At 37.7% G+C, this 144,179-nt stretch overlaps 1 protein-coding gene across 1 annotated transcript; it reads right to left on the reverse strand.

Moving 5' to 3' along the window:
* Positions 1-54,042: 54,042 nt before the first annotated feature.
* Positions 54,043-118,188, reverse strand: LOC149192353 (WAT1-related protein At2g39510-like). The gene is made up of 6 exons (XM_089406167.1): positions 118,092-118,188; positions 117,610-117,998; positions 117,388-117,475; positions 92,193-92,887; positions 91,856-92,113; positions 54,043-54,222 (listed from the first exon to the last, which is right to left on the reverse strand). The coding sequence occupies exons 1-6, from the start codon at positions 118,186-118,188 to the stop codon at positions 54,043-54,045; spliced, it is 1,707 nt and encodes a 568-aa protein (XP_089262293.1).
* Positions 118,189-144,179: the final 25,991 nt, after the last annotated feature.

A 144,179-nucleotide genomic window follows, 5' to 3' on the forward strand; every position in this document is an offset into this window, starting at 1 on the left:
GGCCGCTTATCATAGTCTGGCCATCCTGGATAACTCAGTGAAGAGATGGCCAGTGTTGGCGTTTTATCATGCTTTGTTTTATATATTTATTTTTTTCTTTTTATTTATTCTTTCTATATACTCTTTTTTCTCTTTTCCAGGTTGGTTGTATTTATCCTATTAAAATTATAATAAGGTTATTTAATATTTCTGGCCAATTATTTGACTTTATATTCAGGGAACAGAGTTGCCTCAATACCAACATTGACCCTCACTTAGAGTTCTAACATTGAACATGTTTTTGTTGGGATATTTCATATAGTTTTAATAATTTTTTAAATAATTTTAATATTGGATATATATTATAAAAAAATTATATATAAAATTTATTGTTAATTAATTATATAAATAAAGAAAAGTTAGTATTTTGATTACTTAAGTTACCTGGTAGAAACTTTCAAATTTATTTTTCTATCAATTGGATTAATAAGGAAATCTCATTGTCCATAATTATATTATTGACAAATACTTTAACGATTCACTATTTGACCACTCCAACTATTCACAATTTTCAATTTTCAAACTAAAATTTCAAATTTCACATTTATATAGCTTATTAAAATTTTATAATCCTAAAAATAAGACTTTTATTTGAATCATATAAATTTAAATTTATTTTAGTAGAAAAAAAGAAAATCACTAATATAAGGAAAAACAATTATAGATCTTTCATCAAACTCATCTCTTCGTAATATTAATACATTGAATACTTATTCATAACCCCTCATAGTTTGTGTTGTTTGAATTTTAAATATGTGATTTTAGGTATTTAAAGAAGGGAGGCTTAAAGAGTTTATTACATGCGGGGTTTCCAACTTTATTTGGTTTATTACATGCAGGGTTTCCAACTTTATTTAGATGGCACACAAAAATAAAAATTATAATTTTTTTGAAATAATTTAATTACACATTCTAATTGTACATAATAATAATTTAGAATTTGGAAGTTTAACTCATAATTTAAATTTTTGCTCCCGATCGAGATGAGGGAGGGTGTCAGAGGTGACAGGTTGGGAAGTGACATGGTCTGTACAAAGACCATAACTACCACCGTCCTCCACATAGTCAAGGTTGGGGGTGCGGTGTCCGGTGAAATGAATGCATGGGCAGTGGGCTAGCGAGGTGGCAGAGGGAGGAATATGGAAGGGTGGTGGAGGATGTTAAGGCATTCGACGTGCCAAGCAGGTGAGAGTAGCTATGGAGACGAGAGGCGACTTAGAGGTGGAGAAGGACAAAGGCACCTTGGCTGTGGACAAGAAACAGTTTCTTGGTATGTATTTCGGTCTCACTCCTGCATCAATTCCATGATCTGGCTGAGTTCCCCTATCAATTACATGATCTAGTTGGGGTTTTCTTAGGGGAAGGGAGGGGCAAGAGGCTGTCCCAATGGGGAGTAGCACTATATGGTATAAACTGGGGGAGGAAACGAAGTTCCATGGCCTGGATCTGCGTTTTGTTTTTATCCTATTCGAACTAGAAGCTGGGCAAATGCATGGGTAATGGTGGGTCGAGAAGATATGCAAGCCTTTACCTAGTTGCTTAAATAGTGGGAATTGGGGATAGTGGGTTTTCCATTCCTGAGGGGCTGGGTGTTGAAGGGAGAGGCAAGAAAGAGTTGCAGGCGGGGGGTTGGGATATCAGCCATGACAATAGAATGCTGAGAAAACCCTGGGGAAATGGGCACTTGCATGGTAGCAAGGGCAAGCTAGGGACCTTGGGCGGTATTTGGAACAAAGGGGCAAGCATACCCATGGCTGGCAGTTGCTGACTAAGGGAGCTAAAAGTGGGTATCAAAGCAAGGGCTGAGCTATGCACCGGATGGGTCTGAGGGTTTTGCTCCAGATGCAGTTGGATGACAGGAAATCGCACCATGGCAAGGGGGAGGGGCACTTTGAGGAGCCATCGGAGATGAGTGTGGAACCCAATTCCCTTGGCCACATGTGGGCTCTGGGAAACCTTAACCTATAGATGATAAAGCATGCAAGAGAGGCACTGTGTGAACATCGACGATGGAATGATGGTCAAGGGTTGACGGGCCTAATTTTGTTTGACTGTCCACAGGACATCACTGCTCAAATTATGGCTCGAGCAATGAGAGGGTGTGGTCAAGGTAGGAGAGGCCCGACCTGGCAGACAAGAAAGGAGCCGAGCACGGCGGAAGCTTGAAGGGGCCGGAACCCTGTCGAGCACCTCATAGCAGAGGCATTAACGACATACTGAGAGGAGACAGAAGAAGGAATTCGAAAGCTGATTGAAGACTGGGAGTAGGAGATAAAATAGGAAAGTGAACTAGACGAAGAGATCGATGACTAGAGGACGATGGTCCCTGATCCAGGGAATACCTGAGGTCAAATTACGCAGTTCAAACACACAGTTTACTTGTATTTCTTAATGAAAAGTTTACTTGGCAAAGTGATGGAACAAATTTCTGTGGGGATGGCGGTCATAGTGTTGGGCCTGCCCAGTTATAAAAAAGACATGGAAAAAATTCTCTTTCAGTTGCATAAACATGACATGAGGATGGATCGAATCGACCGCCACATCCCTTGCATCCTGGAGCTGTATGAAATGCCAGGGGAAACCACTGAAGATCGTGCTCCTGTAGCCTCTGTCTTCGATGAGTAGAAAGAGTAGAAAGATTAGAATACTCATGCTTAGTTTTTGTTTATGTGATTAGCTTTTAAGTTTCCTATTGCATATGCTAGTTATTATAGTTATGTAGTATTTGGAAATGAGATTGAGACTTATCTAGCTTGGCTAGAAACACTGAAGTAATTTTGTTTTTGGATGGCGTATAATGCTGACTGGTGGCCAACAGACTTGATTTTCCCTCGGGACAAGTTGAGGTCACCCGGTCAATCTGTGTGGTGTAAATTTTCCTGATATATAATAGAAAATGGATGGACCTTCCAAGCTTAACAAATATATATATATATATATATATATATATATATATTTCTGAAATTAATGTAATTATAATTAATAAAGTTATAATTAAATTAATAATTATTTCTGAATTACTGCAATAATAATTATATTGGAAAATAGGATTATGTGTAAATAGAAATATAGTTACTATTTTCAACTCTAATGCAAATTAATTAATATATGTCTATCGACTACATTTAATAATGTGATTTATCATGTGAAACAAAAGTATTTTTTCCTATCAATATAATATATAAAATTTTAAATTTATATGATGTTATATATTGGATTAAATTTTTTCCCCATAAAAGAAACTTGTATTAATAAATAATTAATAGAAAAATAGATTAAATTTATGATATATTAAAAGGCTTATTTTAACGTTTAATAAACAACAAATTAAATTTATTCGACATAAAGGAACCTTCTATTAATGATTAATAAAAAAAGGGTAACCGTAAATATGGTTGGGTGTCCTATTTTTAAAATCAAATTTGAGTGAAAAATGGAGAACATGGTTAAGTGTTAAGTTTTCAAACTTTGAGTGAAAAATGGAATAGAGAAAATTCGTGACTAAAACGATTTAGCTTAACTCTAGATTTATGAAAGGCCCAAAGAGATCAAATCTCTCAAGTTGCAAATCTCTTTTTTGGGTGCAAACCTTGAGGAAAAGTTTGAACCTTCAGAGATTTGATCCCTCTCGACTCTTGAGAGATCCAAAGCTAATATGGATCTAGAGTCGTTATATATATATATATATATATATATATATATATATATATATATATATATATATATATATCCCTGTTATTGAAACCATTCTATTTCATGAAACTCATGCCACACCCACATTATTTAATTTTATTACCTATCACTTAGATAAATTGAATGGATTGTACGAATAAAGGATGAACGACTACGAGGAACGAAGCACGATGAAAAACTAAGGTTTCAAACTGTTACAGAGGCTGTTCTCCATGGAAGGACGCAAAGGAGGGAGCTCCACTCCCTCCTAGAAGCAAGCTATGGCCAGCAGAGGAAAAAAACCAATGGAAAATGATAGAGAGCCTTCAGAAGGAAGGGAAAGAAATAGTGAAGAAGAACAGGAGGGAACTAAGTTAAGGAAGCATAATCATGCAAAGGAAAATGAGGAAGAAGACAAGTAGCAAGGAACAAAAGACAAAGCACACATGGGACCATGCAAACCCAAAGCGGCGGTAACACCCAGGGTCATTTTAAATGAGCCAATGTTGCAGGCACACAGGGTTCACATGCAAACATATGCAATCATTTGTAAGTTCATGGGTTTATGGCCCACTGAAAAAGTCGTACAAACGTGGATTAAATACCACTGGAAACCAAAAGTTAACATTGACTACATCTTGGGTCTAAGGGTTTTTTCACTGTAGTATTTGTAAATATTGAAGATAAGGACATAGTGTTTGAAGGAGGGCCCTACTTTTATGCTACAGTAGGCCTCTATATGTGACCTTGGGTTATGAATTTTGTTCCAGAATGTGGAACTTTTACATCGGTCCTGGTTTGGGTAAGACTCTATTCTCTACCTCTTGATTACTGGCAAACGAAATCTCTATCTGCCATAAGAAATAAGCTAGGACGTTTTGTCAAAGTTTCTGAGGCCACTAGAAGGGGAAAGTATACTTCCTTTGCTAGAATATGTGTGGAGATGAATCTCTCTGGAGCTCTGCCAGACGACGTTATTTTGGAAGTTTTTGATGATGAATGGATACAAACAGTAGATTATGAACATATTCCATTCAGATGTCGCAAATGTCATGAGCATGGACACCTGTTCAGAGATTGCCCTCTCAGTAAAATAGAGAACAAAACCAAAACTAAAACAATGAAGGATTCAGAAAGCTTATTCAAGGTTGAACATAAAGGAAAAGGTGGCAAAAGAGGACCAAAAACACGTAAATCAGCAGGGCAACAAGATAGCTAGAACATGTTTCAAGTCTTCGAAGTAGACAAAGTTTCAATAGAAATAGATCAGTCAAAGGAAGGAAGTCCAGTGGAGGAGGAGAAAGTATAAGACAATGAACAAATACAAGATAATAACAAATAGAAAGAATTTATGATGAGTGATGTAGAATAGGAGATGGACCATGAAATGACCCAAAGTGAGATGGAAATGGAGGACCATGAACTCCAGGAAATTCTTGAGAAGGAGAACCTAGATTTGGCAGGCTTCTTGAATCAAGGAACCAAAGAAGGGTTAGACTCATTACCTTCAGAGGAGCTCAATAGAGTTCAGTAACTGTTTTTATGGAAAACCTAGACTAAAGGGGTGGAAGACAAAGATACAAAGATAGGAAGGGCAATGAAGGAGTTGAAACGATGAAAAACATAGCAGGACTAGCACCTAGAAACCCAGGAAAGAAAAGGGGCAAAAAAAAGTAGAATGAGCTGTTGATGGAATGTGGAAAGCTAATGATAGATTCAGGTTAGATGAAAGACCTATCGAGTTACTCCTTTTCTAATATTTAATTATGCAGTTCACTTCTTGGAATATCAGGGGTTTAGGTAGTAAAAGAAAACAAAGATTACTGAGTAATAGAATGAAACAAGCAGCTCTGGATGGGATTTTCATCCATGAAACTAAGTGTTCCATCTAGAAGATAAGAGATATCCATATTAAATGGCTCAATAGATTTGAGTTTCTAGAAGTCAAAGCAGAGAATATAGCAGGAAGTATTCTCACTCTTTGGAACCCACAAAAAATTAGCTTAATAGATGCGAAGGCATCTAGGGATTATTTATTTGTAGTCATTCAACATGTGGGAGACAAGGAAATCTACCTGGTAACGAATGTTTATGGCCCTCAAGGACTGGATGAAAAGCTCAGGCTTCTAAACTTTCTTGAGATTCTTAGAGATAGACATGCAGGAATACCCTGGATCTTGGGGGGTGATTTCAACATGATCAAATCCCTTACAGAAAAAAAGGGGGAACTATAGTTCTAGGCAAAGACTCTTTGGATTTTCAAACCTTTATCGATAAAATGAAGCTGGTGGACATTGTAACGAGTAATGGAATCTTTACTTGGAACAATAAAAGAGGAGGAGAGTCTCAGGTGGCCTCAAAATTAGACAGATTCATAATCTCAGAGGATATTATGCTTAATGACAAGGAAATGGTAGCAAGAGTGCTCCCCTTTGGAGGCTTCGATCACTAGCCGGTACAACTAGAGGTTCAGGGCATTGGTACCCCTAGGAACAAACCTTTTCGATTTGAGAACATCTGGCTTTCCCACCCAGATTTCATCAGCAACATAGCCAAATGGTGGTTAGAAGATTTAAACATTCAGGGCACCAGAATGTTCCTTCTTCAGAAAAGACTAAAACACATCAAGCTCTAGCTTAAAGACTGGAACAAGAATGAATTTGGCAATATATTTGAAGAGAAAAAAACTATTGAAGGTAAAATGCAGGAACTCAACCAAGCCCTTATCACGGAGGGCCATGATAAAGTCAGAAGTGATCAAGCCACCAAATATCATCAAAACTGGGAGAATTTATGCAAACAAGAGGAAATATTTTGGAGACAAAAATCTAGAGTTCAGTGGCTAAAAGAAGGTGAACGTAATACTAGATTTTTCCACAAATCCACCATGGCAAACAGAGCTCATAACAGAATTTCTTTGATCAAGGATGAAAGAGGAAATCTTCTCAATTCTCATGAAGAAATAGAAGCAGTTCTAGTTCAGCACTTTTGAAACATAGCACAGGAAACCTGTTATGATAGAGAACACTACATCCGGGACTTCACTAAGCATATACCCAAGATGGTATCCAGAGAGGATAATGTCAACCTTTACAGGCCAGTGACTGAAGAGGAGGTTAGTGGGGTACTCAAAGAAATGCAGAATGGTAAGGCGCCAGGCCCGGATGGTTTCAATGTTGACTTCTTCAAAGCTTGCTAGAATATTGTCAAACAGGACATTCTGCATGTAGTGGAAGATTCCAGAATGAACAGAACCATTTTGAAGGCTCTGAACACCTCTTTTATAGCCCTGATCCCTAAATAGGAGTTGGCTCAAACCCCTGATAGGTTTAGACCTATAGCTTTGTGCAATGTGGTTTACAAGATAATATCAAAAGTTGTAGCAAATAGACTCAAACCCCTCCTTCCTTCACTAGTTTTGGGGGAACAATCTGGATATGTGGAAGGAAGGAAAATTCTTAATAACATCATTCAAGCACATGAAGTGGTGCACTCTCTTACTAGCAAGAGAAAGGTTGGAATGATCATGAAATTGGACATAGCCAATTCTTTTGATAAGCTAAATTGGTTCTATATCAAGAAAGTTCTTATTGCTTTCGGGTTTGACCACAATTGGGTAAGATGGATCCTGGCTTTGGTTACTTCTTCCAATTTTTCAATTCTGGTCAATGGTTCTCCTTCGGAGACTTTCATTCCTTCTAGAGGCCTTAGGCAGGGTGACCCACTCTCTCCCTTTCTCTTCATCCTCATGATGGAAGGACTGGGTAGGTCTATCAAGCATGCAAAAGAAGTTGGTAGAATCAAGGGTCTCCAACTCTCTGACAATGGACAAACCTTGACTCATCAACAATTTGTGGATGACACCATGCTACAAGGAATCCCCACAATCAAAGAAGCTCTTGTGTATAAACAAATCCTCACCGACTTTGCCATGGCTTCAGGTATGGAAGTTAATCTTTCCAAATCTAAGATTTTTTTCTTTAATACTATCATTGCTATTCAGAGGAACATATCTAGGATTCTGGGCTTTCAAAGAGATTCTCTCCCCTCAAAATATCTAGGAGTTCCTGTAACTGCTAAACCATTACACAAGAGCATCTGGGAGCTGATGATTAATAAATTACAAGACAAAACCAAGAATTAGACTATAAGATCATTAAACTTGGCTGGCAGGTTGGTACTCACAAAGGCTGTACTACAATCAATCCCAGTCTTTATGCTTTCATCTGCCCCTGCTCCTAAAAGAGTCTTGCATCAAATGAGAAACATACAAAGAGACTTTTTTGGGGCAAGGGGGAAGAAAAGAAGAAATGGGCCTTAGTTGCTTGGGAAAAAATCTGCAAACCCAAAAACCATGGGGGTCTTGGACTGGATGATCCTGAGATTCTAAGTAAGGTTTTAGGGGCAAAATTATGGTGGTGATGGATAAAAGAACCAGAGGCACATTGGGCTATCATTTTGAAAGAAAAATATGCAAGCTCTTGGCTAGATAATGACCGCATAAGGATGGATGGTAATATAGGAGGATCACATATTTGGAATAAAGCCTGGGAAAATAGAGGCTTAATTCAAGATAACAACTTTTGGGAAATTAGAGAGGGAGACTTAGCCTTATTCTAGGAGGATAGATGGCAACAAGAACCTATTATGTTAAAGGAGGATTTGGAGGACCTCAAAGCAGAGACAGATACTAAGGAGCTCACCAAGGTTAAGGATTTTTGGGATCAAAACAATAGTTTAGGGAAATGGAGAAACTGGAGGAAATTTGATCTCAGAAATGATAGTCCCCTAAAAGCTAAGGCTGAGAGACTAATGAAAATGTTAGAACAAAGGAAAATTCTAGTTTCAAGGGGGCATGACCAGCTGAGATGGGGCAACAACAATGAGGGGACCTATAATCTCAAGGAAGCTAAACTCGTACTCCTTGATTTAGATTCCCATGCTCCAGACAAGATTTGGCAAAACCTATGGAAGCATCAAGGTTAGATGAAAATTAAACTTTTTATGTGGTTGGTACTGCATAGGAAAATTCTGACATGGGATAACATTAGGAAGAGGGGTGTCCTGGGGCCTTCCAGACACCAACTCTGTGAAGCTCAAGAGGAGACAATGGAGCACCTTCTTAACAACTGCATTTTCACTTCCAGATTATGGGATTCTTTCGCCTCTATCTTCCAACAATCTGATAGAGACATTGGAAATATTTTCAATACTCTTGCCAATTGGAGAAGGAACTTTTCGGATAATGAAGTTCTGAGTTTATCTTGGGCTCTTACACCAAGCTTCATTATTTGGAATGTCTGGAAAGAAAGGAACAAGAGAATCTTCAAGAATGATAAGAAATCTTCCCATTGTCTCTATGATCTGATCCTAAAATAGATTAGGGAAATGGTTGGAACTATAGTTCGAAATCTCCCTATGAATCCCCCTTCTGCAATAGATTGGAGGATTCTCTGTAAGCTAGAGTTGTAGGGACTTGTTCCTCATGGCTTAGTTAGGAAAGTTTGAATTTTGGATCCTGAGCTAGATTTTTGGCATCCCCCCTAAGGGTTTTATGAAATTCAACATTGATGGTGCTTCTAAAGGTAATCCAGGCATGGCCGGCCATGGAGGGGTGTTAAGGGATGATAATGAAAGTATTTTGTTTATCTTCCATGGTCATTTAGGAAAAGCCACCAACAACATGGCAGAGTTAATGGCCATGGAACAATGTCTTGAGTTCTTGGTTCAGGAAAACCACCAAAATACGATCATTGAAGCTGATTCCGAGTTAATCATTAACTCGGTCAAGAGAATAAGCTGGGGAATGAAACCGGAAAAAGCCTCAAGAAATTGGAGGTTGATCCAAGTCTTTCAATGGATTCACAGTCACCTACAGAGCCTGAGAACAGTCAGTTTTGCACATGTGTGAAGAAAGGCCAATAAATTGGCAGATTTGCTTGCCAATCAAGGAGTGATCTGCACAGATAATAGAGTGGCGATGAACTGGCAAGAGCTCCCTTGAAATAGATTAAAAACGGAATGTCAAAACCAAGCAGATGAAGATAAGACAGTGTTCCTTAAAAGAGCCATGGAGACAGGTACAACTGACTAGAATTTGTTTGTTTAGAGGTTTGCTCATAGTCGGGTCTTTTGAGAGCGGCTTGCAATGGTCAACCGGTGAATCCTAGGTTAATATGTTCACTGTAGTTTCCAGTTGCAACAGCGAGGACGAATTAGTTTTGTGGATAACAGGAAGGATGGCAGCTGCTTCAATACACATCAGGTCAAGGAAGGTTGACGTAGCGAACGGTCGGGAGCCGAGGACACTCGGAGGCCGTGAAACCAGAGGTTTTTCCATTTGGCTCACTTTACCGTGGCCTGAGTGATTTTCCGATGATCGCGGCCCTGACAAGCAGGAAGCAGTATTTCCTTTTCGAGAGCAATTCCACTCAATGTGCTCCACGTGGTGATGGGGTCAGGAGGAATACCACCCTCATCGCACGCTAATATTCGCAAATGTAGGTGGGTGTGATATTAGTCTCAATCGTTGGATCTCACAAAGCAGATCAACGGATGAGATTGATCGTGCATGTCTGCGGGTCCTTGTGGTAAACAGTGTGCTGCTTATCATAGCGATTTTGTCCATAGTCGTTGGATCGAATGGAAAGGTTCAACGGTTGAGATTAAAGAGGCAAGTTAGGATTTGGCAGGAAATGTGTGTCCTTGGTTTCAAGAGACTTATCACTCTAGCCACTAATTCACGGGTTAAGAAGTCGGGCGGATGCGAAACCTTTATATTTTTTACACTGTTGTTTCTTTTCAGGTCCATATCTGGACTCTTGTATTTTTCTTTTGAGAGATGTAAGGTTTGGTAGTAGGGAGGGGGGCCTGTGCTTTGAGCCTGGTTTCAAGTTTTGATGGGGTCTCTCCATGGTCAACGACCATGCAAGAATGGATGTATTTTATTTACTTTATTTGAGGATTAATGAATTGGAAGGTCTGACTCTTGCATTAGAAAAAAAAGAAACCATTCTGTTTCATTGATCATTAGTCTCCCAAAAGAAATGTACAAAGACTTCTTCACGCCTTTAAATAGGCTATATTACATAACAATACCATTGCAAAACCATGGAAATCACGAACAATAAATTGACTCTATGATCTTAATTTTACTTGAATGTTTACATTGTGATCAATCTTAATCTCTATTCTTATGCTTTTCTCATAGCCAAACCTGCTTCTTTTATCATCCTTTCATATCGTTCATATGAAAAGGGAGGTTTAAATCATAGACCATTTAGATCTTTAACTCAAGATATTGCAGTGAATATCATACCATGTCACTCTTTCTTCCAAATATTAATTGTATCTTTCTCCAAAGTCAATCCTTGTGACTTACGAATTGTTAAGCTCGCATGTAATAGGAATTGTTTGAGGTGATGATTTGTGTCATGATACTTTCATATAATTATCAAATCTTACTCAAATATATGTACGTGGTTATGGGGTGGAACTCCAAACTTATACATAATTATTTTCTACAATTTTAAGAGAATCATTTACGAGTTCTACATTAGTAAATATGTTTGATGTATGTGAAAAATCGAGAATCCCTGAATCATTACGGCAACAAACTGATATTACTTTTCGTACTTGTTACTCCATGCAAGTTATTTACTGTGTTCTACTATAAATATTGAAGTAAATACAACTGAAACCTTCACTACTTAAATAATATACGGAAACAAGAGATTGAACAAGAAAGAAATACGCAACACATGCCATCGTTATTTTTGGACAAATGTCCCCGGAAAAACCCAATGTGGGAAAACTAATGCAACAACTGAGAGTTTGTATAATACAGAGATAAACTAGGCAAAAAAATAGTGAGATGATCTCACCATGTCACTTGAAGAACTGGCATTGATCTGCGCTAGAGATGAGCCTTTGAGCTGCCTCTGTGCAGTTCTGCGTCACTGCAACTGTGACTGCGTTGCACCTCCTTCTGGTCCTCTGCTGGATGGAAACTTCAGCTCTCTAGCCTCCTTGTCTTACACCCCAGCTCCGACACTAAATCCTGACTGTTCCTCAGCAGAATTTTGATCTCCCTCTGATGCTCTGCACTACCACAATGTAGCTCTATGTGGCCCTGAATCAACCTCTCTGGATGTCTTTCTTCCTTCTCTGCCTTGTACTCTCCGGACTAGGAAAAATTCCCTCCAGAAGCTATCCCTACAAGAAATAATCTCGATCTCTACTAACTATTACATTTCCCTCTCTTAGAAATTATATCTCTTGATCTCTCTCTGATGTGTTTTCCAAATGTCCATCAAGCCTCTTCTTATAATATTCTCATTGACTAACCAACAACCCAGGTTAGATTTTAATCAATGGCTCATATCATTTTGGCTTGATCCTCATCTTCTTCTAGAAGTTTGACCCTCAGTTTAATTAATACCCTTTAATTATTTTAATTTCCTAAGTTTAGACTTAGGAATCCATTAAAAATAATTAATTATTTTAATAAAATTGTCTCCGGTTGGAATTTCCCAAAACGATTTATGGGTATTCTGGAATACATGTGTCCTAGCCTCCCTACAAATTTTGAGGCTTAGATCACATCTGATGCTACTAGAAATCAACATTCCCTCTTAGCGAGGAATGTGCTCTAGTAATGCAACCTATTGAAGCATCACCCTTCTTTGTAACATCTCCCTCTGCATTGTTTATGTCTGACATCACTACCCACCAACTACTATGCAAATGTTTCATCTATACTTTTGTTGACCCTATCACTACCAACTCTACATGTGTACTGCAACCTTGTAAATGTTGCATATGTGTTGTTGCTGGCCCTTCCACTACCAACACTGCATTTGCATTACAACCCTCTCCAACTGTTGTTCTTGCTACAATGGCAATGAAAAAGAGTATAAAATACTCAACGGGTGTTCAACATGATGCATCCGTTGCTGGATTTCTGACTCCTGCTAGTCTCTGCGGTCTCCCTCTAAAGCCTCTACATTTTTGTTGGCTCTGCTCTATGCAAACTGCACTATTGCCAACACTAGCTTTGCGCTGCTCTGATTTTGGTGCTCCTAGCCACTACAACTGTCACTCCGACACCCCTCTGCATCAACTGACTGAGTCCATCTTGCTACTTCTGATATGCGCTCCCATAGCAAGGTATTGATCCAAGAGGTGGACTCCTCAAGGATCCTGCCCATTTTCACTTCTTTCGAACTAGAGTACTAGATCACCCCACTTCTCTTGTGGAGGTATCTGGGAAGCCATGGCAAACTCTTCCTCCTTGATCTTTGCGGTTGCGAATCGTGTTCCTTTTCCTTGTCCTTCTTCTTGATAGGGAACTATGTAGCGTAGTGACCAAATTCACCACGCCGGAAACATTTGATCTTTTAGACATCCTTCTTTATTCTTCGATGCTCCTTCTACCCCTTTGATGCAAGGGATGCATTTTCTTCCTCCTCCTTGGGCTTCGTCCCACTGTTGCTACTTAAATAGAGTTTTCACTTGACTAAGTATCGCCTCATCTCTTCCCGCTGAAGAGTAGCCAACATCGCTTCCCAATTTGGCAATCTCTCTTTGCCCAGGATGCTCTGGACAAATACTTGCCATTCTTCTGAAACAGAATTCAGGACCAGCCCCACCATCTTGGTAGGCTGAGGTGTTGACAACACAGTGCCCAACTAGTCTCGTATTTCTTGAAGTCTTGTGAGGAATAGATCAATGCATTCCCCCTTCTACATCTGCATGGATCTCATCTTTTGCTCCAATTATAGCTTCTGCTGCTCGGAATATCCTTCATATAACGTAGCCAATGTTTCCCACATTTTTCGGGTAGTATCCTTGCCAGCAATGTGAAAAACTATGTGATCTCTCACTCCATCGAGGATCAATAATTTGGCCTTTACCATCTCACCCTTGTACTGTGTTATCACTCACTGCCTTATCAGCTTCAATTACCTCAAGTAAACAAAAGAAGTGAAGTTTGATGACAATTTTTCAGGCCACATAAGGTTTTAGAGCCAAATTGTGTCCTCCCCATTGTTTAGTGCTCAAAAAGAGATTTCCAATGGTATACAGAAGTCCATAAAAAGGACTCCTGGATCAGAAGTTAGAGCTTGTTGAAGATTGCCTTTGGAAAACCTAGAAAACCAGGAAAAAACATCAAAGGGACAAAGGAAAATCACATTGGAGGGCCCTGCAATCCCGCAATCCCGCAATCCCACATCCCACATGACGATGACCGCACATCCCGCAGGTCCTCCATCCTGCATGTTGGCGACCCCGCACCCCGCATGTCGGCAACCCTAGAGTCCCGCATCCCGCAAATCGGTGGATCAATGGGGTTTTGAACTTAAAATACTTGCAAACTGCTAATCTCGCGATATAGTGGTACATCACTAGGGAGGCCAAAAATTCATTTATAAAGGAAATGCTTGACAAAATAAAGGTTGGGTCACCCCCCTTCTCTCTCCTCCATGTGGCATTAGTGCATCGGCATATCGACGATCTGTGGGGTTTTCACTCTAAAGACCGTGCAAGGGCTAATTCTGCGATACAGTGTAAAAGTTCCGGGGAGGGCCGAAATTCATTAATAAAGAAAATGGACGCAAAAGCAGGGCCTCTAGGGGGCCACGTGGGGCTTATGATTGGTCCTCAGAGCTGACATGGCAGCTGACATCTTCAATGACATGGCAATATGGATGCTGACGTGGTAGGGGACATGTGTCACTTAGTTTCAGTGTTTTCAGGGGTCCTATGGGGCCATTTCTAGGTGACATGTGTCACAACTCACAAGGTAACACGTGGAAATGATGACATCATCCCTCATATTGGTGATCGCACGAAATGAAAATTCTTCCCTCCGCCGATACTCCTACATGGCTACGATTGCCATAACAGCCCCCAAATGTGATATTTCATAGGCTGTATTCGATAAAGATTTCGTGTCCGGACTTTAGCCATTGCAGTGTAAGAGGAAATTAAAGGGCATTTCACATTATAAAAGAAAAACACCATCGGACATAGGTTTAAAGGCCTTAGAGCCTGAAAGGTTAAGCCCTTAGTCTTAGCCCGTGGTTATATGAAGAAAAATGAGATAAGGGCGCTACACCAAAGGGGGACTTAAAGGAAAGTCACAACGCACTTGTTTCTTGTTATTCCTGTGTTAAAGGCCCGCATTCGGAGAACTCCCAGGTACACCATGAAACATGACACTAGGATTTTCAAGGCACCAATAGTATTTAATAGAGATTTAAAGGGTGTGATGGGTTGACAACTATGGTTTTAAGAAGAGCAGGTGGTGTATTCAAGGCACGCGATGGGCTGATCCAGAAAAAGCTCACTGTTACATGGATTTGGAAGTCAACGCTGGATGAAATAAAGGCAGAAATGACAAAGTTGGTCCCGACAATAAATTTGATAGTAAATCATGGGGGATGGTGCAATCAAAGCAGGTGTGGGCGCATTCATGAGAAAACTATTCTGCAACACGCCTCCATAGTCAGCGCCGAAAGCATATAAAGGACAATAGACAATAAACAGGCCAAGCAACATGGGAAGCACATTGTACCAGGGACAAGGCCTAATCTGAATCTTTCACAGGGATAGCAAAGGACCCCTTCCTCCATTATTCCTCGTGTTTCTTTTTTACTTTTTGTAGTTTCCTATTTCCAGGAAGGGATTTGATCCCAATTGTAATCTTTAGGTATCATAGCCTTACACTGGTCAAGACAGCTAATCTAGCAGACAGTTGGTGCTATGGCTCAAATAGTTTTTTATTGTAACTGAAGCTCTGCCCCTTTCCTTATAAATAGGGGGAGCAATATTATAGAGAGGTTCCTGAATTTCTCACTCGCAAGGTCTGAGTTCTGTGATGCCATTTGGTTCTAATATGTTTATTCATGGTGACTTCATTGATATTGTGCCAAATGTATGGATTCGTTATTTGGACCCTATGGATTAATGAAACTCCCTGTTGATTCCAATCATAGTGGATGTGCAACACGTTTTCGTGGTAATTTCATTTCACTTGTGTATTTCTTTCGTTGAAATAGTGTTAATGGAGCTATTGGTTTCTTGATGGTTCATGAATTTATCTTAGCTGCTCAATAGTAAACAATACCTATGCATATCACAGATTTACCTATGTTATTCATTAGCATGCAGTACATGTAGAATTACATATTTTCTTGTGTTTGTGATTAACTTACAGTACCTATGGTGTCTCAAATTTACTTTGGATGTTAAGAAGAGAATGATACCCATATTAATATTGCCTCTTCCATTGCCGAATCCATCATCTCTCATTTTCCAAGACACTCCACCTCTCATGGAGACACCACCTCCTCCTCCTCCCATGGAGACACCTCCTCCTCTGATGGAAGGTCCACCTCCTCCTCTCATGGTGCTTTCGGTTAAAGTTAATAATGTTTGTGTAAATATATTGTGCAGTTGTTGACAATGCTATCACGTCATTCAATCTGTTCCATGTTGTGACAAATTTTATCGTGACCTCTTATAAGGTCTTTTTGTAATAAAGGTAGTCTGTGTTTTTTACTTGTAAAAGCTGCTGGCATCGTTTGTTTCATTCGTCCGTTTGCTGTTGTAATTATATGTTCATTTCTCATGGGCGTTCACATTTAGGCTTTCAGAGGTTTTCAATAGGTTTTCCTTTGTATTGAAGTTGTCAGACTTCCCTATGAACAAATAACATCTCTCAACTAGTAGATGAACAGACAATTGCTTTTGTGTTCGTGAAAACAATATCAATATGAATAGAATGGCTGTTATACCTAGCTAAGAATTTTCTTTATTATGTTGTTGAGAAGTTTATATAGAAAATCAATAATTTTCTTTATTAATACAAATTGAATGGGGTTAATCATTAAGAGTATGTGTTTTTTTAGGAGGTCAGAGGTTCAAAACCAAAAAGGTAGAGTATGTATGTCTCAGTAAACTTAACTTAATAGTTAAATAACTACTGAGAAATAAATTTGTCCCACAAACAAAAAAATCTCACACACCAATTTAATAAATGTTTAACTTGATCCTCACCCTTAAAAATTCTTTAAAATTTTTCTCTCTCAACAAAACACTTGTTTGGACAACATTGAGATAGTTGGAACTTTATGAAAAGTACATATTTTTTTTATATGAGATAGTTATGAATCCAGCTCTACGCTAAAAGTGTACGATACACATTGTTTGTTATTCCCGACACAGCTTAAGAACCATATACCATCGTTCTTGTCATACATTTTAAAAATATCAACTCCAATGATGATGACAATAAAAAATCTATATTATATAGAAATAGTTAAATTTAGACAAAATTGTTTTTAGTGTGATATTTTGGAAGTTTTTTCGGTGGGGTTTTCTGGTTTAATTTCTCTAAAATCTGCGAGTAATTTATTGAAATCACAAGTTTTATAGGTAACTCCTACACAATCCAAGTTCCCTACCGGTTTTTCAGGGTGTTGAATCCATATATACAATGAAAAAACCAGTTTAAATAACACAAATCAAGATTTCACCTAAAATTTTTCAGCTAGATTCCGTCATCACAAATTCCAAAAAATCATACTAAATACAACTCCAATCTAAACATCGTAACATATTAAGTGTATATTTCAAATTTATAACATGTGGGTGTGAGAAATTTTGATTTAAAAAAAATGAATTGATAATATCACAGGTGAGTTTAAATTTTTTTTTTTTTTAATAATTAAATAATATTCAATTTCAAGAAAACATTTTTCAATTAAATTAAGCATCTAAAAAATATATGAACAAGTTTTGAGTTTCAAACTTCCTTCTCAACTCATATTAAATCAGTACTTAAAAATTTAATCTCTAACCTCATATTAAATCAGTACTTAAATAAAACTAATTTATTTAAAAACAATTAAATATATTGAAACCATTACGTGAATAGTTTGGTTTAGTTGCAACTAATCCGTTACACTAATCGATTGTGTTCGCCATAAATGGTTTCTATGCGCGGCACACTAACGGGTTCATAAATGGTTTCTATGCGCGGCACACTAATCGATTGTGTTCGCCATCAATTCTATTTCATTATTCGGGGCTTCACATATGATGCAAACTCTGCTTTGGATATGGCAATCGATTCTTTTCTTACTCTACCTATGAAATGTGTTTTCCCCTATGATGTGTTGGGTGAAGTGTGGTTAGTGATTGCATCACTGTATTTTTTATTTATTTATGGTGCTTTTCGTGTTGTTGGTTGGTTTTGTTTTTTGTTTTTAATATATTAAGTTTAATGTTAATTAATTGTACAAATAAAAGTTAGTATTTTGATTATATAAGTTTGTTATGGTATTTTTGATCTATTTTTTATTTTGTTTGGTGGTGTTCTGTTGTGTTTTTGTTTGAAGCTTTTTTTCAAAAGTGTTGTTGCTTGGTTGAAATTTGTAATATGCTTTGTCAAAGAGGTCACCCATGGCGGGGAGGAGGCCATCGTGGGAGAGGAATCCACGAGGAAGATGGAGAGTTAGTAGCCTCACAAGGAGACTTGCTTGCAATATGGATCTGCCATCTCCATTTGACTCTATTGAGACCTAAATACGCCTCCTCCATCACTTTGTTGACAAGCTTTCACAAGCTCAACATTTGGATTATGCGAACCACTTCTTCTTTCCATACACCCTGCACAACTAGGAGCTTATCTTTGATCGTGAAGCATCTCTATGGAGGAACCAGCATCGTCTTCAAGCCCACATGGATGGATTTGAAACATGTATGGCTCATATGGAATCTCATATACATGATGCCTTACACAAGCTAACAGATCGAGATATCGAGGAAAATAACCCTATTGCGAAAAATGTGCTACAATGAAAGTAGGCTCTTTCTAGTTTTTTTGACAAATTTTATGCCTAGTGGACTATGGAGTACAAGCAATCTAGTTTTTTGAGCCTACTACTAAAAAAAAATTAAATAAATACATTTTAAACCTTTTTTTCTCAAGGATTTCATATGGTAGTTGATTGTTAATCAAGATCTACATATCTCACTTTGAAAGATTGAAGAAGACATGTTTGTGAAAATATATTGATAACAAATTATTATGAATTGATATTATAAGTGAAAAATTAAAGTCACTTTTAATACAAATTTCATAATCATATCTCTCCATAACATAGTGGTGAGTCATGAATGTGTATAATTAACATCTATTTACTATGCTAGTCATGATTCATTCATATGAAAAATATATTGTTGGCATATTAACAAGTTTATAATCAAAATAACTTATTTGCAAAATAGGTTGTGTATTATAACATGCTTTTCTTTTTTTTATTTTTTATTTAAACTTTGTTCTAAATCTATTTATAATTTTATTAATGATTAAGAGAGTTAAAAAAAATGGACAAATTAAAATTTTCTTGTATGTCTATATTTTTGTGGTTAGATTTCAATCATCTAGATCTTAATAAAATATATTTAAAACCTTAAAAATAAATTTGTATGTTCAAAGTTCCTATTAATTTTGTGGAATTATAACTTTATACAAAATTCATACCTAAATTACATAAAATTTTCAATAAAGAAATTGTCAAGGTTTTCTACCTTTTAACTAACTCCATTACTAATCACTTATTCATTAGTCACATAATAAATGTACTCATGATTATAAAATTAAAGACATTTCCCCACTAGGTTTAGGATTGATGGTGAATGGGTGCACTATTAAGGCACTTCATGCCAAAAGATTGCCAGTTCAAATCCCTTGTGGGTGCTTACCCCACAAAAAAGAACAAATATTTATATCCACTAAGTTATAGCTTTGCAACCCTCTGAGAACACTTCGGTAAACCCTATCTACAATCAAGGAGGGCTAGCTCGGAGGGGGTGTCTCCCCCCTTCGTAGGATGATGCAGTGGCCTTACAGGCCCTCGTCATCTCACTCTCAAAGAAACCTTGTTCGAAAGAAGCCTAGTCTATATTTATGAAGAGAGCATAAAACAAACCCTCTGCAACACTTCCTCCTAGATTTAGACAGACCTCTCTAGCTTTTACAAATACGGATTTGGTTACAAACTTCACTGGAATGTGGTTGTCCCCCAGATCTATGGAGAAATGGATAGAGAAGGCTTGAAAAGCATTGATGAAACGTAATATTGGTTTGCATGCCTATGGAATGGAATTCTTCACATTTTTGTTTGAATACAAGGAAAATAAAAATGTCATTATTTGGAATGGTCCATATTTTATTGGGGTAAGTGGCATGTATTTGAACAAGTGGTCATTGGAACTTAATATGGATGATGATATTTTGAACACAATGCAAGTTTGGGTTAAATTTCCAAGGCTCCCCCTCTCATGCTAGAGCAATGATTGTTTATAGGAAGTCGAAAATGGACTGGGTAAAGATAGAGTTGAACCCCAAGGGTTACCCATTTTTTTTTGGGGAAGTATATCTTGAGAAGGGATTTCCCTCGAAAATCAACCTCACGGAAGGAGAATGGAGTCATTTTCAAGTTCTTAGCTATCAACGATTTCCTTTTAAGTTCCCAATCTATCATGACTATGACCATTTTGCAAGGGACTATAGGAAAGAACAATCAAATAAGGTGAAGAGGTAGCAATGACACCAAAGGAACAATGGTTGACCCACAAAAGGGGGGAAATAAGGGGAATATGACAATAAATAAAAATCATTTAGCACAAGGTAAGAGTGTTTCCTCGACCTCAATAAACCCATTCGAGTTTGTAGTTGCAAGGGGATAATGAACAAGAAGAAATAAATAAATGTGTCAAAAATGTCATTTTTCTTTTTAATGCCTTTGCCTTAGCCTTTGCCAATTGCCTTAGCCAAAACACACATCCAATGATGCCCACTAGGATATATTTTCCCGACATTCAGCTTGGAATAAGTGTTTCTTAACCCTAGTCTTATTTTTCCCTTATTAACTTACATTACATGAATTTTTACCAAGATTGTTACACATAGTGTTATATCTACATTATGGGTTAAGGAGGTTAGGACCGTAACATTAAAGGTTATAAGGCATCAAAGCTTTTGTGTGTTATTTCCTTTTTCTTAGTTTCATTGATGGAATATTGTTTATATATTTGCAAGATCAAATTCATAATCCTTTACATGAAGCACACTACTTATGCATTAGTGACCCTTGGTCAAATCAACAAAGAGTCTCATAACCCTCTCCTCCACAATGCCAAAGTCTTTCCAACTTGTCATTTAAATCTTACACCAACTCACTTATTATAACGATGGTCTCCTCCTCTAGCAGATTTGACCCTAGCTAATAAAGATTATAAAAAATCAACATGTCACCAAATCTATTAATTTCTAGACTAGGCCACATTTGTTGTTCTTCCAATGAATCTACCAAATAATCTAGGTCTTCCTCCTTGATAGTGTGCCCAATATCCACATCTTCCCTTCTTGATAGCGTTAATAACATATTTCACCAAACTTCAATCCTACTTACCTAATTATATAAATCCTCATCTTGGAGCCTTCACTCTATCTATCCTCTCAAACTCATATAATCATTTTAGAAGCATTTGGAAACCAATAATAAAATAATTTTCATATCTACAAAATAAAATAAATACACATGCACAAAAAAGGATCACTTCCTTATACTTACACTAATTAACTTAATGAATATTTATGCCTAAGATTATATCTTATTCCATAATATTTCTCTGAATCAATTTAGTATAATAACATTTTTTTAATATAAAAAATTATTTATATAACAAAAGTAATTTAAAAACACACTTGCTAAGATTTTCTAACTTTTATTAATAAATATTTTAGGAAATATTGTGTGAAGAGTACTATGATATACTATTATATCAATTAATATAAAGATTTTATATATTGTAATTCATGTAAAAATTAAATTCTAAGAATAATATTTTATATCCAATCAACAAATAAACTTTATGTTATTTACTAAACATACATCACATTATTATTTTCCAACACAAATCTATTTTAATACTAAATTTATTAAAATAAAATAAAAATTATCCAAATAAAAAAATAATTTTAAAATTTACATTAAAACAAAGTTAATTTTTATATTAGTAAATTCATTTTATCTTAGTGTTATAATTGATATTTTCTAATGAGAAGATTAATTTATTCCCAATTTAATTTATTAAAGTAACACTTAACTACTTTAAGTATAATTATTTTTAATAGACATAAACATTAAAAAAAAAAAATAACACAAAACATCAATATATATACACACAAGATTTCTCTTCCAAAAGTTAAAAAAAATATATAAATATATACTTTATCCATATGGTCATCATTCATTCCCTTCTCATCAAAATCATATAATATAATATACTATAATATATATATATATTAAATGGAGAATATCTCAACCTGATCCATTATCATCAGATCATCATCATTGCCACGGGATGGAGGGGACGAGTGTCACAGCCATGGAGTTGGGCAACCATATTTCTCAGGCTGTCGTGCTATAAATGAACCGCGGATGCCATATTTCTCAGGCTGTCGTGCTATAAATGAACCGCGGATGTATATACCCACCCTTTGATTGTGCCCTAATCAATCAATAGAATAATATTATCAAATCACAATTTAACATATATATATGTGGAGAATATATCTATAATATCTCAACCTGATCCATTATCATCATTGCCATTATCATCATTGCCAGCCATGGAGTTGAGTGATTTAACTTTGCCCTAACTAATCAATAGAATAATATTATCAAATCACAATTAAAAAATTTAACCGTCCTCTATATATACGCACGTACAGAATATAGTTTCATGTGTGTTCACATTTTATTAGTATACTTCTACGAGAATTGATAGCTAGAATGTCATCCCAGGCCAATAACAATTCGAGTTGAGCAGGAACATTCCCAGGAGAGGGCAAGTGACGGAAGCTATTGCCTCTTCCATTGCCCAATCCATCATCTCTCATTTTCCAGGACACTCCACCTCTCACGCCGCCTCCTCTCATGGAGACGGCTCCTCCTCTCATGGAGACACCTCCTCTTCTGATGGAAGCTCCACCTCCTCCTCTCATGGTGCTTCTGGTTAAAGTTAATAACGTCTGTGTAAATATATTGTGCAATGGTTGACAATTCTATCACGTCATTCCATCTGTTCCATGCTGTGACAGATTTTCTGGTGACCTCTTATAAGGTCTTTTTGTAATAAAAGTAGTCTGTGTTTTTTACTTGGAAAAGCTGCTGGCATCGTTTGTTTCATTCCGCCGTTTGCTGTTGTAATTATATGTTCATTTCTTATGGGCGTTCACATAGGATTGAAGTTGGCAGACTTCCCTTTGAACAAATACCATCTCTCAACCAGTAGCTGAGCAGTGTTCATGAAAACAGTATCAAATATGAATATAATAGCTGTTATGCTTAGCTAAGAATTTTCTTTATTATGTTTTTGAGAAGTTTATATGGGAAATTCATATTTTTTTTTATTAATACAGATTTAATAATTAAGATTGTGTTTTAAAAAAATAAAAAATATATATTTTTATAAATTTAGATATCAAATCACTACTCTAAAATTAATTTTTTATTTTATAAATAAAAAAATCTCATACACCAACATCATTTAAATAACTCACTTTATGATATTAAATCTTTACCGAACCTATTTAGACAACATGGAGGTGGTCGGAACTTTATGAAAAGTACATATTTTTGATATGAGATACTTATGAAAGATACCTATCACGGAATGGCGTTGTTTGTTATTCCCGACACGGTTTAAGAACCATATACTTTGCCATCGTTCTTGTCATACATTTTATAAATATCAAAGAAAAAAAAGGAGAAATTCTGGAATTAGATCGAATATCTAGATGAAAATTAGATTCTGTTCATGGTAGCTTTGCTTGGATGACAGAAAATTCACCGTTTATAACTTATGGTAGGGATTTGTTAATTTGCTGTATGAGGATCATGTTTGAGCGCAGTGATTCCAAGTATAAAATAGATACTTGTTATGAAAGGGAAACAAATTGAAAGGGAAACAAATTGTCAGTGAAGAAGATTTTTAAGTTTTTAATTTCAGTTAAACTAAATATAATTTTTATAATAACATAGACGATCATAGATTTTTTAAGCTAATTTTAAATTCCAGTGAGGTTCAATTTAGAGTGGCATAAAGACATAAGGGTCTAGTTAAACTATTGGGAGATCAACGAAAATGATGCATTGCAAAACATAAATAACATTAAAGATATTGTTACTTCTAAGTTCAAAGAAAAAATGTGGTGTAAGAAAGATTTAGCCACTAAAAGAAAATTAAGTTATTATAAGAAGGCCATCAACCCCACACTAGAAGATCAAAAGTATCTCTCTATTTTAACTAGCTCAAAGAAGAAAATTAATATAGCAAAGATTAGAACGAATTCTCATGAGCTCCATAGTGAAAAAGGTAGTTGGGCAGTTCCTAAAACGCCATGGATGGAAAGGATCTACCATATATGTGAGAATAGGAACATCGAGGATGAAAACCACTTCCTCTTAGAGTGCCCCAGTACGCCATGGATGGAAAGGATCTGCCATATATGTGAGAATAGGAACATCCAGGATGAAAACCGAGAATAGGAACATCGAGGATGAAAACCACTTCCTCTTAGAGTGCCCCGCTTACAACCACATTATATCTTAGTTTCACAATCTTTGTTACAATATTAACCTTCATGGCCTTTTACAATGTCAAAATTATAGTGAGCTCGCTTCTCTCCAAGCTTTTTGAGTATAGGAATAAAATCTTAAATCAAAATAAATAATTTGTTTATTTAGGTCCAAATAGACCATTGTTTGGTCTAACTAGACGTTAACCACCACTACCATCATCATCATAATAATTAATTGATTTTTGAAATATAATTTATTTGTGTTAAGAATAATTCTATAAAAATAAATTTTAAATATTTAATTTTTAAATAAATATTAATTATAAAAAAATCAAATAAAATTTATAAGTAAAAGAAAAAAATGAATTAAAATAAAATAAGTATGATTATCATTTTAATAAATAAATTGTAATTTTAAAATGGTTTATATTAATTAAATTTATTAAAATTTATATAAATAAAATGTAACCTCAAATATTCAATATTAATAGCACGAACAGTCCTTACGAAGACAATTATATTCGAAGGGGAAACTCGCAATCTATCTGGTGCCAAAAACTGTGCGGTTGATAATGACAATGAGGACAATACGAGCATGGAAATGAAATATAAGCAATTTATCCATATTTCGCACAAATTGAAATGGACTTTTATGGACTCTCATGTCTTTTTTTAATTACAAGGCCGCTTATCATAGTCTGGCCATGCTTGATAACTCAGTGAAGAGATGGGCAGTGTTTGGCGTTTTATCATGCTTTGTTTTATATATTTATCTTTTTCTTTTCTATATACTTATTTTTGAGGTTTGTTGTATTTATTCCATTATTCTTTTTCTATATACTCTTTTCTCTCTTTTTCAGGTTGGTTCAGGTTGGTTGTATTTATCCTATTAAAATTATAATAAGGTTATTTAATATTTCTAGCCAAATCTAATACCAACATTGACCCTCACTTAGAGTTCTAACATTGAACATGGATTTTGTTGGGATTTTTCATAATGGTAAAGTTTTTATGGGAAGTGACATGGTCTATATAAAGACCATAACTACCACCGTCCTCCACATACTCAAGGCTGGGGTGTGGTGTCCAGTGAAATGAATGCATGGGCAGTGGCTTGGCAAGGTGGCAGAGGGAGGAATAAGGAAGGGTGGTGGAGGAGGTTAAGGCATTCGACGTGCCAAGCAAGTGAGAGTAGCTATGGAGATGGGAGGTGACTCAAAGGTGGAGAAGGGTGAAGGCACCTTGGCTGTGGACAAGAAACAGTTTCTTGGTATGTATTTTGGTCTCGCTCCTGCATCAATTCCATGATCTGGCTGAGTTCCCCTATCAATTACATGATCTAGTTGGGGTTTTGCTGGGGGAAGGGAGGGGCAAGAGGCCGTCCCAATGGGGAGTAGCGCTATATGGGATAAACTGGGGGAGGAAACAGAGTGCCATGGTCTGGCTCTGCGTTTTGTTTTTATCCTATTCGAACCAGAAGCTGGGCAGAGGCATGGGTAATGGTGGGTCGAGAAGATATGAAAGCCTTTACCTAGTTGCTTAGATAGTGGGAATTGGGGATAGTGGGTTTTCCATTCCTCACGGGGTGGGTGCTGAAGGGAGAGGCAAGAAAGAGTTGCAGGCAGGGGGTTGGGATATCAGCCATGACAATAGAATGCTGAGAAAACCTTGGGGAAATGGGCACCTGTATGGTAGCAAGGGCAAGATAGGGACCTTGGGCGGTATTTGGGATAGAGGGGCAAGCATACCCATGGCTGGCAGTTGCAAACTATGGGAGCTAAAAGTGGGTATCAAAGCAAGGGCTGAGCTATGCACCGGATGGGTCTGAGGGTTTGGCTCCAGACGCAGTTGGATGACAGGAAATTGCACCATGGCAAGGGGGAGGGGCACTTTGAGGAGCCCTCGGAAATGAGTTTGCAACCCAATTCCCTTGGCCACATGTGGGCTCTGGGAAACCTTAACCTGTAGATGATAAAGCATGCAAGAGAGGCACTGTGTGAACATCAACAATGGAATGATGTGCAAGGGTTGACGAACCGAATTTCGTTTGACTGTCCACAGGGAATTACTGCTCAGACTATGGCTCGAGCAACGAGAGGGTGTGGTCGAGGTAGGAGAGGCCCGACCCAGCAGACAAGAAAGGAGCTGAGCACAGCAAAAGCTCGAAGGGGCCGGAAGCCTGTCAAACACCTCATAGCAGAGGCATTAATGACATACTGAGAAGAGATGGAAGAAGGAATTCGGATGCTGATTGAAGACTGGGAATAGGAGATAAAATAGGAAAGTGAACTGGACGAAGAGATCGATGACTAGAGGATAATGGTCCCTGATCCAGGGAATACCCGAGGTCGAATTACGTAGTTCAAACACACTGTTTATTTGTATTTCTTAATGAAAAGTCTGCTTGGCAAAGTGATGGAACAAATTTCTATGGGGATGGCGGTCACAGTGCTGGGCCTACCCAGTTATCAAAAAGACATGGAAAAAATTCTCTTTCAGTTGCATAAACAGGACATGAGGATGGATCGAATCGACCGCCACATCCCTTGCATCCTGGAGCTATATGGAATGCCAGGGGCAACTGCTGAAGATCCTGCTCCTGTAGCCTCTGTCTCCGATGAGCAGAAAGAGTAGAAAGATTAGAATACTCATGCTTAGTTTTTTTTTTATGCGGTTAGCTTTTAAGTTTCCTGTTGCAGATGCTAGTTATTAAAGTTATGTAGTATTTGGACATGAGATTGAGACTTATCTAGCTTGGCTAGAAACACTGAAGTAATTTTGTTTTTGGATGGCGTATAATGCTGACTGGTGGCCAACAGACTTGGTTTCCCCTCGGGGCAAGTTGAGGCTACCCAATCAATCTGTGTGGTGTAAATTTGCCTGATATATAATAGAAAATGGATGGACATGCCAAGCTTAACAAATATATATATATATATATATATATATTTGAAATTAATGTAATTATAATTAATAAAGTTATAATTAAATTAATAATTATTTTTGAATTATTGCAATAATAATTATATTGGAAAATAGGTGTATGTGTAAATAAAAATATAGTTACTATTTTCAACTCTAATGCAAATTAATTAGTATATGTCTATCAACTACATTTAATAATGTGATTTATCATGTGAAACAAAAGTATTTTTCCTATGAATATAATATATAAAATTTTAAATTTATATGATGTTATATATTGGATTAAATTTTTTCCCCATAAAAAAAACTTGTATTAATAAATAATTAATAGAAAAACAGATTAAATTTATTATATATAAAAAGGCTTATTTTAACGTTTAATAAACACCAAATTAAATTTATTCGACATAAAGGAACCTTCTATTAATGATTAATAAAAAAAGGGTAACCATAAATATGGTTGGGTGTCATATTTTTAAAATCAAATTTGAGTGAAAAATGGAGAACATGGTTAAGTGTTAAGTTTTCAAACTTTGAGTGAAAAATGGAATAGAGAAAATTTGTGACTAAAACGATTTAGCTTAACTCCGGATTTATGAAAGGCCCGAAGAGATCAAATCTCTCAAGTTGCAAATCTCTTTTTTGGGTGCAAACCTTGAAGAAAAGTTTGAACCTTCAGAGATTTGATCCCTCTTAACTCTTGAGAGATCCAAAGCTAAGATGGATCTAGATTTGTTATCTATATATATATATATATATATATATATATATATATATATATCCCTGTTATTGAAACCATTCTATTTCATGAAAACCATGCCACACCCACATTATTTAATTTTATTACCTATCACTTAGATGAATTGAATGGATTGTACAAATAGAGGATGAACAACTACAAGGAACGAAGCAAGACAAAAAAATAAGGTTTAAAACTGTTACAGAGGATTTTCTCCATGGAAGGACGCAAAGGAGGGAGCTCCACTCCCTCCTACAAGCAGGTTGTGGCTAGTAGAGGAAAAAAACCAATGGAAAATGACAGAGAGCCTTTAGAAGGAAAGGAAAGAAATAGTGAAGAAGAACAGGAGGGAACTATGTTAAGGAAGCATAATGATGCAAAGGAAAATGAGGAAGAAGACAAGGAGCAAGGAACAAAAGACAAAGCACACATGGGACCATGCAAACCCAAAGCGGCGGTAACACCCAGGGTCATTTTAAATGAGCCAGCACTGCAAGCACACAAGGATCACATGCAAACATATGCAATCATTTGTAAATTCATGGGTTTATGGCCCACTAAAAAAGCCTTACAAACATGGATTAAATACCACTGGAAACCAAAAGGCAGCATTGACCTACATCTTGGGTCTAAGGGTTTTTTCACTGTAGTATTTGCAAATATTGAAGATAAGGACAAAGTTTTTGAAGGAGGGCCCTACTTTTATGCTGCAGCAGGCCTCTATATGTGACCTTGGGTTATGAATTTTGTTCTAGAACAAGAAACTTTTACATCAGTCCCAGTTTGGGTAAGACTCTATTCTCTACCTCTTGATTACTAGAAAATGGAATCTCTATCCGCCATACGAAATAAGCTAGGACGTTTTGTCAAAGTTTCTGAGGCCACTAGAAGGGGAAAGTATACTTCCTTTGCTAGAATATGTGTGGAGATGGATCTCTCTGGAGCTCTGCCAGATGAGGTTATTTTGGAAGTTTTTGATGAAGAATGGATACAAACAGTAGATTATGAACATATTCCATTCATATGTCACAAATGTCACAAGCATGGACACCTGTTCAGAGACTACCCTCTCAGTAAAATAGAGAACAAAACCAAAAATAAAACAATGAAGGATTCAGAAAGCTTCTTCAAGGTCGAACATAAAGGAAAAGGTGGCAAAAGAGAACCAAAAACATGTAAATCAGTAGGGCAACAAGCTAGCTAGAACATGTTTCAAGTCCTCGAAGTAGACAAAGGTTCAATAGAAATAGATCAGGCACAGGAAGGAAGTCCAATGGAGGAGGAGAAAGTTGAAGACAGTGAACAAATACAAGATAATAAAAAATAGAAAGAATTTATGATGAGTGATGCAGAATAGGAGATGCACCATGAAATGACCCAAAGTGAGATGGAAATGGAGGACCATGAACTCCAGGAAATTCTTGAGAAGGAGAACCTAGATTTGGAAGGCTTCTTGAATCAAGGAACCAAAGAAGGGTTAGACTCGTTACCTTCAGAGGAGCTCAATAGAGTCCAGTAGCTGTTTTTATGGAAAACCTAAACTAAAGGGGTGGAGAGACAAAGATACAAAGATAGGCAGGGCAACGAAGGAGTGAAAACGATGAAAAACACAGCAGGACTAGCACCCAAAAACCCAGGAAAGAAAAGGGGTAGAAAAAAGTAGAATGAGTTGTTGATGGAATGTGGAAAGCTAATGATAGATTCAGGTAAGATGAAAGACCTATCCAGTTACTCCTTTACTAATCTTTAATTATGCAGTTCACTTCTTGGAATATCAGGGGTCTAGGTAGTAAAAGAAAACAAAGATTACTGAGTAATAGAATGAAACAAGCAGCTCCAGATGTGATTTTCATCCATGAAACTAAGTGTTCCATCCAGAAGATAAGAGATATCCATAGTAAATGGCTCAATAGATTTGAGTTTCTGGAAGTCAAAGTAGAGAATATAGCAAGAGGTATTCTCACTCTTTAGAACCCACAAAAAATTAGCTTACTTGATGCGGAGGCATCTAGGGATTATTTATCTGTAGTCATTCAACCTATGGGAGACAAGGAAATCCACCTGGTAATGAATTTTTATGGCCCTCAAGGAATGGATGACAAACTCAGGCTTCTAAACTCTCTGGAGAATCTTAGAGACAGACATGCAGGAATACCCTGGATCTTGGGGGGTGATTTCAACATGATCAAATCCCTTACGGAAAAAAAGGGGGAACTAGAGTTCTAGGCAAAGACTCTTTGAATTTTCAAACCCTTATCGATAAGATGAAGTTGGTGGACATTGTAATGAGTAATGGAATCTTTTCTTAGAACAATAAAAGAGGAGGAGAGTCTCAGGTGGCCTCAAAATTAGACAGATTCATAATCTCAGAGGATTTTATGCTTAATGACAAGGAAATGGTAGCAAAAGTGCTCCCCTTTGGAGGCTCCGATCACTGGCCAGTACAACTGGAGGTTCAGGGCATTGGTACCCCTAGGAACAGACCTTTTGGATTTGAGAACATCTAGCTTTCCCACCCAAATTTCATCAGCAACATAGCCAAATGGTGGTCAAAAGATTTAAACATTCAAGGCACCAGAATGTTCCTTCTTCAGAAAAGACTAAAACACATCAAGATTTGGCTTAAAGATTGGAACAAGAATGAATTTGGCAATATCTTTGAAGAGAAAAAAACTATTGAAGGTAAAATGAAGGAACTCAACCAAGCCCTTATCACAAAGGGCCATGATAAAGTCAGAAGTGATCAAGCCACCAAATATCATCAAAACTGGGAGAATTTATGTAAACAAGAGGAAATATTTTGGAGACAAAAATCTAGAGTTCAGTGGCTGAAAGAAGGTGAAAGTAATACTAGCTTTTTCCACAAATCCACCATGGCAAACAGAGCTCATAACAAAATTACTTTGATCAAGGATGAAAGAGGAAATCTTCTGAATTCTCATGAAGAAATAGAAGCAGTTCTAGTCAGCACTTTCGAAACATAGCACAAGAAACCTGTTATGATAGAGAACACTACATCCGGGACTTCACTAAGCATATACCCAAGATGGTATCAAGAGAGGATAATGTCAACCTTTACAGGCCAGTGACTGAAGAGGAGGTTAGTGGGGTACTCAAAGAAATGCAGAATGGTAAGGCGCCAGACCCGCATGGTTTCAATGTTGACTTCTTCAAAGCTTGCTAGAATATTGTCAAACATGACATTCTGCATGTAGTGGAAGATTCCGGAATGAAAAGAACCATTTTGAAGGCTTTGAACACCTCTTTTATAGCCCTGATCCCTAAACAGGAGTTGGCTCAAACCCCTAATAGGTTCAGACCTATAGCTTTGTGCAATGTGGTTTACAAGATAATATCAAAAGTTGTAGCAAATAGACTCAAACCCCTCCTTCCTTCACTAGTTTCGGGGGAACAATCTGGATATGTGGAAGGAAGGAAAATTCTTAATAACATCATTCAATCACATGAAGTGGTGCACTCTCTTACTAGCAAGAGAAAGGCTGGAATGACCATGAAATTGGACATATCCAAAGCTTATGATAAGCTGAATTAGATCTATATCAGGAAAGTTATTATTGCTTTCGGGTTTGACCACAATTGGGTAAGATGGATCCTGGCTTTGGTTACTTCTTCCAGTTTTTCAATTCTGGTCAATGGTTCTCCTTTGGATACTTTTATTCCTTCCAGAGGCCTTAGGAAGGTTGATCCACTCTCTCCCTTTCTCTTCATCCTCATGATGGAAGGACTGGGTAGGTCTATCAAGCATGCAAAAGAAGTTGGTAAAATCAAGGGTCTCCAACTCTCTGACAATGGACAGTGCTTGACTCATCAAAAATTTGTGGATGACACCATGCTACAAGGAATCCCCACAATCAAAGAAGCTCTTGCGTATAAAAAAATCCTCAGTGACTTTGCCATGGCTTCAGGTATGGAAGTTAATCTTTCCAAATCTAGGATTTTTTCTTCAATACTAACATTGCTATTGAGAGGAACATATCTAGGATTCTAGGCTTTCAAAGAGATTCTCTCCCCTCAGAATATCTGGGAATTCCTCTAACTGCTAAACCATTACACAAGAGAATTTGGGAGCCGATGATTAATAAATTACAAGACAAAACCAGGAATTGGACTATGAGATCATTAAACTTGGCTGGCAGGTTGGTCCTCACAAAGGCTGTACTACAATCAATCCCAGTCTTTATGCTTTTAGCTATCCCTGCTCCTAAAAGAGTCTTGCATCAAATGAGAAACACACAAAGTGACTTTCTTTGGGGCAAGGGGGAAGAAAAGAAGAAATGGGCCTTAGTTGCTTGGGAAAAAATCTGCCAACCCAAAAACCATGGGGGTCTTGGACTGGATGATCCTGAGATTCTAAACAAGGTTTTAGGGGAAAAATTATGGTGGCGATGGATAAAAGAACCGAAGGCACATTGGGCTATCATTTTGAAAGAAAAATATGCAAGATCTTGGCTAGATAATGACCGCATAAGGATGGATGGTAATATAGGAGGATCACATATTTGGAATAAAGCCTGGGAAAACAGAGGCTTAATTCAAGATAACAGCTTCTGCGAAATTAGAGAGGGAGACTTAGCCTTATTTTGGGAGGATAGATGGGAACAAAAACCTATTATGATAAAGGAGGATTTGGAGGACGTCAAAGCAGAGACAGATACTAAGGAGCTCACCAAGGTTAAGGATTTTTGGGATCAAAACAATAGTTTAGGGAAATGGAGAAACTGGAGGAAATTTGATCTCAGAAATGATAGTCCCCTAAAAGCTAAGGCTGAGAGACTAATGAAAATGTTAGAACGAAGGAAAATTCTAGTTTCAAGGGGGCATGGCAAGCTGAGATGGGGCAACAACAATGAGGGGACCTATAATCTCAAGGAAGCTAAACTCGTACTCCTTGATCTAGATTCCCATGCTCTAGACAGGATTTGGCAAAACCTATGGAAGCATCAAGGTTGGATGAAAATTAAACTTTTTATGTGGTTGGTACTGCACAGGAAAATTCTGAAATGGGATAACATTAGGAAGAGGGGTGTCTTAGGGCCTTCCAAATGCCAACTCTGTGAAGCTCAAGAGGAGACAATGGAGCACCTTCTCAACAACTGCATTTTCACTTCCAGATTATGGGATTCTTTCGCTTCTATCTTCCAACAATCTGACAAAGACATTTGAAGTCTTTTCAATACCCTTACCAATTGGAGAAGGAACCTTTCGGATAATGAAGTTCTGAGTTCAACTTGGGCTCTTACACCAAGCTTCATTATTTGGAATGTCTGGAAAGAAAGGAACAATAGAATCTTCAAGAATGATAAGAAATCTTCCCATTGTCTCTATGATCTGATGCTAAAATAGATTAAGGAAACAATTGGCACTATAGTTTGAAATCTCCCTATGAATACCCCTTCTGCAACAGATTGAAGGATTCTCTGTAAGCTAGAGTTACAGGGACTTGTTCCTCAGGGCTTAGTTAGGAAAGTTTCAATTTTGGATCCTGAGCTAGATTTCTGGCATCCCCCCCAAAGGTTTTATGAAATTCAACATTGATGGTGCTTCTAAAGGTAATCTGGGCATGGCCGGCCATGGAGGGGTGTTAAGGGATGATAATGAAAGTATTATGTTTATCTTCCATGGTCATTTAGGAAAAGCGACCAACAACATGGCGGAGTTAATGGCCATTGAACAATGTCTTGAGTTCCTGGTTCAAGAAAACTGCCAAAATACGATCATTGAAGCTGATTCCGAGTTAATCATTAACTCGGTCAAGAGAATAAGCTGGGGAACAAAACCGGAAAAAGCCTCGAGAAATTGGAGGCTAATCCAAGTCTTTCAATGGATTCACAGTCACCTACAGAGCTTGAGAACAGTCAGTTATGCACATGTACGAAGAAAGGCCAATAAATTGGCAGATTTGCTTGCCAATCAAGGAGTGATCTGCACAGATAATAGAGTGGCGGCGAACTAGCAAGAGCTCCTTCGAAACAGATTAAAAATGGAGCGTCAAAACCAAGCAGATGAAGATAAGACAGTGTTCCTTAAAAGAGCCATGGAGGCAGGTACAACTGACTAGTAGTTGTTTGTTTAGAGGTTTGCTCATAGTTGGGTCTTTTGAGAGTGGCTTGCAGTGGTCAACCGGCGAATCCTAGGTTAATATGTTCACTATAATTTCCGGTTGCAACTGCGAGGACGAATTAGTTTTGTGGATAACAGGAAGGATGGTGGCTGCTTCAATACACATTAGGTCGAGGAAGGTTGACACAGCGAACAGTCGGGATCCAAGGACACTCAGAGGCCGTGAAACCAGAGGTTTTTCCATTTGTCTTACTTTACTGTGGCCTGAGCGGTTTTTCAATGATCACGCCCCTCACAAGCAGGAAGCAGTATTTCCTTTTCAGGAGTGATTCCACTTAATGTGCTCCACGTGGTGGTGGGGTTGGGAGGAATACCACCCTCATCGCATGCTAATATTTGCGAAAGTAGGCAGGTGCGATATTAGTCTCAACCGTTGGATCTCACAAAGCAGATCAACGGATGAGATTGATCATGCATGTCTGCGGGTCCTTGTGGTAAACAGTGTGCTACTTATCACAGCGATTTTTTCCATAGCTGTTGGATCAAACGAAAAGGTTCAATGGTTAAGATTAAAGAGGCAAGTTAGGATTTGGCGGGAAACGTGTGTCGTTGGTGTCAAGAGACTTATCACTCTAGCCATTGATTCATGGGTTAAGAAGTCGGGCGGATGTGAAACCTATATATTTTTGACACTTTTGTTTCTTTTCGGGTCCGTATCCAGACTCTTGTATTTTTATTTTGAGAGATGTAAGGTTTGGTTGTAGGGAGGGGGGCCTGTGCTTTGAGCCCGGTTTCAAGTTTTGATGGGGTCTCTCCATGGTCAACGACCATGCAAGAATGGATGTATTTTATGTACTTTATTTGAGGATTAATGAATTTGAAGGTCTGACTCTTGCATTAGCAAAAAAAAAAGAAACCATTCTATTTGATTGATCATTAGTCTCCCAAAAGAAATGTACAAAGACTTCTTCACGCCTTTAAATAGGCTATATTACATAACAATACCATTTCAAAACCATGGAAATCACAAACAATAAATTGACTCTATGATCTTAATTTTACTTGAATGTTTACATTGTGATCAATCTTAATCTCTATTCTTATGCTTTTCTCATAGCCAAACCTGCTTCTTTTATCATCCTTTCTCCAAAGTCAATCCTTGTATCTTTCTCCAAAGTCAATCCTTGTGACTTAGTAAATACCATACCATGTCACTCTTTCTTCCAAATATTAATTGTATCTTTCTCCAAAGTCAATCGTTGTGACTTATGGATTGTTAAGCCCACATGTAATAGGAATTGTTTGAGGTGATGAGTTGTGTCATGATACTTTCATATAATTATCAAATCTTACTCAAATATATGTACATGGTTATGGGGTGGAACTCCAAACTTATACATAATTATTTTCTACAATTTTAAGAGAATCATTTATGAGTTCTACATTAGTCCATATGTTTGATGTATGTGAAAATTTTAGAATCCCTGAATCATTACTGCAACAAAATGATATTACTTCTCGTACTTGTTACTCCATGCAAGTTATTTACTGTGTTCTACTGTAAATATTGAAGTAAATACAACTGAAACCTTCACTACTTAAATAATATACGGAAACAAGAGTTTGAACAAGAAAGAAATACGCAACACATGCCACCGTTATTTTTGGACAAATGTCCCCCAGAAAAACCCAATGTGGGAAAACCAGTGCAACAACTGAGAGTTTTTATTATTAAGAAGTAGTTTTCTGAATACAATTCATTGGATGCCAAACTGGCTATCTGATAGAGAGATAAACTAGGCAAAAAAATAATGAGATGATCTCACCATGTCACTTGAAGAACTGGCACTGATCTGCGCTGGAGATAAGCTTTTGAGTTGCCTCTTTGCAGTTCTGCGTCACTGGAACTGTGACTGTGTTTCACCTCTTTCTGATCCTCTGCTAGATGGAAACTTCAACTCTCTGGCCTCCTTGTCTTACACCCTAGCTCCAACACAAAATCCTGACTGTTCCTTAGCATAATTTTGATCTCCCTCTGATGCTCTGCACTACCACAACGTAGCTCTGTGTGGCCCTGCGTCAACCTCTCTGGATGTATTTCTTCCCTCTCTGCCTTGTACTCTCTGGACTAGGAAAACTTCCCTCCAGAAACTATCCCTAAAAGAAATATCCTCAATCTCTACTAACTATTGCATTGCCCTCTCTTAGAAATTGTATCTCTTGATCTCTCTCTGATGTGTTTTCCAAATGCCCATCAAGCCTCTTCTTATAATATTCTCGTTGAGTAACCAACAACCCAGGTTAGATTTTATTCAATGGCTAATATCATTTTGGCTTGATCCTCATCTTCTTCTAGAAGTTTGACCCTCAGTTTAATTAATACCCTTTAGTTATTTTAATTTCTTAAGTTTAGACTTAGGCATCTATTAAAAATAATTAATTATTTTAATAAAACTGTCTCTGGTTGGAATTCCCCAAAATGATTTATGGGTATTCTGGAATACATGTGTCCTAGCCTCCCTACAAATTTTGAGGCTTAGAGCACATCTGATGCTACTAGAAATCAACATTCCCTCTTAGCGAGGAATGTGCTCTAGTAATGCAACTTGTTGAAGCATCACCCTTCTTTGTAACATCTTCCTCTGCATTGTTTATGTCTGACATCACTACCCACCAACTACTATGCAAATGTTTCATCTATACTATTGCTGACCCTATCACTACCAACTCTACATGTGTACTTCAACCTCGTAAATGTTGCATATGTGTTGTTGCTGGCCCTGCCACTACCAACACTACATTTTCAATACAACCCTCTCCAACTGTTATTGTTGCTACAATGGCAACGAAAAAGAATATAAAATACTGAATAGGTGTTCAACATGATGCATCCGTTGCTGGAGTTCTGACTCCTGCTAGTCTCTGTGGTGTCCCTTTGAAGCCTCTACGTTTCTGTTGGCTCTACTCTATGTGAACTACACTATTGCCAACACTAGCTTTGCGTTGCTCTGATTCTGGAACTCCTAGCCACTACAACTGTCACTCCGACACTCCCCTGCATCAACTGACTTAGTCCATCTTGCTACTTCTGATATGGGCTCCTGTAGCAAGGTATTGATCCAAGAGGTGGACTCCTCAAGCATCCTGCACATTTGCACTTCTTTCGAACTAGAGTACTAGATCACCCCACTTCTCTTGTGGAGGTATCTGGGAAGCCATGGAAAACTCCTCCTCCTTTATCTTTGCGGTTCTGAATCATGTTCCTTTTCCTTGTCCTTCTTCTTGATAGGGCACTATGTAGCGTAGTGACCAAATTCACCACGCCGGAAACATTTGATCTTTTAGACATCCTTCTTCATTCTTCGATGCTCCTTCTACCCCTTTGATGCAAGGGATGCATTTTCTTCCTCCTCCTTGGGCTTCGTCCCACTGTTGCTGCTTCAATAGAGTTTTCACTTGGCTAAGTCTCGCCTCATCTCTTCCTGCTGAAGAGTAGCCAGCATCCCTTCCCAATTTGGTAATCTCTCTTTGCCCAGGATGCTCTGGACAAATACTTGCCATTCTTCTGAAACAGAATTCAGGACCAGCCTCACCATGTCGATAGGCTAAGGTGTTGACACCATAGTGCCCAACTAGTCTTGGATTTCTTGAAGTCTTTTGAGGAACAGATCAATGTATTCCCCCTTCTGCATCTGCATGGATCTCATCTTTTGCTCCAATTATAGCTTCTGCTACTCGGAAGATCCTTCATATAACGTAGCCAATGTTTCCCACATTTGTCAGGTAGTATCCTTGCCGGCAATGTGACACACTACGTGATCTCTCACTCCATCGAGGATCAATAATTTGGCCTTTACCATCTCACCCTTGTACTGTGTTATCACTCACTGCCTTATCAGCTTCAATTACCTCAAGTAAACAAAAGAAGTGAAGTTTGATGCCAATTTTTTAGGCCACGTAAGGTATTAGAGCCAAATCGTGTCCTCCCCATTGTGTAGTGCTCGGAAAGAGATTTCCAATGGTATATAGAAGTCCATAAAAAGGACTCCTGGATCAGAAGTTAGAGCTTGTTGAAGATTGCCTTTGGAAAACCTAGAAAACCAGGAAAAAACATCAAAGGGACAAAGGAAAATCACATTGGAGGGCCCTGCAATCCCGCAGTCCCGCATCCCCCATGACGATGACCGCACATCACGCAGGTCCTGCATCATGCATGTTGGCGACCCTGCATCCCGCATGTCGGCAACCCTATAGTCCTGTATCCTGCAAATCGGCGAATCAACGGTGTTTTGAACTTAAAATACTTGCGAACTGTCGATCTCGCGATATAGGGGTACATCGCCAGGGAGGCCAAAAATTAATTTATAAAGGAAATGCTTGAAAAAATAAAGGTCGGGTCACCCCCCTTCTCTCTCCTCCATGTGGCATTAGTGCACCGACATATCGACAATCTGCAGGGTTTTTACTCTAAAGACCGTGCAAGGGCCAATTCTACGATACAATGTAAAAGTTCCGGGGAGGGCCGAAATTCGTTAACAAAGAAAATGGACGCGAAAGTAGGGCCTATAGGGGGCCACGTGGGGCTTATGATTGGTCCTCAAAGCTAACATGGTAGCTAACATCATCAATGACATGGAAATATGGATGCTGACGTGGCAAGGGACACATGTCACTTAGTTTCAGCGTTTTTAGGGGTCCTATGGGGCCATTTCCGGGTGACATGTGTCACAACTCAGAGGGTAACACGTGGAAACAATGACATCATCCCTCATGTCGGTGATCGCAGGAAATGAAAATTCTTCCCTTCGTCGATACTCCTACATGGCTACGATTGCCATAACAACCCCAGATTCGATATTTCATAGGTTCTATTTGATAAATATTTCGTGTCTGAACTTTAGCCATTGCATTGTAAGAGGAAATTAAAGGGCATTTCGCATTATAAAAGAAAAACACCGTTAGACATAGGTTTAAAGGCCTTAGCGCCTGAAAGGTTAAGCCCCTGGTCTTAGCCCGTGGTTATATGAAGAAAAACGAGATAAGGGTGCTACACCAAAGGGGGACTTAAAGGGAAGTCATAGCACACTTGTTTCTTGTTATTCCCGTGTTAAAGGCCCGCATTTGAAGAACTCCCAGGTACACCATGAAACACAACACCAGGATTTTCAAGGCACCGATAGTATTTAATAGAGATTTAAAGTTTGTGATGGGTCGACAACTATGGTTTTAAGAAGAGCAGGTGGTGCATTCAAGGCACGGGATGGGCTGATCCAGAAAAAGCTCACTGTGACATGAATTTGGAAGTCAGCGCTGAATGAAATAAAGGCAGAAATGATAGAGTTGGTCCCGACAATAAATTTGATAGTAAATAATGGGGGATGGTGCAATCAAAGTAGGTGTGGGCGCATTCATGAGAAAACTATTCTGCAACACACCTCCATAGTCAGCGCCGAAAGCATATAAAGGACAATAGACAATAAACAGGTCAAGTAGCATGGGAAGCACACTGTGACAGGTACAAGGCCTAATCTGAATCTTTCACAAGGATATCAAAGGACTCCTTCCTCCATTCTTCCTCCTGTTTCTTTTTTACTTTCTGTAGTTTCCTATTTCCAGGAAGGGATTTGATCCCAATTGTAATCTTTAGGTATCATAGGCTTACACTGGTCGAGAGAGCTAGTCTAGCAGATAGCTGGTGCTCTTGCTCAAATAGTTTTTTATTGTAACTGAAGCTCTACCCCTTTCCTTATAAATAGGGGGAGCAATATTATAGAGAGTTTTCCGAATTTCTCACTCGCAAGGTCTGAGTTCTGTGATGCCATTTGGTTCTAATATGTTTATTCATGGTGAGTTCATTGATATTGTGCCAAATGTATGGATTTGTTATTTGGACCCTATGGATTAATGAAACTCCCTGTTGATTCCAATCATAGTGGAACATGTTTTCTTGGTAATTTCATTTCACTTGTGTATTTCTTTCGTTGAAATAGTTTTAATGGAGCTATTGGTTTCTTGTTGGTTCATGAATTTATCTTAGCTGCTCAATAGTAAACAATACCTGTGCATATCACAGATTTACCTATGTTATTCATTAGCATGCAGTACATGTAGAATTACATATTTACTTGTGTTTGTGATTAACTTACAATACCTATGGTGGCTCAAATTTACTTTGGATGTTAAGAAGAGAATGATACCCATATTAATATTGCTTGTTCCATTGCCCAATCCATCATCTCTCATTTTCCAAGACACTCCACCTCTCATGGAGACACCTCCTCCTCCTCCTCCTCCTCCCATGCAGACAACTCCTCCTATAATGGAAGGTCCACCTCCTCCTCTCATGTTTCTTCCGGTTAAAGTTAATAACGTCTGTATAAATATATTATGCAGTGGTTGACAATGCTATCACGTCATTCAATCTATTCCATGTTGTGAAAAATTTTCTCGTGACCTCTTATAAGGTCTTTTTGTAATAAAAGTAGTCTGTGTTTTTTACTTGTAAAAGCTGCTGGCATCGTTTGTCTCATTCGGCCTTTTGCTGTTGTAATTATATGTTCATTTCTCATGGGCATTCACATTTAGGCTTTCAGAGGTTTTCAATAGGTTTTCCTTTGTATTGAAGTTGGCAGACTTCCCTATGAACAAATAACATCTCTCAACTAGTAGCTGGACAGACGATTGTTTTTGTGTTCATGAAAACAATATCAATATGAATAGAATAGCTGTTATACCTAGCTAAGAATTTTCTTTATTATGTTGTTGAGAAGTTTATATAGAAAATCAACCATTTTCTTTATTAATATAGATTGAATGGGGTTAATCGTTAAGAGTATGTGTTTTTTTAGGAGGTCACAGGTTCAAAACTAAAATGGTAGAGTATGTATGTCTTAGTAAACTTAACTTAATAGTCAAATAACTACCGAGAAATAAATTTTTCCCACAAACAAAAAAATCTCACACACCAATTTAATAAATGTTTAACTTGATCCTCACCCTTGAAAATTCTTTAAAATTTTTCTATCTCAACAAAACACTTGTTTGGACAACATTGAGGTAGTTGGAACTTTATGAAAAGTACATACTTTTTTTATATGAGATAGTTATGAATCCAACTCTGCACTAAAAGTGTACGATACACATTGTTTGTTATTCGTGACACAACTTAAGAACCATATATCATTGTTCTTGTCATACATTTTAAAAATATCAACTCCAATGATGATGACAATAAAAAACCAATATTATATGGAAATAGTTAAATTTAAACAAAATTGTTTTTAGTGTGTTATTTTGGAAGTTTTTCTGGTGGGTTTTTCTGATTTAATTTCTCTAAAATTTGGCAGGAATTTATTGAAATCACAAGTTTTATAGGTAACTCCTACACAATCCAAGTTCCCTAGGGGTTTTTCAAGGTGTTGAATCCATATATACAATGAAATAACGAGTTTAAAGAACACAAATCAAGATTTCACCTAAAATTTTTCAGCTAGATTCCGTCATCACAAATTCCAAAAAATCGCACTAAATACAACTCCAATCTAAACATTGTAACATATTAAGTGTATATTTCAAATTTATAACATGTGGGTGTGAGAAATTTTGATTTTAAAAAAATGAATTGATAATATCACATGTGGGTTTAAAGATTTTTTTTTTTTAAATGATTAGATAATATTCAATTTCAAGAAAAAAAATTTCAATTAAATTAAGCATATAAAAAATATATAAACAAGTTTTGAGTTTCAAACTTCCTTCTAAACTCATATTAAATCAATACTTAAAAATTTAATCTCTAAACTCATATTAAATCAGTACTTAAATTAAACTAATTCATTTAACAACAATTAAATATATTGAAACCATTACGTGAATGGTTTGGTTTAGTTGCAACTAATCCGTTACCAATTTAAAAAAAAAACGGGTTCATAAATGGTTTCTATGCGCGGAACACTAATCGATTGTGTTCGCCATCAATTCTATTTCATTATTCGGGGCTTCACATATGATGAAAACAACTCTGCTTTAGATACAGCAATCGATTCGTTTCATTAATTTTCGTGGACCCGACCAGTGAAGTTAATGAATTTTATGAATAAACGACGTGATACATTTTGCGGATATCAATTTTGATGTTTGTGTTGTTTTTCTATTCAATGATAATGTCCGAGCTTGCATGGCATATTACCCTGTCAGAGAAATGTAATCTCATACTTGGCAGTGTTGCATTTTATCAAGCTTTGTTTTACATACTTATTTTTCTTAGTTCAAGTTTGTTGTATTTATCCAATTAAAATTATAATAAGATTATTTAATATTTCTAAACAATTATTTGACTTTATATTCAGAGAACAGAATTGCCTCCTGAGATACCTTATGTAGCAACATTGACCCTCACATAGAGTTCTAACATTGCATATGGATTTTGTTTGGATATTTCATAAAGCGCATCCTTTCCCACAGCCTACTTACACATCATTTCTTCCCTTCATATGTCTTTTTCTTACTCTATCTATGAAATGTGTTTTCCCCTATGATGTGTTGGGTGAAGTGTGGTTAGTGATGGCATCACTATATATATATATATATATATATATATATATATTTTTTTTTTTTTTTTTTTTTTTTTTTGTGGTGTTTTTCGTGTTGTTTGTTGTTTTTGTTATTTATTTATTGGGTATATACTAAAGTTTTTAATACATTAAGTTTAATGTTAATTAATTGTACAAATAAATAAAGTTAGTATTTTGATTATATAAGTTTGTTTTGGTATTTTTATCTATTTTTGATTTTTTTGGTGGTGTTGTGTTCAGTTTTTGTGTGAAGTATTTTTTCGAGAGTGTTGTTGGTTGGTTGAAAGCTGCAATATGCTTTGTCAAAGAGGTCACCCATGGCAGGGAGGAGGCCATCATGGGAGAGGAATCCACGAGGAAGAAGGAGAGTTAGTAGCCCCGCAAGGAGACTTGCTTGCAATGTGGACCTGCCATCTCCATGTGACTCTATTGAGACCTAAATTCGCCTCCTCTAGCACTCCGTTGACCAACTTTTACAAGCTCAACATCTGGATTATGCCAACCACTTCATCTTCTTTCCATACGTCCTGCACAACTAGGAGCTTATCCTTGATCGTGAAGCATCCCTATGAAGGAACCAACATCGTCTTCAAGCCCATATGGATGGATTTGAAACACGTATGGCTCATATGGAATCTCACATACATGATGCCTTCCACAAGCTAGTAGATCGAGAGATCGAGGAAAATAACCCTATTGTGAAAATGTGCTACAACGAAAGTAGTCTCTCTCTAGTTTTTGGACAAATTTTATGCCTAGTGGACTATGGAGTGCAAGAAATCTAGTTTTTTGAGACTACTATTTAAAAAAAAATTAAAGAAATATATTTTAAACCTTTATTTTTCTCTCAAGGATTTCATGTGGTAGTTGATAGTTAATCAGAATCTACATATCTCACTTTGAAAGATTGAAGAAGACATGTTCGTGAAAATATATTGATAACAAATTAATATGAACTGATATTATAAGTGAAAAATGAAACTCACTTTTAATACAAATTTCATAATCATATCTCTCCATAACAGTGGTGAGTCATGAATGTGTATAATTAATATCTATTTACTATGTTAGTCATGGTTCATTCATATGAAAAATATATTGTTGGCATATTAATGAGTTTATAATCAAAATAACTTATGTGCAAAATAGGTTGTGTATTATAATATGTTTTTCCTTTTTTTATTTTTTATTTAAGCTTTGTTCTAAATATATTTCTAATTTTATTAATGATTAAGAGAGTTAAAAAATGCACCAATTAGAATTTTCTTCTATGTCTATATTTTTGTGGTTAGATTTCAATCAACTAGATCTTAATAATGTTGGCTTTTTGATTCAGGTTTGATGCTATGGCACAAGTGTTGTACTTGATGACAATTCACTCAAGTGGCAGATCTCTGTTCAGGCTCTCAAAATCATAAAAAATGAGATACCCGCAAGTGATCCTAAGAGAAGCTGCAGACCCGCAGGTACGCTGACCAAGAAGTGCGGACATATCCGCAGGTTCTCTGTTCATAAGGTGCGGACCCCAGTTCACTCACTCTAATGCAAAGAAGCGCGCACACATGGGGTTTCTTATGCTTGGCCCTTGGTATTTAGCCCTTCGATCATGATCCTATGGTTTTGGTCTGTGGTATAGGATCTAAAATATTGGACCCCGGTTTGGATCCCTTGTATTGGTTTTCGATGGTTTTGTCCCATGGTGTGGATAAGGGCTTGCCTATAAAAAGGAAAGGAGATCACTTGGCTATACACTTGTGAAAATTGAATATCTTAAGATCTGAAATTTTGGGTGATCGGTTTTAAAAGCTAGATCTAAATCAAGGTGAATTTTAAGGTGAATTTATTGATAGGTCGTGATCTCTAGGGTGCATGATCAGATCTGTGGATCTCACTGTCTGTGGCACATTGGAAGACTGTTAATTTGGCTCTATTTAGAGGTCCGTAGGCTATCCACAGTGCAGGTGCGGGGGTCCGCAGTGCAGCAGAAGGCGCAGGTGCGGGGATCCGCAGCGCAGCAGAAGGCGCAGGTGCAAGGTACGCAGCGCAGAAGAAGGCACAGTGTGGAGGTACGCAGGGGAATAGAAGGACCAGGTGTGGAGGTACGCTGTCAGGCAGACAGTGCAGGTGCAGATCTGAGCAGAGGTACGCAGGGTAGCAGAAGGAGTAGGTGCGGAGGTACGCAGAGCAGAAGAAGGACTAGGTGCGGATCTGCGCAGTTTAGACACAGAAGAGTTGCGGATATTCGCAGGCCTCTATTGGTGAAGTTGCGGACCTTTCTTGAAACATTTGTTGGCTGTCTTTTATCTATTGCTGAAGAGTTCTGGGTTTAGATTACTAGTATTGCTGATCTGGTTACTGCATTCTGAGAAGTTATTGGTTGATTCATTGGTTGATTGAAAAAGTTGATTGGGTGATTCACATGTACTTGATGATTATTTGATGTTCATGGATCCAGTTTGAAAATTTATGAAAAGTGGTCCTTGGAAGAAAAGAAGTAGGGGGTTGTAGCTCCCTTCCAGGAGAGACTGGAAAACGAGAGAGGGTTGTAGCTCTCTGCAGGTTGCAGCCTACGTACTGGTAAAGGACTGCACCAGTACAAAATCATTGTAAAAGAAGTTTCTAATTGAAAGAAGATAGAGACATATTGCAACAGGTGGTTTTCACCCACATTGGGTTTCCACCTTATATCTGGTGTTCTTTGGTGTGATTATCTGTTTTTCTTGTTCTTGCTCATTATTATATGGTACTGACATACAAACTAATGATCAATATCTGAAGAATAACTTAAAGTATAAATATGGAAGATATATTGAAAAGTTATAGTGATCTGATAACACTGATTCACCCCCCCCCCCCCCAGTATTATTTCCAACAAATAAAATATATTTAAAAACCTTTAAAATAAATTTTTATGGTCAAAGTTCCTATTAATTTTGTGGAATTATAACTTATACAAAATTCCTACCTGAATTACATAAAATTTTCAATAAAAAAATTGTCGAGGTTTTCTACTTTTTAACTAAATCCATTACTAATCACTTATTCATTAGTTAGATAATAAATGTACTCATACTTATAAAGTTAAAGACATTTCCCCACTAGATTTAGGATTGATGGTGAATGGATGCACTGTTAAGGCACTTCATGCCAAAAGATTGCCAGTTCAAATCCCTTGTGGGTGCTTACCCCACAAAAAGGAACAAATATTTATATCCACTAAGTTAGAGCTCTGCAACCCTCTGAGAACAGTTCGGTAAACCCTAACTACAATCAAGGAGGGCTAGCTTGGAGGGGGTGTCTCCCTGTTATAGACATTTTTGTGCCTAACAGCATGGAGCATGAAATGTCAATAATCTGAGGGATCCAAAGTCCCTAAACATGTTGTTCTTACCCTTAGAGGAACAAGGTCAGCAAACCACAGCACTGAAAATCAGTTCTCCACCTGAAAACACTCAAAAACAGGCTATTTCTGGATCATGTCAGCTGCTCCACTGAGCATCTGCGCTGAATGTCAACTGCTCCACTCTGTACCTGCGCTGAATGTCAAAACTAATGAAGGCTACCTGCGCTGGGCGAGATTGGCCAAGTGTTACAGTCATTCTGCAAGGTGTCAACTGCCTAGGAAGCTTCCAAACTGACACTTGGGTCAAGGAATTCGCCTTGTGATGAGTAAGAGGGTCTTGGTCTCCAAGTGGAAGCAAGAATCTCCAAGTGGACTCAAGAACTGAAGATTAACTGAAGTAGGAGAGGACACTAGTCAGCCTCATGTCAGTCTCAAGCTGACTCATGCTTTCTCCAAAACTTCTATATATAGAGCTCTCTCATGAGGTCTATGGAGGCTGGAATTTTGTGCAAGTAAGGAAGTGCTGTTGGTTTGAGTATAGAGCTATTGGGTGATTTGCTTGAAGGAGGTGAAGAGGAGATTTCTTTCTGCTGGGAGGTGTTGCTGGATTGGGCCTATTATGGTTGTAACTCTCTCAGAACTTTGCTTCTTCTATTAATAAAGCATTTGAGGTTCTTCTATATGCATGTGTCTCTATGATGAATTGATGCTTGTATATTTGATTTATGCTAATCCCTAAATCGATTATGGATGTATGCTTCTTGTAGTTTCCTTTTCTTGTGCTTTTACAGGATCTTTGTGTAGCTGGGCCGGTGAAAGAGCAAGGAGCTAGGAGCAAGCAGCAAGGAGTGAGGATTGGATCGACTATTAGCGCAAGATAACGGTTAGTAGATCATCCTTCTCTTCTCTCTCTCATCTCATAAAGAAGTAATCTTGAATAGCTTTGCATTCAGTTGTTGCTGAGGTACTATCACCCTTAGAGTCGCCAATTTGTTGTTGGGAAAAGTATCCAATACGGAATGACCCTATAATTGTACTCTTGGGTGCATGCAGATATTGGTCCTGTTCGTCCAGCAGTTCGTCCGAGATCGCCAGCTGCTGCCCCAACAGGGGAGCCTGCTAGGAGAGTTGTTATTCGCGATCTTGACGACACCGAGACCCTTACAGCTGTGCAGGAGCAGGTTGAGAGCCTTACTCGTGGCCTTCCGGATGTACAGATCGACGGGTTACCTTTACAGATGCAGCGTCATACCATTGGCGTGCCTAGACGATGGACTCGTCTCTTGCGCATGATTGCACAGGCCGTGACGTACTAACATGAGCACCACTAGGCTAGGGTGCCCCCTAGCATCTTTTTGAGTTTTTAGGTCACATGACCAATTTTGTCTTGGTTACAGAACATTATGTATGAACTTTTTGATTTAGTCATCGGAGATTCCACAGTAAGAAAATTATTCTGCCAACATTTCAAATCCCAACCGGGATCCATCATCAGGGCAACTTGAAGCTTGATAGAAGAAGAGCAGCTAATTAGGTATAAATAGAGATGAGGAAAGAAGAGGGGAAGGTCGGCTCTAAATTTCTTGAGAAGTCGGCTGCCTCTTTAATTAATATTTATTTTAATAATTTTTAATTAATTTTAATTTTAATTTTTTTTTTTTTTTTTTTTTTAATTGAATATTACTTTAATAATTATTATACATACTATTATAAATTATTATTAAAAATGAACTAATAATTTATTATAATGATTAATATAATAATTAGATATATTAATTATTATAAATATTTATTTTTATTTATTTATTTTTTTTTTTTTTTTTTTTTTTTTTTATAATTAAAATAATAAATAATTAATATAGAATTTAATAAAATGATTAGTAAAACTTGTAAAATTAAATAAATAATAAAATAATATAGTTATTTTAATTCTTATTATAAAGTAATAACTAGTTATATTAATTATTACTATAATAGTTATAATTTTTTTTTTTTTTTTTTTTTTTAATAAAAATTTATAATAATGAATAATATTAATATAAAGAATTAATTCTTATAATTATTATTAATTAGAAATTAATTATTATTATTAATATGAATTAATTATTGATATTTATTATTTAGTTAATTGGATATTAATCAATTACTTATTAACTTTAATTATTATTAATTAAAATCAATAATTATTAATTATTATTAATGGAAAGTTAATATTAAAAAATGATAGAATTGAAATATAATTCTCTTAATTATTATTATTAATCTAATAATTAGAATATCGACTTAATAATATAATAATATATAAATTTAAAATAAATGAGAAGACTAAACTTACTGTAATAACTAATATTAATCAAATAATAATAATATATTAATTAAATTAATAGTTATTAATATACTAATTAATATAATAATTAATATTTAATATAATAACTAATATTAATCAAATAATAATAATATATTAATTAATTTAATAATTATTAATATGCTAATTAATATAATAATTAATATTTAATATAATAACTAATGTAATCTTTAATTAATCATATTAATATAAAAACATAATTAATAATCCTAATTAATACTATTTATTATTAATTATAAAATCCTAATAAATATTTGAAATAATAAATCTTAATGATTATTAATATTGTAACTACTATATTAAAAATAGGTTTTTTATAGGAAACTAATAAGGGAGATTCAATTAACTACCTAATTAACTAATATTATAAACTTTTAATGGAGAATTATTATTATTATTATTATTATTATTATATTATATTATTATTATTATTATTCTTATTATATTGTTGGGTTAATTTTTCTGATTAGGGGAAACCAGCTTCCACTGATCTCCATACCGTTGTCTATGTATGAACTTATATAAACAGCTTATATATTTTGATTTTCGGATTTTATTCTGGTTGATTTACGTGATCCATATGTACAATCTTTGATGATGTGTCCTTTTTATAAATGTTGCAAATGTCTATCTAACACATAGTTTGCTAATGAGTCGGTTAACGTGTTTAAATTTCTTGAAGTATGTTGATATTGAATTGAATCAAATTGCCTTTCCAAGATCTTAACCCTTAGGAACATGCGATAAATAGCTGGATTGCGAACAGAGTATATACCATTGAGTTGTAGTATCACGAGCTGTGAGTCTAGCCTGACAATTAGTCGGCGTATGCCACGTGTGATGGCTTCAGAGAGTAGTTCTATCAACGCGCTATACTCAACGATGTTATTCGTTGATTGCCCAATACATACACCTCTGAAACTTACTAACTCGCCGCTTGGATAAAAAATGGCCCAGGCCGCGGAAGACAGGTTCCGTGAACTACGACTCGCTCCGTCGGCGTATCCAACACATGTCTCCATAAGGTTCGATATCTGCCATAAATGAAAAAGGTGGATCACTCGACCAGAACAAATACTTTAGCGAAAACAAAATACAACAAAAGCATGCAGGTTACTATTTAAGCATAGTAACGCTTGAGGTACAACCCGTTGCGGGGCTGTGCCAGTGGAATTCCATCGTAATCCATTAACTCGTAGGCTCCTTTTGCTAACACCCTTTTAACAATATAGGGGCCCATCCATAAGGACTTGAATTTACCTGCTCCCAATTTATCGGATTCTTGATCATAAAGCAAGACCAAATCACCTTCTGAGAAGACATGAGGTTTGACATTTTTGTCGAACTGAGCCTTGACTCACTTCTTATGGGCCTCGTTAGCCAAAGCGGCATCACGACGGGTTTCATCCAACTGGATTAATTCCAAGAAACGAGCCTCTTCCTCTGAAGTTCCGGGGAGGAGGTTGATCGCGAGTTTAAGCGACGAAATTTCTCACTGGATTGGCAAGACTGCTTCCAGGCCATACACCAGTTGAAAAGGTGTGAACCCGGTTGCGTTCTTTACCGAGGTCCGGTAAGCCCACAAAGCTGAGTACAGGATTAGGTGACATCTTCTTTTATGAACCCCGATCATCCTTTGCAACATATGCTTCAGGACCTTGTTGATTGCCTCAACTTGTCCGTTGGCTTGCGGATAATATGGGGTAGAGCTATCGTGAGATAGCCCTAGCTTGGCAGCTAATTCGACCATCATGTGATTGTTTACCCCTTTTGAGGAACAGCTGCGAAGAGTGATCTCACTTAGCCATCCTTGTGACACTGCCGTGATTGGAAAATTCCAACTTGTACCTGGAATCTGCTGCTATCCCTGTTTATCACTCGTTCCTCAAAAAGCGAGTCTTCTTTGAGCTCTTTTCAATTGACTCGTAAAATATGAAAAGTTTGCCGAGTTTTGGCCTTCCAGCTCGTTAAAAGGACCGGAAGAGCTATCCCTCTTCTAGATTTTAATCTTTTTGGACCTGAGGGATTATTGCACAAAAAGGTCGAGCACTTGTTTTATTCGGCTCGTTAAAGTTATCGAAAATTCATCCCTTTTGTATTGTTTTATACTTTTTCGGACTTAAGGGATTAGATGACGAAAAAGGAATTTTGGAGTTAACTTTCTGTACCTTTTCAGACTCTCTAAAAATGAAAAGGACCGAGTTGTCTTTGTTGCTAGACTCGTTAAAATGATTAAATAGCGACAAACTTGTCTTTAGACGAGAACGAGTTTCCCTATCGCTAGGCTCGTTAAAATATAGCGATGGGCTTGCCCGAAGGGCAGGTTATAGAACAAGCATATGTTATCCTCCTCAAGCTTGACAAAAATAAAGAGGTACTGGTCAGGAATGACTGGGGAAAAATTGGGAGAACCTCAAAGCTTTAATGGTAGCAAGTCGCTCTTGAACATGACACTTTGTCCTCCGTACCACATCGGGTTGGGTTGTTTCATTCACCGGTCTCATCACCATGGTCTTCGCCAAACCATTCGTATTTTGGGTAATGCTACCGATCCATCACATCAGTGTCGTTATATGTTCAAGAGATGTGTTCAGAAAGAGTCAACCGTGTCCCATCCACTGCCATACATTATCCTTCATCCACCCATGATCGCCACCCTGAATCATATCTCACAGATTGTTTTCACCTCCACTAAAATCATTAGCTCCGTTCCGTGTCACTGATGTGGGATTCATTAAGGCCCTCCTTTGACGGATCGCTTCTTGTCGACTTCAGCTCACTATCCAAGAAGTTGATCTAGGGACAAACCCCCCAGTACTTTGAAGCTTGCATGCCTCAATGGCAAGTTTCTCACTTCCGGCGACAGGTATACATCAATGACCTTCGACCAGAAGATTTTGCGTGGTGTTCGACGCCAAGTCCTTTATTCACACCACGTGAATTGTACTGCAGTACCTTGAGGGTCATTGTCATTAATGGTGATTCCTCTCGCGCTTGTTAACGGTTTACATTATTGACCGGTAATCAAGCGATTTCTTTCCATGTTCGACTTCAGCGCAATTCTCACATGGATCGACTTGTACTTAGAGTGAAGATCGAACGAGATTGAAGACCCCGGATCTAGTTTCATCCATCCGGGTTGCGATATATATTCAAGAAATATAAAGACATTTGATATGTACATTATTGCAGCAGATGATCATCCTACTCAAAGGATGATAATTTCAGCAGAGAATTATCAGTCTATCATCAGACGATCGTCTCTTATATGTACCAAAATGAATTTATAAAGCTGAGCATGGGAATGCCCGCCTCAGCTAGATCATGAAGGCAGAATGAAAAATAATGTATTGTATTGTATTTTATTGCAGGGCACCTCTCAGCGATTGAATGAACTTCAGATCCTCCTGATAAAGCATTTCACCCGATAAACTACCTGAGACTTTAGGGGGCAACTCTTATAGACATTTTTGTGCCTAACAGCATGGAGCATGAAATGTCAATAATCTGAGGGATCCAAAGTCCCTAAACATGTTGTTCTTACCCTTAGAGGAACAAGGTCAGCAAACCACAGCACTGAAAATCAGTTCTCCACCTGAAAACACTCAAAAACAGGCTATTTCTGGATCATGTCAGCTTCTGCACTGAGCATCTGCGCTGAATGTCAACTGCTCCACTCTGTACCTGCGCTGAATGTCAAAACTAATGAAGGCTACCTGCGCTGGGCGAGATTGGCCAAGTGGCACGGTCATTCTGCAAGGTGTCAACTGCCCAGGAAGCTTCCAAACTGACACTTGGGTCAAGGAATTCGCCTTGTGATGAGTAAGAGGGTCTTGGTCTCCAAGTGGAAGAAAGAATCTCCAAGTGGACTCAAGAACTGAAGATTAACTGAAGTAGGAGAGGACACTAGTCAGCCTCATGTCAGTCTCAAGCTGACTCATGCTTTCTCCAAAACTTCTATATATAGAGCTCTCTCATGAGGTCTATTGAAGCTGGAATTTTTTGCAAGTAAGGAAGTGCTGTTGGTTTGAGTATAGAGCTATTGGGTGATTTGATTGAAGGAGGTGAAGAGGAGATTTCTTTCTACTGGGAGGTGTGGCTGGATTGGGCCTATTATGGTTGTAACTCTCTCAGAACTTTGCTTCTTCTATTAATAAAGCATTTGAGGTTCTTCTATATGCATGTGTCTCTATGATGAATTGATGCTTGTATATTTGATTTATGCTAATCCCTGAATCGATTATGGATGTATGCTTCTTGTAGTTTCCTTTTCTTGTGCTTTTACAAGATCTTTGTGTAGCTGGGCCGGTGAAAGAGCAAGGAGCTAGGAGCAAGCAGCAAGGAGTGAGGATTGGATCGACTATTAGCGCAAGATAACGGTTAGTAGATCATCCTTCTCTTCTCTCTCTCATCTCATAAAGAAGTAATCTTGAATAGCTTTGCATTCAGTTGTTGCTGAGGTACTATCACCCTTAGAGTGGGATAGGGTCATTCCGTATTGGATACTTTTCCCAACAACACTCCCCCCTCTGTAGGATGATGCAGTGGCCTTACAGGCCCTCGTCATCTCACTCTCAAAGAAAACTTGTTTGAAAGAAGCCTAGTCTATATTTATGAAGAGAGCATAAAACAAACCATTTGCAACAAGCCTGCGTATATATCTTTCTTGACCTGCTGCACTAGATCTGCCATCTGATTAAGTTTCCATCACCTGTATCATGCCTCTGAGTGAGTTGCCATCAAGGACAACACCTGTATCATAATGCCAACATTCTTGGCCTGCAACAACAAAGTTAACCCAACACAATTGTTGTCTCGATGCAACATGTTCATCTTCATCAATAGTAACCATTATTCTCTAATAGCTTAAAATCTCAAATTTTAATTCTACAATAATTTTTTACTTTATTGTTTACATTACATTCAAGCATTCACAATTTAATATTCACCATTCAATCTCACATATACTTATCTAGATCTTTCTAGAAATAGGTTAAAGGATTCATGACCCTCCCATCCTTGAAATGAATCTTTGTCAGTTCCCCTTGAGCTCCACCCTTAGCTATTAGAAAATTTATGGAAAAATCTTAATCAAGATTCTACTCTTGAACCCTTAGTAATGTCATGCTAATTTTCTGAGTTCAACTAATCTTTCTCTCCCACTGGTAATATTCTTCAAGTGTAATTCTCTTTATCTACCATAGTTCCCTGTTACAATCCACCACATGACATCTCTCTCTATTCATGTTAATTTATAGTGGTCTATGTCTTGTCAAAATTCCCATTTTTCCTTCTTCTCCACTCTGTAGAAGATAAAAGAGTAATAATAATGACAAAGGAGGATTTTTATTCCTTTTTTTTTCTTCCCCTATAGGCATAAATTACGTCTCAATCGTTTTCCTTATAGTTGAGGGTTAATCTCTCTTATTAACCTTTAACACATTTCTAAGAGGATTAATATACCAAAAATAATTTTTTTTTTTTCATTTTTGAAAATAAAAATTACAACATTTTCCATCACAAGTCTTTTGCATTTTCCAATCAACAATTAAATAAAAGTCTCATAGTAAGTTTCTAGGGGTATGACATCTCCCATCCCCTTAAAAGGGATATTGTCCTCAGTGTTTTTCCAGGCATCCATCCTTATGAAAACAAAATAGGAAATGCCTTTATCATCCCATCTTCAATTTCCCAGGTGGCCTCCTTAGGCCCAAAGTGCTTCCCTTGCACTTTAACATGGGCAATGGCTAGATTCCAGAGTATAATCTCACTCTCATCTAAAATTTGTATTGTTTTGACCTGGAATTCTCCTTCTAGTTTGACCTGTACAACATGCCAATCAATTATATCAGTCAAGTCATGTATATATTTATTTAAAAGATATACATGAAGCACATTATGAATTTTAATATGAGCTTATAATACGCCATCCGCCCAACTCTGGCCAATATCTCAAATGGCCTACAAAACCAAGGATCTAGTTTAGAGCATCTTCCCAGAGTCAAGGAACTCTTTTTGGATCTTACTTTAAAATAAACATGTTCACACACTTAAATTTCTTTATGGGCTCTTTTTAAATCAACATAAATTTTCTTCCTACCTTGAGTCACCTTTAAATTATCCCTAATTATTTTTACCATTTCTTCCATTACCTATAACTGATACAGTCCTAGCATAATTTTTTCTTAAGGTTAACACCAGCTTAGAGGAACATGACATTTTATTCCATACAAAGCCTCAAAAGAGCTCATTTTGAGTGACACTTGGAAATAACTTTTATAGGAAAAATCCACCAAATGTAAATAGTCCTCCTACTTGGTGGGTTGATTCATGACATACATGCGTAGTATGCCTTCAAGGACCTGGTTGACCTTTTTTGTATGTTTGTTAGTTTGTAGATGACACATAGTGATAAATTTTAACCATCCACCCATCCCATCAAACAAAATTTTCAAAAAGTTTGACATGAACTTGGCATGTCTATCTAATATCGTTGCCTTACATATATACCATGACGTCAAAAAATATCTTTCATGGATACCTCTACACTTTTTCAGCTTTGTAGGTGGACTGTACTAGAATAAAGTTGGAAACTTTAGTCAGCTTATCTACAACCATTATAGAGTCATGTTGTTTCCTTGTTCTAGGTTATCCTGTTATAAAATACAGTGATATTGTCTCTCATTTCTACTTTGGTATAAGTATGGGGTTCAACAACCCTATTGGATGTTGGTTCTTCGCTTTTACCAACTGACATTCTTAGCACCTTTCTAGATATTCAACAAAATCTTTCTTCATCCCCGACTAGAAAAATAATTTCTTAAGTGCGTAAATCATTTTTTGATACCCTATATGTGTTGAGTATGCTTTTTTTATGGTATCTAGTCAATATTAATCTTCTAATTTCATCTACATTTGGAATGTAAAGTTTGTTTTTATAAAAAAGAATACATTTTCATTAATTTTATACTCTATCTACTTCCTTTGAACAATTTCATCCCTCAAACTATTACGAATTTCATTATAAATCTGATCATTAATTGTTGCCTTTTCCATTTGTTCCACAAAGTTAGTTTCATTTTTGCTTACTATCACTTCACATAATTGTTTAAACTTTGGCTTAGTGCATCTGCCACTTTGTTTTCTTTCCACTTTATGTGTTTTATGTCAAAATTATATTCAGTTAAGAACACCATCCACCTGGCTTGCCTAGCATTCATGTCAGGTTGGCAAAAAATATATTTCATACTTATATGATTTGCAATTAAAGTGAATTTTTTACCAGTCAGGTAATGTATCCACATCTTAAGAGCATGAATAACTATTACAAATTCCAAAATGTAAACTACATAAATCCTTCCATGTTCCCTTAGCTTTTGAGATTCATATGCCACCACATGCTCCTCTTGCATCAAAAACCCTATAAGTCCCCCCCAAACAAGCATCGGTATATACAAAAAAATCCTTATTAGGATCTGTTATCTTTAACGTAGGTGCTATAGTCAATACATATTTTAACTTCTAAAAAAATTCATGACATATTTTTGTCCATATAAACTTCAGACCCTTGTTTTGTAAGTACATTATGGGATGTGTTATCTTTGAGACTCCCTCTATAAATCTGTGATAATACATGGTAATTCCCATAAATGATCTTATATCTGTCGTGTCTTTCAGGATTGATGAATCAAGGAATGCGCTTATTTTTTGGGATCCACTGTTTTGCGTTCTTTCAATATTACATGTCCAAGATATTATATCTTTTCCTGGAAAAGTTCACGCATGAAAAATATGGCATATAATTCATGTTCACATAGGGTTTGTAACATTATTTCCAAGTGTTGTTTGTGCTCCTCCCTAGTCTTGAAATAAATTAAGATATCATCTATGAAAATTAATACAAAGTTATCCAGGAGCTTATTGAACACATTGTTCATCAAACACATGAAGGTGACATGTGCCTTATTAAGTCCAAATGGAAAGACTATAAATTTGTATTACCCAAATCTTATTTGAAACCTTGTCTTCATTACATCTTCCTCTTTAATTCTCAACTGGTGATAACTAGACTTGAAATCTATTTTAGAAAATATTGTTACCCCTTTAACTTGATCAAACAAATCATCTATCCACGGTAGGGGATATTTATTTTTAATAGTCAATTTATTTAGTTGATGGTAATAAATGAACAATCTAAAATTTCATATTTTTTCTTAATAAAAAGGAATGGTGTGCCCCATGGTGACACACTGGGAATGATGTAGCCTTTATTAAGTAATTCCTGTAATTGCATATTTAGTTCCATCAACTCTGCCACACTAATATGAAAAAGATATTTTGATATTGGGGATGCCTCTAGGACCAATTTTATAGAAAACCTATTTCTCTTTTGGTGGAAGACCTAGAATTTCATTTAATAGCACATCCAAGTAGTCCTTAACAAATTCTAATTGACTTACATATCTGGCTGACGTGTTTGACGAGCGATATTCTACTTGAATGAAAAAAAGCTGATATCCCTATATTACCACCCTTTTTATCTGTAATGTTGATATCTAATGCACAACGATAGGCCTGGGTATGCCCCTTGTAACCTAAACTTCTCCATTTTCTATTATATATATGACAATTTTATTCAATAATTTGACAAATACTTAATGCCCTTCTAAGGAATCCATTCCTATTAAAATATCATATGATCCCAATGATAATATATTTAAGTTTATGATGTTCTAATTTCCATTTATAGAAACTAGGAATGCCAATTGAACTAACCAAGAGTTTTTGTATTATTCAGACTTTAATTTGCACTTTCCTACAACCTGGTCATTAACACAACTCAAGCTAGTGCCAGGATCTATTCACACAAAAACAGATTGTTTAATAATAATACATTCAATTTCTACCATTGTGGATTAATGCTCTTCTTGGAATCCTTCCAATGTTGTGTTAATGCATGGTATGTTTCTAGCCACGTCATTGACTATAGAAGCATCTTATAGGTTATGTATATTTTTCACAAACTGGGCATTATAGGGACATTTGTGCAAAAAATAGGGTTCTTAGCAACCTCAACACTTTAGAGGTTCCCTATCCTTACCATTACCTCCTTGTTGATTACGTTTGTTGGACCCAAATTTGGGTTGGTTTTGTGTCCTTGTTGCTTGGTTTTTGGTTCTACTAAAATTTTGGCTCTGATTATTTTTTCCAGGCTATTTGAATCCCCAATATTTTCCACTTTTTCCACCTTGAGTCATTTTGTTCTTTTTCTTGTTATCACCAAGATTTCATATTTTTGTTTCTTTACTTGGCCTATTGGTAATAAATCTGAGCCTTCCTAGTGACCTCGTTCATGGTCTTTGTGTTTTCATACTCAATTCTCTCTTTAAATAAAAGTGGAAGACAGTTAAGAAACATTGCAATATTTCCTTTTTATCTTTAAGGTATGGCACATAGTGTAATAAATGGCTAAATTTGGTTACCAATTCATCCATTAACATTTGACTAGATTTAAATCATGAAATTATTTACCTCTATCATTAAAGTTATGTTCGGTCAAGTACTTTCCTTTAAACAACCACTATAATTCCATCTAATCAGTCTCTCTACTTTCCAAATTATGAACCATCCTCATTTCCTCCCACCATGAAGAGGTTTTTCCCAGCAATTAATAAGTAGCCAACTTGTCCTTTAACTCTAAAAAAAATCATATACTTGGAAATATCTTTGATATTGGGTAGCCATGCCTCAATGACTTCTTTTGTCTCCCCGTCAATAGTTTGGGGCCTTATCTTTTTGGATTCTCCATGGATTTCTATTTTGGGCTCCTTCCCTGATTTTTTCTGTTTTTTTGAGGAACTATCTATCTCTGATTTGAAAAAAATGTCCTCCTTACTTTCTTCCATCTCTTCAATAGTTTTTCATTTAGATGTTTCACCCCCATTTTCCTCGTCTCTCACTATTTCTACTATCTTAGGGTTCAATTTATTAGTTAAATTCTTAATTAGATGCTCCTCTTCGGCACTGGCTTTCAATAGTTGTTCATGTTCTTGAACCAAATGTATCAGTTTTGTATATAGGTTTTTAATAGTATCTAACATTTCTCTCATAGGTATTTGTACTTGTTGTCCCTAGCGAACATAAAGTTCTTCTTCCCCAATATGTGTATCTCCTTATGGTTTAGTCATTCTTCATGTCCTGTATAATTCTACTATTCCTCTATGTAAGCACAAAAATTTAGTAATTAGTAAAAACATATTCAACTCAAATACCATAATATTGTAACCTGTTAGCTCTGATACAATATGTAAAATCTCCCTCTTTTTAACGCAAAAAAAATTCTTAATTTACCTAGTTTAGTATAGTAAATTTAAGGAAAAAATAACCAAAACAAAGTAAGTCTTCTCATAATTTCCAGTTTAACCTTTTCCTAAATTTTGCTTGAATTGTGTGTGTACTTATTGTTACACTAAAAAATGTCACCTTGACTACTTACAGTTAGTATGGCTCAAATCAACAGTCATGCTACCCTCTTAGGCAAGTCTTATGCCTCTGCTATCCATCTCAAACTCAAAGAAGAGAGAAAGTCTTGTAAAAAATATGTTTATCTCTGGGGTCGCAGGTTCTCTCTAGCCTTACCTGCGGGGACGCTCACCATGTTCACAAAAGCTGCGTCCATGGACGCTCTGTATGTTAAGGGACAGGTGCGTCCTTCTGTAAAAGGCAAAATGCGCGAGTTTCATCTTAAAAAAGTTACTTGTGGTTACTTCTAGAACATTCTAGAGGTCGGTTTGATGAAATGGATGTGCCTCCAGTTGGTTCATGTATCTCTATTAAGGGGGAGCTTATCCCATCAATAAGGGAGCTATCCCACCCAAAGAGGGGGATTATCCCATTGATGGTGGACCTGAATAACCTCTTTACAGCACTATAAATAAAGACATTGAGCCAGAGGGAGGGGAGGTTAGAGCTATACATTTTCTTTGGGTAAACGCTGCAGGAATTAGGACTCCCATTTAGAGCCTTGTGAGGAGAGATTGTCTTTGCTTGATTCTACTTGGAAGTGGGTGAGCTTTGTCAAAGTAGAGGAAAACCCTTGATGGACCCTGGGAGGAACTTGCACAACACCAAGGCCAGGTTGTAAGAGTTTCTTTGTTTCGTTATTAATACAAACTGGTTTATTTTTCTCAATAGCTTGTGTTAATGAGTTATTTCATGTGTTCCTTGGTCTGCATGTTGAATATATGTTTTATTATATGAAATGCAAGTGCTTGGTAATTGTTTGATTGTTTGTGGTTGCAGGAATTGACATGAAGGAGGAGCTCATCCGGATCGGCAAGGACGGACTACAACAACAGCGTTTTGGAATAAGGTAAGCCTAAACACTCGTAGTTTTCATGTTGTAAAAAGGTATATTTAGAGAAAGATCACTCCATTTTGTCTTGTTTGTCGCTAGAGAGTCTGGACTCCTAGGGAGGTCAGCTGTGTCCGCACAAACAACTTTTTCCGCCACGACAAATTGGCGACTCCACTGGGGAATCCATTAATGAGAGAGTCTTTTCCTTTGTGTGAACTTTGCTCTGAGAAAATCATTTTTATTTTCTGGTTTTTGACTGTGAGAATTAGTATTTGGGTGGCTTAGCTTTAGACTTGGTTAGATTTGGTTTTTCTTCATTTTTCCAGAAGGACGCACCCTCTGAGTACTGCACAGTGCGTTTTTGGACGCGTTGTTGCCGTTTGCACAGAGCGGGCCCGCACCTGTTATAACGGGTTGCCTGCGTCTTCCTGTAAAATTTAGGAAAATTCCATTCTTGCTTTAATTGCTTTTAGATTTTGATTTTTCTTAGTGTTTTCTGCCCAGATCCTTTAGTACCCTGTCAAAAATTTTCACCTAAACTTGTTTTGTGAGCTTTGAGTGTTTTAGTGGATTTCAACGAAGTTTAGACCTAGGGTTTGATTTTTGGATAGGTTCTGTAGTGACTTTGATAGTAGAAAGTTGTCCAGCCTTAGATCTCTCTGGTTAGTCAGCCTTCTTAGAAGTCGGGCCTGTCGTAAAGTCTCCATGTGTGAGCAGCTTGCTATTTAAGTTGTTTTGGGTCAAATTTCGAATTACTTGTTCATAAAGTGTTGATTTCCATTTTACAAAAAGAACAAAAAGATTAGAGTTTTGTTTTGGCTAGTTTTTGGTTCTGCAATAAGCTAGTCCTTGATTTGATTGTGATCAAGTAAAACACCTTAGAATAATCATTGTTAGTTTTGGCCTCGTTAAGATTGCTTAGAATAAATTTGCCTTTTAGTTTGCTTATGAGTGGATTTTCGTAGATTTTAATAGTTGTTAAGATTGATTTTTGGTTATATTAGATTTATTTGCTTTATTAAAAGAAAAATACAAAAACATCTTCTTTAAAAAGTCTTGTTTCAAGTAGCTTTTTGTTTTTGAAAGAAGAAAAGAGTTTTTTCGTGCATGTAAAGAGCGGTCATGTTTTTATGCTTGGAAAAGACAAACGAATTGTTTCTTTGATTGTCTTCAATTAAGAAGTTGCTTTTATAAAGATTGCATTCTCTCAACTTTTTAGTTAAAGCAATTCATCGAAAAAGTAAAGTAGTGGGTAAATCATCCTAAGTGCATTTTGTAGTGGTTTCGAGTCGAGTCAACACACCACTGGTTTCACTTCCATCACCTTTTGACTTAAGAAACAACCTTAAAAGTAACGCTTAAATTAAAATCAATCTAGTAATTTTTATTTTCTAGGGCTCTAAAGCACCAACATAGCTTAGGCTAGTGTCTTGGAATAGGTGAGTACTTAACTCTCCAAGGCAGTAAAACAAACAAGTAGTCGATCTTGTGATAGAATCAAATCCAATTGTTACATTTACACTCTGGGAAAGCTCCTCTTAAAGGAGAAGCACGAGCTCGTGTCCGAACCAGTGAGGGGATCATTCCTCCCTCGTTGGGAACGACGCCAGACAGTACGTATTACAAACGGTAAACCTCGGATTAACCATTGTCGAGGAGCCAGGGGTCACTTATCGGTAAACCTTGGATTACTGTCAAGGAGCCGGTAAGGGGATTGAGCTTGTTACTCTGCCCTTGCGTGCTGTCGGAGTTTAGACTGTTCCCCCAGGTGTACTTGTGGCCGTTGGTAACCTTAGTGACCATAATCTCTAGGATTCTACCCAAGGTGACGGTGGAGGGAAGGTCCCACTGTACCTGGAGCAGACGTCGGCTATACTCACTTGGATTTTCTGGGGGGTTCGCTTCACTTCGAGACGGTTAAAGTGGAGGAACTTGGTCCAGTCTATTCATTAAGCAGGTTGTCGGCGTAACTGTTCCACCCGCCATTTCTGTACTGAATCCTGCGAGGTTGGACCTAATCACCAACTAGCGCTTTTGGTCCGGAAGATACTGTTTGTGTTTGGTTTGACGCTCTAGATTCTTTAGGCGTGTGCTTCAAATTTGTTTGCTTCTTTAGAAGACTTTAGGTGGTTTGATTTGAAATTTTTACTTTGTTTTCGTGTGTTGTAGTTAAAAATCATTAATTGTGGCGGAATTACCGAGACAGTCCCGTCGACTTCGGGGCAAGTCTCCTGAGATTGTTACCGGAATAGATTTGTTAAGAAAACTCCGTAAATCGCGGGGTGAATCTCCTGAAGACATTCCGGGTCAGTACGAAGGGTTAAAGGTCCTTGTAACTCCTCCTAGTGAAAGTAGAGTAGGTTCACCTGAAGAAGGAGAATCTTCCTTGGTAGTCCATCCAGATTACCAAAGTTTAGAAACAGGTTACAATCCCGAAACTGTTACAGTTTCCGAGCTTGCTGGTAGTTTTTCATCTGCCAGTGAAACAGGCGAAGAACCTGAAATTTCCGAACCTGTTACTCCAACTCCTAGTGTTCCTGATTCACCAAGAATAGAAAGAATTATCACCGAAAATCTTCCTGTTGGTTTAGTTGCTATAGAAGAACTTGTTCCAGAGGAAGAAATAGGCGTCTTTAATCCTGAAGATCAAATTACCCTTGATCTAAGGGAGCGTGAATCCATCTTTTACAGTCCTCCTAGAAGTGAATCTTGGTACCTTGCGTTAACCAATTTTTTAGACAACTCAGTAGGTTTTTCTACACCTCGTACTCCTTTTCCACCTAGAGGAATTCATACTCCTGTAAATATGTCTGGTCAGTCATCTGTGTTTACGCAAAGTCCTGAATCTTTTTTACATGGCGGTCCTTCTGTTCCTACTGGGTATCAATCTCTTTCTGGTACCTTTGCGGGAGCATCTCCTCAACCCGTTGATCATAGGTTATTAGCTGGAAACAGTGGTAATGTACCATTGAGTATAGGTGACATTTACATGATGTCAGGTTCAGTTCCCGTTACCCAACCTCAAGGTGGCCAATTACCGCCTGGGGGGCAACCTCAAGGTACTTCATTCGTGTCTGGGGGGCAACCTCAAGGTCAGTACGCTCCTATGGGGCAATACATACCTCAAGGTCAACCCCAGCCTCAATATGTACCCCAAAGTCAACCTCAGTATCAATATCAACCTCAAGGATACCAACCTCAAGGTCAAGGTCAACCCCAGTACCCGTATTTACCTCAAGGTTATCAACCTACGGGTCAATACTCTGGTCAAAGTTATCAACCACCTCAAGGGCAATCATATGGGACTGCACCTTACAATTATCAACCCTATCCTCAATCCGACTATGGATCTCAGTATCCTCAACCTGTTACGGGTCAGTACCCTGGAATGTTAGTGTGGGATCCGTCACAGGGTCAACAGATGTCGCAACCAAGTATACAGTCGGTACCTCAAGCAGGACAACTTGTAGTTCCTGGTCCACCCCAGCAACCGCAACCTGTCCAGTCAAGTGTTCAGACCCCTGTAACTTCGGTAGTTACTCAGCCGCCAATTGCACCTGGTACTCCACCTCACACGGCTGCAGCAACTACCGCCACATCTACCATACTTACTTCTGGAGTATCGGCAGCTCCGGTTTCTACTGTCCCTGTAACCACTCCTCAGACATCTGTACCGTTGTCTGGATCTACGATTCAAACCACAGTCCAGATGCCTGTAGGTCAACCTGGTACAAGTACGGTTGTTACTACTCAACCTCAATTTGTTCAACCTCCGTACCAGGGACAGTATCAACCTGGGCAAGCTGCCCAACAACCGGTTTACCAGTATCAACCGTATCCTGGGTACACTTATCAACAACCTCAGCAACCCCAGTACGGTCCGGTTAATCCTGGTTTTCCAGGAGGATATAATATCCCAAATGCGACTCCTGTTCCTAGTTATCCTGGATATCCTCCTCCTGGGGCTGGTATTGTGACCCAGAGTTTTAGAGATCCTAACCGGCAGTTACCGTTTATTGCAACTTTGGATTTACCCGACTTGACGCGCCTAACGAACGATCCAATTCAATATCTTCAGTTCTGGCCGCCAATGCCAAATAAGTTGCCCAGCGATATACCCAAGTTCGAAGGTAAGTCTGGAGAGGATCCGTCCAATCACGTGATGACTTACCACCTCTGGTGTGCTTCAAATTCCATCTCGGATGATTCGATCCGTTTACGTCTTTTTCAGCGTACGCTCATTGGTCTCGCGGCCAAGTGGTACATTGAGTTACCACGGGCCTCTTTTTACGATTTTAGCCAGTTAGCTACCTCGTTCTTAACTCATTTTCAGTTACCAGTCAGATACGATAACGGTACAGAGTTATTAACTTCACTAAAACAATCGACCTCCACGTATATTTCAGATCACATCCATGAGTGGAGACGTCGAAGAAGACTAGTGAAAGTTTTTATCCCGGACCAAATCTTAGCTGAATGGTTTGTTAAATCACTATTACCAAGAATTACTGAAGATGTAGCTAAGGCCGGAGTAGTTACTGAGGAGCAAGTCATTGCTCAGGCACAATACCTTGACTTAGTTTACACGCAGTCGGGTACATTACACGAGAAGATTCCGGATCTTCCAAAGTTGAACCAAATCGCTGCTGCTCCTTCGGGATCTCATGCCGCTGATGGTATGATTGGTATCGTGACTACAAAGAGCAAGAAGAAGTCTTCCAAGGCTTCAACTACTCCTATTATCACTTTGCCTGATTCCCCGACAGGAGAGTCTTCTCCTGAACTTACCGCCGATATTCACGCTGTAGAGTCATCTACGGCCAAACCAAAAAACGGTGGAAAGAAGAAAGGAAAGAAGAAGGCTAAAGCAGACAAGGCTCCAAAGGAGAAAAATGAAAAGTCGGAAACCAATGACGAAAAGCGCAAACCTCGATATCCTTGTCTCATTTGTGAAGAGGATCATTTTACGAGAGACTGCCCTCATCGGGCCGAGGTAGTGAAAATAGTCAAAGGTTCTCCCACTCCTGCTGTGTTAAAAAATCCATTTCCGGAGCAGGAAAATAAGATGATAGGTTCTTCTTCGAATGCCAGTGAAGAACCCATTTTGATGATGTCTCATGTGAGGATTGCGACTCGATCGCAAGATTATGGTAGTAAGGCTCCTGTTGATGGCAAGGAAGCAGAATCTTCTCACTCTAACCCATCAACCTCAGCTCCTGGTTCCGATCCACTACAGATCGAAAAACCTAACCCAGACTTAGTGATTAAGCCGCCCGCCAAGGGTGTACTTCGAAGGTCTGCTTTCAATCCACATGCGAGAGCAGCCCAGAACTACAACATTGTTGAGGACTTAGCTGTTTCACCTTCAGCAATGTCGGCACTCGAAGTGCTGCAATCATGCCCAGCACAACGGAAATTGCTTTTGTCGGCTATCGGAGCTGTCGATGTTCAGGACCCGAACCTAATGATCTTTGATCTAGAAAATAGTACACCACGTCTCCCCCATCAAATGGCTTTCCAAATTCCAGTGATAGTCAAAAACAGGCCTATTCATCGGACTGTGATTGATGAGGGAGCTTCTACGTGTATTATGTCGATTCAATGTTGGAGATCGCTTGGTTCTCCTTCGTTGAACCAATCCCCCACCATCCTTAAGGCCTTTGATGGCCGTGGGTTCCGTCCGTTTGGTATTCTACAAGAATTGCCTATAGGGGTTGAAGGTAAAACCGTTAGTCTGGATGTGGAAGTGGTTGATGCCCCTCTAGACTACAACCTTCTTTTGGGTCGAAGTTGGTCATATGCTATGACAGCGGTCGTTTCATCGGTCTTCAGAGTAATTAAGTTTCCACATAACGGTAAGATCGTGACTATTGATCAGCTGACATACTTTTCATCCGACCCAGCCTCTTCAGAGAGTATCCAACATGTTGGTAAGACGACAATCCCTTATAAGGACGTTGGTGTAGGTTTAGTTAAGGATTCCGGTTTACTGGGAACTTTTCCTCTCCCTCCACTCAGCGTAGAACCTTCGTTTGCAACAATTCATATGATCACGTCAGAAAACATTATTTATGATGATCCTTGGTATGTTCCATCTGACTCTGAGATAGACTCATTCGGTGATGTTATGCCGTTGAGTCCGTATGAAATTGCTTATGAAGCTCTTATGTCTTTTACCGACTTTCATTCAACCGAAGTCGACCAAATGAATGTGGTCAGTGAAGAATCCCTTTTCACCTCACCCTTAGAACGGATAGCGTTTCCCGAAGTCGTGTCATCTGACGAACAACTTCGCGAAATCCTAAGTGTAGACAATCTACCATGGGAGGATCTCCATCACAGATCTTCGTTTTTACCTAAGGATGATGCATTTGAAAATGATTTTTCATCTATCTTTACCGCTGAATATGTCAAAGACGCTCAGGATCCAACGAAACATTCTGATTCAGAGTTGAATTTAGGGAATATTTCTCGTACTATTCCCATTGATATTTCAGTGAAGCCCGGAATCGAGGAGAACATTCATATAGGTGCCTCATGTACAGAAGAAGAAATCCAAACTTACAAGGCCCTATTCCAAGAATTCCGCGACGTGTTTGCCTGGTCTTACGAGGAAATGCTAGGAATCGATCCTGCCATTGTTGTTCATGAAATCAAAACCTACCCGGATGCTAAACCCATTCGGCAACGGTTGCGTCAGATTCACCCTCGAAAAGCGGCTGCGATTAAAGCAGAAGTCGAAAAGCTGTTGAAAGCAGGTTTCATTTATCCGATCCCGTTAACGGATTGGGTATCGAATATTGTTCCCGTCAATAAAAAACAAGGAACAATAAGAATCTGTATCGACTATAGGGATATCAATCGAGCTTGTCCAAAAGACAACTATCCTACGCCTTATATCGATCAAATTATTGATGATTGTGCCGGAAGTGAAATGTTTTCCTTCATGGATGGTTTCTCGGGCTATAATCAAATCAATATTCTACCTGCCGACCAACCAAAAACGGCATTCATTTGTCCATGGGGGACATTTGCTTATTGCAAATTACCTTTTGGGCTTAAGAATGCCGGCGCTACTTTTCAACGGGCGATGTCTTATGCATTTCATGACATCAAGCACATTGTGCAACCCTATCTCGATGATTTGCCTGCTCATTCTTTACATCGAGCTGATCACCTTGTCCACCTACGAGCAATCTTTATGAGGTGTAGGCATTATCGAATTCGGTTGAATCCCCACAAGTGTGTTTTCTGTATAGAAACAGGTCGATTGCTGGGATTTGTTGTTTCAAAAGCCGGCATTCGCGTCGATCCCTCGAAAGTCGAGGCTATCATCAAATTGCCTCCTCCTTCGAGTTTGCGCCAACTCCAAAGTTTGCAAGGGAAAGCAAACTTTTTACGCCGATTCATCCCAAACTACGCCGAGGTCACTAAAGGTTTTACACGGTTGTTGAAACAGAACACACAATTCTTTTGGGACGAGATTGCCCAACAATCTTTTGATGCACTTAAACACGCGTTGACCCATGCACCGTTATTGCATCCTCCCAACTACAACCAGGACTACTTTTTATACCTCGCAGCTTCGCATTCCACCATTGGAATGGTGTTAGTTCAAGAAGATGAATTCAGAGCGGAGCATGTGATATATTATCTTAGTAGGACCTTGAATCCCACTGAGCTAAAATATTCGCATGTGGAGAAATTGGCCCTGGCAGCCGTTCAAGCTGTCCAGCGTTTCCGTCACTACATTCTTCTCCGTAAGACTACAGTTATTTCGGATTGCAACCCTATGATTTATATTTTGACAAAACAACTGCTAGGGGGCAAGTACTCTAAATGGATTGTCATCCTGCAAGAGTTCGACTTGGAGTTCGAGAAGTCCAAGTCTAAGAAATCCTTAGTCTTTGCGAAATTGATGTGTGATTTCCCGAGTGCTGACACAGAGACTGTGGCAGAAGAGTCCATTGCGGATGAATCTTTGTTTCTTATCAGTACTGTAGATCCGTGGTACGGGGATATAATCATTTATCTCCAAACCCAAACCTTTCGGCCTGAAGCTTCCAAAGCAGAACGTCGAAAAATTCGGTTTCAATCCCAGCCATACAAAATTATTGGAGATACACTTTATCGCCGGGGGGCAGACTTAGTTTTTCGACGTTGTTTAACTCACGAAGAGGCTGAGAGGGTTTTGAATGATTGTCACTCTGGAGCATGTGGCGGTCATATGTCTGGGTATGCCACAGCTCAGAAGGTGTTGCGCGCTGGCTATTTCTGGCCGTCTATGTTTAAGGATTGTATCATTGCAGTCAGGAAGTGCCACAACTGTCAAGTGTTTGATCACAAGATGCGCGCTCCACCTGCTCCTCTCCACCCTATAATTGCCGTTGGTCCATTCGCCAAATGGGGTATCGACTTTATTACTTGTAACCCTCACTCGGCCGGGGGGCATGCGTATATCATCCTTGCGGTTGATTATTTTACTAAGTGGGCCGAGGCGATGCCTACATTCGACGCAAGCGGCAAAACAGCTGCAGTTTTCGTATTCAATCATATCATAACTAGGTTTGGTGTCCCACAAGCAATCATTACTGACCATGGGAGCCATTTTCGAAACGTCATGATGACTGAGCTTACAAGCCAGCTTGGTTTGCGCCACGATAGCTCTACTCCTTATTATCCGCAAGCCAACGGTTTGGTTGAGTCTATCAACAAAGTTCTAGTTATCATGATCCGACGAACCATTGGTGTTCATCGGTCGAATTGGCATAACATGTTATTTTGAGCGCTATGGGCATACCAAACCTCAGTGAAAAATTCAACAGGGTTCACTCCTTTCCAGCTAGTTTATGGCTTAGAAGCTGTGTTACCTATTGAATGCGAAATCCCATCACTTCAAATGGCTGTCGAATTACTTCCAGCTACTTCCGAAGAGGAGAAACGTTTATTATACTTGGCTAAATTAGATGAGACTCGACGTGACGCTACATTGGCAATCGAGACTCACGCGAAACGAATGAAAGCTCAGTATGATAAGAATGTAACCCCTCGAAGTTTTTCGGAAGGAGACCTAGTACTATTATATGATCAAGCTAACGATAAGCTAGGTGCTGGAAAATTCGTTCCCATGTGGCATGGGCCCTACATTGTAAAGCGAAAGCTAGCAAAAGGGGCTTATGAGCTAGTTGATTTTGATGGGGACTCTTTGGGTAAACCCAGAAATGGACTTTACCTAAAGAGGTATTATGCTTAAAATGATGGGTATGGAGAAATTTTTAGATAGGTTAGATTTTCTTTCTAGCTAGCAAGTGTGTTAGTTTAGTCAGTGTGCTTAGCTTAGAGAGTGTGGTTTTTCGTCATTATTCTGGCTTATCTTGGTTTTACTCTTGATATTGTAGATGTCGACGCCTCTCCAAACATACATTGGATTTGCTGATGGTGCTTGTCGTAGTACACGGAATATCTCTTCCGCAGCTTGGGTTATCTATTCGCCCTCTGACGAGTTAGTTTCTATGCATGGGGTAAGCCTCGGTCAAACAACGAATAACATTGCAGAATACAGTGCAGTGGTTGAATTATTATCCGAATCTATTTCATTTGGAATTCGACGTTTGATAGTGAGGTTAGATTCTGAACTTGTTGTATTACAGCTTAATAGAGTTTATGCCATTAGAAATCCTGTGTTATTAAGGTTGTTTTTGAGAGTGCGTCTCTTGGAACGTGAATTTGATTACATTGAATATCAACATATTCCAAGGTCCTTAAATACATTAGCAGATGCAATTGCTTCTCGAGTGTTGGACAGACATTTACAATAATCATGCAAGTAAATTTAAAAACATTTCATCATACATGTTAAACAGGATAAGCCGGTAATAATGATATATATAGATAGAAGTGTGTCAAAAAATATATACATCGTCTTCGATCATAGGTTGAAAACACCTTATGATCGGCAAAATGATAGTACAAAAAGTCAAAAATGTCACATGTGACTACAAAAGTGACTAGTCAATCACTGGTGGTGCTCTCTGTATGACACCACTGCGCGGGCTACCTTACGCAAAAATCTCCTAAACGGTCCAGGGACCGCGACTACGAAACGCTGAAGCCTGATAGGAATGTCGTCCATAGTAGTCTCAGGTATATCTGCCGTGAGACGCTCTAGATCATGCTCCAACTCAGCTAGTACTTCTCCTGCCGCGTCCTGTGGGGCCGGTACCGGTGCAGCTGGATGTAGTCTATCAAAAGGCCGGAGGTTGGCTGGACGCTGTGGACCAACATCTGCATTTTGAAAGTTTTACTGTTAGTTTTGAGACGATATATATGAAAAATAAAAAAATACATAATTAGAAAACTTGTGAAAATAAAAGTACCTCTGTCGTCCCATTGTTCTCCCTGTGGAAGAACCATGTCCGGATCACCTCTGAAATCCATCCCGGCATACGGAAAGTCCTGTATCGAAAAAACCTGGTCCTCTAACCAGTGAAAGTAACTATCTGAGAATCGAACCACTGCCGCACCCTCGTCAGGATGCCGGGCCATCACCGCAACCCATCGTATCAGCTTTGGCTCCCGAGGACCCAAGATATCAACAGTGAGTTGCTGAGGGATCAGCATTGGAACTCTCTCCAAGGCAAAGCTCACGACTATAGGCCCATATCCAAAAGTCTTTAGTCGTCCGTTCTTTGCCTTGGTCAGTTGGCTCTTCATATGAGCCGACACAGCTTCACACCAGTTGAAAATGGTGCCTTGGTAACAGTCAATTGCCATCCGCATTTGGGATCCGGAAGCAATGTGTAAAGCGGCCGCGCCGCAAATCCTGGTAACCGTGAACGCTATGACTTTAAGTTCAGGCAGAGTGATGTGTTTTATCTCTATACCTTTTGAATGGTGAGCCCCACGTGTGCACCAATCCTCGCGGAGACTATCAAGGGGTTGGCCACCCGGCCTAGTCCCCGCAAGATTGAGTTGCTCGCCTCTGTTTGGCAAGCCAGTGAGAAAGTATACATCCGAGGGCTCTATCTCGAGCTGGTGCCCTCCTATGTAAAAGCATTGTTCTTGAACGTTCCATCGCTCAACCAGCCATTCCAAGAATCTTACCTGGCCCCTCATGCCTGGTATGGTCCAATATTTGTATAATCTGCATGCTCTTAAGGCATCCAGGGAAGGTTGATGATTTATTGCAGCTTCATCTTCCTCTACATGCTCTCTTTCTCTCCAGTCTAACATGATTAATGTCCTGCATATCAAAAATAGCAATTAGAAATTGATTTGGGGATTTTTGGTAGTTTTTGAGGGAGTTAGGGTTTTGAAATGCGCACTTCTCGGAAGACGCACCCCGGCTTTGTAGCACAGGGCGCCCGGACGCAGCTGGCCTGAAGGCGGGCTGCGTCTTCCGACCGTTTTCCCGTATGAGAAAAAGTCGGGGGACGCAGGTCACCCGAAGGGCACCTGCATCCGCCGAGAGGCGCATTCCAAAACCAAAACCCCCCCAAAAAATGAAACTAAGACCTAAAAATCAATTCTAAACGGATAGAAATGCAGAGTAGGATGTGTAAAATACCTGGATGAGACGGCGTTCGATTCCGACGGTCAGATTTTCCGCAGGGACCACGGGAAGTTTCTTGTCAAAAGCTCCTTTTTCAACCTCCAAAGTCAAACGGTAAAAATGACATGGTAAAAGGTCTTTTTATAGGTTTTTTGGATGAATTAGTTCATTTTTTACCATGAAAAGATGTTTTTCGACGTATTTTTGCCTATTTTAAACAGGTATGAGTAATGTGTTGCTTTTGTGCAGGACAAAGGGATTTCGAGGGAAATTGTCATTTTTCACAAATAAAAATATCAGAGTCATCTTTTAAGCCCTTTTCTGACTCCTAAAACATGAAAAGATCGCCGAGCGTTTCTTTTACACTCGTTAAAACGGAATTAAAAGACGGTCCCCTTTTAGCTCTTTTCTGACCGTAAAATCAGGAAAAGATTGCCGGGTTTTTGTCGTTTCAAACTCGATAAGGAAATAAAACGACGTGTCCTTGATCGCTTTTTACTTTTCAGGTCGACGACACTATTATGAAAGTACTCCTTGGTCGCAAGATCAAGCGGTTCCCCCAGGTATTATTTTATACTTTTTCGGGCTTGAGGGACACAAATTTACGAAAAAGTTCAACGTGGAGTTTCCTTAAGTTTTTCAGACTCTCTAAAATTGAAAAACGCCGAGTTTCTCCTATACTGGGCTCGTTAAACTTTTACAGTAAAGGACCTGTTCAATTACAAACAGGAACGAACCACTCCTTCCTAGGGTTCGAATTTAAACTAGGTTGGACTCGTCCGAAGGATGAGCTTATAATCAAGCATATGTTATCCTCCTCAAGCTTGTTAAAAATAAAGAGGTACTTGCCAGAAATGGTGGGGGAAAAGAGAGAAGAATGAACCTATTTGTTACCTTTTGTCTCAAAAGAAACTTTATTACCACTCTTGAACACGACACTTTTCATTCACCTGGGTTGGGAAATCTTTTACCTCACAGTTGACCAAACCACTTTGAAAATCTTTAACCGGGTTTCGGGGATTAACTTTGAGTTATTCGTCACCAAGCCATCTGTAGTGTCGTTATGTGTTCAAGAGGTCTGCAAGCAAAACTTTCATCTGCAAAATACTTGTCATCCATTTGACCATCCCTGAGTCAGTCCTTACAGCAACATTTCTTCAACTTGAACAATGATTTCGTGTTGCAGGCTTGCCTGCAACGGGTCGCTTTCTATCGACATCGACACATTATCTAGAAAGATGACTTAGGAATCGACAGTACCTTGAAGTCTGCATGCATCAATGGCAGGTTTCTCGCCTTTGACGTCAGTTTACATCATTGACTTTCGATCAAAGGATTCCGTGAAGTGTTCGACATCAAAACATCTATTCACATTTCACGGGTTGTGCTTGGTACTTTGAGAACCATTGACATTACTGGTGGTCTCTCTCACGCTTGTTAACAGTTTACATCATCGACTGGTAATCAAGTGGTTTCTAACATGTTCGACATCAAATCATTTAATCACATGGTTAGAATCGTACCAATTCGGGAAGTAGAAGTGAAGACCCTGGATCTAGTTTCTACCATCCAGGCTGCGAGGAGTTTTGTATTCATTATCTATGTAGACTAATCATAAACAGATGGCTGCGTCCATACTGTGTCTACAAAAGTCTATAAAAATGATGTACTGCAAGATCATTCCTGTATCAGAATAGTTAGTCCATTAGTTAAAGTTTTGAATCTGAGTATGGGAATGCCTACCTCAGTGATGATATAATCTTATACATGTATTTTGTGTTGAAAATTGCAGGTTCCAACCAGGTCATCCACAAGACAATCCTTGAAATGATAAAGCGCTTCACCCTTCCTAGAATTACAAAACCCTAATCTATTCCAGGCTTCGCACTTTAGGGGGCAATCTGTTACACTAAAAAATGTCACCTTGACTACTTACAGTTAGTATGGCTCAAATCAACAGTCATGCTACCCTCTTAGGCAAGTCTTATGCCTCTGCTATCCATCTCAAACTCAAAGAAGAGAGAAAGTCTTGTAAAAAATATGTTTATCTCTGGGGTCGCAGGTTCTCTCTAGCCTTACCTGCGGGGACGCTCACCATGTTCACAAAAGCTGCGTCCATGGACGCTCTGTATGTTAAGGGACAGGTGCGTCCTTCTGTAAAAGGCAAAATGCGCGAGTTTCATCTTAAAAAAGTTACTTGTGGTTACTTCTAGAACATTCTAGAGGTCGGTTTGATGAAATGGATGCGCCTCCAGTTGGTTCATGTATCTCTATTAAGGGGGAGCTTATCCCATCAATAAGGGAGCTATCCCACCCAAAGAGGGGGATTATCCCATTGATGGTGGACCTGAATAACCTCTTTACAGCACTATAAATAAAGACATTGAGCCAGAGGGAGGGGAGGTTAGAGCTATACATTTTCTTTGGGTAAACGCTGCAGGAATTAGGACTCCCATTTAGAGCCTTGTGAGGAGAGATTGTCTTTGCTTGATTCTACTTGGAAGTGGGTGAGCTTTGTCAAAGTAGAGGAAAACCCTTGATGGACCCTGGGAGGAACTTGCACAACACCAAGGCCAGGTTGTAAGAGTTTCTTTGTTTCGTTATTAATACAAACTGGTTTATTTTTCTCAATAGCTTGTGTTAATGAGTTATTTCATGTGTTCCTTGGTCTGCATGTTGAATATATGTTTTATTATATGAAATGCAAGTGCTTGGTAATTGTTTGATTGTTTGTGGTTGCAGGAATTGACATGAAGGAGGAGCTCATCCGGATCGGCAAGGACGGACTACAACAACAGCGTTTTGGAATAAGGTAAGCCTAAACACTCGTAGTTTTCATGTTGTAAAAAGGTATATTTAGAGAAAGATCACTCCATTTTGTCTTGTTTGTCGCTAGAGAGTCTAGACTCCTAGGGAGGTCAGCTGTGTCAGCACAAACGACTTTTTCCGCCACGACACTTATGTTCAATGTATAAGGTACTTGAATTCAAGTCTTCTCATAATTTCCAGTTTAACCTTTTCCTAAATTTTGCTTTAATTGTGTGTGTACTTATGTTCAATGTATAAGGTACTTGAATTCCTACTGGTTCGCTTGCGTAGTCATGAATCATTTTTTTTAAACTAAATCTAGGCATACAAACTCGAGGGTCTAGGCATTGTTGTTTAGAGTATACCATGGTGAAGTTCTAGAGCATTATACTCATTTTTCAATTTAGTCCTTTAACTTATTTGGTTCTTTCTATTTCTATTGACCCACTTACCCTCAATTCCCTACGTATACACACATATATTTTTATTTATTATTCATTTGTTATATATAAATATATATTAGGCATATTAATCTCCATATGCATTAATCCTTAGAACCTATTACATCTTGTATTATTACAAGAGATCACCCTTCGGGCCTTCTTGGTAGTATTCCTTTATTATCATGATTCGAAGCCTGGCCTTATGACTTTCAACACTAGATATATATATATATATATATATATATATATATATATATATATATATATATATATATATATATAGATATATATATATATATATATATATATATATATATATATAGATGTGCGACTCCTATTTCCGACCCTATAGCAATATTAATGCTATCTGACATGCGAGCGGAATAGCCATCGCCCTCTGAGTGACAGCACGTGGAGAGAGAGGGCGAGCGTGGAGAGGGCACTCCATGGCTATTCCCCTCGCATGTCAGATAGCATTAATATTGCTATAGGGTCGGAAATAGGAGTTGCCTATATATGTGGGGGGTCAATTAATGTTTTTGGAAAGTCCTGAAGTTGATATGCATGCATTCATGCATTAAATTATCTCGATGATAGGATTTTTACATTGTACTTTTCTATGGGAAATTAACACGACACCCTCTAAGATGACCGCCACTTGGACAACGTTTTACATGCTAATGTTCCCGGTGGTTTGGGTCCCCACCATCCTTGTGGAACCCTAGCGAATTGTTTATTTTCAATGGAATAGAACATATCCATGTTAATAGATGATGCAAATTAAGTTAGTGGGAGTTAGGGTAACCACCATACCCTGTCCCACACTTAAAGATTCATTTTTCTGTTCATTAAGGCAAAGGCGTCTTTGCAACCATGGTTAAAATATTGCTAGGACAAGGGATCTTTTGATTCACTTCTAAGCCCTATAATATCATTTCAAATCTAATTTACTCTCTTTCAATGAACCTTGTTTGATTTTTAAGAAGGATGAGTGTGCATGTTAGGATATTCGCTTGCTTGTTCTTGGTAAGTATTTTTCCCAATTCTACACTCCGTTTAGGTTTTTCCAAATTACTTTTCAATTCCACATCACTTACAGATAACACAGTAATTGAGTTTACCTACCTTGCATGTATTCCAATGTGTTTGGAAGGGGGTTTGAAGCCCATGAAATTGGTTCTTCTTTTCTTATAGGATTTTACTTTAGAGTCATATTCAACCACCCAAGGTTTCACTTTTAAAAGGAATACTTAAGAAAGAATATGAATCTTCGAACCCTAACGTTTCTATTGTATTCTTTCATTTCAGTTTTTCCATATGAGGGTTGCACATAATTATTTTCTTTTTACCCTTTGCAGGGAGAAAAATTATGACCCATATAGTGACTACACGTAATAATTGTATTTGAAACCCTTGTGATATAATTTTCCACTTATAAATAGGTTTTTTAATCGTGATTTTAATGGGTAAAGACTTGACGTCATTTCTTTTCCCCATGTATGCTCTCGAGGAGACAAATTTTGCTTTAAAAACTAATGGCATGTATTATATAACACTTTCTCTCGTTCAATCTCCTCTACCTGAAGTTTCCAATTTTACCATTTTACATTCTCTTGTCATGTATTTTGAGCTGCTATGACACTCACTCTCACCATCGTTTCATATAAATTATTCAAGTTATGGTTATTTGGCATAGATTAGCCATAGACCTAATGTTTGTGTGTGAATTGTAAAGATTTATTATGGCTTTATATTTGAAAGTATGTTCTTTAAGTTTCATCATGATTTTTTCTTTCCCGACAAGGGTTTCATTCTTGACGAACTAAGGTCTATGTAAATTAGGCTAGTAACTTTGGCTGTAGGTTTATTGTTCCTCCATTACAATGTTAATATATAAATACGATTTCATGTCAATAAATTGATCCATTCATCATTATCTGGGTTGTTCACTGTAACATTGCATTCATTATGGCTTATTCATAAGCCGTATTTTTTGTTATAGACAGTTCACTGTGGAAATGTTCATATTACCAATTCTAACTCTCTTAATGTTTGCAACAGTTACATAATGAAATTATTTCTTTTTGTCCAGCATTCAATTTGCTATTAAATACATGAACATAGATTTTTTTTTGTTTGCAATGTATAATCAATTCTACTCCAACTGTATAACTCCTCAAGATGTTTGTTTATATCTTTTATCAGTAATATTAGTACTGTAACATAATAGTATGGCTATATATATTTCAATATCTATAAGCTTAGTATATACACAACTTTTATAGGCCAAAGACCCTACGTATCTTTGTCCCGGGGGACTGCATTGGTCTACTTGCCCTTAACCCTCTCTTGTTAGATACAAAGGTGTTGACCCATGATAATTTTATGTTTTCTACAAGTCTGCACTACTAACCTATGCAAAATCCTAATCTTAACCTTACTATTATATTTATATATTTATATATGTAGTTCTCTAGTTCTCTTTTTTTTATATAGTAATAGATAGTAACAGATCTAGTCTCATATTCAAATTCTATCTTTACTAACTTCATGAGACTGTTCAAAATATTCTCTTGTCACTTCCAAAGGCTAAAAAAAAATATCTCATGCCCTGCACTTGTGCACATTTCATATCCTACAACAATAAAGTTAACCTAACATAAATCTTATCCTAATGCAACACATTCATCTTTAGTAATACTAACAATTATTTCCTAACATATTAAAATCTTAACTTTTTTAATTCTATATTAATTATCTACTACACTATTTACATTATATTCAAGCATTCATAATCTAATATTCACAATTCAATCACTCATATACTTATCTAGATCCTTTTGAAATAGGTTAAAGGTTCGATGATCCTCGCAACCTTGAATTGAATCTCTATCAATTCCCCCCGAGCTTGACCATTAGTTACCATGAAAGATATGCAAAAATATGAATTATAATTCTTCCCCTAAACCCTTAGAAATGTTGTGCTAATTTTCTAGGTTCAATCGATCTTCCTCTGCCACTGGCAATCTTATTCAAGGGAAATTGTCTTATCTCCCATAGTTCCCTGTTATAGTATCCACCACATGAAATTTCTCTCCAATAATGTTAACTTATAGTGGTATGTCTATTTTCAAATTTCCTCTTTTTCCTTCTTTTGCACTCTACAAATGACAAAAGCGTAATAATAATGATAAAGGAGGAATTTTCTTCCTCTTTTTTTCTTCCCCTATAGGCATAATTTATTTCTCAACCATTTTCCTAACAGTTAAGGGTTAATATCTCTTGTTAACCTTTTACACATTTCTAAGACGATTAATATACTGATAATGTTTTCTTGTTTTCATTTTTTAAATAATAATTCTAACAATATTATCCATCACATGTCTTTTACTTTATCCAGTCACCAAATAAATCAAATGTCTCATAGTAAGTTTCTAGGGGTATTACTAGTAGTCATAGTTTTTCATAGGCAGCTAGAAATATTTAAAGTAACATGTGTAGGATCTACTAATTAAATTTTAATATATGAGGAATCTATCTTTGAGTTTGATTATTATTTTATTTGTTTTAGGACCAAGTAAGCATATTTTCAACTTGCTCGTCGATTACTTGTATCTATTGCATGAATTCCACTTTTCCATATTATTTGATCGCTTATAATGTGGATGAAGATAGAAGGATCATGTAGTATCTAATAAATGAAATGGTTGAAAGATGAGCCATGTTTTAAAGGGTTGAACTTGAAAAATCAATGTATAAGTCGATTATAATCTCCCATCCCATCCTTGATATGAAGATGATTACATGCTTGGAAAACTTATAATATAGTTTGTTTCGTAACTTTTATCTACCCATCTCAATATTTTGCTTTCATGTATTATCTTGTTATGCCTTGCAACATTAACTTGTGGTCTAAGAAACCCTAACCTAAGAGAATTGAATCATCAAAATCACTCTAATCACAACACCCTTGGGCCACCCAAACACTCAACATGCCTATATTGCTTTGGTGTTTCTTCTCAACTACCATAAGTTTCAAACATTTACTTCATTACCAAATGAATCCTTTTGGAATCCAATTATGTTAAGGAAATTCAACCAAAATAGATGAAAGGTGACTAAAAATTTAGACCCATAATTCATAATTTCTTATAAAAATTATTTGTGAACCTACAGTCCTAAGTGGAGATGAAAAGGAAGGTTGAGATACATCCCTATCAATGGAAAAAAATAGTTTAACCACATCTAAAACATTTATGTATATTGTAGCAACACCTCAAATACTCATAAATATCCAATAAAATATTACACTTCTAAAATATTAGATTCTTTTTTAATTCAACGTACAAACAACAACCAACCACAAAAATGATAACATCACAATGCTTTATTATTGGTAACCTTGAGGGGATATATAAGGAGTCAAGTAAGAATTTGTAAAGTTCTATTCATTATTCGTAAATAATATAAAATATTGTATTTCTCCTTACATTATGTTTTGCATATGAATATTTTTTATTATTAACATAATTTTATTCACACAAAAATAACTTACAAGTTTGAATATTGTAACTCCCTAAATGAGTCTTTGTATTGATTCACCTTTTATAACACACCACATAATTGAGGCACAACCAAAAAACTAATCCAATTCTTATCTATAGTCATTAAATATGTTATATTCTTTATCATCATAATAATAGAAGCTTTATTTATCATTCTGAATGAGATTTATATGGGAAAACGAACATCAACCTAAACAATAAAATAGGAAAGTAATGTAAAACAAAAATTAATACTAATAATTTTTATATTTTTTTAACAATTTTTAAATACTAATAACTTCATAATTATTTTTAATAACTAATTATTATCTTGCTACCCGGCAGTATTACTAATCGGTTTTTCCTTGATCACCTATTAGTTCAGTCCACCATGTGATTTTTTTCTTTAATTTATCAAAGTAAATTTTATAAAAGAAAATTTTCTTTTATTTAATTTTTCTTTTAAAAAATAAAATTATTATTATTTATTTTTGTTGCTATTAGTATTGGTTGAGAGTTTATATACACAATGCATCATAATCTGTGATGTTTTTATATCATCTAGATAATCTCATGAATGAAAAAAATGTTTTAGATTGTTTAGACGGTTATAAATAAGCTTTTAAAACATAATACATGTTTATTTATATTTTAAGTTTTTATAATAATTATATTTTTGTTGCTCGAGATTCCTTTTTTAAAGTAAATATTAGGTCTTCTAGTCTCAAAACGACACGTGGATGACTTGGGGTATTGGATATTTGACATGTTCGCATAGCATACACACACAATGAAGTGCATGAAGTAATCTCAATTTTGATGTTTGTGTTGTTTTTCTATTCAATGATAATGTCCGCACTTGCATGGCATATTATCCTGTCAGAGATATGTAATCTCATACTTGGCAATGTTGGCATTTTGTCAGAGATATGTAATCTCATACTTGGCAATGTTGGCATTTTATCAGGATTTGTTTTACATACTTATTGTTCATTTTCTATATACTTATTTTTCTTTTTTCAAGTTTGTTGTATTTATCTTATTAAAATTTTAATAGGATTATTTACTATTTCTGGACAATCATTTGACTTTATATTCAGAGAATAGAATTGCCTGAGACACCTTATATAGCAACATTGACCCTCACATAGAGTTCTAACATTTCACATGGATTTTGTTTGGATATTTCATAAAGCGCATCCTTTCCCACAGCCTGCTTCCACATCATTTCTTCCCTTTCATATGTCTTTTCTTACTCTACCTATGAAATGTGTTTTCCCCTATGATGTGTTGGGTGAAGTGTGGTTAGTGATTGCATCACTGTATTGTTTTTATTATTTAGGGTGCTTTTCGTGTTGTTAATTGTTTTTATTTATTTATTTGGGTATATTTCAAATTTTTTAAATTTATTAAGTTTAATGTTAATTAATTGTACGAATAAACAAATAAAAGTTAGTGCATTGTTAAGGCACTTTATGCCAAAAGATTGCTAGTTCAAATTCCTTGTGGGTGCTTACCCCACAAAAAAGAACAAATATTTATATCCACTAAGTTAGAGCTTTGCAACCCTCTTAGAACACTTTGGTAAACCCTAGCTACAATCAAGGAGGGCTAGCTCAAAGGGGGTGTCTGCCCCCTCCGTAGCATCATGCAGTGGCCTTACAGGCCCTCATCATCTCACTCTCAAAGAAACCTTTTTCGAAAGAAGCCTAGTCTATATTTATGAAGAGAGCATAAAACAAACCCTCTGCAACACTTCCTCCTAGATTTAGACAGACCTCTCTAGGTTTTACGAATATGGATTTGGTTGCAAACTTCACTAGAATGTGGTTGTCCCCCAGATCTATGGAGAAATGGATAGAGAAGACTTGAAAAGCATTGATGAAAGGTAATATTGGTTTGTATGCCTATGTAAATGAATTCTTCACATTTTTATTTGAATACAATGAAAATAAAAATGTCATTATTTGGAATGGTCCATATTTTTTGGGGGTAAGGGGCATGTATTTGAACAAGTGGTCATTGGAATTTAATCTAGATGATGATATTTTGAACATAGTGCAAGTTTGGGTTAAATTTCCAAGGCTCCCCCTCTCATGCTAGAGCAATGATTGTTTATAGGAAATCGAAAATGGACTAGGTAAAGGATAGAGTTGAACCCCAAGGGTTACCAATTTCTTTGTGGGGAAGCATATCTTGAGAAGGGATTTCCCTCGAAAATCAACCCCAGTCAAGGAGAATGGAGCCATTTTCAAGTTCTTAACTATCAACAATTTCCTTTTAAGTTCCCAATTTATCATGACTATGACCATTTTGCAAGGGACTATATGAAAGAACAATCAAATAAGGTGAAGAGGTAGCAATGACACTAGAGGAACAATGGAAGACCCAAAAAATGGGGGAAATAAGGGGAAGATGACAACAAATAAAAATCATTCAGCACAAGGTAAGAGTGTTTCCTCAACCTCAGTGAACCCATTCGAGGTTTTGCAGTTGCAAGGGGATAATGAACAAGAAGAAATAAATAAATGTGTCAAAAATGTCATTTTGCTTTTTAATGCCTTTGCCTTAGCCTTTGCCAATTTCCTTAGCCAAAACACACATCCAGTGATGCCCACTAGGATATATTTTCCCGACATTCAACTTCGAATAAGTGTTCCTTAACCATGGTCTTATTTTGCCCTTATTAACTTTCATTACATGAATTTTTACCAGGGTTGTTACACATAGCATTATATCTACATTATGGGTTAAGGAGGTTAGGACCATAACATTAAAGGTTATAAGGCATCAAAGCTTTTGTGTGTTATTTTCTTTTTCTTAGTTTCAATGAGGGAACATTGTTTATATATTTGCAAGATCAAATTCATAATCCTTTACATGAAGCACACTACTTATGCATTAGTGACCCTTGGTCAAATTAACAAAGAGTCTCATTACCCTCTCCTCCACAATGCCAAAGTCTTTCCAACTTATCATTTAAATCTTACACCAACTCACTTATTATAATGATGGTATCCTCCTCCAACAGATTTGACCCTAGCTAATAAAGATTATCAAAATGCAACATGTCACCATATCTATTAATTTCTAGACTAGACCACATTTGTTGTTCTTCCAATGAATCTACCAAATAATCTAGGTCTTCCTCATTGATAGTGTGCCCAATATCCACATCTTACCTTCTTAATAGCATTAATAACATATTTCACCAAGCTTCAATCCTACTTACGTAATTATATAAATCCTCATCTTGGAGCCTTCACTCTATTATCCTCTGAAACTCATATAATCATTTTAGAAGGATTTGGAAACCAATAATAAAATAATTTTCATATCTACAAAATAAAAATAAATACACATGCACCAAAAAGGATCGCTTCCTTATACTTACACTAATTAACTTAATGAATATTTATACCTAAGATTATATTTTATTCCATAATATTTCTCTCAACCAATTTAGTATAATAATTTTTTTTTAATATAAAAAATTATTTATATAACAAAAGTAATTTCAAAACACACTTGTTAAGGTTTTCTAATTTTTATTAATAAATATTTTAGGAAATATTGTGTGAAGAGTACTATGATATACTATTAAATAAGAGATTTTGAAGTTCTTTTGATTATATCAATTAATATAAAGATTTTATATATTGTAATTCATGTAAAAATTAAGTTCTAAGAATAATATTTTATATCAGATCAATAAAAAACTTTATGTTATCTATTAAACTTACATCACATTATTATTTTCCAACACAAATCTATTTTAATACTAAATTTATTAAAATAAAATAAAAATTATCCAAATAAAAAAATAATTTTAAAATCCAAATTAAAACCAAGTTAATTTTTATATTAATAAATTCATTTTATCTTAATGTTATAATTGACATTTTCTAACCAAATTTATGAGAAAATTAATGTAAACATTTCCCACTTTAATTTATTCACATTACACTTAACTACTTTAAGTATAATTATTTTTTAATAATCATAAACATTTAAAAAAAAAAAAACTATTTTTTCTGTTGAATACATTTATGTTGTCGCTGGATTACTCTTCATATTCATTGTGTTAATCCCTTTGACCCCTTGTGTAAGGTCCTTGGTTATTCGGGCGCGGTTGGGTGTGGGCGAGCCAGGCCGCATGACGGACAAACGAGCGCGAGCACGGGCGCGCGGGAGGGCGCGCGAGTTGAGCTGCACGCGGGTGGGCGTGCGGGCGCGCGGGCGGTTGCGTGAGCTGGGCTGCACGCGAGCAGGGCACAAGCGCGGTCTACACGGAAATGCGACGTTCCTATGAGTTGGATGCGACGAAAGTCTGAGCACCGGTTTTATGACACTTGGAAGTTTATGCCCGCCCGAATGAAGCGTGGATGAGATGGATGGAGGCCGACATGTTTGGCACGTTTGAGGGGTGTGTAAACCATGTTTTAGTGGTTGGCTGGGTGAGCCACCACCCCATTACAACGCATATATATTGGCATGCGTTGGAACATCAAAACATAATTCGAACAAGCCTCTTCGCATAGAGCTCAAGGACTAGTGCGTAGAAATAGAAGGTAATGCGCATAGCTCACGCGCACTTCTTGTGAAGGTCGCACATTTGGTGAAGGTACTTGGAGTTAAGTCGAAGGTTGGGCAAGGTGTGGCCGGGGTTGTTCTAAAGCGCAGATTTATGTGAGACTTGAGGAGGGGGTCTTGGTGTCTCGGGTGAGCACACTCCCACCGTGCAAGGTGAGCACAGAGATTGTAAAAGGTTGTTTTGCCTCTATTGTAAAATTGGCTAAGTATAGACTTGGATTTTGCCAAGGATACTTGTGAAGCTTGTATTATTGAAGAAAGATTGATTATAATATATTGTTGGGAAAACTCATTGTTCAGGGAGTTGCCCCTCCCTTTATACTGTGCAATTGTTGTTCTCTTTTATAATTGCTGATGATAATGAATGAGTATGGGTGTTCATTAGTATAAAGGTTATGCTTAATAATACTTGGTTGCGAAACGCAAACTAAGTAAGAGAAAGTGAATTAGGCGTAGTCCATGAACATTAGTATTGGTGAAAAGAAAGTGTTCGGTGGTGCTGCACCTCGCCAAGAGTGGTTGGAAGACTACCGCAGGCCTAGGGGCGTGACAGGTGGTATCAGAGCAGCTGATTCGGGCATTGAAGGTTGAAGCTGCTACACAACTTCACCGAAGTGAATTTTGTATCAGAGCTTCGGTTTGAAGCCGGTGAGCAGGGTTGCTTGCGATAGTGGAAAGGGTACTTGCAGGTGAAGGAAGCCATTTCACACAAGTGGAACAAGGGTTGGTTCAGGTTGCAGGTGACTTGGTGAAGCTGTTGGATGGTCGAAACTAGATTGCAAAAGAAGAAGAAGCTGTTAGAGATGGCGGCTGAATCTCAGGCTGGGTCTAGTCATGGACAAGATGCTACTCTAGCACTTATGCAAAAGATGTTGTTGAGAATGGAGGTTATGGAAACTTCCTGGGATAAGAAGATGGACTTGTTCGCTAAGGAGAAAGAGGCCAATTCAAAGATGAAGGAAGAGTTTGATGAACTGCAGACACAGCATGAGTACACTGATCTTATGTGTACACAACTGGAAATAAGGGTCAAGGATGTTGAAGAAGCAAGGGATCAGGGTCTTGCAGAGATTGTGAACTTGAAGAAATCTCTTGACGAAGCCAGGGATGAGATTGCGGTGTTGAAGAAGGTCGTGAGGCATAACTCAGGTGGAGGAGTGCCTCATGTGAAAGTCAAGGAACCAAAATCTTATGATGGCATAAGGAATGCAAAGACACTTGGCAACTTTCTATGGAACATGTAGCAATACTCGGAACGGTTGGGTCTATCTGATGATGAGACAAAAGTCGAAGTAGCTGCTCAGTTATTAACAAAGGATGCTAAGATGTGGTGGCGAAGGAGGATGGACCAGATTGCCAATGGCAGTGCTGATGACATCACTTCGTGGGATGACATGAAGAAGGCTTTGCAGACCCATTTTAGTCCTCAGGATGAGACATGGGAAGCAAGGACAAAGATTAAGTACATAAAGCAGACCGGGAGCCTACAAGCATATCAGCGAGAGTTTGCAAGTGTAGCTCTGGAACTTCCTGACATGGCAGAGAGGGACAAGGTGTTCAACTTCATTATTGGGTTGAAGCCTTGGGCACGCAATGAAGTGAAGAGGCAGAAGATTAGGACACTTGAGGAGGCTTTTGCTGTTGTTGACAGGTTGGTGGAGCATTATGATGAGACTTATGATGACAAGAAGAAGAAGTCCGATAAGCCGAAGGATAAGAAGAAGGATGATGCTTTGAAATCGGATGATAGTTCAAAGACGAAGAAAGCCTTGAAGTGTTGGATATGTGCTGGACCACACACGGTGAAGAATTATCCTTCTAGACCAAAGGTGGTTGCTATTGCACAATGTGATGCGAAGAATGAAGGTGCTTCTATGGGGATGATGCAGATACTTGGTGCTTCTGCTACTACGGAGGTGGTCTCTAGGAGGGATCCTAAGAGGAACAAATTGGAGTATGTTTGAATGAAGGTTGGAGGTGTTGATGTACTCACTATGGTGGATAGTGGGGTTTCTCACAACTTCATGGGCGAGGATACTGCAAGAAGGATTGGGCTGAAATTTGTACCGGCAAAGGCACAAATGAAGACAGTGAATTCTCCTCCTATTGAAGTTCTTGGTATAGCTGAAAGGGTGGACACTACACTTGGTGAATGGACAGGGAAGGTTGACTTCACTATAGTGCGGATTGATGACTATGAGGCTGTATTGGGGATGGAATTCATGAAACAATTTGATGCTATGATTGTTCCACATTTGAAGAAGCTCTACATTTATGATGGAAGGGAAGATGTACCCATTGGTGTGCCAACCATTGGAGTGACAAGACCTGATTGTAAATTGGGGGTGATGCAAATGGAGGATGAGAAGAGAATGGGAGACATGAGTAAGCGGTTGTCTACTGTTGAGGCAAAGCTTACCGAGCAGTCATTGGTCATCAGGTCACTTTCAGATAACATCTTGGACTTTTCAAGAAGGTTAGAGTTGGTTGATGATGATAATGATGATGAGGAGGTGTATGTGAGGCCGGATGTCTAGAAGGAAGACCTGGTTTCTTATCTACAAAGGATGGATATTGAAGATCCTGATAGGTGGATCGAATTGATTAGTGAGGGAGAGCCTTTAGGCTCTACTCCCTCTACATCTTCTTAGATGAATAAGGAGATGGGGCTCATTGTTAGCTGCTCATGGAAATGAGTCCCTAAGCATGTTGAGCAGGTATGATTGATGGTGCAGGGATGGCTTGGCATCAAGCATCATGACATGTTGCAGATGAGATGGATGGAGTTTCCATGGACCTGAGCATGGATTATACTTATGGAGATATATTCTTGATGAGTTGAGAACGTGGCAGGTTGTTTTGAGAAATGACCGACGGTGATGGAAGAATGTGCATTCTTGTGGTTTGGGCCCATGGTTGGATTAGCTACCCAACTAGCTTGAGTCATGAGGGGATCCAATGTACATGATGATGTTGCTATTGGGATGAGATGTTGACACATGATGGATATGTGTTAGCTCTTGTTGGAGTATCATGACAGAGGTTCACATGATGACACATGATGAGGTCGACACGGGATGTTGCAGTGGATATTGTGGTAGAGGGGTTGATGATCATGGATCGAGATGATATCTGATGGAGGACATACCGTTGGGGTGTATACCTTGGTATGGGGAGCTTGGTGGGAGTTGGTCACTAAGGTGAGACATGATGAGGATGGAGTTCTACATATGTTGCAGGGATGTTTGCCTTATGTGGAGGAGTTGACATCATGGATAGTGATGATCTTGGTGGATGGCTACCAAGATGGTATGTTGTCGAGGACGACAATGATTTCAGGTGGAGGAGGATGTAAGGTCCTTGGTTAGCCGGGCGCGGTTGGGCGCGAGCGAGTCAGGACAAACGAGCGCGGGCACGGGCACGCGAGCGGGTGCGCGAGTTGAGCTGCACGCGGGCGGGCGCGCGAGCTGGGCTGCACGCGGGCAGGGCGCGGGCGCGGTCTACACGGAAATGCGACGTTCCTACGAGTTGGATGCGACGAAAGTCTGAACGCCGGTTTTACGACACTTGGAAGTTTATACCCGAATGAAGTGTGGATGAGATGGATGGAGGCTGACTTGTGTTGAAAGGCAGGCCAACATGTTTGGCATGTTTGAGGGGTGTGTAAACCATGTTTTAGTGGTCGGCTGGGTGAGCCACCACCCCATTACAACGCATATATATTGGCATGCGTTGGAACATCAAAACATAATTCGAACAAGCCTCTTCGCATAGAGCTCAAGGACTAGTGCGCAGAAATAGAAGGTAATGTGCATAGCTCATGCGCACTTCTTGTGAAGGTCGCACATTTGGTGAAGGTACTTGGAGTTAAGTCGAAGGTTGGGTAAGGTGTGCCCGGGGTTGTTCTAAAGCACATATTTGTGTGAGACTTGAGGAGGGGGTCTTGGTGTCCCAGGTGAGCACCCTCCCATCATGCAAGGTGAGCACAGAGATTGTAAAAGGTTGTTTTGCCTCTATTGTAAAATTGGCTAAGTATAGACTTGGATTTTTCCAAGGATACTTGTGAAGCTTGTATTATTGAAGAAAGATTGATTATAATATATTGTTGGGCAGACTCATTGTTCAGGGAGTTTCCCCTCCCTTTATACTACGCAATTGTTGTTCTCTTTTATAATTGTTGGTGATAATGAATGAGTATGGGTGTTCATTAGTATAAAGGTTATGCTTAATAATACTTGGTTGCGAAACACAAACTAAGTAAGAGAAAGTGAATTAGGCGTAGTCCATGAACATTAGTATTGGTGAAAAGAAAGTGTTCGGTGGTGTCGCACCTCGCCAAGAGCAGTTGGAAGACTACCGCAGGCCTGGGGGCATGACACCTTGCCTTCCACGTTTGAATATATTTTCCAAAAAGAAATTGATCAAATCTTCAAACCTTTTTAATGATAATGATAAATCAAATTGGCATTTGATATCCTCCTCTATATTCCCAATAAAAAAAATTGGTCATATCTTCATAAACATATAAGCATATCTGCTTTAAAGCCCACAATCTCCAGGACACTCCTCCTCTCATGGAGACACCTCCTCCTCTCATGGTGCTTCCGGTTAAAGTTAAATTGTGCAGTTGTTGACAATGCTATCACGTCATTCAATCTGTTCCATGCTGTGACAAATTTTCTTGTGACCTCTTATAACGTCTTTTTGTAATAAAAGTAGTATGTGTTTTACTTGTAAAAGCTGTTGCATCGTTTGTTTTACTATTATCTTCTCTAGCAAGTCAAAAATATTTTCTCAATTTTTCCCACTTATTAGAAGTACACTGAATTAGATATTAACTTTTAATCATCCAGATTGCAGAAAATTGGAATCAGCTAGGAAAATTTGTGCCCTGAATACCCTGGAAGCTCATCAAACACAATGCATCTAAGCAATGCTAGGTGGTAGACAAATAGTTAAAGTTGTTGGATGATTTTCTTCATTTCCTAGAAAATTTTCTTTCGCAATTAATGTATATTGTATATTGTACTCATTTGGTATAAAATATGGAAAAGAACTCGAGGGAATTAATTTTTAGAAGAAAAAGGAGATAAATTTTGTACTAAGGAGGTGGAAAATAGTTTATTAGAATAATTCCAGACAGCTTCTATTTCCAGCAAATTTCAATCTGTTTATTTTCCGTGTAAAGCACTTTTAGATAAATCGAAGTGTTTTTCCTCTAAATGTTAATCTGAGTTATATGGCTTGATTTTATAAAGTGAGAATTGAGCATCAATATGTCCTTATATATTGTTTATGAGGATTTTATAAGTTGAAATATTTATGTCACATACAATTTATGTTTAAGGTACATTTTTCCTTATGGAATTGTATGTAGTACAAGTCACGTGATTACATTTAACTAAATTTTCTAATGGTTGAAACTACTTTTTTAGTATGTATTTGGTGGGCCCCAGTATTGTAGCAATATTGCTACAACTCCTGGAACTCCCTTCTTTAATTTTATCAACCCAGTAGTTTGTAACAAACTTGGAAGCGATAGTGCTGTATGCACAAGTACTAGCTCTTGTCGCAGCTGTCACTTGGTCAGCTGGCACAAGTCCACTAGGAGCTTAAGCCAACTTCTATGAGCTCTTAGAAGAAGCTTTTTAACTGATGAATGGAAGCTAACTCAAAGGAAGCTAATCTACTTGTGGAAAGAAATTGAAAGCCAAAAAGAAACACAAACCCTAGCAAACCCTAATTCTACCAGCTAGTCCTATTGACGCAAAGGAGATCATGCAAACTACTGAAAGAGATGCCATTACTTCTATGAAGGTAAAATACATGTGTCTAGACTACCTCTATTTGATTAAGTTGTTGGAATTATCATGCATGTGCTTTTAACTATTTTTTACTGTGCAGAGGTGGATCGAAGAGGAGAAATGCTTGGGAAAGGTTGGGAAGGTTCAGAGAGGGTCTAAGGGGTCCCTAACACCCTTCTAGAGAGTCTAACAAAGTTTGGCTGCCAAGAAACCGTGTTTATGAGCTTCTATAGGAAGTCTGCAGGGGTTCTACAGGATGTTCAGGATTTCTACAGGATGTTTCGAAATGGGATTTTGGAGCATGGATGGAGGGAAAAAGATGGAGGAATGAGTATGGAGGTGAAATAGGGGTGTGAAGAGGTCTAGGGCTTGGTGGATGAGGCTAAGGAGCGATTGGATTTGTTCAAGGATGGAGGAAGCGATGATGCACAAGAATGTAGGAATTAGGGCAAGGTGGGGAAAGTATGGAAAATGAAGGGTACGAATCATGGACTAAGGGTTGGAGCAGATTATCTGATGGATTATAGATAGATGGAGAAGGATAACAGGTGCTCTGCAAGTTATTTTTAGAATTTAACAAAGAAGACTTGGAAAATCAAGAACCTAATTACCTTGACCTAATTTGACCTAGATAATAGCAAAAGAAATGGAACAGAAGTTTATTTGCACAAAATCAGATGAACTAACTATGCAACTAAGCAATCATAACCCTAAGCATGCAGTCAAAACTGATATCAAGTTTGACAACTAAGAATCCAACACTAATACTTGCAAGGTGAAGCAAAACAACATTTTTGTGGGCAGCAAGGTCACCTTTGTCCCAACTCACGATCCCACTGAGGGAGAGGTAAGATCAGAGGTGCTTGAGCCCCTTTTTCCAAGGATCCTTTATGTTATTATTCTATCCAAATCAATCTGAACATGAAAATCTACTTTAATCATCAAAAGCAACCTAAATAACACAACAAGTTTTAAATCTAAATAGCATATTTTACTCTAAGAATGCAGCAAAGACACATGAAAGTAAACAAAGGAGGTACTAGGCACTTGAGATGGGCCCAACCCCAAGAGCTACAACCTCCTAAGAGAGATTTAGAGCTGGTGCAAAGCTGGATTCATCTTTATTGATCAAGAAATGAAGAGTAACATCAAAACTGTCCACAAGGAGAACTTGAAGATGAGCTGACAGCAAAACTAATCTATTGCCTAAAAATCGAACTACAAAATGACTACAACAAGACTATGAAATGACTAACTACCAGCTAACCAAAATGAGGCCCTAAGCCTTCTTATTTATACAAATTGAGGACCCCAACAGTCCTCCTAAACTTTAGGGACTCGGCTGCCCAAGACTTGTAGTTAACAACAGTCCTACTTAACCTGCTTGGCTGCCCTTGTGCTGATTGATTTGGTGGCTCTTGAACTCCGAGCTGATGGTGGAGAATTCGAGGTAAGGGCCCATAAATGAAGGGAACACCTTCCTAAAAATACTCTCCACGAATTTGGTTGCCAAGTGCTCATTTCAACCATTGACTTTGTCTCCAAATTGACCAAAAAGGCTACACAAAGCACAAATTAGACTTGTTGGCATAATGACTAACCCAATTCACTCTATTAGCATAAATATAATAAAAAACATGCAATAAACTAATGAGAATGGTGGATTAAGTCGAATTAGGAGGTTGAATGAGCCCAAATAATTATCCATTTTTGGGGCTCATCATCACCCCCCTACTGAAAGTGTTGCTCATCCTCTGAGCAACCAATATATCTCCTCATCTTTGATGGCCCTGGTGGCCTCCCTGTCATGCCAAGCTTCTGAAGTGATGTCCTCTTCTCTGTCATGAAACCATGCTTCTTTGCTTCTTCCCACTACTTGCTCCTTTTCCTAAAGAATTCTCAGCTTTGGTATGATTGTGCAAGTATATTCAATCTGATGGCAGCAATGGTGGCGAAAGGAGATGAAACCAGTGGAGGATGGAAGAAAAGAGTGGTTGCATGTCTCGTCAACAGTCTTCAAGCTTCAAATCCCTCTCCATAATTGATTCTAGCCTACCCAAAGGCTTCTACAGGATGTTTCTGGTAAAAATACAGAACTTCCTGTAGAAAGTCCTGTAGCTGAGTTCTGGCTTCTTGTAGAAACAGACAGCACCACTGTATCCTGCTTGGATGTGGGTGATTTTCCTTTCAGCTTGGTTGTGGCTACCTTAGAGGTGCCCTCACTGACGTGGAATTTTTCAGTCCTTTCCATTCTACTCTGTAGTCTTTTCTCCCTTGGTGTTAGTGTGGTTTTGTCCCCCTCTGTTTTGGCAGCTTGGTTTAATGCCAATGTTCCAATCACTGATGTTGTTGGATACATCTGCAGGGTTGTGCTTTTCTGGGCTTGTCACCAACTTGTCATCATTTGCCTTGCCCCATAGTACAATATACAGTCCTGCTATTACTAGAATTGCTCCCAGCAGACTTCCCAGATAATATTTCACATGAAGGATTAGCTGTTCCAACACTGCAACAATTATGGTTGAAGTTGGATTGAACATTGCAGCAAAGACAGGTCCCTTCAGACGGATACAGTAAGTCTGTTCAAAGAAGGCAAATGCAAAGCATAATACTCCCTGCATATTATGGGCCAATATGATCAATGACGATGTTAAGAATTTCTGCACATTATTAAAATGAAGATGCGGTGCTCACAGAGCATATGATGCTGAGAAGCTGAATGTCCCACTTTAGCCTCCAAGCAGAGGCCTTTGGCTCAAAAATTAAAGCCACCACAGTGCACTGTAGAGTTCCTTGCAGCATCGTGAGAGCTGTTAATGAAATTTCTGCTGGATATTTCTTAACAACTGGACCCTGAAAGGTAAGCCATCCAGACCAAAATAAACAGCCGGCAAACAACATCGGTGCTCCAAGCAGCCATGTGTTATGAAGAACCCTATTGAGCCTAATGAGAACAGGGCCCTTGTAGAAGGTCATAATCATTGCACCACCCACACATATAATGGTTCCTACAACTTTGGCTTGGCCATATTTACTCCTGATATCAACTTTCTCCAGTGTAAAAGTTGTGGCCATCCCAAACGTGACAACAGGAACCAGGTTTGACGTTGTAGAAGCAAATGTAGTGGAGGTGTAATCTAGGCCAGCAAAGTAGAAATTCTGACATAGAGTGGTCTTACCCAGCCAGTGCAAGCACAAAGATCTGCCAGAAGATGGCACATGTCTTTGCAGGGCGTTGGTTTCTTTCAAGAAAAAATCAAAAGGAGAAATAACTACTGTAGCAACAGCCAGGGTGTAAGCTACGAAAACAAAATGACTCGTTCCTTCGTCCAGAGCAATTCTGGTAATGATATTCATGCCGGCCAGGCAGACTTGAACTGCAATCTCAGCTAAGAATGTTGCAAATGCAAATTAATCAGCGAATGGTGAGAGCATTTCAAGGATGAGTTCGATTGGCTGTTTATGTAGGCTTCCACTGATGGAGGGTGAGCTGGCTAAGTGCACGTTGGCCCCATGCAAACCATTGGTCCCCACTGTAGTGTAATTATGAATTGTAGTTCTCTGCCTGTATTCACTTCCATCAATTACGTTGGATTTTAAACAACCACCACTACCTGTTTTCAATTTTCTTCTTGAGATGGCTGAGCACACGTGTTGATTTCCCCCACCGAGCGCTGTTCAAACTGGACGAGGGTGGCCAATTAGCTGGCCACCGATTTTTTTAATCCCAACCATCTCATTTCTCATGCTGTTTACGAGTTACATTCATGCAAATAGAGGAACGAGTTTAGTCACGTACCTGCAAGTCGTGTGTGGTTGTTGTGAAGTGCTGAGATCCTTCATTTGCTGCATGCATTTGTTTTTGTGATTGCATGTGGCTTGGCTGCTGATTTTTTGGTTGTTTTTTCTTGTGCAGGTGTCCTCTGGCCAGATCTAAGCTCCAGGCATTTGTTTCCACGTTCAAATCTGCACGTTCAAGCTGCTGCTGCTGAATTTTCACAAGATCAGAACTTGTTTTCGCCATTGCTCCCAAACGGTAAACCGGATCGATCTAAAACTTGCTGAGCACGTTCCTATCATCATTATGTATCTCCCATAGAAAAATCGTGATCAATGGATGCACAGATTTCGAGAAAATTAGAAAATGGCTAAATATTTCAGAGATCAATTTCTCGGAAACCGTGCATCAAAATTGGCTGAAACTGCTTGGGTAGGTTACCATCACTCATATGCATATCCCCATGAAACAGGTTTTGAAACGGATACACGGATATGGAGAAAATGCAAAAATGTCTGATGGTGATGGAGGCTGATTTCTTGGAAACCGTGCACCGGAATTGGCTGAAACTGCTCGAGCATGTTGCCATCATCCCTATACAACTCTCTATAAAATGGTTTTTCAAATGGATGCATGTTTTTCAAGTTATGGCAAAAACAAATTTTGTTCTATGTATTTTCTCTTCAAAGCATTTTGCAAGTTTTTGCATGGAAAGAAAAACTGAGCTTGGGTTGTGATGCAGGTATGGAAATGATGGAGGAGGAGTTTGAAGATTGTAGGAGGACTTCTGAACCCTTGAGGAAGCTACCATGTTCGCCAAACCACCTTTTTGAAATCCATTTCTAGCTTCCTACAATTTCTACAGGAACTTCCTGTAGAAGCACAATGAAGAAGCACAAGGAGGTGGAAAAGATGATGGAAAAGGGTGAGGAATGGGAACATGGATGCTTGCAGGAATAACCAATGGATTCCAAGCTTTAGATCCCCTTCCAAAATCGAATCTGGCTCGCTTGAAGGTTCTACAGGATGTTTCCTGTAGAAATATAGAACCTCCTCTAGAAGGCACAAAAACTCCTTTGTCTTTGTTTTGAGTGATCCACCTGACCTGCAATGTCATTGCTGCAACGTGGAATTATTCAATGGGAATTAGATTTATTTTTCTTTTTCTTTTTCTCTTTTTTTTTTTGAAAAACAACTAGGGCGCCTCATGGAGGTTTTCACCCTAATTGCCTGCCCTGGGCGCCTCCAAGGGAGGTTTTCACCCAGAGATCTTATTCTCTTTTCTCTTTTTTCCAACCCATTGACCGCCTCATGGAGGTTTTCAATCAATGAGCCAATCTAAGGCACCTCCGAGGAGGTTTTCACCTTAGATTTCTATTTTCCTCTTTTTTCTTTTTTTTCTTTTTCTTTTTTCTGTTTTTTCTTTTTTTTTCTACCCTACCCTACTTGAAAAACAAAATCGTTTTCAGGTATAAGAATACTTCCAATGGAGCCATGTGCACATCGAGATTAGAGAAAAAATGATGTGAAGGCTCGAAATGCATGCTTGGACAACTATCCGGACTTTAGAGACCAAATGATCTGACTTTGAAGGGATCAAACATAGCTGAGGAAGAGAGTACCGCTGCAACTTAGTGACCGTCTGAAACCATATCTCAATATAGCTTTGATATCCATGGTCCTTTTGCTGATCTGGATCATTCTTCATGTCACCTTCTATCATGACCTTCTCATCTTCCTCTTTTTGCTGATCTTTCTCTTGAGTACATGGAGGATTTGATGGTAACCATGAGGGAACTCTCTCGATCTCTGATTCTGATCTCTTCTCTTCATCAAGTGCAGCCCATGGTTCTTTGATCTGCTCTTTTGAATCTTCTTTTGCCGGATGTGGTCCTTCAATGCTTTCAAGATAATCTCTGCTTTGCAACACTCTATGGTGAAGATCATCGAGCTCAAGAGGAGTCATTTGGACATGTTGTGTCTCAGCATTGCAATTTTGTTGAGCTACTCCAATGGACAGGTTTGGAAATGGTGGTATGGGTAGCTGAGTGGGGGCGTAGATTTGAGATGGATGTGGATGGGGTTGTGGTTCGGCAGGCATTTGGGGTTGCCTTGGTGGAGCAGGAGGTGATCGTTGTGGATGAACAGGTGGTGGAGGAAAAGAAGCAGGAGGAGTGTTGTATTGGGGCCTCCACCCCTGATGAGGTGCATTCCACTGAGGCTGTGGTTGAGCATAAGAGTGAAATGAATGAGCAACTGGTTGGGCATAATATGGATCTGGGAAGGAACAAGGAGGAGGTGTGAACCAAGAAGGATGAGCAGGGGGACCCCAAGAAGGCATGAAAGTGGCTTGATAGGGGTCATAATAGGTCTCGGATGTCCCTTGCAGTTCCTGCTGGTAAGATCTAGGTCCATGCGGCCTCCTTTGGTTCATATAATGGAGTGGTTTAGTGGCTCCTTTGGCTCTCTGATATTCAACTTTAAGTCCAGGCAAGGAAGGGCACTGATTTGTAGGATGGTGTTCTTCACAGATGAAACACACTTCTAGGGAGTGCATTGGACATTCGTTCCTAGGATGCTTTCTAGTGCACCTAGGACAAAATATGACCAAATCGCTCTTGGCTCCCTCTTGCTTCCTTTGGATATGTAAGGTATCCAGTTGCATGGAAAGAAACTGCCTCATATCACTCTTGAAATCTTCCATTTGAGTTGCAAACTCATTCTTGGACAAGGTATTGCTTCCAACATTTCTACTTGTAGCCATTTGGTCCAGAGGAATGTTTTCTTCTTCTTCTCCCCTAGAGGTTCTTTAAATATGCCTTGATGTCCATCCAAGGGTTCTTCTTAGTCACAGCCATCGAAGAAGAGAGAAGGTTGGCCGTGTGAAGCAATGGGGGGTGTTGTGAAATCATTTTTCTAACTTATCTCTACTCCTACAAGGCATGAAAGGAAATCTTTTTTATTGATTTTTGTATTTTTCTTCTTGTACCTGCAAAACTAAAATAGATTGAATTGCAACTAACTATCTTGCTAAAATGAAAATACGAAATTGAAATGTAAGCAGGAAAGGACTAATCTATTTTGCTCAAATGAAATTGCAGGAATGAAATTCTAGTCTACGCTTGTGGAATTGAGATGCTACTCTATGCTTGCAGAAATGAAATTGCGGAATTGAAATGTTAATCTATGGAAGCGGGAAATGCTAATCTACTTTTTCATAAACGAAATTGCATAATGGAAATGAAATAAACTACTTAGCAGAAGATTGTAGTGGAAAATAGAAGAAAAGTGGCAATCACCAATACTCTGATGCTTCCCTGGTAATGGCGCCAAAAAGATGGTGGGCCCCAGTATTGTAGCAATAATGCTACAACTCCTGGAACTCCCTTCTTTAATTTTATCAACCCGGTAGTTCGTAACAAACTTGGAAGCGACGGTGTTGTATGCACAAGTACTAGCTCTTGCCGCAGCTCTCACTTGGTCAGCTGGCACAAGTCCACTAGGAGCTTAAGCCAACTTCTATGAGCTCTTAGAAGAATATTTTTAACTGATGAATGGAAGCTAACTCAAAGGAAGTTAATCTACTTGCGAAAAGAAACTGAAAGCCAAAAAGAAACACAAACCCTAGCAAACCCTAATTCTACCAGCTAGTCATACTGACGCAAAGGAGAGCATGCAAACTACTGAAAGAGATGCCATTACTTCTATGAAGGTAAAATACATGTGTCTAGACTACCTCTATCTGAAGAAAACATCTTTTTGTATTTTTGATTAAGTTGTTGGAATTATCATGAATGTGCTTTTAACTATTTTTTACTGTGCAGAGGTCGATCGAGGAGGAGAAATGCTTGGGAAAGGTTGGGAAGGTTCAAAGAGGGTCTAAGGGGTCCCTAACACCCTTCCAGAGAGTCTAACAAAGTTTGGCTGCCAAGAAACCGTGTTTATGAGCTTCTACAGGAAGTCTGCAGGGGTTCTACAAGATGTTCAGGATTTCTACAGGATGTTCTGTAATTCTTCTACAGGATGTTTCGAAATGGGATTTTGGAGCATGGATGGAGGGAAAAACATGGAGGAATGAGTATGGAGGTGAAATAGGGGTGTGAAGAGGTCTAGGACTTGGTGGATGAGGCTAAGGAGCGATTGGATTTGTTCAAGGATGGAGGAAGCGATGATGCACAAGAATGTAGGAATTAGGGCAAGGTGGGGAAAGTATGGAAAATGAAGGGTACGAATCATGGACTAAGGGTTGGAGCAGATTATCTGATGGATTATAGGTAGATGGAGAAGGATAACAGGTGCTCTGCAAGTTATTTTTCGAATTTAACAAAAGAAGACTTGGAAAATCAAGAACCTAATTACCTTGACCTAATTTGACCTAGATAATAGCAAAAGAAATGGAACAGAAGTTTATTTGCACAAAATCAGATGAACTAACTATGCAACTAAGCAATCATAACCCTAAGCATGCAGTCAAAACTGATATCAAGTTTGACAACTAAGAATCCAACACTAATACTTGCATGGTGAAGCAAAACATCGTTTTTGTCGGCAGCAAGGTCACCTTTGTCCCAACTCACGATCCCACTGAGGGAGAGGTTAGATCAGAGGTGCTTGAGCCCATTTTTCCAAGGATCCTTTATGTTATTATTCTATCCAAATCAATCTGAACATGAAAATCTACTTTAATCATCAAAAGCAACCTAAATAACACAACAAGTTTTAAATCTAAATAGCATATTTTACTCTAAGAATGCAGCAAAGACACATGAAAGTAAACAAAGGAGGTACTAGGCGCTTGAGATGGGCCCAACCCCAAGAGCTACAGCCTCCTAAGAGAGATTTAGAGATGGTGCAAAGCTGGATTCATCTTTATTGATCAAGAAATGAAGAGTTACATCAAAATTATCCACAAGGAGAACATGAAAATGAGCTGTCAGCAAAACTAATCTATTGCCTAAAAATCGAACTACAAAATGACTACAACAAGACTATGAAATGACTAACTACCAGCTAACCAAAATGAGGCCCTAAGCCTTCTTATTTATACAAATTGAGGACCCCAACAGTCCTCCTAAACTTTAGGGACTCGGCTACCCAAGACTTGTAGTTAACAACAGTCCTACTTGACCTGCTTGGCTGCCCTTGTGCAGATTGATTTGGTGGCTCTTGAACTCTGAGCTGATGGTGGATAATTCGAGGTAAGGGCCCATAAATGAAGGGAACACCTTCCTAAAAATACTCTCCACGAATTTGGCTGCCAAGTGCTCATTTCAACCATTGACTTTGTCTCCAAATTGACCAAAAAGGCTACACAAAGCACTCATTAGACTTGTTGGCATAATGACTAACCCAATTCACTCTATTAGCATAAATATAATAAAAAACATGCAATAAACTAATGAGAATGGTGGATTAAGTCGAATTAGGAGGTTGAATGAGCCCAAATAATTATCCATTTTTGGGGCTCATCAGTATTTTTCACAAAAATATTAAGAAGTTAGTTCAATGTTTGAAACCTTTCTTGTCTATATTTCATGGCATTCATCAATCATTATTCAATACAAAAACAACTTTCTATTTTAGTTGGAAAGTAGCCTAGTTACTAATCATTGAGAATTTATTGTCCTACTACAAGATACAAAGTTTGTCGAGATCAATTAGTTTAAAGTAGTTTAGTGCCTTGGCATAATTCACTAGCTATGAACATCTTAAATAAAAAAAGGATTTAAGGTAAATAAGTGTTGAGAAATTTGATACCTCGACAAGGAGGTCATTGAGTTTAGATAGCTTGGAAATAAGGTTAGCAAGTTGGGAATTAACTACAATAAAATGTTAATTGCTATTAACTTGGGTTTCTTTGAATTGGATCTATAAGTTTGGCATAAGAATCTTCTAAGGAAGCATTTTAGCTAGTATAGTCTTAGCCTTGGGTTTTCATCTAGAGAAAGTGCACAAGTAAAATGATGATGAGAGGGTGGGGATAGGGATAAGTGAATAGTAAAAGGGTTGTAGTAGGTCCACAATAAAAGGATTTCTGAATATTTTTATGAATGTTTTCAATGCTACTTTTTAGACTTGGGAAGACAGGAAAGAAATAATATCATGTACGAGTCCACAATAAGGGGACTTATGAAAGAGGGGTACCACTACAATTAGTATGAAACTTGGGATATATTGATATAAATCCCAATTAATGGTAATTATTTCATGACTTTATCCTCTTCTTTTTTAAGCTCTTAAATAGTTATAATCCTAGATAAATAATATTGTGATGAAAAATGCCAAAAATCTAAATATTGAAGATTGTGTAGGAATTACACAGCCTAGATGTAGGAAAAAGGGTTTTCAAGGACTAAATGGTGCAATATTTCAAAATTATATATAAATTGGTAGTAAGGAATAGTGATTGGAAGGTCCTAAAGACAAGGGAGGGGTGGGGAGCCTATGTTATATCTCTTGGATATACTTGCAAGGTACAATAGTAGTACTTATCCCAATATATAAAGGCTCTAAGGAAAGAGGTTTGATTGTACCCTTAGTCATACTACCCAATAACCCATGGATATAAGAGTATATTTCCACAATGTTTTCTTGGTGCCACTATAATGATGAGACAGTCAAGCAGTGGAACTAAGGCTAGTTTCAAGATATACAAGATTTTCCATATACTAAAGGGTACATGGAAGTGAAATACAAGTGTTCTATGATGCAATACTACTTGAAGGGGTAACAACAAGGGTTACATTAAGGATTTCCAACTAGATAAAACATCCTATAGTTCCCACATGTATGGTTCCAAACTATAAGTTTACCTATGTAATGATAAATCTCAATGTTCTTTATAGATGATAGAATATATCTCTAGCCTTTAAAAATAAAAAATTTAAAAAAATATGGAAGAAATTTCTCTAATATCACTTGTAATTTACCCAACGGAAATATTTGAAGAAACAATACAAACATTATCTACAATGACAATATGAGCCAAAATAGGATACCTTTATTATTATGAAAATTTATTCACTTCGATCTTTGACGATGAAACATCCAATAGAGTTGAGATTATAATACAAATGACTCCATAAGACATCATTAACAATGATTCTACCTCTAAATGTACTATTTCTATCCCCTATGAAAGAGCTATAAAAGGAACTTTCTAGTAAGTATTCTTACACTAATCATATCCACACTTCAACAAAGGCCTTATTTAGTAGTAATGGCCTCCATTACATGGAAATACATAGTATTGTATCTACTCTATGGGTCAAGGAGGTTAGGACCCTAACATTAAAGGTTATAAGGCATCATAGCTTTCGTGTGTTATTTCCTTTTCTTAGAGTCTTTGAGGGAATATTGTTTATATATTTGCAAGATCAAATTCATAAGCCTCTACATGAGGCACACTACTTATGCATTAGTGATCCTCGATCAAATAAAGAAAGAGTCTCATCAGCCTCTCCTCCACAAGGTCAAGGTCTTGCAAACTTGTCATTTCACTCTTACACAAACTCACTTCTTTTAACCATGGTCTCCTCCTCCAGAGATTTGACCCTAGCTAATAAAGATTATCAAAATGCAACATGTCCCCAAATCTATTAATTTCTAGACTAGACCACATTTGTTGTTCTTCCAATGAATCTACCAAATAATCTAGGTCTTCCTCCTTGATAGTGTGCACAATATCCACATCTTCCCTTCTTGATAGCATTAATAACATATCTCACCAAGCTTCAATCCTACTTACCTAATTATATAAATCCTCATCTTGGAGCCTTCACTCTATCTATCCTCTTAAACTCATATAATCATCTTAGAAGCATTTTGAGACCAATAATAAAATAGTTTCATAACTACAAAATAAAAATAAATACACATGCACCAAAAAGAATCACTTCCTTATACTTACACTAATTAACTTAATGAATATTTAGACCTAAGATTATATCTTATTCCATAATATTTCTCTCAACCAATTTAGTATAATAACATTTTTTTAATATAAAAAATTATTTATATAACAAAAGTAATTTCAAAACACACTTGTTAAGATTTTCTAACTTTTATTAATAAATATTTTAGGAAATATTGTGTGAAGAGTACTTTGATATACTATTGAATAAGGGATTTCGAAGTTCTTTTGATTATATCAATTAATATAAAGCTTTGTATATTGTAATTCATGATAAAATTAAGTTTTAAAAATAATATTTTATACTCGATCAACAAATAAACTTTATGTTATCTACTAAATTTACATCACATTATTGTTTTCAACACAAATCTATTTTAATACTAAATTTACTAAAAAAATAATATCCAAATAAAAAATTAATTTTAAAATTTAAATTAAAACTAAGTTCATTTTTGTATTAGTAAATTAATTTTATCTTAGTCTTATAATTGTTATTTTCTAACCAAATTCATGAGAGGATTAATTTAAATATTTCCCACTTTAATTTATTAACATTACACTTAACTACTTTAAGTATAATTATTTTTTAATAGACATAAACATTAAAAAAAAAACTATTTTTTCTATTGGATATGTTTGTTTTGTCGCTGGATTACATTTCATATTCATTGTGTTAATCTCTTCAACCCCTTGTGTCACGTCCCTACACTGGCAGTACTCTTCCAACCGCACTATAGTGAGGTGCGGCACTACCAACCATTTCCTTTTCACCAATACTTACGATTGTAGACTACGCCTAACATTCCATACTTAGTTTATTTTTCATTACCAAATATTATCTTTGTCCTTTATACAGATGAAAGCCCATACACATTCATCATCAACAACATTATACAATAGAAATGCACAATAGTATAAAGGGAGGGGCAACTCCCTGCAATATGAGTCTACCCAAATCAATATATATAATCTTCACTTTTTCAAAGTATAAGTTAAATCTTGGGAAACCCCAAATTTACACTTAGCCAAATTTCCAACTTTCGGCAAACTTGGTTGCCCAGATCTTTGGCGCCTCTGCACGGTCGCCACACGACTCACCAACCCTTCGTTCACCTTGTCGCACGATCATGTCATTTTCCCAACTTGGGCGCGCCTTGTCGTAACCAATTCGCCACACATAGGTGCCTCCGCACGAGTCACACCTCCGTTCAATACTCCAACACTTCACCATTTCCACTGTTTTGTCGTGCACGGTGTGCCCTACTCGGGTCGCCTGTCCACATGATTCTTCGTTTCAGCGTGCACGACACACCCTCGCCGGGCCATCCATCCTCATGTCCACTTGCACCTTCGCACGACTCACCCGACTCCACCGGAATGCCTTCACTCGAACTCATTCAACAAGACGACTTCACCCAAGTCGCCACACGACTTCACCCGGGTCACCTGACGACCTCACCCGGCTTGCCCGAACGACTTCACCTGGGTCACCCAACGACCTCACCCGGCTCGCCCGAATGACTTCACTTGGGTTTCCCGACAACCTCACTCGGCTCGCCCGAATGACTTCACCCGAGTCACCTGATGACCTCACCCGGTTCGCCTGAAGGACCTCACCTAGTTCGCCTGAACGACCTCACTCGAGTTTTCTACCCGACGACCTCGCTCAAGTTTTCTGCCCGACGACCTCGCTTGAGTTTCTTGCATGAGTTTTCTGCACGAGTTTCCCCGAAGTGTGGGCACATCCCCCTGTGCCCTTCTCACTTCTCAACCTACTCCTAACTTGCACTCCAACCTCAGCTCATTGTCTGAATGATCGAATGATGGTTTTCCTCCACAAGCCGTTCGCCTATGTATATGGCAGGTTGGCGGGTCGTGTCACCCGACCAACCTCCATTCAACCGCCCAGCCGACTCGTTTACTTGTGTTGTCTTGCCCAGGAGGAGGGTTGGCCTGCCCAACTTGTGGGACCGCCCCCTCAACTCACCCAACACCTTATAAACTCATCCTTGGCTCATTCACTTCGCATTTTTCACATGCTCCTCGCACGCACTTCGTACGGTGAAGGTGACCCGGACCGCAGGTCCTTACATCCTCCCCCACTTGAAGTCATTATCATCCTCGACAATATCTCATCCCAACAACCATCTATCACCAAGATATCCATATCAAGGCATACACCCCATCGGTATGTCATACATCGAAAAATCATCTCAATCCATGATCATCAACCACTTCGTCGCAATCTCCACATGCTGCTCCCATCGTGGAAGGTTTGCCCCTCCATCTCAAGCTCCATGCTTTCTACAACATATCGTGTCGACCTCATCATGTATCGTCATCGTGTGAACTGCTGCCATGATACTCCAACAAATGCTAACACATCTCTGTACATTGGATCCCCTCATGACTCGAACTAGTCGGGTGATCAGTCCAACTGTCACGCTCAAACCATAAGAATGCACATCCTCATGCCATCATCAGTCGTTTCTTAGAACATCCTGTCATATCATCAACTCGATCAAGAATCCATCTCCATACAAGTATAATCCATGGTTAGGTCCATGAAGTAACCTTCATCTCATCTGCAACATGCTATCCATGATGTTTGGTACCAATTGTTGAGTCCCAAACTTGCATCTTCCCTATACACCTCTTTAGCCTTCTTTTCCAGTTACTTGACCCACCAAGCTGTCAAATCATTTCATATTAGTTTAAAAACATCTTATAAAATGGTTTCCTAACTATGTCTTGTGACTGTTGTTTGATCTAGATTTTTGCTCAGTCAGCTGCGGAATCTTGTCAGTTTCCGCAGCCAGCTCATCCTTTCGCAACCATTTTGTTGAAGTCTATGTTACAGGTGTCTACTGGAGAATCCGGCCACATGGGCAAGCTGCAAATGATGTGTACATGGAACGTGTCCCCTTGGTTCAGCCGAATCACTCACAAAAGGCCATGGTCAAGGACAGTCAAAGCAGTGGTCAACCTAAGAGTTTTGCGGTGGCACGACTCTGTTTTTCACCACGTGAAGACCTGCGTGGCAAATTCCTCAATCTCCAGAGGTGTGCTAACACCTGTGGACCGCTCCGTGAACCAAATCGAACAGCCACCACTCCTTAGATTTAATTGTCACGGCTACCATACTGCTAGATCTCAGGACGTGGTTATTCACGTGTCTGTTTAGCAGCGCAGAATTTAGGAATTAGTTGTAGCATCCTCAGTTATAAATAATGTGTTATCATACGCTTGTTAGTTAGCTTTTTATATGTAATCTTGACTGTTTTACGAGCCCACTGTGCCGTGCTCTATCTTCATGTTTTGACTGCATTCTAATATATGAGAAGACAGTGTTCTTAAAGTTTAGTTTGTGACTGATTGTTCATTGGCTGAGGTTGCAAAGGGCCCCTGTACACCAAGGCTCTGTAACTACTGTATAGTTTCTTGCTTTCCTTCATTATGTTACTATTTCCATAATCGTTTGCTTGTATATATTACACTGTTCTGATATTCATGTTAACTGCTATCCATATTTTCTTTTATTCCTTCTCATGACTGTTAACTGATCAGTGTTTTTCTTTCAAGTTCTTGTAGACAGCCTGGGAAATTTCACATAGTTTTAATGACTAATGACATGAAATCATCTTGTCCTTCTGCTGACTTATTTTCTGAGTTTTAATTCCAGCATTGTTATTTCTTTCAGTTCTGTTTTTCTCATTTACTTTCATGCAATTTAGATATCATATTACTCAATTTGTTTATGATTACCTCCTATAGCTAGAGCGACTCGAATGGTGAGGGGTCAGAATATGAGTTGATGTAGTGTGATTTAGTTTACTTTTCTACAAGTTAGTGATTAGATTACTCATGTCATTTTCAGTTACCTCCTATAGCCTGAGCAAGTCAAATGGTGAGGAATTGGAAGTATGAATGTGTAGTTGGATCTTAGTTTCATTTTATGCAATTTAGACATCAGATTACCTTGCTTATAGTTTTTGAATTGCTTTGAGTTCAGCTTTTCTCTTTTTATACAGCAGCAAGGATACTGGGCTTCATTGTCACTAGCTCACTGTTTGGCACACTTTTATTTTCTCTTAGGAATTGAATTCATCACTGCAAGTTTTAAAACCTTTTTGAGAACTTTGAAGTTTGGAAATCATTGTAGAAGTCGCCATCGCCATCCATACTTGACTTTCAATTATGCCATCTCACATTAGGGAATCAACAAAAGATAAACCGAAAAACAAACCAAAAATCAAAAACGACAAAGAATTAAGAAATCGGTTATCTTGCATATACAGTGCACTTCACTTCAGCAGTTTATGACTCTCGGATTGACATTTTAAATAACAATTTAGGACACAGTAAATTGACCAAACATTTTGGCGCCATTGCCGGGGAAGTGAAACTAGGTAGCCAATTTCTTAAAAAAAAAAACAAGAAAATTTCAAGGAAGGTAAAAATCGATAACTTCTCAAAATATGCTCTCCTCTTGCACCTAGTGTGATCTGGAGGATCAAAAAAGAGAGTTATTGGTTTAATAATTTCTTGAGTATGCTCTCTTCTTGCACCTAGAGTGACTTGGAAGATCAAAAAGAGAATTATTAGTCTGACTTGAAGAAAAAAAAAATGACATGCATAGAGCAAGAGATTCTAGGGGAAGGTTTATAGCTAGGGCTAAGAGTTCGATTTTTACAACTCCATCTACTTCAAGGTATAGACAAGATACACCTCCATCATCTCCAACTCACACTCCTAGCCTTAAGATTCCTGGAATTCAAGAGGCAGTAGCTAAATTAGGAGACTCTCCCACACTATCCACTGAATCTGAGTTAGGAAAAGATCCTTTCTTTACTTCTACAGGAAAACACATTGTAATCGAGGAAGTAAAATCACCTGAAGAGGAAGAAGGAGAAATTCCTCCTCATTCGCCATTAGTAGAAGAACTAGAGGATTCTGAAGTCTCTGAGGAGACTATCATGGCAGAGGAAGTAGTAAACGGATTTGGAGGAGGTAGAGGTAGAGGTAGAGGAGGAGGAGGAAACAATGGAGGAGGTAGAGGTAACAATGGGGGAGATAGGGATGGAGATAACTCATTTGGATTTCCAATAGTTGATGAGGAATCTCAAACAACAATGAAAAACATCTCACCTTCTGTCCTCCCAAACTTTCATGGGTTGCGAACTGAGGATCCTGAAACATTTATATCTAAGTATGAAGTTGTGTGTCGAACTTATGATTATATGGAAGACTCTCAAAAACTCAAATTGTTTCCTTGAACATTGAAGGGAGCTGCTTTAAAATGGTTCATGGGATTAGTCACTCAATCCATTAGGACTTGGAATGATATGAAACAAACATTTTTGGATAGATATCTAGACTATTGTATGCCCACCAATCACAAGGATGAGGTATTCAAAATGGTGCAAAAAGAAGATGAAAACTTGGAGGATTTACTTGAAAGATTTCAATACAATCTGAAAAGAGAAAAAATGAATAACTTATATGAGGAAACCTTGAAAGCCCTTCTATTAAAATCCATTAGAGATGAATGGATAGATATTTTGAACATGATGGGAAAAGGAGATATATCTCAACTTCCACTTCATGATATAGTAGAGCTATGTGTCCATCTCTCAAGGGGAAAATCTAAAACTGGGAAAGGGCCTAGAGATCCTTCTCTCATCAGAGCAAACAAATCTGCAACTGGATTAGTAAGTAGGGCTGAGATTGGCAACATGCTTGATGAGTTCAAAACTGATATTTTAGGAGGTCTAAGTAAGCAACTAGACACCCTTAAGATACAAAACAAGCATAAATCAGAAGCTGAAGCTTTGACCATCTTTTGTCCGAAATGTAGGAAGAAACATGCTCTAAGGGAATGTCCCTTGGATGCAAAAGTTGTAGAAACATGTGTGATTTGTTTAGAAAACCATGAGACCAAGGATTGTCCTTCAATTCCTTGGCTCAAAGCTGTCTTTCAAGAAGATCCAAATTCAATTGAGTCTCTCTGTTTTTTTTCAAGGAGACCTTGGTAGGGGCAACAAAATCAAGGGTTTAACAACCCTATGAACTTTCAACCCCCACCAAATTGGAATCCTTGGAAACAACCTTGGTCCCAACCTCAAAATCCATTTCAATCATGGGTACTAGGTATGCAAAATCCTTATGGGAGATTTTCTCAATTCTATTAATATCCTCCATCTTTTCACAGTCATCAAGCTCCACAACTTCCAAATCAAAATCCACAACTTTCATTACCATTCCCACAACAACAACAACCTTCTCAACAAAATCCAAATTCCCAACTCTTGCTTCCATTCCAACAAAAGACAAATCAACTACCTTCCCAGCCATTGCCAAACCCCAATAATAAAAATCCTGAAAATGCTTACATGGTAGAAGGACAACAATTTCCTACTTATATGATTGTTCCTCTCAATGATGTACAACTCAGATCTGGTAGAGTTTTAGACAAGCCTTCTATAGATGCTCAAAAGCAAAGCATTTCTGAGGAAGATTCTCTTGAAGCCAATAAAGGTTCTGAGGCATCTCTTCAAAACCCAAGCACTCAAAAATAAAAAGAAAAAGAGTCAACCCCCACAACTCCTATAGTTGAGCAACCTGCATCTTCATCTACACCTCCTTTTCCTGAAAGATTACAAATTGACAAAGGGGTGGAAAAACAAATCTTGTTGCCTGACTATGATTTTCTAGATGAATTAAAGAATGTCTGTATCAAGATTCCCTTGTTACAAGCCATTAGAGAAATTCCTATTATAGCAAAAACAATAAAGGAGTTGAATCTCAAAAGACGAAGAAGGAAACCAAGAGATACAAAAAGAATCCACCTGGTAGGAAAAATTGCAAATAGCATGATGGGAAAAATTACCATGCAAAAGTATGTAGATCCCAGTAGTCCAATTGTCAAAACACATATCAATGGGGTAGAAATTCCAAATACTTTGATTGATTTAGGGGCTGCTATCAACATTATGAGTAGACAGACGATGGAACAACTAAAACTTCCTAATCTTCTTTTTACACCTACTTTACTGCAACTTGCAGATCGATCAATTATCAAACCAGATGGTGTATTAGAAGACATTTCGGTCTCCTTAGATTCTTGGGAATATCTAGTAGATTTCATGATTTTAACTCCCAAGAGTAATCTAGGAGGGCACCTACTCATATTAGGAAGACCTTGGCTAGCCACAGCTGATGCTTTTATCAGTTGTAGATTTGGGGATATGTATATTTCTGATGGTAATTCGACAAAGAAATTCAATCTGTATCTTCCAGCAAAAGCAATTACAGAAGTAGGAGATAATGAATGGGTCGATGATGAGGATACTATACAACCTGTCTTTACCATTTCTGAAATCAGTGAAGATAGTCAAATTATGAACACATTAGAAAATTTTGAAACATATTCATAATATGACCACACACAATTTCAGTTAGATTCTGACATTGAGTATTTATCATCTAGACAAATGTCTCTTTACTCTATGGAAGAGTTTGGTAGTTCCGCTATTGAGATCTTTCCAGGTAAAACATTGAATATCAATAGAAATTTGGAAAAATCACAACAGGGAGAGTTAACCAAAATCTTGCAAAAACATTCTACTGCATTTGCATGGGAATATACTGATATGAAAGGTATTGACCCTAAGACTTTCATTCATCACATCTACATCGAGGAAAACAGTAGACTAATCAGACAACCTCAGAGAAGGATGAATCCAAACCTTAGGGAGATAGTGAAAGAAGAGCTCCAAAAACTACTCAATGTAAACTTCATTTATCCAATTTCAGATAGCCGATGGGTTTCTCCTTTGGTTATAGTACCTAAAGAGAATGGTAAATGGAGGGTATGCATTGATTACAGGGAATTTAACAAAGCAACTTTGAAGGATCACTTTCCTTTACCCTTTATCAATAAGGTATTAGATACTCTAGCAGGCAAAAAGTACTTTTCATTTTTGGATGGTTTTAGTGGCTATAATCAGATTCAGCTAGCACCTGAAGATCAAGATAAGACCACATTTACCTGTCCATGAGGAACTTTTTCCTACCGAATGCTTCCTTTTTGATTATGTAATGCACCCGCAACATTTCAAAGGGAAGTACTAGGAATCTTTTCTGATTTAATCCATGATTGTGTATAGGTTTATATGGAGGATTTTAAAGTTTATGGTGATTCATTTGAAGAGGCATTAGAGAATTTGGAAAAAGTCCTTATAAGATGTAAAGAAACAAACCTTTCATTGAGTCATGAAAAATGTTTTATGATGTTTACTGAAGGTATTGTTTTGGGACATCATATTTCAGGGGATGGGATTAAAGTTGATAGATCAAAAGTTGAAGTCATCTCCAAGTTTCCTATTCCAAATTGTCAAAAAGACGTTAGAAGTTTTCTGGGATTCACTGGGTACTATAAAAGATTTATATAAAACTTCACCAAAATAGCATCTCCACTCTTCAAATTACTTACAAAAGACTGTGAATTCAAATGGGATCATGATTGTCAATCAGCATTTGAAACTTTGAAAACAAGAATATCTGAGGCACCCATTTTTAGAGGACCAAATTGGAAACTTCCTTTCCATATTTCTACAGATGCTTCAGATATAACTTTAGGAGCTGTGTTGGGTCAAAAGGATTTAGCTCCTTATGCCATTTACTATACCAGTAAAAATTTGACTCCCACTGAGTTGAATTATACTGTGACGGAAAAAGAGTTCTTAGATGTTGTTCATGCAATCAATAAGTTTAGACATTATATAACAGGCTATGAAACCTTTGTCCATACTGATCATTTTGCAATTAGATATCTAATGAACAAACCTGTTACTAATGGCAGAGTTACAAGATGGCTCTTACTTTTACAAGAATTCAATATTACTGTGTTGGATAGACCAAGGAAACAAAATACAGTAGCTGATTTCTTGTCTAGGATCCAAAATACTAACGAAGATTCTCCTGTAGAGGATAATTTTGCAGATGAATATTTATTTGCAGTAACTACTAAGACTCCTTGGTATGCAGATATTGCTAACTATTTGGTTACAGGGAAGCTACCTCCACATTTATTTCCTAGTGAAAAAAGAAGAATTATTCAGGAGAGTTTAAAATATTCATGGATTTCTAACGAATTGTTTAAAACAGGGCTAGATTGTGTGATCAGAAGATGTGTTCGGGAAGATGAAATGCCTGACATCCTCAAGGCATGTCATGATGAACCATGCGGTGGACACTTTGCTGACAAAAGGACGACCTATAAAATCCTTTCTTTAGGATATTATTGGCCTTCCCTCTTCAAAGATACAAAACAATATGTCAAAAGCTGTGACAGCTACCAAAGAGTAGGGAAATTAACTCGTTCAAATGAAATGCCATTACAACCACAGGTACTCATCGAACCCTTTGAAAAATGGGCTTTAGATTTCATTGGACCCATTAATCCACCATCTAAACAGAAGAAGTATATATTGGTATGCACTGATTATGTCACTAAATGGGTAGAAGCCAAAGCATTACTCTCTTCTACTGAAAATTTAGTTGTTAATTTTCTTTATGAGGATATTTTTACTTGTTTTGGTGTCCCAAGAGAAATTGTGACAGATCAGGGAAGTCAATTTACATCCAACATGATGGAGAAGTTGATGGAAGAATACAAAATCAAGCACAGAAAATCTAATCCTTACCATCCGCAAGCAAATGGTCAAGTGGAGTCTACAAACAAGGTTACTGAAAGCATCATCACCAAAGTTGTTCATCTACACAGAAGAGATTGGGCAGAAAGGCTTCCTGAAGCCTTGTGGGCCTACAGAATTACATGGAGGAATACAACAGGACATTCTCCCTATGAACTTGTTTATGGGAAAGAAGTCATACTCCCCATTGAGTTTCAAGTCAAAACTTTTAAGATGGCAGTTCAGTTGGGGATGGATCTATCAGAAGCCCAAAAGCACAGAATGGAGCAGCTGAATGAGCTAGATGAGATCAGACAAGAAGCAATTCTAAGAACTGATCTAGTTCAACATCAAAGAGCTAAGTGGCATGACAGATACATCAAGGAGAAAAAGTTTCAAGAGGGAGATTGGGCACTACTGTTTGATTCCAAGTTTAAAGACTTCAAAGGTAAATTTCAGACCCATTGGCTTGGGCCATATGAGATTGACAAAGTCTTTAGAAATGGAGCGGTAAGAATCAAGACCATTGATGAATTTTAAGCTCCTCTTATTGTGAATGGCCACAGATTGAAAATTTATCATAAGCCACTCTCAAAAGAGGAATTTGTCAAAATGCTTCAAGAGAATTCTGTAATAAGGTTGGTGAAGAAGAATCCTTTTTCCCCACCAGCCTAGCCTTTGTTTCTTTCAGTTAAAAAAAAAAAAAAGGAGAAGAAAAAAGAAAAGAAAAATTGTATAAGCCTGAAAACCAATCACTGATTGGCGGTCTTATATAGAAAATGTAGAGTGAAAATCAGGGACACCTGACACTCTATATTTTCCAAAAAAATTCTCTCATTCTTTCTCATTTTCACTCCACTTCATTTTCCATCCCACTCCATCTCCATTTCATTTTCATTTAACTTCACTCCACTTCATCTCACTCCATCTCATTCATTTCATTCCATTTCATCAATAAATGTCTCTTTCTGGACCATTTCCACTCAGTTAGTTATTATCTAACTGTCTTTATTTAGCCAAAGGGGTGTTGTGTCAGTTTTCGCAGCTGGAAGCAGTTTCTGCAGCCAGAAGTAGTTTCTGCAGCCACCACTCTGTTTTCCAAATTTACGGTCAAAATGTTAGTGCAATAATCATGAAAATGTAGGTGTGACTGAGCATATGCTATGGATACATAGAGCATCTACAAACATCAATAAGGAGCGGTTGAGTAAAGGCTAATGGAAAACAAATGACAAGGATTCCAAGGTACGAGCAAAAATTTCTTTCAAATAGCAATTAAAGGCACAATTTTACATAGTTATCAAACCATAAAAGCTCTACTATGTGCAATGATTATCACGATAGCTCCATTACCCATTACCATCCCACGACATTATTCCATAAACCATGCATTTATTTCTTAACAGTCTCATGATTGATTTTCAGGTTTAACTCATAGTCGACTGCACTTTCATACTCCACTTGTAATCATGGGATGTGACCTATTCCATTACGGCTCCTCTCCACCGCATTTCTCGCAGCCATTCATTAAATGTGTAACATTTCTCACGCAGCCGTTCAATTCAAAATCCCGACTTCACTCCATTTCCTTACCATTTTGTTAAAACCACCCCCTTCACATACTTCTACACTTCATTTTGTGAACTCACCTCGGCTGCTCATCCTCTATTTCCGCTTGCAGTCCCGGAACACTCCCGTTACCTGTTATCCATCTACCAATTGCAGCCACTGTTTTTCCCATAAACCCTGCAACCTAGCCATCTTACCTCTGGTAAACCCTCACACGCAGTGGAATTTTCAGTTGAATTTAAAATAGAAGAAAGGATGGGATGATTATTAAGGGCAGAACCGAAAGGACCTAAGTACTTAGAAGGTTATCCTCAAGTAAAAGATTTGCTGAAGAAAGTAAAATGGCTACGCTTCATTAAAAAATTTAAGGGCCATAATAAGGAGGTAACAAAAGCCTTTGCACGGTCTTTCGACGGCCAGATGGTGGACATTGGAGACTTGAATTTCACAGTCACTGAAGCAACAGTAGCAGCTGCCATAGACTTGCCCCAGGAAGGTAAGCATTGGTTTAAAAACGAAAGTGTGGACGAGCAGGCATGGAGAATTATGTTACGTAACCCAAGTATGGACGCTACTGTGTTTACAAAAGGAATTCATGTTCATGCATTAAAAGAAGAATGGGCTAGCTTACAGTTAATCATCCAATAGTTTATCACTTGCGAAGGACGCTTTGGAGCAATGTACATGTATCATGCTAGGTTATTGATGAACTTCTTAGAGAGTCAAACTCTTAATCTGCCTTATTTCTTACTGCTGAGTTTGAAAAAAATGAGTACCACAGTCCAAAAGAACATAGGAAATATAGAACCTCATTTATATCATCATGGACTTATAAGGATTCTCATTGAAGACCAACTGAAGAAAAACAAAGATACCTGGGAACGGTTCTTAGTAAGAAACTACTTTCAAGAGCCATCTGAGGCTCCTGAAAGCAGTACACCTAAGGCACCAAGAAGGAGTAGGAGAAAAGAAAAGAGTGCCATAATCCAAGACTCTCCTATTACCAAAACTCAAGAAGTTGGTCAAAAAGAAAAGGAGAAAAGAACTAAGGACAGAAAACAGAGAAAATTGAAAGGTAAAAGGAACATAGAAGAAGTCTACCAATCACCAGAGCCATCTATAGAGGAAGACTATCAAACATTGTCTGAGAGACTAGTGCATCTTCAAAAACAAGCTGCTACAGCAAAGAAGAAGGAAAAAGGAAAACAGAGCATAGAAGAAGGGAGTACTAGTCCACAGTATTTAAGAAGAAGCAGCAGGCTTAGAGGAAAGGGGATGAAAACACAAGTAAAACGACCCCACTTCATCGACTTGGGTGGGGAAACACCCGAGAAACCTCTAGCTGGCCGTAGTCCACCTCATCCTCAGCCAACTATTGAAACTAGTCCTCCAGATGTTGATGTAAGCCCTTCTCGGCCGGAATTAGAAAGCAGTCCTCCTCCTTAACAAGACTTTGAAGTCAGTCCAAGAAAAACACCCGAAATAGATCCAAGTCAACAGGAGGTGTATGATTACCTCGAATCTTTAGAAAAGATAGCTGCAGGCCCGAGTACATCGTCCACTCTGCCCCACATGACACAAGATGCACAAGTCCAATCCTTAAAGCAAGAAGTGTTTGAATTAGAGGTTCTAAACAGGCATATTAAGCAAGGAAATGAAGCACTTAAGGAGCAGAGCAAAGTGGAAAAAATCATTCATGATAATAATATGCTTCATTTGGGTCTATGGCAAAAGAAGAACAAAAAACTAAAGAAAAAGTGCAGAAAGTTGAGCAGGGAATTGATCAATCTCAAATTCAGATGTTTAATAAGGAAACCTAGAATGGTGGTAGCACCAAGAAAGAAGAAAAGAAGACTCGATGTACTAGTAGAGGCTTCAAAACATATCGATTAAAAGGGGAATGACTAAAATTTTGGTTGCATGAAGACATGCAACACCTTCACAGTGGGGGTATGTTGAGTCCCAAACTTGCATCTTCCCTATACACCTCTTTAGCCTTCTTTTCCAGTTACTTGACCCACCAAGCTATCAAATCATTGCATATTAGTTTAAAAAGGGCTTATAATATGGTTTCCTAACTATGTCTTGTGACTGTTGTTTGATCTAGATTTTTGCTCAGTCAGCTGCGGAATCTTGTCAGTTTCCGCAGCCAGCTCAATTTTCCGCAGCCATTTTGTTGAAGTCTATGTTACAGGTGTCTACTGGAGAATCTAGCCACATGGGCAAGCTGCAAATGATATGTACATGGAACGTGTCCCCTTGGTTTAGTTGAATCACTCACAAAATGCCATGGTCAAAGACAGTCAAAGTAGTGGTCAACCTAAGAGTTTTGTGGTGGCACGACTCTGTTTTTCACCACGTGAAGACCTGCGTGGCAAATTCCTCAATCTCCGGAGGTGTGCTAACACTTGTGGACCACTCCGTGAACCAAATTGAACAGCCACCACTCCTTAGATTTAATTGTCACGGCTACCATACTGCTAGATCTTAGGACGTGGTTATTCACGTGTCTGTTTAGCAGCGCAGAATTTAGGAATTAGTTGTAGCATCCTCAATTATAAATAATGTGTTATCATACGCTTGTTAGTTAGCTTTTTATATGTAATCTTGACTGTTTTACGAACCCACTGTGTCGTGCTCTATCTTTATGTTTTGACTGCATTCTAATATATGAGAAGACAATGTTCTTAAAGTTCAGTTTGTGACAGATTGTTCATTGGCCAAGGTTGCAGAGGGCTCCTATACACCAAGGCTCTGTAACTACTGTATAGTTTCTTTCTTTCCTTCATTATGTTACTGTTTCCATAATCGTTTGCTTGTATATATTACACTGTTCTGATATTCATGTTAACTGTTGTCCATATTTTCTTTTATGCCTTCTCATGACTGTTAACTAATCAGTGTTTTTCTTTCAGGTTCTTGTAAACAGCCTGGGCAATTTCACATAGTTTTAATGACTAATGACATGAAATCATCTTGTCCTTCTGCTGATTTATTTTCTGAGTTTTAATTCTAACATTGTTATTTCTTTCAGTTCTGTTTTGCTCATTTACTTTTATGCAATTTAGATATCATATTACTCAATTTGTTTATGATTACCTCCTATAGCCAGAGCGACTCAAATGGTGAGGGGTCAGAATATGAGTTGATGTAGTGTGATTTAGTTTACTTTTCTGCAAGTTAGTGACTAGATTACTCATGTCATTTTCAGTTACCTCCTATAGCCTGAGCGAGGCAAATGGTGAGAAATTGGAAGTATGAATGCGTAGTTTGATCTTAGTTTCATTTTATGCAATTTAGACATCAAATTACCTTGCTTATAGTTTTTGAATTGCTTTGAGTTCAGCTTTTCTCTTTTTATACAATAGCAAGGATACTGGGCTTCATTGTCACTAGCTCATTGTTTGGCACATTTTTATTTTCTCTTAGGAATTGATTTTATCACTGCAAGTTTTAAAACCTTTTTGAGAACTTTGAATTTTGGAAATCATTGTAGAAGTCACCATCGCCATCCATACTTGACTTTCAATTTTGCCATCTCACATTAGGGAATCAACAAAAGATAAACCCAAAAACAAACCGAAAACCAAAAACGACAAAGAATTAAGAAATCGGTTATCTTGCATATACAGTGCACTTCACTTTAGTAGTTTACGACTCTCGGATTGACATTTTAAATAACAATTTAGGACACACTAAATTGACCAAACACCAATTTGTTGCATGAAATCAGCCACATCTATTCCAACATCATCCATCTGCAAAACATCCATCTCCTCAAAGTGAAGAGATCATCTCATCAAACCACGACTCTCGATGTGCCACATCCGGGTCCATGAAGCTACCTCCATCATATCTGTAATGTGCCATCCCTCAGGTCTACTATAGAAACAAGTATACACCTGTCTCATCTATCCATGTGCTACCCATGATCATAGATCAATCAGCTCCCATGTGTCAAAAGTGGTTAAGCCTCGGCTCAACCCATGCCCAAGTGTTGCCACCAAGGCATCATCATCATTGTAACTCCATCACTCCAAAGTATCTCATATCTATCCTCCACATCAAGTCACTCTTCCAAGCCACACCCATACATGTACTCGAAAGTATGCACCCCATCCTACATGAAAGTCTCTGACCTCAACTCATCAATGCATCAGATCCTCTAAGTCCACCATATATGAAGTCCCAAAAGTCACAACCTCATGTCATCATGAGCTCCATGAGTCATCTCCAACCAACATCTAGTAAGCATACATGTCTCGGCCCAAAGGTCTCTGCAAGATGCCTCAGCTCTCCATGTAGTAAGAATGCTCCATATTCTACTCACAATTCCATCCAAGTCCATGGCCTTGTTGTACAAGAGTGCACAACATCTCCATCGGCTTGTAAGTAAAACACCACCATGTCACGTCAACAAATCTACCTACACAACATCCCTGCCTTGGAACTTCTCATTGGATGCCCATAAGTGACACCTCTATAAGTGCTCCTGCACAATGTCCATGAATAGACTGCCAAGCTCCATGTCTCCAACCTAATGTCCATGACTAAGTTGCCCATGTATCCAACTAAGTAGACCCATCACAACAATCAGTCATCATCATCCAAGTCTGCAAATCTTCGGTCTAGTGAACTCGGTCACCCAACCATATCATCATCACATGAGTCTCCATCATAACTCCCCCACTAAAGGTTCCACGAAGACTATCTCTTGGTCTCGGCCATGAGAAGTCCACCCAAGTATCATCATACCCAAGTGTGTGCCCTCCTCCAATCTGTCCATGAGTCATGTCGGGCACTCAGCCAATTCTCCATGTGGCTAAAGCATGACCCAATCCTCCACAGTGATTATCATGTTCCTCCCTTGTCACAAGCCTTTGTACCTTCTACCATAAGGTCACAAACAACATTGAAAAGGCCTGTAACAACCAACAATCCTTGCTTCTTCATACAAGGTCTCATCGTAGACATCCATGGTAAGATGCTCCCTTGCATCGACAAACTGGTGTTGCTCTTCCTTACATACAGTTCATCTACCAAATGCTCAACTAAAACACAAGTATCAATAGTACTTACATCATAATCATGAGGTTCCTCTATGTGAGTATCCTCATCCATCCATGTCTGCAAATTGCACGATCTTGGTCCAACTTGATCAATCTCAAGTTCGTCCTCTATCGTTGTCACATCTGCAACATTCTTAACTATCACAGCTTCTTCTTTCTTATCATCGCATTCTGCAGCTTCCTCCTTATGAGTCAAAGCTATGAAATGCTTCTTCTCAAGAGTTAGCCATTTCAACTTCTCTCGAATCAATTTCTTCCTTATCTTCAATTCCCTAAGTTCTGCATCAAACAAGTCAACTTCTTTTGCAAGTCGATAGGCTACGTCCCTATTTCTGTCAGAAATCCCTTCCTTGACCAAAGCACGAAGAACTTCCTTTGCTTTGAACAAGTCTTTGCCCCATTCTGCAAATCTTTGTTCAACCTTACTTGATTCTTCGAGTAGACTTTCTTCAAATTCCTTGAAAGTTGCAAAACCTATTTCCTACAAGATAGACATCTTTCTTGACTCTTCACCATTCACTAGGTTCCCCTTGCAAAACTGAACCAGCCTTTGATTCCACCTGTCACCTGCAAAACTTGAACTCCCTTTCAAGTCTTCGGCCTTTGTAGAATCAACTTCCTTCACCTGCACTCCACCTGAATTAGCTCTGATACCACCTGTCATGCCCCTACACTGGCGGTACTCTTCCAACCGCATTATAGCGAGGTGCGTCACTACCAACTGTTTTCTTTTCACCAATACTTACGATTGTAGACTACGCCTAACATTCCATACTTAGTTTATTTTTTGTTATCAAGTATTATATTTTTCCTTTATACAGATGAAAACCCATACACATTCATCATCAACAACATTATACAATAGAAATGCACAACAGTATAAAGGGAGGGGAAACTCCCTACAATATGAGTCGACCCAAATCAATATATATAATTTTCACTTTTAGAAAGTATAAGTTAAATCTTAGGAAACCCCAAATTTACACTTAGCCAAATTTCCAACTTTCGGCAAACTCGGTTGCCCAGCTCGTCGGTGCCTCCGCACAGTCACTGCATGACTCACTAACCCTTCGTTCACCTCGTTACACGATCGTGTCATTTGCCCAACTTGGGCACGCCTCGTCGTAACCAAGTCGCCACACATGACTCACTAACCCTTCATTCACCTCGTTGCACAATCGTGTCATTTGCCCAACTTGGGCACGCCTCGTCGTAACCAAGTCGTCACACACGGGCGCCTCTGCACGAGTCACACCTCCGTTCACAACTCCAACACTTCACCATTTCGACTGTTTCGTCGTGCATGGCGCGCCCTACCCAGGTCGCATTCTGTACGATTCTTCGTTTTGGCGTGCACAGCGCGCCCTCGCCCGGCCATCCGTCCACACGTCCACTCGCGCCTTCGCACGACTCACCAGATTCCACCCGAACACCTTCACCCGAACTCGTTCAACCGGACGACTTCACCCAGGTCGCTACACGAATTCACCTGGGTAGCCCGACGACCTCACTCGGCTCGCCCAAACGACTTCACCCGGGTCACCCGACGACCTCACCTGGCTCGCCCGAACGACTTCACTTGGGTTGCCCGACAACCTCACCCGGGTAGCCCGAACGACTTCACCCGCGTCGCCCGAACGACCTCACCTGGCTCGCCCGAACGACCTCACCCGAGTTTTCTGCCCGACGACCTTGCTCAAGTTTTCTGCACGAGTTTGCCCGAAGTGCGGGCACATCTCTATGTGCCCTTCACACTTCTCAACCTGCTCGTAACTCGCACTCCAACCTCAGCTCGTTGTTTGAATTATCGAATGATAGTTTGCCTCCACAAACCATTCACCTATGTATATGGCAGGTTGGCCGGTCGTGTCACCCGGCTGACCTCCGTTCAACCACCTAGCCTACTCGTTTACTTGTGTTGTCTCGTCTAAGAGGAGGGTCGGCCTGCCCAACTCGTGGGAGCGCCCCCTCAACTCGCCCAACACCTTATAAACTCATCCTTGACTCATTCACTTCGCATTTTTTCACATGCTCCTAGCACGCATTTCGCACGGTGAAAGTGACCTGGACTACAGGTCCTTACACCTCGCCTTCCACAATTGAATATCTTTTAAGAAAAGAAATTGATGAGATCTTCAAACCTCTTTAATGATAATGATAAATCAAATTGGCATTTGATATCCTCCTCTATATTCCCAATAAAAAAAATTGAGCATATCTTCCTAAATCGATTAGTTGGAAATAAACATATAAGCATATGTGCTTTAAAGTGCACATTTAAAGCACAATCTCCATTGAAATATGGAATATATACAGATTCTCTTCACGTAACGTATGAAAGTTTACCAAAAATGGAATATATATATATATATATATATATATATATATTCACTCTGTCCAAGGAAAAGAAAATATATATAAGCACAAAATATCAATACATATATACACAAGATTTCTTTTCCTAAAGCAAAAAGAAATATACTGCATCCATATGGTCTTCATTCATTCCCTTCTCATCGAAATCATCAACGTGTATATATATATTTTAAACGGAGAATATCTCAACCTGATCCATTATCATTATTGTCACAGGATGGAGGCAAGAATATATATATATATATATTAAATGGAGAATATCTCAACCGATCCATTATCATCATTGTCACAGGATGGAGGCGACGAGTGTCAGATCCATGGAATTGAGTGATTTAACTTTGCCCTAATCAATCAGTAGAATAATATTATCAAATCACAATAAAAAAAATTTAGCCGTCCTCTATATATACACGTACAGAATATTGTTTCATGTGTGTTCACATTTTATTAGTATACGTCTACGAGAATTCATAGGTAGAATGTCATCCCAGGCCAATAGCAATTCCAGGACTGCTCATCAGAGCAGTAACATTCCCAGGAGAGGGCAGGTGAAGGCAGCTATTGCCTCTTCCATTGCCCAATCCATCATCTCTCATTTTCCAGGAGACTCCACCTCTCACGCCGCCGCCGTCGCCGCCTCCTCCTCTCATGGAGACGGCTCCTCCTCCTCCCCTCATGGAGACACCTCCTCCTCTGATGGAAGCTCCACCTCCTCCTCTTATGGTGCTTTCGGTTAAAGTTAATAACGTCTGTGTAAATATATTGTGCAGTTGTTGACAATGCTATCACGTCATTCAATCTGTTCCATGCTGTGACAGATTTTCTCGTGACCTCTTATGATGTCTTTTTGTAATAAAAGTAGTCTCTGTTTTTTACTTGTAAAAGCTGCTGGCATCGTTTGTTTCATTCGGCCGTTTGCTGTTGTAATTGTATGTTCACTTCTCATGGGCGTTCACATAGGCTTGAAGTTGGCAGACTTCCCTATGAACAAATACCATCTCTCAACCAGTAGCTGAGCAGACGATTGCCTCTGTGTTCATGAAAAAAGTACCTTGTTAAGAATTTTCTTTACTATGTTTTTGAGAAGTTTATACGGAAAACTAATATCTTTCTTTATTAATACAGACTGAGTGGGTTTAATAATTAAGATTGTGTTTTTTTATAAGTTAATTAAGATTGTGTTTTTTTATAAGTTGAAAATCAAAGAAATAGAATATAGAACCTATTTAGACAACATCGAGGTGGTCGGAACTTTATGAAAAGTACATAATTTTTTGATATGAGATACTTATGAATCCAGCTCTGCACTAAATTGTACGATACCTATCACGGAATGGCATTGTTTGTTATTCCCGACAAACAAAGAAAAAAAGAGAAATTCTGGAATTAGATCGAATAACTGGATGAATATTAGATTCTGTTCATGGTAGCTACGCTTGGACGATAGAAAATTCACCGTTTATAACTTATTGTCGGGAGTGTATGAGGATCATGTCTGAGCGCAGTGATCCCTAAGTACAAAATAGACGATGGTTAGGAAATGGAAATAAATTATGAGTGGAGAAAAATATAAATTTTATAATAATTAATTGATTTTTTAAATATATTAAATTCACCTTTCATTTTCCTTCCCGTAATTGAGTTGGTGCAATTGGGTGCCATTCTATGTGTGGGTGCATTCCAATTCAATGCCTTCACATTTCCTCATCCTCATACTCAGGGATAGCTTGTCCGAGGATTTCCTCAAGGATCGGGAATGTACAAAGAAAATCGACCACATTGGATACTCCTGAGTCCTAAGCATAACAGAGTATTCCTCAGGCCAATAACCTTAGGTTCAAAAGTTATGATTATGACTCCACTCTTCTTGTGGCTACCGAATCGATGCATGTTCAATGAATCCTTGTTGAGAAGATTTCCGCTGGCATAAGAAACAAAAAGAACCCATCATCCTCTAGCAGAGAAAACATACAATCTGTTTCTCAAACACAACATTAGCAATGCCTTTAGAAAATCCATTTTAAAACACAGTAACAATTACTTCTTTCGGTTTTTGGTAATGTTCATTTCTGCATAGGAAACAATGATCATGTTCAAACCATAAGAATAACAATAGATTTACAGGAATCATGCAGACACAAAAGCTATGTTTTATGTGCACAGATTGAAATGCACCATTATCAAGCCTCATCCAATTCAAATAACAACTATTTGACAAATTGGAAGAGTTTAACAGGTACAAACGGATAAAGATCCTCTGATTTAAGATCCTCCAACAGAACGACATCAAATATTTCAATATCTGTCATATAATATTAAAATTTAAAGCATTATATACACACTAGAATTTTTCACCTGAATTTAAGTTTAGTTGGTTGCAAAGGTTCACCATTATTATTATTATATGTGGAAGTCGATTGCTCAGGCTCACCAATATTATTATTATATGTGGAATTCAATTGCTCATATCCTACATTTGAGAGTCCATTATGTGATAAATCAATATAGGGGCAACAATTTCGTTGGCTACTATAATAAGGGATTCCATTTGGGAGATCTTAAATATGCTATCGTAAGGGATTCTATTTGTTCCTAGAATAAAAAATTTACATTTGTTCATCTTTAAGACTTTGATTTCTAAGAAAGAGAGAGGGTTGGTTGAATCTCATGTATGTTATTGTTTTTTTCTACATACTTTTTAAATATAACTTTCTCTTTCTTTTTAGATGCTTTTTTTTTTTCATTCTTCATTAATCAAATAAGAAATTATATATGGTTTTATAAAAAACCCAAAGAGAAGTAGGCAAATTATTGGATCAAACCAACACCAGACCAAAGAAGAAGATAGGAGATCAGTAAGAACCAACATTGGCAGCACGAGAAAAAGACAGACAAGGCCAAGAGAAAGGAGAAAAAGATAGACCAAACTAAGAAGCAAAGGCATCCCCAAAAGAAACAAAACATAGGATCAGAAATAGGAGCCAACTTCCTGTATAATTCCATCAATTTGAAGCTCAAAAAACATAAAACCGGGATAGAGAGTGATCCCTCTCTTAGATAGAACATCAATGACCAAGTGTTGCTCTTTGTACACATGCATGAAGGATATATCAGAGAAGGAGGAACGGAGAGCCTTAATGTTGACCATCCAATGGTGAAGCGAAGGAACCTCCAGGGAGTTCTTCCCTTGCAACCAATCTATGACCATGCTAGAGTCTCTAGCAACCCTAAAGGAATCAATGGAAATCCATAACATTCTGGAGAATTCCCCACAATGCCACTATCTCAGCCCTATTGCTAGTTCCTTTGCCACCATTCCAGAAGAAATGATATTCCATACTAGGGCAGAGACGGATAATAGCACCACATCCACATGAACCATCAATGGAGGCCCCATCGAAGAAGCCCAAAGGAAAATGATCACCCAAATCCCTGAATAGAACAAATCATCATGGAGATGACGAGAACCACAGACCAATTTCTAAGAAATGTTTGACAATTTTAACTCTGGTAGATTTGCAATCATAGAAAACATTCTAAAAAATAGATGCATTTCTAGAACGCGAGAAACACCAAAAAACATATAAGGGCAGACTACGGAAAGGCCTCTGTTCCAATTTCCAGTACACTAGGCAATCCAAGATGGAAGATCAAATCCTATCAACCCTTATTTTTAGCAAAACCGCCACTTGGTCCCACATCGACTTGGCATGTGGCCATCCCAGAAACAATTCTTTTTTTTGGTAAAAGAAAGTTAAAAATGCTTTTTTAATATAATTAGCATAGTTCTATTTTAACCAAGATCAAGTCTTAAGATATTTTAACTTTTCATCTTAAGAGATCTAAAGTTAAAATGAATCTATACAAGTTTATTATTAAACAGTGATCCATGAATATATTCATGAAAACTGGAGACAAAGACTATTTTTTTAAGATTATAAGTGAATAACTTCAGAAAAGAAGACAAACTAGAAAGGCACAAAAACTCAAAAAATAAACACTCACAATAATCTGACAAGAAGAACGCAAAAAAAATTGCCTTTGAGAGCAAGAATTATGCACTATGAAAAGTATTCACATGTAGAAACGCTCACAATTCTCGAACAAGAAGAATACAAAAAAATTACCTGCGAGAGCGAGAATTATGCAATAGGAAAAATATTTGTGTTTTTAGACGTGCGGTTGACCTGTATGCTTTTCTTTAAGTGCCCTAGACAAAAAAATGCAGGATTTTAGATAGCTTTTTTCCAAGATTGTTTTTTCAAAAATCACACACGCAGAACAATTTTCTCAAACCATAAAGGGCACAAAGAAGGTTCATAATGACACAAAACTCGAGGTAATTTATTCATTGCAAATGGCTTTTTTTCCTTTTTGAAATTTCCTGCGAAAATTTGTAGAAATTTCTCTATAGATCAGCTAGCTCTGATACCATGTAGAAATTCTGCAAATTCTCTACAAATCTCGCTCTAAGACCATGTAGAAAATCTGACTGTAGATTAACCCGATAATGCAATATACCAAAGCAAAATATAATAATCTACTTCTACTATCAAACTTGTGGAAGCTTAAAGATTGAGCAAGATCGAGCTGAACACATATAACCAAAAGAAGAAGAATCAATGCATATGAAACAAAAAAAATACTCAGGGGAAAGCTTCAGCTAAAAGCCCCACTATCTGTATTATCATACAAGGTGGAAATACATCAGAATTACACAAAGCCTTAGGTCCCATAGCTAACCAGCTCTTAGTACAATCCTCCTGGATTCTCACAGGCAAACAAGGCTTCTCACAAACCTTATCCTCTGCCCTCCAAGCCTCCTATTTCCTTGCGTAGTTTCTCTTGGGTGATCCTCCTGTTACCAATTGTAACACTGATCACTCACATTGATTTGACACCCTGTAAAACTGCGCAATCCTCAAGGAACCTTACCTTGACTGCATGCATGAGTTTCCTTTATAGGAAAACACATGCAACTGATCGCATACTTTCCTTAACTTCAATCTCAATTGGGTCTTTCTCAGAATAGACATGGATGATTTTATGATGATTGAATCTTCACTTATCTAGAGTACACTAGTTGAGTGCATGCATGCATCAACTGGCTATTAACTCTCTATTAGTTCCTCAAACAGTTCGGAACTAATTTAACTGGACTTAACTTAGTAAACTAAGTTAACTAATTACAACTCAAATATAACTCAATCCTATCTCCTTAATTAAGGGATAATCTCCTTAATTTAAGAGATAATTGTTGTATGACTTTAGAAAGACTTCTAACCTGAATTTCTTCAAGAAGCTGGTGAGACTAAATTCGAATTTAATTCACAAATCTATTTTTATCATTTCTTGTTGCTATTTTCAACACTCCCTCTCAACAAGAAAGGAGTTCAACTCGATCCTGATCCTGAACCTTTGGAATGTTCTGCATGCAACACTTCTCTCTAGTGTTGTTTCTCCAACGACTTTAGAAACAAAAAAATCATCCTATCTAAATCAATATGATGCATCTATCATCAAAGTCTTTCACTGTTATTGCCTCTATCAACTGAAAACTTTGCGCTTCTACTGACTCAGCCTTTCTGCACTAGTGTCAATCCTTCTCTGTGCTCTTCAGTATCTGACTTCTCTAGCCTCTGTCACTTTGATCTCTGACTGCATCAATCCCATTGATTCCTCCCACTACTATGTACTTTGGGCTCCCGTAGCAAGGTACGATCCATGTGATAAAACCTCTCAATGGACCCTGCCCAATTTCAGCCTTCTTGAGACTATCACTTCACATCGCCCCACCTCCCACCTAGAGGTATGGCTGCATGTGATCCCTCTACTCACTCTAATTGTGGCTCCTTCACAATTGTCTGAGACTTCTTCTGGGACTGCATGTTGAGAGGTAATGTACTCTCCCTCTCAGTCACCAAGTCTCTAACATTTACCTTGCTCCTCAAAGCTTTGCATGCATCTTGAACCTCAAGAGCATACAGGTTCTTAACTTGTGAACCGATTTGTTTCACTTGTCTCGTGGTGATGTGCCTAAGGAAAACCTTTCCCTTACTGAAGATAACATCGTAGCCTTTGTCCTCCAACATCATGACCGATACCAAGTTCTTCTTCAGTCTGGGCACATACTTCACATCTGTCAAGGTGATAGGAGGTCCATGCTTCCTCTGAAAGGCAACTGTGCCCACTTCTAAAACACTAAACCTTTCGTTGTCACCCATCTCTATGCGAATCTTGAGGTCTTTCTCCTCCAAGGTACTGAGGCTCCACTGTCAAGAAACAAACCACAACCCATCATCGATGGCACCATGCATGCGATGAGGGTAAAGTCCATTTTGGATTAAGAGGCTAATTCGTCACCTTCCAATCCATCTGAGGTTCCCTTCTTCGACTTCTTTGATGGGCAATTAGTCGCATAATGTCCCATCTCAATTGAAGTATGATATGAATTTGATTTTCACCTGCAACCCCGAACTTCAAACTTCAAATTCTCTTCTCTGTATACTATTCACAGCTCCAATAAACTTGGCTCTGATACCATGTAGAAATTTCTCTATAGATTAGCTAGTTCTGATACCATGAAGAAATTCTGCAAATTCTCTACAAATCTCGCTCTAAGACCATGTAGAAAATCTGACTGCAGATTAACCTGATAATGCAATATACCAAAGAAAAGTACAAAAATCTACTTCTACTATCAAACTTGTGGAAGCTTAAAGATTGATAGAGATCGAGCTAAACACATATATCCATAAGAAGAAGAATTAATGCACATGAAACACAAAAAATACTCAGGGGAAAGCCTCAGCTAAAAACCCCACTATCTGTACTATCATACAAGGTGGAAATACATTAGAATTACACAAAGCCTTAGCTCCCACAACTAACCAGCTCTCATTACAATCCTCTTGGATTCTCACAGGAAAACAAGGCCTCTCACCAACCTTCTCCTCCACCCTCCAAGCCTCCTATTTCCTTGCGCAGCTTCTCCTAGGTGATCCTCCTATTACCAAGTGTAACACTGATCACCCACACTGATCTCACACCCTGTAAAATTGTGCAATCCTCAAGGATCCTTACCTTGAATCCATGCATGAGTTTCCTTTATAGGAAAACACATGAAACTGATAGTATATTGTCCTTGACTTTAATCTCAACTAGGTCTTTCTCATAATAGACATGCATGAGTTCCTGATGAGGGAATCTTCAATTATCTGGAGTACACTAGTTGAGTGCATGCATGTATCAACTAACTGTTAACTCTCTATTAGTTCCTCAAACAGTTTGGAACTAATTTAACTAGACTTAACTCAGTAAACTAAGTTAACTAATTACAACTCAAATATAACTCAATCTTATCTTCTTAATTAAGGAATAATCTCCTTAATTTAAAGGATAACTGTTGCATGACTTCAGAAAGACTTCTAGCTTGAATTTCTCCAACTAATTAATCCATAATGAATGAATTAATTATTTCCAAGCAGCTGGTGAGACTAAATTCGAATTTAATTCACAATTTTAATTCAAGGACAAATTAAAATTGGAATACTCTGGATTCTATTTTTATCATTTTTTGTTGCTATTTTCAACAACATTAACGACTAGAATATCCTTCCAGAAAAAGAGATTTTAAAGTCTGTTTTACCTGAATTAATGGTTACAATTCATTGGAGATTAAATGCTAAAGAAAAAAGAGTAATCAAAGATCATTACTCTTCTACAACTAAGAAAGACTCTCTCTTCTAAAGATCAGCTCGTTATCCTAGAGCCAATTTACCAACTAGACATGCATCACATTTATCATCCAAGTCTTAAAGTTTGGGTTGTTGGCATCAAGAACTTATCCTACCTTAAATGCAACCATAGTTGTTTGGTATTCCTCTAGAGAAGAGAACACAATAATATAAGGTAAAATGATAAGTTAAATTAGAATGAAATTTGTTGACAAATTTGTATCAACCCTTATTTCATCTATAAACATGTGTGGCTAGTGGATCAGTGACTGCATTTTCACACCACCAAACCCTGAAAGAGAAAAATGTCATAATCTGAACTTAGAACAAAATGTCTACCCCTTAGGAAAGTATGCCTTTTCCATAGAAGGATCCAATTCTATTCCCTGGTTTGCATCAACCACAACATCTATTAAACAAAGGACATGAAATAAACAAAAGCGCAGTAGCATGCTTAAGTCCAATACACAAATCCTCAAGCTAATTAGTGATAATAAACATAAACTTATTGTAAATTAAAAAAAAATGAAACATCCGACTTAACGGGAACATTATGAGTACCACTGATGATTTTATAGGTAATAGGTTCATTACATAAAACTAAACAATTTTTGAATATGAAAAGGCCATTTCATGAATTCATAATGAGAGAATAAACCTAGGATAAATATTCCAATAAAAACATTTATTGTCCGATGAGATTTATGTTAGTGTAAAATTCTTCTTAAATTTAACCTCCTGCTACATTCTTTAGAAGATATATAGAAACTCAAATTTCGATGGCATTTCATTGTCCATATATTTAGCTTCATTATTGCCTTCCACATTCTCGATTCTTCCTATCGACATTCCTTTGCACCTCTCGGTGCAATTACTACTAATATTATGTTATGGACTTTCAATAATCCATGGAGTCATGGATTTGCAATAATTTTATATTTTCCTTGTTTCTCATTATTGGATGTTCAAGATGCCAATATGATGTGTAGTACAATAAGTTTCACGTTGAATTAGGATAAAATGTGGCCACCGAATCACACTAATATAATGAACCTGAACAATGAAAATTAACATGATCATCCATGGGTACGCAATTAGGTGGGTGCAACGAATCAAGTTAGTGACCATGGAAAGAATAAAATATTTTTTTAACATTTATTTCAGTTGATTTTAACTTAAATTTAGCAAGGTTTTCTTGGAATCCTAAATTTGAACATTGAATTTTAATCCATATAATCTCATGATGTTGATTCATTTTATTAAATAAAGATTTTAAACAAACCAAATGAGACCACACTACTTTTATTAAATCCTTTTGAGGTACATATTCGTACAAACATTGAAGAATAAAGGTACACGTGGTATCAATTATTTGACCCCATATTTTCTCAAATCTCTTATATCTTTGTGTTTTAAAATTTGGTATTTTTATGCTGAAAGACATTTTCTCTATGGAGTTCAATGGGCAAACACTGTTAAGCGCAACCAATCTCCTTGCTCCATTTTCGTCATTCCCTCACATCAAAATTCAATACGTGGTTTGTCCTGTATAGGGTTCTTCGAGTCTCGTTTAAACCGTTGAAGTGGTCAGAATGCGAAAAGATTCTAGCAGGTGGTGGGCATGATCATGCACCGTGCATTTGGGACACGACACATGCTAATTCGAATAAGTACCTATTCTAGATGGAGAATCACAAGGTTGTAGTGAGAGAGTTGGCCTAGTGTCCTCATGACACGTCTTTGTTGGCATCATGCAGAGGATCAACGAATAGGTGCATTAAACTTTTGAATTGCAACATGAGAGTTCCCGTGTTTTTGAAAAGAACCAAGACAACACCTTAAGTGTGTTGTAGTGGAATTGATAGGACTTTTTTTGAATTAATTCACTTCTGATTTTTGTCTACACTTTTCCTCTCATTTGACATCTGGTACACATTTTTATGCCCTCTTCTCCTCTCCATTTGACATCTGACACACATTTTTATGCCCACTCTTCTACTCTTCTCCTCTCAGCTTGACACCTTTTCCTCTCAACTTGACACCTTTGACACCTTTTTCTCATAATTTGACATTTTTTTAACTACGGTACTTGGTTTATTGAGATCCTGGATAAGTACTGAGAGGTAGTTTTTTTAAATATGCGGAAGGTGCCATGATGAGAGGCCATGGTGAGAGACTGCTTACAATTTGTCTAGAAGTGGATTACTTACAAAATGTTTTCCCTTACTCACCAATGTATTAAAATTGCTAAGGGAGGCTGGTGGTATATTTTCAATCCCCATAGATTCACCCAATTTCTTTGTCTTCAAATGGAGCACAATAGTAATTGGATACTAAAATACCAACTAGTAACCATAAGGGAATTAATAAGATTTGTATCGAGATCTCTATCAACTCCTTTGCAAGAGCATTTACCAATTGAACTAATCCTTATTGCTACTAGCTCTTAACTAAACCTTTGATACATTATTATTAAAAACATTCAAATAAAAAACATGTATAATTAGTGGTTGATATATTCCAATTTATCAAATAACTTAACAATCACAATATCAATTAGTTAATAAGGGAAAATTTGATCAATGGCATGAGGACAAATATTATTGAAGTACTTATTTATATGGTGTGCATGGAAATTGTTTTATACCTCAATGAATTTTTCTTTTCTATTTAGTCCAATAGGTTCCTTTCTTCGAGAAACATATCAAACACTAACATTTATTAATGACTTCTAAATATAAAAAGCTCCAAAGTGGAAAGATATTTGTTTATATTGGAATTGTAGTCCACTAGTTTTACCCATTAGGATTAGTAAAGGCACTTCAATAAATTTAATATATCAATTCAAATTACACAAGTGACACCATATAAAGAGAAAAAATCAAACTAAGGTTGGTTATTATCATATTTGAATTGAAATTATACATTTGTTTTTTGGTTAAGTTGGGATAAAGAAATATACTTTCACTAAGGAAAAGAGGCAAACAAGAAGTTATTTTTTTGCAAGGAAATTCCAAATACATTATCACATTAGTTTAGTGGTTGCCATTTATTAATATAAGTATGCAATTGAGAAATGGAAATGGCATCCAAACGAGACACCATGAAATTAACAAACCTTCGACTTTGTGTGAGATCACTCCCTTATACCCTAATTTTCTTAGGAGTTTCTCCTATGATATGGTGAAGCATTTATCCCAACACAGACTAAATTAAATTAACACCCAATTTTGCACTAGTGTAGATATTATATCTTGTACCAAATGGAAGTAGTCCATAGTCATGGCCCTCCATATCAACATTTTCTTCAATAAATATCTTAGGCTTGAAGGTAAATGGGTTCTTCCATATAGTTAGGTATTTAAAAACATCTTGCATATTTACATGTATATTAGATCCTTTAGATATATTATGACAACCAATCGTCAATATTTTATGTTTTTCTATGCAAAATCATTAGAGAAGTGGGTGGACATGCAAAGGGCATTTTCTGTGATATATTAATGAAATGTAGATGATGAAAATCAATGTCACTCATCACTTTATCTAGTTTGTCTTGTAATAAAATATAATTATACCATTCGATAGATAAAAATATTAATAAGATCCCCTAGAGGAACTATTAATGAAGATGATCCCAAATAAACACAATACATTTTATCAAAAATATATTCTTCTCAACATGATGCTCACACTACTATGTTATATTGTATATATTTCTTTTATTGATGCTTACACATATTATGTCACTCCAAACTTAATACATCCTCCTAACAACATTTCAATCCTTACATATAAATCTTAATATTAAATATACATTAACCTTTGCCATAATAATAATGGATATAAAAAATACAACCTCAAAAAATCTAATTCTTCTAAAAAAACCAATTTTAACTTTAACACCCTTTATATATATCTAACCTTTTATATATTTTACACAATAAAAAATTATTTTGTTGCCTAAATTTATTTTCCTATAATAGTTCTGTGCTTATTATCTTAATATTAAATAAAATAATAATAGATATAAAAATGCAATTAAAAAAAATCTAATTCTTCCAAATTAGAACCAATTGTAAATCTAATAACCTTTTATATATTTTTCAATTGTATCTCTAATAACCTTTTATATATTTTTCATGATCAAAAGTTGTTTTGTTTCGAATTGTTTTTCAGGTCATTCCTAGTTTCCCATACCCTGTTCGATTTCTTATTCTTTCTACTCGCTCAATTGATTCTGCAGGGGAGCCCATAACTAAAGGGAAAAAATGGAGAGCAATGTGGAGGTTGCAAGGAGCCACAACATTGTTGTCCCTCCTCACCACAACACTGCTAGCAGGGCCGCAGGATTTACTCTCAGCATCCATGGGGTGTAGAGTCTGGGACAAAGTGCTCAGGCAAAAATACCAAAAGCTCAGGTCCCGTGCACTCCTTTCTCTCATTTTCGCTCTTCAAACACGTCAAATACTTAAATCTTTATAAATGTATGGATCAATTGCAGGACCAAGATATCCAGTTGGCCTCCAAATACATTAAAAACCTAGTTAGGGAACCCTCACCAACCACATGAATGTATTTCAAATCTAGGGTTTGTGAATAAATGTACTCTGTTGAAGGATGTTTCCACTTTGATACCAAATTTGCAGGAATTAGGTATTAAGGCCTTGACTAGGGTTTGCAAAAGCTTAGCCCTATTTATAGCGGGAAAATCCTCAATTTTTCCTACTTTTTCTCCTTCTCACAGCTTGACTACACTTTGTAGTCTTGTACGTAGCTCCTCAACACATAAGCCCCTCAATACATCCGAAATACCCTCTAATGGTAGCGATTTGCAATGGAATTTGGTCACGGGCCTTTGTATTTTCTTCTCGGATTCTCAATGAAAGTGCAGAATTCCACATTTAGCATAGTCGTTGCCTTGTGAGCTGATAATGTAACGTTGGGAATATCAGGAATGCACCAGCAACAAACACTCCTCTTATATCGTGGTAATCTGCAAAATGCAATGGTGTTTTGGAATGCACGTATGAAACACCATTCACTGCATAACATTCTTTTCCATTGATGATGGGGGCTTAGTTTGAGAGGATTATTCTTTGATTAGTGTTGATTTTCCCGTAGTGGAAATATTCCTGTGGATTGGGACAAGCCACACTGGCTTTCAAGTTCCATCTATACAACAATATCCATTCAAATTTTGAGAACATGTTGATTCCAAACATTGCCCCCAACTTGGATGTAGGAAATCTCCTTTAGGTCCTTTCCTAGGTTAGCCCTAATGCATACTTGACGTTGCGGTCTAGGGTTAAAAATCCTAATTAGTTTGTCACAGATGAAACTTCTAATAGGAGCTGAAATTTGCACTAAGAACCCCCAAAATTACTTGGAAGCCCAAAAACATTAACCTAATCAGGGAAGGACAGTTGAGTGGTTTGTTTTGCAAAGAAATCTTCCTCCTAGGGATACAACATCACCATTGTTTTAGCATAACCAAGGGCCCTGAACACGGTGGGGTTTCTCTTTAAAAGAGAACAAGGAATAACCCTTTGTCAGGTAATGGATGGCCGAATTGTGTCAATTGTAAGATTCCCAGACTTCGATTACATAGGGCTTTATGATGGTCTTGGGTAGGATCTAGCTCCACAAAATAGTCCAACAAAGTAAAGTGTTTGAATTTATCATAGAGAACAAAATGTTCATTATCAGGAATTCCATTCTCATGAATGTCATTACCTTTGTCGATTTTGTGGAAGAATAAAATGAAAGAAGATAAATTACAAAACATAGAAAGAAAAGTAAACAATAAAATAGAAGAAGAGGGAAAATGTAGAATTTCAAACAGGATTATTTTTTCCCTAACAAAGTTAAAGTTTTCACATTGGTATGATTTGAATCTTAATCAATATATGTTTGTTTTCTAAATACTTTCTTTGATGCTATCTGTTTGAATTGATTATGCAATTGTTTTAATTGAATGGTTTATAATTATTTTTTCATTCAAGTAATAGTTATGATTCTTGAATTTTTGTTAAGTGTCTTTATTTTCTATAGTACCTAGTGGTATCTTTAATGTGGTAGTGATTTTCAACTCGAGACCTAGATGTAGGAAATTGATTGCATTTGTTTTCAACTGGCTTATTCTTAAGGTCATGGTTGTCTATTTTTTTTTGGTTTGTCTATTTTTTTGTCTGGTTTGTTTCAGATATTTGCCAAACCTTAAATAAATTCAGGTTTTGAAACACAAGAAAGTTCGAAGAGCAAGACCATATTACCTAAGAGAAAAAGTGCCAAGGTTTTCAACCTTCAAATAATGATTCTAGGACTTTGAAATTTGACTCCATTCATTCTTATGAATGCTAGTTGCTTATGTAGGTAAGTACATGATTGACCAATACAATCCAATATATGTAAACAGAAGGTGGAAAATGTGGCCATTGCAAATGTTGGCCACCATATGCTATAAAAAAAATTGGGACATCATTGTTTGAAGTTGATTTTTTTTTTCTCCCATACATGTGACCAACAAAGTACATGCATTTATTTACATCTTATTTTGTATGCCACTCTCTGTTTGATGAATGACAAGATATTTTTTCCGATTAGTTATGAATATGGAATAAAAAACCTTCAGTTTTAGAAGCTTTGAGGAAGAGGTTTTGATTTTTTTTTTGCTCTTTGATATTTGTACATACTTCTTCTGCTCCTTGTTCTTACCTCTATTCATTATGCACATTTTATGTTTAATACCAAGGCATGTTCTAAAAAAAAGTGTGCAACAATATCATAAATGAAGGATATAGAGAATACCTTCCCTATTATGTGTCGGATTCAAACTGAGTGGTAAATCCTAAACGATGAAGTTCATGGCTGTCTTTTTTTTTTTTTTTGTATCTGGTTTGTCTTTTTTTTCTCTGGTTTGTTTCAGATACTGACCAAAACTTAAAGAAATTAAGGTTGTGAAACACAAGAAAGTTTAGAGAGCAAGACTGTATTACCTAAGAGAAAGACTCCTGAGTTTTTCAACCTTCAAATAATGATTCTAGGACTTCGAAATCTGACTCCATTCATTGTTATGAATGCTAGTTGCATATGTAGGTAAGTAGATGATTGACCAATGCAGTCCAACATTTGTCAACAGAAGGTGGAAAATGTGGGCATTGCAAATGTTGGCTACCATATGGTATAAAAAAAAATTAGGACATCATTATTTGAAGTTGATTTTTTTTTTTTTCTTTTGAATCGAACCCATACATGTGACCAACAAATTACATGAATTTATTTACATCTTATTTTGTATGGTACTCTCTGTTTGTTGAATGACAAGATATTTTTTCTGATTAGTTATGAATGTGGAATAAAAATCCTTCAGTTTTAGAAGCTTCGAGGAAGAGGTTTTGATTTTTTTTTTCTCTTTGATATTTGTACTTACTTCTGCTCCTTGTTCTTATCTCTGTTCACTATACACATTTTATGTTTAATACCAAAGCATGTTCTCAATAAAAAGTGTGCAACAATATCATAAACGAAGGATATAGAGAAGACCTTCCTTATTGTGTGTCAAATTCAAAGTGAGTGGTAAACCCTAAATAATGAAGTTAGAAAATACATCTTTCAAATCACTGTTTGAATGTTTTCGAAATTGATATTTGAAAGAAGAACTGTTGGTGGTCAAACTGTTTTTTTACTCAAACATAATATTTTCCTACCACAACTGGCTTTTAGCATAAGAGATTTTTGACTCGTAATTCATAACTATTTAAACCTGCATGTTATATATGTAGGCTAATCGGGAATTCGTTGTTCATCATTCTCTCTGTGTAGATTTTTTCATTTTTTTAATCTACATGTCTAGCGCAATATTGTAATTACCGAAGAGAAAAACTCCCGGGGTTTTCCACCTTCAAATAATGATTCTAGGACCTCAAAATCTGACTCCATTATTTGTTATGAATGCTAGTTTCTTATGTAGGTAAGTAGATGATTGACCAATGCAGTCCAATATATGTAAACAGAAGGTGGCAAATGTCGACATTGCAAATGTTGGCCACCATAAGATATAAAAAAAAAATTTGGGACATCATTGTTTGAAGCTCATTTTTTTTTGCTTTTGAATTGAACCCATACATGTGATCAACGAATTACATGAATTTATTTACATCTTATTTTGTATGACACTCTCTGTTTGATGAATGACAAGATATTTTTTCTGATTTGTTATGAATGTGGAACAAAAATCCTTTAGTTTTAGAAGCTTTGAGGAAGAGGTTTTGATTTTTTTTTTGCTCTTTGATATTTTTACATACTTCTACTCCTTGTTATTATCTCTGTTCATTGTACACATTTTATGTTTAATACCAAGGTATGTTCTCAACAAAAAGTGTGCAACAATATCATAAACAAAGGATATAGAGAAGACCTTCCCCATTGTGTGTCGGATTTAAAGTGAGTGGTAAACCCTAAATGATGAAGTTAGCAAATACATCTTTTAAATCATTGTTTGAATGTTTTCGAAACTGATATTTGAAAGAAGAATTGGTAGTCAAACCGGCTTTTTACTCAAACATAATATGTTCCTACCACAACTGGCTTTTAGCGTAAGAGAGTTTTGACTCTGGAAATTCATAGGTATTTAGACTTCCATGTTATATATGTAGGGTAATTAGGAATTCCTTGTTCATTATTCTCTCTGTGTATATTTTTTCATTTTTTTTAATCTACACGTCTAGCACAATATTGTAAATAGAGAGTTTGAGTCTCAGGGTTGTTGAAAAGTGTAACTAGGTTCAGTCTTCATAATGATATGTGTAATTGTGATTTTGTGTAAGTGGTGTGTAGAAGAAAATGAAATTATTTTTGTAATGCCTGAATCATGGGTTTCATGATCAATAAATTTTATTTTAGTTAAGGTTCCCATTGTGAGCCTATAGGTTTTGTCATGAAGTCATAAAACTAAAATTGAGTCAATGTCATGTATGAATGACCCTTCTTGGGCATGTTACATTTGTATATGATTCAATGAAAAAATAAAAAATTCCTCTAAGGACAAGCTCAAGCTCCAACAAGAAGTCGGCCTCAAGATGATCTCCAAAAGGCATGTCAGCCTAGTCTCCAAATCAAGTTAGCTTATTTACATGAGAAAACTACTATAAATATGGCAACTCAAACTCATTTGAGATAGATTTTCGATGAAGGTATCAAGCAAGTAAGAAGTGTGAAAAGGTCAAGGAAGATAGCCTCATAGCCAATGAGAATAAGGAAGGAAAAGCAAAGTTGTTTGGGTTTGTTTTAGGGCTGAAATCCTCCACACGTGCGAAGAATCTATGCTGTCAAAACTGTAGAAAGAGCTGAAGTATCACAGTCATACTTGAAGGTCAAATCTAGGAGGAAGTTAAGGTGAATCTAAAGTGGAGCTTGAAAGAAAGAAGTCTCCTTTTAGAGCAAAGAATATTAAGGTTCAAAGTTGGTAAAATCACATGTGCTAGGGTTTTTGAAATAGGGCCTAGAAGTGCAGTGTTGAACGGTTAGGAATAGTTTGCAGAGTGCCAATGAGGGACAACCCAGGGAGAGGATAGGATTTGGTGTCTGCCTATTACCCCTGCAAAGCAATCTGAGAAGCGTGGGATTGTTGAGAAATATAAGCAATTGAAACCCACTAATAAAAGTTTAAATTCAGGGACAAAGCACTATAAGGATTTAAACAATTGCAATGTTAAATCAGTTTTAGGTAAGAGGTAGGAGGATCGAAGAATTATACTGTGAATCCTCAATCTAGGGGAATTTTTACCAAGTTCGTTAGGAAGATGCCAATTTCACTTCACTATCTCCATTATACTACCAATAGGGCACAATATGAGGAGCTGAAGAAAAAGGCCTTTTTGCCTTATAGACAAGGCTTTTTTCCTTATAGACAGGGTTTGCTTGGGTGTTTGGGCTTCACGTCTAAAGGTTCTCCCCAAAACGTGGATCTGGAGTAGGGCATAGTGCCCATTCTCAGTAATGAATGGTTTGTGCCTATTTTCTTTTGTAATTTCTAGATTGAAAATTCGTTTCCAAGTATTTTTATGTTTTCATTTATGTGCAAGCCATTCAGGGCCAGTGGATTTTTATTTCTTAAAAATATGGCAATTAGGCCACATAGAATAAGGTAACATTTGACCTGCAATATTCATTTCAGATGTTGCTACTAGATAGACAATGTGTGGAGCTTGGTTAAAATGAGGACTACTGAAGATCCTACTGCTAGAACAGTGGGGAAGTTGTCAAAATCTATCATTTTTAAGAAATTAAGAGGTAATGATGTGCAGTGTGTTGAAAGATAAAACTTATGAACGAAACCTGGGAGAGAAATCAAAGCTACCAATCGGTAGCATGAGATTTCCATTCATTGGAGAAACTTTCGGAAATATTTCTCCACTCAAGACCTCCGATGGTGGTCCCTTCCTTCAAAGACGAATTTCAAGGTATCAAATTTAGTTCTCTGTAGTTCTGCATTGTTGCACCCATATTAGTTTTTTTCTTTTTCAGTTTATTTATTCATGCTACTGTGCATTTGAGATATAATGAAAATATTTCTTAGGTATTGAATTAATGAACATGTATGGAAACATATTCAAAATCCACATATTTGGGAATCCTACCATCATAACAGCTAGTGTAGAAACAAACCAATTTATTTTCCAAAACGAAGGTTAGTTGTTCAAGAGTGCTTATTTGTATCTTCATATTCTTGATGGGTTTACTTGTATCTTCATCAATGGGAGCTTCTGTCCTCTGGGTTGGAGAATGGTTCATAAAGAAAATTCCTCTTTTTAAACATATCTACTCAGTCTCGAAGCAAATAAGTGCTACCATTTCTCTAGATATTCCTAAGATTAGACATCATATATTAGGCTTTTTAAAAACATGTTATTGGCATGTTAAATTGTATAACTCCCTTTTAATAGGTACATGTGCATGTCTTCATTTGACTTTGAGAATCATAAGCATGATGTGGTCTTTTTCATTGCTTTTAGGCTTTAACACATTTACATTTTAGAAACATGTTTTATTGTATAATCAAGTATGAGGTCTAGAAAATGCCAGATCACTAACACTAAGGAAATACTTTTTTCCTCTAATTTATAGTCAGATTTCAAGAGAGTATGCATTCATGTTTTCAATATTGGTAATATTATTTTCTTATACCTATTTGATATTGTAGAAAATATATCTGATTTAATTTCTGAAGCTTTTCCATAGATTGAAATATAATCCGTTCCTATATTTCCATTCAATGAGATATCAATTGGTCAAATACAATAAATTTGTGGATACATGTATTATTAATTGAAGAGTTGAAGTTAAGATTTTGGGTAAGGTGGTAATGTTTTATTGTTTTGTTAGAAAGTGTTTTTAAACCTTATACATGGCTTACTCTTTGCATACCATAACACAAGGGCCTTTAAAGAGGTTGCAATTATTCGTCATCCACATGTAGGGGAATATGCCATTGGTTTTATTACATCATCAATTGTCCTTCAGGTTGTTTCTTATGCTTTAGATATCCTTGAAGATGATTTAGATATCCTTGAAGTTGAGTTAATACTGAAGCATTCCACATGAATGTTGAAATTGAGTGGCAGATGGAAATGTTTCTTGCATATTTGCAAATTGATATCTATTTGCAGATTATCATTATTGTCATAAGTAAAACTCCATGTTTATTGGTAAACATGCAATGTATTTTGACATGCTATAGTTTAAATAAATATTATTTCAATTTGTATGGAAGGTAGTTCTTACTTTTTTCCCATTGTCATATGCAGGTTGATGGTGGAGATGAAGAACTCTACGGTGTCTATGTTCCCATGAATCATCTATATATTGGTGACATTTTCCTTGTTAACTGTAAATATATTATTCGACCAAACTTATCTGTTCGTGAAAGCAAAGGTTATTAGTCATGCATTTTTCTTTCATTACTATTATTATTTATGGTGTATATGTTTCCATGATATATTTCATTCTTTTTGGGATTTTGTTTCATAGATCTAGGGATGATACTTTACCCTCTTCTTTTCACTTTCCAAAACATGTTCTTTCCATTCTATTTTACACTATAGTTTGCAATAAAATTAGCTATCCATCCTTACTTCCTTGGAGGCGTGTGTTGTGACTTTATATCCCAACTTCATTAGAGACCTACATTGTGACTTCATATATTGTACATTTGTAGTAGTGGAAAGTAATCATAGGAAGAAAGAAAAGGTTATTAATGTGGAATGGACTCCCAACATAGGGATACTACATTGTAGTAGTAAGACCTGCAATTCTTATGAGCATCACATAGGTAACAACCACAAACCAAAGAGGGCCCACAAGGCATGACACCAAAAGCACTTAGTGATGTTAATGGCAGAGTGAAGGAGGATGCTATAACATTGGGGACCTGCACTCCAAAGGAATGGAATTGCATCTAAGCGTCTTAACGAAAGATTGTGAAAATCTAGATGTATGATTTAGATCTCATGCACTGGTCCTGCTTGTGCTTGTGGTGGGGAGGAGGCTAATTTGATTTAGCAAAAGCTTTGCAACGTCATAATTGCATTTTCCCTGAGAAAGGATTGTGCAAAGCTAGATGTAGGATCTAGATTTGATGCAATTGCCCTAGCTGCTTATGTGAAGGGAGATAGCTATTTTGATTTAGCAATAGCTTTGCAGCATCAAAATGTATTTTCCTTTAGAAAAGATTGTGTGGAACTAGATCTGATGCACTTGCTCTACTTGCTTATTTGGTATTTGCAGGAGAGAAGGCTATTTGATTTAGAGAAGTATCCTTGATTTTGCAACGGCTCAGCACGATCACAAGTGCATCCAATATCAGTTTTTGGAAAAAGAAAATAAAAATTAAAGAGTTAAAACTGTAGAACCAATACAGGGATGCAAGTGAGTCTGCTTATGGCTAAAGCCCAGAATTGGGAAGAAAGTATGGGAGGAAAAAATTATAAACCCAATATAGAGAATGGAGAAACGTATAACAAAAACACTCGTCAACATGAAAAAAGAATAGTACTAGAGCTAATAATGTAAACCCAATATAGAGAACAGAAAACACTTATGCAGAAAGCATGCCTAAAGACAAGTATTGGAGAGCTAAAAACATAGACCCAAATGACAAAATATACCTAAAGGCTTGTAGTGAAGCTAAAACCATAAACCCAACATAGAATGGTAGAGAAATCACAGCAACAACACCAGGAAGTCATTTAGGAAGGCCAAGGGGAAGTCTTGGCAAGGAACCCAAGAAGGCTTAAATAGAAAAAGTTTATGCAAATTTCCACGGTATCATACAGGGGAGGGAGTTTCCTAGTCTAATCTCAAGTAGAAAAAACATGTGGAATTGTCCAACTAACAGCTGGGAAGTAGCAGAGACTGTTAATAATAATCATAAAGTGGACCTTAAAACTATGAAAAGGAAAAGTAGGTAGAAGGTGGTGCACAAGGAGCCGGTGTAGTTTAGCCATTAAACTGTTTGCAAGCTTATTATTATTATTTTATTTGGGGTATATACCCATTATAAAATTTCTTCATAAGATTAATCTACTTATTTATAAACTTTCTTCATAGGATTAATCTGCTTATTTATTTATAGGAAGCTAGGCAAGAGGAAACTCGCGTGTTTTGTGTATATGGAATACCTGGCATTGGAAAGACGGCGTTGCTAAAACAGGTCTACAATTTCTGGAAGCCTTTCCAAAGTTGGATTGAAGATGTGATTTGGCTCACAGCCTCTCGAACCTATCAAATTTCAGACTTACATAGTTAGATTGCTGAGACAATCAATTTAGACCTCTTAGGCTTTTCTAGTCATAATACCCGGAAGATGATATTCTCTTAAACACTGAAGCATAGGAAATTTCTTTTGATATTAGATGACGTGTGTACTCCACTAGATCTGCTAGAAGAGTTAGGTGTCGGGAAAGCTTGTCGTCATAGCATAGTTTTATTCTATACACGCAACAAAGATCTAGCATTAATGGAGGCGTATAGGACACTGGAATTGGAGCCCTTGTCTATGGAAGAAGGTCGGGAACTATTTGAGAGAGTAGCTTTCAAAGGCAGCGATGTTCTGGAGGAGTTAAAGGAGTGTGCCCAAAATATTGCAGACAAGTGCGAAGGTTTGCCCTTAGCCATAACTGTATTGGCTAAATCAATGATTAGGAAAACAATTGTAGATGAGTGGAATAATTATGTATCTCTGATAAAAAGTGAGGATCCTTTTTTTCGAGATATTCATCCCCATGTTCATAAAGATCTGTACATGCCACTAAAATGGAGCTATGACGATTTATCAAATTCAAGCTTGCAAAATTGTTTTCTCTACTGTCCATGTTTTCAGAAGATAAATAAATTGATGTGGATATCTTGATGAGAATGTGAATTGCTGAAGGTCTTGTGAAGAGTAGATAGGCTACCTATTCAATGGACATGGTCACTATGTGCAGCTACTCAAGGCATTGTTGGAAGAATCACTGCACTTGTATAGAATCTGTAATTTCCACCCTGGGGATCCTAGTTACCGATTTGTAACGTTTACCAACCTGTGGGTTTTAGTGAAACAACAAACCTCTACATGGTATCAGAGCTTGGACCTAGGTTCGATTCCCTTTAGTTTCATTTGAGGGGGGGTGTTGGAAGAATCACCTCACCTCTATAGAATCCATAATTTCCACCCTAGGGATCCTAGTTACTAGTTTGTAATGTTTAACAACCTCCGGTTTTTTATGTAACGACAAACCTCCACACAGAAGGAATCTTGCATGTAGTCCCATGCTCTAACTATGTAAATAGGATCCCCAGGGTGGAAATTATGGATTCAATAGAGGTGCGGAGATTCTTCCAACACCCCCCCTCAAACGCAACTCGGGGGAATCGAACCTGGGTCCAAGCTTTGACATAATAGAAAGAACTTGGTGACTCTCCTCCTTGGATTTGTCAATTCCACAACCCTTGAGTTGCAGCAATAGATCATTATATTTGGTGAAGAAGTCTTGATTTCTGTCACAGTTCCGTGGATCCAATGACAGCAGGTCCACTTTGAGAAGATGTCCTTTCATCTCATCCTATTTCCCGTAGAGTTTTTCAACCTTTTTCCAAATCTCATTGGGAGTATTGTAGGCAGATAGATGAAACTGCAACTCTGGGGAGATGCACATGCATATGGATTTGTGGGCCTCATCCATCCAGTTGAGGTACTTAGATTTCCCTATGGCTAAAGTGGGTTCAACTTCTGCAGCCATGGTAATCTTGTACAACCCTTTCTGACAAAGGTATTGAGCCATTTGGTCCTTCCATTCGTGATGGTTGTATGGTATTAGGATCGATGCTTTGGGAAATTCCATTTTTCTATCGATCTTTGTTCTCAAAGATGTAATACCTGCAAAATAAAGTACTGGTGCACCTTTTATCAACACCCACAGGTTGCTAGATAAAAGGCGCAACAGTACTTTATTTTGCAGGTAATATAGCTTTGAGATCGAATATCAATAGAAAAATGGAGTTTTCCAAAGCATCAATCCTAACACCATACAACTATCACTAATGGAAGGACCAAATGGCTTGATACCTTTGTCAGAAAGGGTTGTATAGGATTACCATGGCTGCAGAAGTGGAACCCACTTCAGCCATAGAGAAATCCAAGTACCTCAACTGCATGGATGAGGCCCATGGATCCATATGCATGTGCATCTCCCCAGAGTTGTAGTTTCATCTATCTCCCTGCAATACTCCCAATGAGATTTGGAAAAACGTTGAAGAACTCTATGGGAAACAAGATGAGATGAAATGACATCTGCTCTAAGTGGACTTGCTATCATTGGATCCACGGAACTATGACAGAATTAAAGACTTCTTCACCAAATATAATGATCTATTGCTGAAACTCAAGGGTTGTGGAATTGACAAATCCAAGGAGGAGAGTCACCAAGTTCTCTCTATTATGTCAAAGCTTGGACCCAGGTTCAATTCCCCCGAGTTGCGTTTGAGGGGTGGGGGGGTGTTGGAAGAATCACCGCACCTCTATAGAATCCGTAATTTCCACCCTAGGGATCCTAGTTACTGGTTTGTAACGTTTACCAACACCTGCGGGTTTTGGTGTAACGACAAACCTCCACATGGTATCAGAGCTTGGACCCAGGTTTGATTCCCCCTAGTTGCATTTGAGGGGGGTGTTGGAAGAATCACCACACCTCTATGGAATGCGTAATTTCCACCCTAGGGATCCTAGTTATTGGTTTGGAATGTTTACCAACACCTACGGGTTTTGGTGTAATAGCAAACCTCCACATGGAATCAGAGCCTAGACCCAGGTTCGATTCCCTCGAGTTGCGTTTGAGGGGGGTGTTGGAAGAATCACTGTACCTCTATGGAATCTGTAATTTCCACCCTAGGGATCCTAGTTACTCGTTTGGAACGTTTACCAACACTTGCGGGTTTTGGTGTAACGAAAAACCTCTTCAGGCATCTTATAGATCGTGGCTTGTTCGTTGAGAAGTAGCTCATT

The sequence above is a fragment of the Pinus tabuliformis genome, chromosome 2_2 (assembly GCF_031772625.1).
Source record: "Pinus tabuliformis cultivar Carrire ecotype Pingquan chromosome 2_2, CPIR1, whole genome shotgun sequence".
NCBI classification, from domain to species: domain Eukaryota; kingdom Viridiplantae; phylum Streptophyta; class Pinopsida; order Pinales; family Pinaceae; genus Pinus; species Pinus tabuliformis.

Coding starts and splice junctions, on each gene's coding strand:
- LOC149192353 (XM_089406167.1), bottom strand. CDS start 118,188: ATGACAGGTGGTATCAGAGCTAATTCAGGTGGAGTGCAGGTGAAGGAA. Junction 92,888..117,387: donor TGAAGAAGCAAGGATTGTTG/GTTGTTACAGGC, acceptor CAACATTCTTAG/CTGAGATTGCAGTTCAAGTC. Junction 54,223..91,855: donor AAAAGCACAACCCTGCAGAT/GTATCCAACAAC, acceptor CATGTTGTACAG/GTCAAACTAGAAGGAGAATT.